The 105,072-nt window shown below is 35.2% G+C and overlaps 1 protein-coding gene across 1 annotated transcript; it reads right to left on the reverse strand.

Annotated features, from left to right (window-relative positions):
• Nucleotides 1-3,548: 3,548 nt before the first annotated feature.
• On the reverse strand, nucleotides 3,549-102,915 carry OTOGL (otogelin like). The gene is made up of 56 exons (XM_087874316.1): nucleotides 102,837-102,915; nucleotides 99,002-99,072; nucleotides 95,702-95,762; nucleotides 94,624-94,731; nucleotides 92,943-93,097; nucleotides 90,920-91,041; nucleotides 90,229-90,434; nucleotides 89,528-89,655; nucleotides 88,821-88,927; nucleotides 86,733-86,839; nucleotides 86,115-86,240; nucleotides 85,565-85,673; nucleotides 84,706-84,752; nucleotides 82,113-82,258; nucleotides 80,771-80,897; nucleotides 78,240-78,417; nucleotides 75,867-75,991; nucleotides 75,270-75,479; nucleotides 74,434-74,599; nucleotides 73,053-73,127; nucleotides 71,522-71,574; nucleotides 70,345-70,507; nucleotides 69,083-69,190; nucleotides 64,065-64,203; nucleotides 45,614-45,748; nucleotides 43,039-43,185; nucleotides 41,096-41,215; nucleotides 39,464-39,580; nucleotides 39,024-39,180; nucleotides 38,207-38,233; nucleotides 37,266-37,433; nucleotides 35,928-36,206; nucleotides 35,122-35,239; nucleotides 34,832-34,911; nucleotides 31,854-34,237; nucleotides 30,444-30,621; nucleotides 29,539-29,681; nucleotides 29,139-29,162; nucleotides 28,942-29,034; nucleotides 27,147-27,336; nucleotides 24,848-25,062; nucleotides 23,407-23,548; nucleotides 21,800-21,985; nucleotides 20,720-20,932; nucleotides 19,155-19,259; nucleotides 18,920-19,027; nucleotides 17,260-17,361; nucleotides 16,428-16,532; nucleotides 16,284-16,324; nucleotides 14,575-14,638; nucleotides 13,738-13,916; nucleotides 12,308-12,409; nucleotides 11,379-11,498; nucleotides 9,827-9,872; nucleotides 5,523-5,602; nucleotides 3,549-3,773 (listed from the first exon to the last, which is right to left on the reverse strand). Exons 1-56 carry the CDS (start codon nucleotides 102,913-102,915, stop codon nucleotides 3,573-3,575), a joined length of 9,285 nt encoding a protein of 3,094 aa, XP_087730442.1. The 3' UTR covers nucleotides 3,549-3,572.
• Between the last annotated feature and the right edge of the window lie 2,157 nt (nucleotides 102,916-105,072).

Genomic DNA, 105,072 nt, shown 5'->3' on the forward strand with positions numbered 1-105,072 from the left:
GGGAGGAGACTACGATTTGGCGTAGCTCGCTTGCACAGAGCCTCTTCCCTCTTCTGTACAAAGTGAAAAGCCAAAGCGCTTCCAAAAGAGTTTGCTCTGCCCACCTCGGGAGAACCTTCGCTGCCGAATCCAGCGCTTGCGCTCTGTCACTGGGTTTGGCTCACCAAGTGATTCCAAAAGAGCGCGGCAGCTTCCTACCGGCAGACCTTGCCTAGCTCGGCCGCCGCTAGCGCGCAAAACCTACCTGCTCTCCGTGGGGGAAAAGGGCTACGAAAGCCTCCGGGTCCCTGCGCCGTTTTCTTTGCTTCCTTTACTTGCTCCAGTCCGACTCGTTTTGGCCACCTCACCACCCCGCTGGGTGGGCTGAGGGCCTGACTGAAGGAAAGTCGGGTGGGGGCGGAGTCGATTCCTCCACCGGGGGCAGAAGGTCCTCCTGCCTTCCAGCAGGAATGTTTTTGGTGGCCAGGAGCATGGATACAGTCATCCCCACCATTGGAAGTGCAGAACATTCTTGGAAAGCACAACGTTCTTTATTATTATTATTATTATTATTATTATTATTATTATTATTATTATTATTATTATTGTTGTTGTTGTTGTTGTTGTTATTGTTATTATTGTTATTATTGTTATTATTGTTATTATTGTTATTATTGTTATTATTATTATTATTAATTATTTCATGTGTCAGATTCATAGGGCATTTCAGTAATGGCAAATGGATAATACCCTCATTCATTTTACTGTGTTTACTTGCTGAAAACTCCGTAAAACTAATGTATTTGGAGGATCAAGAGCTACACAGATATCCAGATTACTTAGGATACCATGGTTAGGAAAACTGCATTCAACTGGTTATCTTCAAAGGGACCCCAGAGGAATTGGAGTCAAATTGGAATAATTTGAGTTTTTTGAAATTAGTTAAAGGTGTGTAGTTAAATGTAGGGGGTTTGCACGTATAGTCAGCTACAGATCACCGAAAATCTGTGAAATGGGTGCAGGATTCAGTTAACAGGAAAAAGGATTCCTAGATTAAACTACTAAACAATAATAATGAGAAATATTTTTAAACTATATGAATAACAGAATCATAAAGGAGTTTTGTTGGTTTTTTTAGGGAAATTGGGATTAAACAGACTATTTCAAAATGATTCAAAATGAAAGAACAAAAATATAAATCTAAGTAAATATATATTGTCATCTATTTTATAAATAATCCTAACAGATTTCAAAATAGATTGATTACACCTTACTTATATATTTGTTGTACACCACCTGCATTAGAAAATTGTGTTTGTAGTGTAGGAAATTGCATTTTATTGTATTTATAAACTAGGTATTTTGCCTTCAAGCCTGAATGGATTAGATAATCGTGCAAAAGGTTTCAGCCATTTTTAATAATGAAAGTTTGTCCAAAGCTACTCAAATGGAAATGCTACTAAGTCTGAAATATTTGGTTTAGGACTGCTGTTTAAAATCATCAAGTGCATTTTCCCATACCCCATTTCCAATTAGACCACTTGTTTAAAGAAAGACAAACATTTTCCCTGTTTACATTCGGCTATAACTGTGACGGTTCTTGTAAATATAGTATGGTTATTGTGGAGTTAAAATACATACATTCACTAGTTATCTAGTGACAACATCTCTAGAGCAAAAATGCACTTTGTTTGCAACTCTCAGCTCTGCATAAAGCTTTCATCAATACAATAAGACAGCTTTACATGATCAGCAGAAAAGCCCCTTTTACAGGAGGAGTAAACATCTTTGTTTGGAACAGCATATTTCATTTTAATTAAATGGATACTCCCCTAAATGAAAATATTTTCATTTCATACACTGTTTCTAGTAAATGTATAAATAATTGATCACAAAATAAAGTGAGGTACCAAACTATATTTTAACGCAGATGTAGTTCTAATAAAATTTTATTTAGGAGGGCCATTTTTAACAGAAAAGCAGATGAAGGAAGTGAATTACCTTTCCTGCACATACGTTTAAATTACCTACCATTTTTCTCTGACATATAAATAAATAATTGGAATCCCATTTGAAAAAACTATCTGAAAGGTGACTTGGAAAGTAAAAATTAGCAATGGATTCTTTCCTTTCCCCTTTACTATATAATAGAAGCACATCTGGGAACTTCATTATTCATACTTTCTTGTGACTTGTAATTTTCCCCTAGAACTTAATGGAGAAATGATTTGTTAAAAGGCTGCATAAAATATGACTTTCTAAAGGGTTTTTCTTGAATATTCATTTTATCTTCCCAATAAAAGTCTTAGTTATTAAACGTTTCCTATGGCAACAATATACTGTAATACTCAATTCTTTTTAAAAATATTTATTTATATTAAAATATTGTAACACATAATCAAGAGATACTAGAAATACCATGAACGATTGCACAAAACACATTAGTCTAGTATAGATAGCCTTCTACCTCAACATGTCCTTTCTTTAAAAAATGCAGCTTTTTCATGCATTTTCCTCTTTAGGAGTGCATATAGCATTTCAAATTAAGTTTTAATGCAGGCAAAGTATAGAAACTATCATTTACTTTTGCATAAATTCTTGTAAATATAAAATAATGTCAAAAATGGTTTATAAGATATTACTACATGCAGTCATAGTAATAAAAAGTATGCTAGAGAAGATTAGAATCAGAAAAATAAGAAATACCACCATGTTATGGATTTCAAAATTTTAATAAAATATCACAAATATTACAATGCAGAATAGGATTACTCTTGAGGAATAATCACTGATGCCAGTGGAAGTGCTCATAAACTGCAAAGTTTTGATATAACCCCAGAACAAGGCATGTGTTATAATTAGATAGTTAATGTTGGCTAATTACATAAATGACATGAGAGTGTATAGCACTTACAATGTCTGGCATGAATAACATCTGGAAGAGTAAAGAGATCACACCCACAACCAAATGCAGATTAGTTAATGCAATATTTTTTTGATTAGTACTTATGGTTGTGGAACTTGGCAGATAGGAGAAGGGTGGACGCCTTTGAACTATGGTGCTGGAGGCAACTATTACACATACCATGGACTGCAAAAATAATGAAGAAGTCCTAGTCTGAACCTCACTTAAAATATTACTTGAAGCCAAGATCTCCAAACAGAAGGCATCATACTTCGGTCACGTTTTGTGATCTGACTCATTCGAAAAGTCAATCATGCTGGGAGTGATCAGTGGAAAAATGAAAAGGTGCCATCCTCGTATCTGTTGGCTAGACACTATAAAGAATGACACTGGGATAACCATGGCAGATCTGAAGGAGGCAATGCAAGACAGACGAACATGGAGAGAGCTGATCCATAGAGTGGCCAAGAGTCAGTCATGACTAAATGACTGCTCCTGATGAATTACATACATACTTGACATTTCTGAGTATATTACTGTAAAGTGAATTAAGTGTTCCATATGTGTCAAAAATTAATATGCTCTCTTTTTACATACAGCATGCATATATAAATTGAGAAAATATTTATATATTAAATCTGATCATAAGAAAGAACAAAAACTTGGTTTGCAAGTAATCACAAAGTTTTTAATTCCACTGGCATGAACAGTCTGTAGGTTCCTGCATGACATACAGAATTTCAGTGCCATTTCCAGAGCAGTAAAGTGGTACAGTTCGATTCTGAACTCCATTTTCACGGCAGCATTTGCAGAACCTTAAGTGGCTATCGACGTTGACATTAAAAATTGTAGCAGAGGGGCACTTTCCATCACAAGAAGCCACACTTATCTGTTGGAGACAGGAAGGAGAAGAATGTCATTGATAGTTTCAAATTTTAGCCTTTAAATTTATTGACAGCTTCAGTCATTAAATCTATTTTAAAAGTTTGGAAATTCATCATGTTGCTGAATTTCTTGTGTGTTCAGGTCTCATGAAATAGTCCCATGGTCTATTCACGATCAGCCTGTTTGCTTCCTCTGCCATTTGCCTTTTTATGATACTTTGCCATTTAATTCTTAAAACAAGGACATCTGTACACTACTATGTAATACTTGCAAATATTATTTTAATATACATATCAGTGTGCTGCTTAAATGCATCCATGCCTGACATGGAAGGAGAGAAAGGAATATTAATAAATAACAGGACATCTCCAGTTCAAGGCAGCAAGCTTAAGATTTCTGCATACACATATTCATGGACATGTTAGATGAGGTGATATGTCCACACAAATACTTATTCTTGCACATGCAAATATCCCTCTACAGGGAAAATGGTGTCCCTCTTGGTTCTATTAGACCTCTTAGTGGTATCCAGTATTATCTACCATTAAACCATTTAGGGATATCCACAAGGGTTTGAAGTAGAGAGGGTACTATTAATGGTGATTATGCTCCTACTTGAGTAGGTGGTTCCAGGCTATGGTGCTAGGGGCAGAAGAATTTGAGCTCATGGAACCCCTAAGCAGAGACTTCCAAGGTACAGACTTCTTTCTTTGCTATTTAACATTTAGAATAAAGCTATGGAAGATATCACCCACTGATCTAGTGTAATGTTGATAACATGTTGATGATTCCTGGTTTCTGCATCACCATCCAAGAGATACTGCGAGGATCCTGAAGAGGAGTTGTGAAGAGGGCAAAGTAAACTCAGATTAAATCCTACAGCATTTCTCTGGGTGGGATCACATTTCCCTGAAAGAAGGACTTTGTGACTTGTGGGTTTGCTTGTATTCTCAACTCTTGCTTCAATAGCAGATGAAAGCTGCTAATGCCATAGCAGGTAGAAAAAGGCAGCCAGGAGGTCTTTTTCCAAAATCTACACAGCAATTTAAAGTAAGTTGAATAAGCATGTGTTCAATAGCTGTTAGGGAGGTTCCATATAGAGGTTCTGGAGTGCCAGTTACAACCATACATGGACCAGGAGGCCACAGTGATGGCAGGCCATGCCCTGATCCCCAATAGGCTGAACTACTGGGATCTGCCTTTGGAGATCACTTAGAAATTACACTGGTGCAAATACAACAACTTGATTATTGGCAGGACAGGTCCCCTCAATATTAATTAAACTCAATTCTTGCTTGGGTTATCAGTAGACTTTGGTATCCATGTTAAAGAATGGTCATTACCTAATTAGGAGAGACAATTGTATTCTGCACTAGTCATCTGGTTTGAGATGTCTCTGAACTAATGAAGTCAGCATTTAAATAATGTTAGGGTAAAAGCAATTAAACTGCAAATTCTTTTTATGAGTAGGAGGATATTACTAGGGAGAGAGGTTTTCCAGATGTCAAAACAGTAATAGGATTTGCATGTATGTTTACCACACTAATCACAAGCCTGTTTTAGCAGCTGATATGCTCTAAGGCTGAGAGAAAGTGACTAGAGACAATAGCAAACCACTTCTGAAAAACCTTGCCAACAAACTGCAGGAACTTGTCCAGGCAGTCTATGATAATCAAACAGGGTTGAATGGAAGAAAAAAACCCCTCCTGCTCCTACATAGGAAGTAGCCCCCAAATTAGGCATTTATACTTACAGGACTTTGGCTTATGCAGTCTTCTTTTCTTACAGTAGTTCTGACCATTATTTTCTGGCAAATCCTTTCGTCTCTTTTACCTGATAAAGCATAAAGTATGAAGACACTACTCAAGCCTTTTTTTTTACTACATCATTAGTTAAAGAGCTCTTTAGGTGTCTGTACTCATCTGAACATGCACCAAGGTGTCTAATCCTCCACCCATAATCCGTTTGTGGAGCTTTGTTTTGTTTGTAATAGCAGAACATCTCATAGCTGTTTATGCACATTAATATATACTTTTTTCCTATTCTCTTCCTAATGGAACACCTAGACATGAAGGCTGCACAGCAACTGGATTTAAAATAGGTTGAACAAGCATGTTCAATAAGTGTGAAGAAGGTTACACTCAAATCAAAATGTGTATAAAAGTTAAGAGTATGGAATGCTTAGTATTGGCAGTTCTATCATGATCTCATTTTTCTGGTCCCCTTGGGCAGCTGATTTAGAATTTCTATCAGATCTCTGAATTGACTGGAGGATTTCCAAGAGGAGCTCAACAAAGGTGCAGTTCTTTTTGTGTGACACAGCACACCTGACTATCCAAGAAACTACTCTTAAATAAGAGCATAGTTGAGATTGCCATTTAATTTTAGAATGGAAAGAAAGTATCCGCAGAAAATACCCTGCAATCTGAATTATGCTGCAATTATAGCAGGCATAACTGCAAAGGCAGAATGCTTTCCAGTTTCGTTATGCAAACAACATAACATAACTTGCCTATTTTCCCTATTTTCTTATTTCTTCAGTTCAATTTCAATTCAGCTGTGATATTATTACAAATATAATTAATAGTCTTCATTGTTATAATTCATCGCTCAGAGTAAAATAACCCCATCAAACTATAGAAAATTAAGAAGGGCATTCTGATTTTCAAGCTCCATTTGTAGAAAGATTGGATTGGTTTTTCATACAGCTTTTAGACTATTCAGCTGTTACTAATATTGCTATTCACTTTGGGTAGATTTCCCTGATGTATTGTAATATATATATTCTATCAGTATTAGTTAAGATTTGCTTTTAAATTTTATATTGTTTTATGAATTGATTGTAAACTACTTTGAACGTTGAAAAACAATTAAATCAACAGAGGGAAAACAACAGCAGAAATTTAAAATCCCAATAAAAGTCACAAAATGAGTATTGTCCACATCATTAATTTTACTAGAAATATATTTTTGCTCCTTTTCTGACCATGTTCAATGCTTATATTTCAAGAATTATATCCACAGAATTGTTTACAAAATCAGATTCATGAAGTGCATCTTTAGGTAGTGCTAGTTTTACTATGGAATAATATATTTTTTGATAATTATAGAGTCAATCAACACTTCTCTGAATCACAACCTAATGTAATATATCTATGTATATCAACATTTTTTTAAAAAAATAAAGAAAATAAAATACATTTATTAAAAATAGTAATACCTGGTTCACAATTAATACTATCAGTAGAGACTACAGGGCTAATGGCAAAGGGTAATACACCCCGTCCAGAACCTGGCAGAATTATTGGGAATATAAGTTTCTTGTAATAAGCAAAAACATTTTTACATAAACAGCATTTCATTAATTCTTACACTGCCAACTGCTAATAATTTTCATGGAAGCTGTTCTTTTTTATAAAAAGAAACAAGTATTCTTATTTTTCTAAATTAATTATAACCCTATGTTTTAATACCCATGTGGATAATAAGGCCCTTACATTTTACATGTGAAAAAAGAAACCTGGAACATGATTTGGCAAGGTAAGAATTAAACATATGAACTCACTCAGCATGCATATAATCATTCACCATTTCAAATAAAGATCATTCATTACCATTAAAACCCAAGGGATTTTAAGCTGTACTTGTAGCTCAGTTATACTCCTTAACCATTAAAAGCACATGCTTTTATTTGTTCTAAAAAAGACTCTATTAGTATATAAAACAGCATTTAATATTGATTTTTTTAAGCTAGTTCAGCAAACAGTTCTGAAGATAACTACTAAAGCCAAATTTTTTGGTTAAACATTGTTTTAGAGAACTGTAAAGAAAAATTCTTCTACCCATCAATGGCTGGCTTTTACATGATTTACTTCATTTATATAAAATATTGATTAGGAGAGAGAAATTTATGGTATTCATAAGATGTTATTAACCTTCAAATATTAATTTATTAATATCAATATGTCAATTTAGTGACACAATTTTCCTTGTCATTGTACTACTCAGAATAGTAACTTTTTTTAGGTAAAGGATTTTCTAGATTTAAGTCATGATGTGAAGAAAGAGATACTTTGAAATTATTAAGAAAATATATGTATGTGTGTTGTAGGTTCCAGAATATTCTGAGTAGAAATCTGATCAGGAAGCATTCTTCTGGAAAATTGAAGAGACACACAGTGTTTGCAGATTTCTTCTTCTCCCTGACACTATACCACTGGCCAGTACTATTTAATGGCAATGCAGAGTGCAAGACAACATTTAGCAAAATATGAAAGATGATAAAGGAATTGCTGGTGGCAAGATATTTCCTTGGTGAGCTATCTTTTTCTACAAGTGCTTCATCAGAGCCAGTGTGGTATGGTGGTTAAAGTGTTAGACTAGCACCCAGGAGACCAGTTTATCCTTTCTTCTACACTGGATAAATTTCTGTCTGATCTATGTCACAGGGATATTATATGAAAATGGAGAGAGGAGTGTTAGACATACTGCCATCAACTTCTTAACTGAAGGCAGGAGATCTAACAAATAACTGTATTATTTTATGGCCATCTATTGTAAATAAATACCAGAAGAAAAAATCACTACTTGTAAAAGCAATATTACAGTAGCGGTGAGTTTGACTACATACTTCAGATCTTACTCAACATCTAAAGCAGTGTTTCTTAACCTTAGCAACTCTAAGATATATGGATTTCCATTCCCAGAGTTCCCTAGTCAGTATGGCTGGTTGGGGAATTCTGGGAGTTGAAATCCACACATCTTAAAGTTGCTAAAGTTGAAAAACACTGCTTTAGATGTTGGGTAAGATCTGTAGTATGTGAATATGAATTTATGAAAAACAGAGTCTCTTTGTACAGCCTTTTTGAATCCAGAGACAGGTATTCTAGAAGATACTAGATACTGGTTCACAAGATCACACCCTGATTTGTTGATATGCAACATGAAGGATTTCCCAAAGAATAAAAGTATAAGTAGGCTTGATTGAGAAAAACATTTTTGAGAGTACCAGCAATTATTAAAACCTAGCTGTCTTTTTCTTTCTTTGGTGCTTTTTATTCAGGTGTATTTGATCCTGGTTTCTTTGTTGGATTTTCAAGTAAGGCTAGGAGAAGGAAACTGTTTTTCTAGCAATATTTGTATTATGAACAAAAGAAACTCATAACAAAATGTTCATTCCAGTTCAAATAGAAAGAACCATCCTAGGTTGGATGGATTTTTACTATCTCTAATAAAATATCCAAATTCCACCATTGTGAAAAGTAATCATACTGTACTTACATTTAAGTTCTCATTTAAACTGACACTTTGAGAAGTAAGATTATCAGAAAATAAACCTTGATATATTTTTTTGAGTAGAATATTTATCCACTATCCTGAACGAGAAAATTTATGACCTTTTAGAGCCGACCTATATGTTTTACAGTGCAGTTACTGAAACTACAGTATTAAATATATATGTGTGAATATATATATATTCACATTTACTGTTTTTATGTAATGTCTCAACAGTGCAATTATCCCTTTTTATATAAGCATTTTATATCATTTTCTCATGTAACCTTATGGTTGTACTTGACATATTTCCACAGAACATAGGTCAGTAACTACTATCATTTGATATATTTTTTTGCATTGACTGACCTAAATAAAATATTCATATTTTCTCATTTTCCCATTTTCTTATCATCTTTGTTAATCTTATAATTAACAAACTAGAGAAAAATCCTATTAATAAATTGGATAATCTTTGTTTCCTAAAGGTATTCAAAACAGTTTTTAGCCATATCTATATTATTTTGGGAGGAACTGGTTATATATCAAAAAGAAAAGGTTAAAACACAAATTTAAATTTTAATATCAGCACATTAGCAGCCATATAAAGCCAGGCTTGTCAATTACTTTTGTTAAGGACTGGACACATATGACATGATTCAGAGACAACATGCTGTTTTCTTTTCATATGTCTCCTTAAAGAGGTTAAGAATGCACACAGCTGTCCAAACCCAAAGCCATACCAACGCAGAACTAGCACACAATATAGCTGTCTTCACTTACAGGTCTTGCAGCAGCCATTGTGATAGGTCTGCACAGAGCCTCCATTCTAGGAAAATTAAAAAGGAATATTTCAAAAAAGACTGTGCTCAAAGAAACACATTGAGGCATATGGATACTGCAATGCATATAAACAAAAAGAAAAGGCCAGATATCAGATCCAATCTACAAATATTTAACTATTTTAATTAAGGGAACATTTAACATGAAGGAGCAATCCACTATGAATCTATCAGTTTTTTAAAGATATAATTCATGAATGGGAGACCTTCACAGGAATTGCAGAGTTCTAGCTATAGGCTACTTTTTCAGCCAGATGTTAAGACGAAAAATGAAGTTTTCTTAACACCAAGCTGAAAAAATAGCATACAGCTAGAACTCTGCAATTCCTGTGGAAGTTTCCCATTCCAGAATTATATCTTAAAAGAACTGAAAGATTCATAATGGATTGTCCCTTCATGTAAAATGGAAGGTAAACTTTATTTCCTCAGAATGTTATATTGATGTATTCCTGATATATTGAAAATTAGTTATGCAGCCAAAAATCTTGGAGAAAAAGTAAAAAATAATGGCTGCAATTATACATAACAACCTACTTTGAAGTCTCTCAAATATAGTAGTCCTCAATTTACAACAGTTCATTTAGTGTCTATTCAAAGTTACAGTGGCACTGAAAAAAGTGCTGAACGTTTTTCAGAGTTACGATCTTTCCAGAATCCCCATGATCATGTGGTCAAAATTTAGATACTTGGCAATTGGTTCATATTTATGAATTTTGCTGTACCCCAAGGTCATGTGAATACCTTTTGTGACCTTCTGACAAGCAAAGTCAATGGGGAAGTTAGATTCACTTAAAAACCAAGTTATTAACTTCTCAGTTGCAGTGATTCATTTAACAACTGAAGCAAGAAAGGTAGTAAAATGGGGCAAAATTTACTTAACATATGTCTCACTTAACAAAACACATTTTGGGCTTAATTGTAGGTCAAGGACTACCTGTACTGCCTCTATACATTTATTTAGAATTCACTAAAACTATGTAACATAGGCTTGAGGTAATTCTTCTCCACTACACATTTACTTTTCAAGAATTGGCAGCATTTTTTCACTAAATCAAAACAAATCAAAACAATACAAAAATTGAATCAATTGACTATAAGATAACTTTGGATCAATTTTTGTTTGAAAAATTTATTGATTTTGATTTGGTGGATTAGATTTGCATTTTAATTTTGTTTAGGCATTTGGGGAAATATATGTCAGAATCAAAGACACTAGACAGTATATGTTTCTAAAATCATTATGAATAAGGGAAGACAGAATCAAGTTTAACCCCTGTAACTCTCATATATATCCCTTTGGAGGTAATATGGGCTAATGGGGGAGAATACTAGATTTCAAAGTATTATCTGTATGAAGGTATAACTTGGAGGAAAAAATTAAGACAGTAAAAGCAGTTTTTTATATTTTTATAATATTAAACAAACCTTTATATTAAGTTCCCAATTAATTAAACATTCATGAATAAGGAATATTTTAATTATAAAGTACAAACCTTTACACATTCAGTCTCATTAAAGGGTGGGCAAAACACACTGGAGTCAAGTACCACTGTCTCCACACCAATCTTTGCACATTTATATTTAGTGCAGTTTGAGTCCCATGTGCTTCCTTCCTATTAAAAAAAAGAGAGACGCAGTGTGGAAAAGGAAGGAAATTGAAAACTGGCTACCATGTAGCAAAAATAATGATTGAATCATATGTTAAGACAACTTTCCAATCCTTAATGGCTGTAATTTTAGTTTAATGAATATTAAATTCTGTTGAACAGTCAATGTTTTCTGAGAACATCAGAACAATGAGTTAATACAGTAGTAGAAGCCAGTTTGGTGTAGTGACTAAGATACCAGGCTAGAAACCAGGTGACTGTGAGTTCAATCCTGCCTTAGGCCCAAAGCCAGTGACTTTGCCAAGAAAACTTTTCTTGCCAAGAAAACTGCAGGGACCTGCCAGCAAGTATCCAAGCATCAATAAAGATTGAATGGAAGAATAAAAAAGGAGTTATATCATAATCTATTTTTCATAGAAAGCATTTACAAAAAGGGCAATTTCAGCAGAAAACAACTGTTTTTTATTGCTTAACACCAGAAATAGAACTCACATGTAACTTAATTTGCTGTGCTAAACAGAAAATCTGATTGAGTATGGTGTCCACACAGATGCAGGTAACTTTGGTTAAATGTCTGCTCATATATAAATCAAACTTAAACAGAATTCATTTACTAATATCAAGCTAACACCAGTATTCCTGGTGTTGTTATATACTTAGCTCCATTTAGTTAATCATATTCAATGTGCAATATGATCTCCAATCAAGAAAAATTTGACTCAAGAGTAATCATATGAGAAAATTGTAGAATTTACTACTTGATTTAATCGGAATCCTTATCCATTGTTTTCTGAGCCATTTTTCAACCCGCTTACTTCATAAATCTCAAGAGTTCCATTGTCAGTATAAAAAGGACATGAAACACTTATGCAGGAACCACAAGAATGTTGATCATCAGATGGGCTGTGTACTTGATGCTGTTAAAAAGAAAGAATATCCTTATGGATTGTCTCAAATATATAAGGCAATTAAATGCTAAAACTATATTTAGCTGCTATATGCAGCATGTATCAATATGTTAACAATATGATTTTCTTTGGCAACTATATCTATATCTTTCCTGTTGATGAGATATAAGCTTAGGTTTGACAATGCCAATCAACAGGTTAGTTTTTGCATTTTTTCTTTAAAGTAATATAGGTAACAGTCTTATACCAAATAAAAATTAGCCTTGTATACAGCAGGTGTACACAACCTAGTTTGGCCTCAGAGTTTGAATATGTTGGGAATGTTACTCTTAAAAGTGGAAGCAACAGAATAAAGGTACAAATTGCATGCAATTATAGCTATATTAAATATATATATAATTAAGTACATTTAACATTATTATTTCCTATGTATTTAATAAGATTCCCTTTCTACCATATTAAATATGAAAATTGCTTCCTACTATAATATGCAGGTTTTCATCCAATTACAGTATTAGCAAAGAGGTGATAACATAATGAAGATTGGCCTTTTTTTAAAGAAAAAAGTGATATGTGATGTGAGTGATTTTTTAAACATAAAAAGATTGTGCAATAAAGCTATAAAAAGGTATCACTTGAATTAACATTGTCTGATGAATTAACTTTATGTTTTTGGAGAGAAAATGGAAGTCAACTCTCAATTTATGTCTGCAAATTCCTTTTCCCTGTCCCAGGGCAAAGATAAGGCAGAATATTATGAAACGAGTTCCACAGCTTTGTAAGATGTTCCCTTGACTAGACTAGGTCAAATATAATGTGTTCACACTCAGACTATGCTTTGCAAATTGCCTGTGAAGATCAAGATGAATAGAGTTAGTTGAGTCTCATGGAAGCTACTTTATTCAGCCTTCACTGTCAAAGTAGGATAACTTTTTTCTATGCATGCATAATCCCAAAATACCACAAAAAGAGATAAGGGGCTGCTTTAAAAATTCAGGCAATGAGTCCAGAGTTTGCAGTTTTGCCCACCACACAAAAGCCAAAATCATAATTATAAAAGAAGACTAGGAAAATATAGAAGGACCATGGATTGAGAAGCTCTGTGACTATAATGTAAAAGAAATAAATTGCCTGTTTCTTCTCTGGAAAAATAACAGGATCATTGCATAGTTAGGCACATAATTCATATATTTCACCCGCATTTGTTTTAAAATACCTATTGGTTATAAATAAATTACAAATTTCTCCATTCTCGGGAAACAGATTTTGCTATAGATTTTAAATGATGGTATATTAATTATGTCCAGAAATGACTTTGTCTGCATATTTTTACTTACTGCTTCACATTTTTGGGAACAATTAACTACTGCCAGATTCATAGTGTGAAATCCTGAGTTAGGGTCTCTTTCTTCTGAACACTTTGCCATATAATAAAGTTCTCCATCCAAATATTGAATCAATGTCTGACCCGGGTTCAGTACTGTGACTTCTCGGAATACGCAGACATTTTCTTTTTCTAGGGAGAGAGAGGAGGGAGGGAGGGAGGGAGGGAGGGAGGGAGGGAAGGAAGGAAGGAAGGAAGGAAGGAAGGAAGGAAGGAAGGAAGGAAGGAAGGAAGGAAGGAAATAGAATATGCAAAACAAGAGTACTATTTAATATCAATTTTTTCTCATATACAATAAGAAACGTTTGGTGATCAACTGTGATTTATTTTCAAAGTTCAATGGTTGATGCTTAGAGCTTAGTGTTAGTGTGACCTTGGCTAGTATTATTGTATTTGTATTTTTTTTTCTTTTCCTTGCATACTGCCCTGATATTTTAGGATAAATGGGAATTTAATAATATTTAATACATAGCTTAGGTCATAATGGAATACAAATAGCACAATATATTCAGCAATCTATGTATTATCATTCCCTTCATAAATTTAACACTACTAAAGAACTACTACTAAAGAACAGGAATATTATTTAGGCGAATATTTCTGTTCTAACAGAATCTGTCCCTTTTTTATTTTAAACTAGAAGATTACTGAAAATTGTAAGCACATAAAGTGTACAGGGCTTGTCTTAACAACTATGTTACTAAAACTAAATATTAAACAAAAGTTATTGAAAAGAATGCTCATATGCATGTGTGTGCGCGCGGGGACACACATACACCTATGTACATACCACAAATATAATGTGGACATCCACATGTAGTAGAAGCATTAGCACTTATTTTCCGAACTTCACCCTATGAAATATTTCAATGATAGATTTGTTCAATTGCACACATACATGTACTTTGATTTGTAAGAAAGTGAACAACTACATAAATTACCAAATGAAATTACCAAATGCATTTTAGCAGCAAAATATTGTTGCACATTTGAATGCAAGTTTGGAGCAACCATTAGGCCACATGCCCATATTAAGAGCACTAGGTCTATCTCCTCGTTATTGTTACAATTGTTATTTTTTTTCTACAAAACTCAAACTACATTGATATTCACCAGAAATGAGAAAGTCAAATGGGAGCTGCTGTTGCTTTTCAATCTTGTTACAGTTGCATATTCAGGTGAGGCAACTAAATATGTGTAACTGCAGGGAGTCCACAAAATGTAGTAAAAAAAATGAGGATGGCAATCATGAGTGTGTGATCAAATATCTGACCATTTTTTTTGTGTGTGTCACAACTGTACAGCTGTTTAAAAGACCAATCAGTTGATTGATCTGTGAATGTTTTTTGTAGGTGTTAGGTAACCCCAAGGCATTCTATTATATGCAGCAGAAAGGCAGATTGTGTCTACATACTGAATATTGGGCAATATGTATAGTAGAATGACTTAGTACAATAATTCTCTATAAATGTAACAAATAATGTTGCAACTTTAGGACAGCCCCAAATTTTTTTGTCTAATAGTAGGTTTAGATTTGTCCAACAAGCACAACAGCTAACAACATAATTACAACTTGTAAAAACTACAGCAAATATCTATCAAGTCACGTCTTCATTGCTTTTCATATTGGTATTAATATGCCAATCTTCTGTACTGGTTAAGGTGTTGGACTAAAATGAAAAAGTTGACTTTAGTCCTGCCTTAGACACAAAGTTAATGAGGTAATTTAGGGTCAATTACTTCTCTAGGAAGAAAACAAAGACAAGCCATTTCTGAAAATATTGACAAGAAAACTGTATGAATGTATTAGGTAATTGCCAAAAGTCAAAAAAGAAAAAAAGAAAACTAAAACTTGAATAACACAGATACAAAGAAATTTGTATCATAAATTGCTATGTTCCTGATATAAAAATAGAAGAATATAATAAACATTGTTATTACTATAAATGAATTAGTAACAATATTCTATAGCATAATATGCCACAAGCTATCCATTCATCCAGCTGTCTGTCCATCTATCTATCAATCTATCTATCTATCTATCTATCTATCTATCTATCTATCTATCTATCTATCATCTATCTATCTATCATCTAATCTATTGTCTATGTATATATTTGTTATTATTCATATTTGGCCCATATTTCTGTCACTTTCTACACTCAGTCTCAGCTTCTTTACAGGCATTCTCATTTTAACATTGGTTTGACATGGATTAGTTACAGAACAATTTCTGAAAGCTTACTTTACAAGTGTCAGTGTTTACCAACATTCTGCTACCTATATCTATCATTAGTTCTGATTTTATCAGAATTCACTGCACAGTATATCTCAGTTCCATCAAGATATTTTTGTTTCATACACTGACATAATTTTATTCATTTTACATGATTTGCAAACTTATAATTGCTGTCATTGTAGGACAGAGTAGCATAGAAACATTTAAAATGAAAGAAAAATAAGAATTCCAAAACTATTATAAAAATAAACATTTCTTACCAATTTACAGCTTGGTACAGTACCATTCTCACAATCACATTCTGGAGAAAATCAGAGAGAAGGGTTCAGTACGACCACATCAATGGGAATAGAAGTTGTATTTCATTCATTTATATAATTAGAAAAAAAGCAAATTATGGATACCGCAATTCCAGTCTGGGCAACACTGTCCAGGTACTCTTTTTTTAAATAGTTTCATATCAGCAGAACAATTCAGAAGAGGTGAAGGACACAGATTCTCTTCACATACTAGAGAAAGAGAAATTATGTCTTTAAAAGATTATTGCCACAATATCACTAGAGAAAAATAAACATATAAAAATTTTCTCTATTATATTATTATTTCTGCTATTCTACTATTTGTATTACTTATTATTGCTACCTGCCACCTTAAATTAATGGTTTGGAAATGAATAATCATTTTAGGTTCAAGTAATCAAAAATAATTTTGAGGTTTCAATAGCAGAACACATTTCATATCACAAACTGATTTAGATAAAGGAGCCAATCTTATTCATGTTGACTCAAATCTGTTAACTGTAAAGTATAGAAATAGTTGTTTGTAAAATAAAACCCCAAAGTATCACTCCAAGTAAATACATGTAAATACATAACTCTTCATCACTTTTTTGGTATCAGATATTTCCCATTGAATGGCTAAGATAGACACCAGGTCTATCTAGATTTCTGCCATTGGCAACCCTTGAGATAAGGAGCAACTCATTTAGATTATACATGCTTAGATTTTGAATAGCTGTACATAGCTAAATATATTTTTGCCTGATTATTTTCCTGAATTTTTAGAATAGCAATTATCTTAGCAATAATATAATAATTCTACATTCATGGCAGCTGCATTATAACAATACTGTATTTATTACAAGCATAAGTATAAGTTTATGACAGAATACAAAGAAAAATCCCAATAAAACAAATAGTAATCATTCCAAGTTATGTAATCCAACACAAAACTTACTACAGTGGTAATGAGGACAACAGTAATGTGCAGTACTAAGATCTACTGCAAGAAGTTCTTCTTCATTGCATTCTGGAATAGGTTCAATGCAAGATTCACAAACTTCAAGAGAAACATAAACATAGTTTAATATATATATTGTAATGTATATACAGATATATCCACACAAACACACACATCCATATATACAGCTATGGAACAGTTTTATATTTAGATTTATATGCTGGCATATTCAAGAGAGATTGTAACCATGTTTTGAATCATGGAATATTTAATAGCTTGCAAAAATGCAAAATGACTGAATGACTGAATGACTGAATGACTAAATAAATAAATAAATAAATAATCAAAATAAGTATGTATGTCAAGCTATGAAAAGACTTTAAAATTCAAGCAACGGACTCCAACTTTGCATTACAACTTCTAATATTAAACAGGTGTTCTAGGCATTAAGTGCTAGAAATTAAATGGAATTAAATCAGATGCATTTATTCAACTCGCTGACCTGAGAAAACATGTGAAATCTTATTTCCTGAGAATCCTATTTTCCTGAGAAAATAATGTCCTATTTTGCAGTAGAAATATGATGGTATTATAATATGTAAATAGGAGACACAGGGAGCACATGATATATGTAGTTAGATGTCATATAATGCACCAGGGCTTCTATGTGTATTTCTACTGGTGGTTATTGATATATATGACCTCATTCAAGCTTGAAAGCTAGATTGAGCCCAGTTATTGCTTCTTGTGAAAAATAAAGAAATACCAGAAATATAGGAAGATAAATGGTGGGTGGGTGGGTGGGTGGGTGGGTGGCTGAATGATTGGATGGATGGATGGGGAAACTATTTTTGTAGTTCATACGTGTGTTGTGAAAAAAGCTAGTGCTGAATTTAACTTAAAAAGGAATTTATAACATTTCACAATAGTTAATTTATGATCAAATTATGTATGCACAGTATGTATGTATGTATGTATTTTACTTATATGCCACTCAAGCAATACACAGAGGGATATAGATCACAAGAATATCCATAGCAGTTAAATTACATTATATCCACCAATATAAGAAGGCATTATAATAATGATAAATAAAGCTTATCAAAGCCAAATAACATATTAACAATTTAATATATTTAAGTAATTCATAATAAAATCAATTAATAGTGTTACACAGAATAGCTCATTTTAATTCTAAGTATAATATTAAGCATACTGTATAATCAGTGGTGGGACTCAATCAGTTCGCACCACTTCAGGAGAACCGGTTGTTAACTTTCTGAGCAGTTTGGCACACTGGTTGTGGGAAGAAATCATTAGGGCAGAGAACCAGTTGTTAAATTGCCTGAATCCCACCAATGTGTATAATAAGTCCTTATAGGTTTTCCTCCCCTTTCTTTATTAAATGTCATTGTGAAGGAGGGAGAACAGTACATATTTAGACTATATCATTAACAATTAACTCCCATCCTCTTCCTTGCTACAGTCAAAAACAAGTTATGCATAGGTACTATGCAATAAGAAAATTCGCAAATTCTTCCATTAAAATCTAGGTGATTTTGTAACTAAATTTAAAAAGTCACCGCTAAATCTACAGGTACAGTATCTTAGATATTTAAATCCTCAATTTACCCAAGATTTTTAACATGTTACTTACCACACAAGTAGGAGAAACAGCAAGTATTATCCAATTTGACTTCCACAATAAACTGATCTTCTCGGCATTCTGGACGAGTAACATTAGGACATGCTGACATATCACATTCTGAATTAAAAAAAACAAAGCAATCTAGTGAAATACAACCAATGACTTTCTGTTTTAAGAGTTTAGAATTTATATGACTCTAAATGAAAAATATTTTCTCAGTTTCATTCTTCATCCTATCACTTACCACACTGGTATTGAGGACAGCAGGAGAAAGGAGTATATCTGACTGTCAGCTTCTCAGTTCTTTTGCATACCGGGATAATAGGGCTACATAGAGTCATGTTGCATTCTAAAACAAAAAATAGAGTCCTGAATCAAATAAATATATATGCTTAACCTTTTCATGGGAAAATGATAAGGAAAAGGTTTATTGTCTGTTCCAGCAGTTCTGATGAATTAACAAATTGATTTGAATATGGACTAACTGTTCTTTTTCCAAAGAAAGCATTATAGATTACTGATATTTAATGTTATATTAAATATATATAATATATTAAAAGCAAAGAACAACTTGTGCTAACATAAAAACTCGTATATAAAGCTATTTGGCTTCTTACATTAATGTACCATTATATTAATGTATGCATTAAACTAAAAGCAGAGAAGCTTAAATTAAAGGTAAATGTAAAAGTTCCTCTCGTACATATGTGCTAGTTGTTCCCGCCTCTAAGGGGCAGTGCTCATCTCCGTTTCAAAGCCAAAGAGCCAGCACTGTCCAAAGACATCTCCATAGTCATGTGGCCAGGATGACTAAACATCAAAGGCGCATGGAACACTGTTACCTTCCCACCAAAGGTGGTCCCTATTTTTCTACTTGCATTTTTATGTGCTTTCGAACTGCTAGGTTGGCAGAAGCTGGGACAAGTAAGGGGAGCTCACCCCGTTACACGGCACTAGGGATTCGAACCACTGAATTGCCGACCTTTTGATCGACAACCTCAGCATCTTAGCCACTGAGCCACCGCGCCCCTTGAAGTTTGAAATTACATAGAGAATAATACATGTCACTGGGATTAGCTCAGCATACAACTGGATTGCCATTTGGAATCCTACCTAGTGTTGTTGTTGTTGTTGTTGTTAACTTCTAAGAGATAATTGAGAATGTTTGCAAAACCACTTTCTCAACTTTCAGACTGGTTTTGGAATGCTCATGTCTTAATTGACCTTCTAATTGTCCATAATTAAACATGTCTAAACATCTGTATGCCATCTCCCACTTCTCCATGAGAAGGTGTTACCAAAAATGTGTTTCAATTCATATTTGCCATCTTGACTTTGGCCAACAAATGATGAACTGAATATTTCTACTATAATTCAAAAAAGGAAGATTTTTCATGGGCTGTGCTCATATTAGATAACAGAAATGAAATATGGTAAATAGGTTTTTAAAAAAACTTAAATGTTGACTTTTACAATGATAGCTTATTATCTCACTATACATTAGTTATGAGCCAATTTGGTCTAGTGATTAAGGTACCAGGCTAGAAAATGGGAGAGTGTAAGTTCAAGTACCACTAGCTAGCTGGGTAACTTTGGGTCAACCACTCTCTCTCAGGCCAACCCACCTCACAGGATTGTTGTTATGGGGAAAATAGGAAGAGGAAGGTTTGTTGATATGTTTGTCTCCCTGAGTTATTTGTAAAAATATAGACAAATAAATAATTGTGCCAAATATTTTAGATTCCTCTATACTACACACAGATTCTTTCCTATCAACTGAATATCGTGCCTGTCATAAATATTACCTACCACAGATATTTTTTGGACAGCAAGTTTGTTCTTCAATTACACTGACAATCACTTCAGCCTCTCTATCACACATTGGAGATGGCTGCTTATCACATTCAGGCTCTGTATCAATAATGTTCCCATTCTCCATGCACTTATACATGCAGCATCCTTTATTAGAGCCAATCCAAATCTCCCCAACAGAGTGAGGATGCCCTTCGTTATCTGTACAGACTATTAAAAAAAAGTAAAAAACAAATCTTTTTTAATGACATCCAAAAAAAATGCCATGTTTGCATTATGATATAAGACTATAAACTATATCTGTTACCAGCAGCTGAAAGTTAAATAACTTCTGATATTTGTAAGAAGCTGGAGCAAAATAAATGCTGACACTTCTAAGGAGAGAAAGGAAATATTACAGGAATTTGTTATTTGCACCTGATAATTTTTCATTTTTGCAAAACTATCATTAATTAATGCCTCTTGCTATATAGTTTTGACCTCAGGCTCATATGACTGCAATTATGCTATACAAATCCAGAATGGATACCTACCTTTACTCTGTATATGATATCTGAGTCATTAGAACATTAAAGTACAGGCCTGGCTTAATTCAATACTGCAAGTGATATAAGAACCTTTTTTGTCAATAAAATAATCATATTGGATTCCTTCGTTTTATTTTATTTGTTTTACCTTGAGCCTCAGAAATTATAATTCTATCACTTCAAAATTAACATATTCGGAAGGATTTTTATTAGCAAACTGGAATTTTGTAACACTCATAAAGCTCTTTCAAATTCTGAAACAGTTGGAAGGTGTAATTCCAGATTAAAATGAGGATCATCGCAAGGAATTTAATGGGATTTATGAAGTTATGATTACTTTTACAGTAAAACCTCTATAGAAAAATATCAGCTTCCTAGTTATACCAATTAGGGAATATAAATTCTGGAGCTATACTGGACTGTTTATTAATTTTATATTATTTGGATAAAGAGAAGATAAAAATAAAAATCATGCCTCTGTCCCATCAGAAAGCAAGAATACTTGAATCTAATAGGAAAAATATGTTAGCATATTAATAGGCTTACTCACCACATTTTTCTTCTGGAATGCAAAGGTCAGAGTTTGTTCTATGAAGAATGGTCCCCTTTTTGCAAACACAGTCTTCTCTTAAATAGGAACATGATGACTCTTCATAAAACCATTTATTTAGGCATGTTTTTGCATCACAGGGTTGGACACAAGGTTGATATTCCTTCCCATCAGGGCAAGCAAGCCCTACATGTGGAGGAAAATAAATATTGCTCAGATTTTCTTAACATTCATTAGAAAAGGAGACGGCAAAGAAGGTGGCATGAGGAAACATTTCTTGTGAATTATAGTTTATCTAGGTTTAGCTACACATTTCAGTCTGTACAATTTGTAAAATGTTTCTTTGTCATCAAAGGATAAACGTTAACGAATACAACTAATAGATCATAAAATTAGAAAACAATGAATTGTATGATTAGAAATATAGGCCATTTCCATTAAAATCCTTGTCTGAAGATTATTTTAACTGATACTTTAACTGATACTACTTGCTCCAAGTAGTCACATATAGTTTTCTTCTCTTGCAGTGTTAGCATTATGCATTGAACTGATGGAGAAGAAATAGTAAATCAAATATCTGATTACATCTGATTAGATTTTCAGGGGTTGTTTTCAGTAACAAAAATTAGTTTGTAACCTGTAGATTCCAGGACTTGTCATATATTTCTACAGTGAAATTTCAAAAGTTCATTGGTATCAATTCTATATTATTGCTAACATATTTTCTTGAAAATAAAGATTTTTAAGAAAAATATTGCAATTTAAAAAACAGTTTTTCTGACCCTGAAAAAATTTGCATAATTTCATATGCATATACTGCATTGTTTTTCAGTTTTTAATTTTACTTTTGTCATGGATGCCAAGAAATGTAAACAGAGTGTCCTCCTACCCCTACCCCCATTTGTCCTCCTTTCCAATTGTCAATGTCTTCCTTTGCCTGTTCAGATATTTGGTAATCCTACATGAAAAATATTTTACAACAGTGTATATGCCTACTCTAAAATCTGGGATGCAGAGTGATGAAAACAATCTACATATTTATCAGTAATTAGATTATATAGTTTATCATAACATACAGGTAATCCTCAACTTACAACCAATTGCTTCCCTGCCCCTTTCCCCTGTAATCATGCAATTGCATTTTGAGCACTAGCAACTGGCCCACCTTTATACCCCTTTTCAGAATTCATGTGACCGTAATTAATTTTTTTAAAAAGGGCAGAAAACCAGTGTTTATTTCTATTTCCAGCAAAATATGCCCATTGCAGATGTTAGTTTTTTTAAAAAAAATATTCTGCAAAAAAGGTTGTAAAATCAGGCACAGTCATGAAAGTGACCTGCTTAATGACTGGCATGATTTATGATCGTAATTCTGGGCTCAATTAAGACCATAATTTGAGGACTACTTGTATTAGCATTTAGTAGTTAATAACTATCAATATTAACCTATAGTATCTAGAGTGTTATTGAGTGGAGTGCTAAGCAAAACATAAATTTGAGTTGTTCCGTTCTAAATCTAGCCTTCTGTGTATCATTAATATCTAGCAAACAAGAATGCAAAAGCCAAGTAAAAATGAAATTATCAGGAATGAGGGCATTAAACTTACAACAGTAATCTGGTGTCCTCCACTTAATGCAGATATTATGCTTGTTGCATAGTGCTACATATGCAGAAAGTGCATCACATTCATAATTCTCAAAATAAGTATTGTTAATCCACATTTTTTCACAAAAATCTTGTGGTGAGACCTAGATCAAATATATTTGATAAAGCAATAATCTGGATAAATTGGAGAAAAATAATCATTCATTTGATATTATTTGATATTGTACAAACAAAACCACCATCATTTGGGTAATATAGCTGTTCAATAAAAGTTGCTGAAATATTAATAAAATAATCTTATTTTTTGAAATATTAATATAATTCCTATATTTAAAAAAATAACTGCCCAATTGATTTTTATTCATTCATTCATTTTCCCCATTTTGAAAGTCATATTTATGTGAGTAATTTTTGCATATGGAACCTGGTTTATCGGTAGAAAAAGGAAGTTTAGTTCCACTTCCTTCTTACAGCCTCTTCTGCATTTTCAAATTCTGTTGCAAAAAATCAGGGAGACAGTTATTTAATCAATTGCGCTCATTTGGAAGCCAGACAGGGAGATGAAATTTGCTGGGTGGTGATTTTCAAGGGCCTCATTTAGAATGTGGAGATTTAGCCTGAAGACTGTCGAGCCAGAGACGTTTTTAATCCTTTGAGAAACAAGTGAGAAAGAATCTGTTTCCTCTGAGTTGGGAGTTTATATAAACAATCAAAAACTCCACTTCCCAGCCCTATCTGCCTATATGTTACAACCAGTGGTGGGATTCAAATTTTTTTACTACCGGTTCTGTGGGCCTGGCTTCGTGGGCATGGCATGGCTTGGTCGGCATGCTTGGTGGGTCTGGCAGGGGAAGGATACTGTAAAATCTCCATTCCCACCCTACTCCAGGGGAAGGATACTGCAAAATGAGCCGTGGTAGCGCAGAAGACTAAAGCACTGTTATTAACATCAGCTGCCTGCAATTACTGCAAGTTCAAATCTCACCAGGCTCAACGTTGACTCAGCCTTCCATCCTTTCTAAGGTAGGTAAAATGAGGACCCAGATTGTGGGAGCAATAAGCTGACTTTGTATAAAATATACAAAAGTATGAAGGCTATTGCTTAACGCATTGTAAGCCGCCCTGAGTCTCCGGAGAAGGGCGGCATATAAATCAATTTTTTTAAAAAAATCTCCATTCCCTCCCTACTCCTAGGGGAAGGTTCCTCCCGATCAGCTGGGACTCAGGAGGCAGAGAATAGATGGGGGTGGGGCCAGTCAGAGGTGGTATTTACTGGTTCTCCGAACTACTCAAAATTTCCACTAGATTCTCCAGAACTAGTCAGAACCTACTGAATACCACCTCTGGTTACAACTCTACTATAGTCTACCCAAATTTGAGTCTGATACTTTGGCATCAAAGCTTGCCACTCTATTCTGTACTTATAATTACTTCACACTCACTTTTTTGTGACAAGGGGCAAAAACCCACTTCTGTAAGAGTTCCATACAATATGTACAATTATCCTCTGTGCAGTTTCTAACGGGTCTTCTTGTTGTTACATCAAAAGATTTCTCAATTTGCCAACTTTTGATAAAAATTTCAACTTCTTCCATATTTGTAATTATTGTTCTATTTTGCATTTTCAAGTCATCAGCAGGATCACCATTGCAGACACCTTAAAATAAACATATACTTAAAATACATAAATGATTGAAATGATTACATTTCTAAGAAAAAAAATAAGTTGGCCACGCCTACCCAGTCACATTCCCCCCCACCAAACCACACCCACAAAATAAGCCACACCCACAGAACCGGTAGTAAAAAAATTTAGAACCCACCCCTGCCCCACTGTCGATATCTACCTGTAGTGGAGACTTAATTCTCATAAAAGTTCTATTTAACAGTTTCATACATTCTGATTTATCATAACTATGTTCAAAATTTCTAATTACTATTAGGAGCATTAACTAATAATACATTTCGAGGAAGGAAAAATAAAAATTGAAAAACATAGCACCAATTTCAAGCTCAATTAATTAAAATTCAGACCATTTGCATAGAACATAGAATTGGAAAAGTAAAAAGAATTGTCCTCAAATCCCACATTACCTTTTCTGTTAACTTCAGCAATGAATATTAAAGCTGGATAAGTTAGAACAATTTACTATGATAATTTTACTTACCGTATTTTCCGGCGTATAAGACGACTTTTTAACACATGAAAATCTTCTCAAAAGTCGGCGGTCGTCTTATACGCCGGGTGTCGTTCTCCTGTAACCAGGCAGACCAGCCCGAAAGGCTCTGACGAGCCTTAAATGGTTCTGGCGATCCCAGCTCTGATGATCCCAGCTCTGACGATCCCAGCTGAGTTCCCTGCAACTCAGCTGGGATCGCCAGAACCATGGCTCTGACGGTCCCAGCTCTGACGATCCCAGCTGAGTTCCCTGCAACTCAGCTGGGATCGCCAGAAACCATGGCTCTGACGGTCCCAGCTCTGACGGTCGATCCCAGCTCTGACGATCCCAGCTGAGTTCCCTGAGTTGAAGTCTACAAGTCTTAAAGTTGCCAAGGTTAGAGACCCCTGTTCTATTGGGTAAGTTTTTTTCCCCTTTGGGCGCTTTAAAAAAAATAGTCAATTGGGGTTCTTTTAGTTGTTCTTTTTTAGACGTAGCCATTTAAAGTTTAGGAAGTTTTAAATTTAGCTTTCATATAAAAATAAAAATAAAATAAAATAAAATAATATTTGTGCAGCTTTCTGAGATTTAGTGTGTTTCTGTAGTGTTTCACTCTAACTACACAAACACACAAAATCTCACAAAGCTGTATGTGGAATTTTGTGTGTGTAAAGTGTGAAAGTTGGTTTTTTGGACTTTTTGTGGCTGTGTGAGGTTCCTGCTTGTTGCAGGGGCCATTTTGGGTCTAGCACAGCTGCTTTTACATTGTGGGTGAGCCAGTTGTGTTGTGTGTGTGTAGAGTGTGAAAGTTTTTTGGGGGGCTTTTTGTGGCTGTGTGAGGTTCCTGCTTGTTGCAGGGGCCATTTTGGGACTAGCACAGCTGCTTTTACATTGTGGGTGAGCCAGTTGTGTTGTGTTGTGTGTGTTTAGAGTGTGAAAGTTTTTTGGGGGGGCTTTTTGTGGCTGTGTGAGGTTCCTGCTTGTTGCAGGGGCCATTTTGGGTCTAGCACAGCTGCTTTTACATTGTGGGTGAGCCAGTTGTGTTGTGTTGTGTGTGTTTAGAGTGTGAAAGTTTTTTTGGGGGCTTTTTGTGGGTGTGTGAGGTTCCTGCTTGTTGCAGGGGCCATTTTGGGTCTAGCACAGCTGCTTTTACATTGTGGGTGAGCCAGTTGTGTTGTGTTGTGTGTGTTTAGAGTGTGAAAGTTTTTTGGGGGGGCTTTTTGTGGCTGTGTGAGGTTCCTGCTTGTTGCAGAGGCCATTTTGGGATTAGCACAGTTGCTTTTACATTGTAGGTGAGCCAGTTGATGTTTTTTAATTTTTATTTGGTGTGCATTGGAAGAGGGGTAGTCTTATATGGCGAGTATAGCCCAAACCCTATATTTTAACAGGAAAAGTTGGGGGTCGTCTTATACGCCCAGTTGTCTTATACGCCGGAAAATACGGTAAAATAAATGGCAGTTGTGGAAGGAAAGGAGAAGAAAGAAGTAAGACCTTAGAAAAGAAGACATTAGTGAGCAAATTTAGGTCTAAAATTTTAAAAGTTCAAAGTCAGGATAACAAAATAAATTATGTATATTCTTACCACAAAGCCCTTCTGTCTTTGTAGATACATTAGAGTTAAAGCCATATTGGATGTCCATAATGCCTGTAACATGAGCCCATTTAATATTGACTCCAGCTGGTGTATTGATTACATACATTGCTCCAGTGTCCTGAATATATATGCCATCTTGCAAGAAAGGCAAAGGTTGGATTATAGAATTCACAATTACCTAAAATAATCCAGAAAAATTACAGGAATTAAAAGAATAATTCCCAAGTTCTTAAACCTCCAAACAATCTCACAATATTTAAATCTGACAATACACTTTTTCCTATGCGCGCACAAGCAGGATACCCTCCTGGGCTGGGATCACAGCGGCAATGCCGATCCCTCCTCCTGCTGCTGCCACTGTGCGCTCAGGTGACTGGCCAGCCATGCTGTGTAGGAGAGCTGGAGCTCTTCCTTCCCTGCATCCTGTGGCGGTGAATGCTCCTCCCATTCCCCTTCTTCCTGAGCTGACACGAAGGGAACCACAGCTGGCACTGAACTGCCCGTGAAGGACGCAAAATCGCAAAAAGCAGCTGCTCACGGGCAATACGGAGAAAATGCTAGGGGCACTTCAGACATGTGGCTCTGCAGAGAGGTTCATGCCTTCTCAGGGTGGAGAGCAGGTCATGCGACCGGGTCAGCAGGGAGCCGCAGGAGAAGGGTCAAAGTGCCACATGCTGCTCTGGAGCCACGGGTTGCCGACACCCATCCTATAGCTATGTATTAACTATAAAATATGTAGCTATTTAATTCTACCCCAAAACTACCTACACTATTGACATTATTCTGATAACTCATAACTATGTTTTGAACACAAAACTTAGAGTATGCCTTGTTTTCTTTAGCATCTGTTATGAATGCAACATTATAATCACAAAAGATAAGGAAATATCATTTTGAGTTGAGGATTATAGAAAATATCCTTAGTGATTCCTCATTTGCCTGTAAATCCTATTGTGATTGTATTATTTTTTTCTGCAGAATTAAACCAATTTTGAGAATAGTTGAATGGGATTAAGGCCACAACAGCCAACAACAGAGGAACAGCAACAACAACAAAATAATGAAGAACAAATTTGAAGATATATGAATCTTCTTTTTTTAAAAGCAAATACTAAAAATGAAATGTTGATCTGAGAAGTATTTTTTGAAAAGGCATTATTGCAGGTTTTTAAAAATCATGACAAATGAGATTAATATTCATAACATACTATATAAGGTATTTATTCAGATCTGAGGCTGAAAATTTAAAACCAATTGCCAGGCTGCTTTCTGGACACAAATTAAAACGTTTGAATAAACTATTAAAGTCCTAATCATTTTAGGGGATGACTTTCTGAAGGATTGCTTTCTTGTTATGAACTTGTCCTTAGTCACTTAGGCGACATTGGCAGTGTAAAATTTAATAAATACATAAATTTAAAATCTTTAGCCTGCTCTATGGACCATTTCCAAACTATAGAATGTACTTCCATAGTGTACTTTGCCTGCTCCTTTGCTTAATTAGAAGCTTTATTAAAACACACATTTTTAGTCAGGCACTTTAATGTAAATTATTTTAATATTTAATGATCTATAATTCTTAAATAATTAAAAATTCAGATCTGCTTTATATAGATGGCTGATATGTTATACATACAAAGATAAACACAGTTGTTAGGCTTTCTATTAATAGTAGCCTCTTATTCATTAAGGTCAGTTAGTTTATGCCTGTAAAAGAATTGGACTGTTTACATAATAACATTTTTGCAGCAGGATTATAAAGTCCAGCAAAAGTTTAACTCACCTTTCTTGCTAAGCGGTTAATAAGTACTGCATATGGTGGTATGGTTACATTAAGTTTCTTAAAACAAAGACCAGAAGCACTTCCTGCTGGGACCTTGAAAAGAAAGGACAAAGTGTCCTGAAACTAAAACAATTAGCAGATTACTAATTATTAAACAATAATTGATGTATTAACAACTGTACTTTAAAAATACTCACTAGTTTTCTTATTGAATTTGCACTCTGAAAAATAATTTTAAAAATGAGTCAGATTTATTGTCACATAAACACATCATTCCAGCTCAGTGATAAATATTATTACAGACTGCCCTCATGTGTATATTCATGAGTAATTAGACAATATATATATAATTTGCATTAGTCCCTTCACATTTGTTCTGAAGATTTATATCCTCAATTGAAAAACTGAATCTAATCCAATACCAGACAATAACCCCCATTAAACTCAAACTTTTTTCTGAGAATATATGAGTAGCATTAGATATTAATATTTATAACTTACTAGGTCAGCCTGCTTAATAAATACACTTCTACTAATTGTTCTATTCATGTGAAATTATCAATATGCTAATTACTGCAAGGTATGTAAGGTTCCTACCTGATTAGCCGGGCATTTTTCAATATGAGCCGCAATAATTTCTGTGGGTAACTTGACTAAAATATAGGATGCTACTTTATATAGTGCTACATTATTTCCATCAAATGTAATGATACTCAGTTCAGAGAGGATAGAACACTGACCTAAGGAAGAAATTACAATTAATGAGATCTCATTAAGATTTCAGGCCTCTTTCAATCTGGAATTATACACTGCATCAATTACAATTGCATTGAATTTATAAATAATAATTTTAAAAATTGCTTAAGAAATCATACAGTTATACTGCTATCTGTATTTGCTTAGAAGTACTCTATGATTTCAATAGGCCATATACTAAAATCAATTTGTAATATATTGTACTGATAAAAAGGGTACTTTATAAAGTATGTAAAATTACACCTATGCATCACACAACAAACAGTCAACAGAGAATGGATTGTCTGATGTAGCTACAGTTACATTTGGTGGCAATCAGCAGAAATGATCAGATCAGCAAACACTGAAATTCTGCTTGTTCACTGGTAAATCAAACAACTGATTTGTCATTCTGTGCAATATAGCGATGTGCAAATATGTTATTTCAACTCAGACTTTTATATCTTATTCTGCTAATGAAAAATGCATGTGTTGGGCAAGGATATATCAAGTCAGTTGTCTGACAATACTGAAAAATAAATTTCAGTAAATGAGAAATAAAAATTATGCAAGCAGTTAAAACAGGATGTAAATTTATATGTTACCCCAAGGCGCTTCAACAGTGAGATGGCAGCATATAAATTTAATAAATAAATAAATAAAATAAAATTGGCATTCTAGGATCTTCTTGGCATAATTTTCCTGTAATATTTTAAATGCAAGTTTAGGATTCATATATAATCCAATATAACCATGCCAAGACTTACAAGGACATTCCCATTCAGGACAGCAGCTGTCGCTATTCTTCTGAACTGGCATCCCTCGAAAACCACAGTCAGGTTTCTCCACATTCTTATGGCAGTTCCTTGAAAGATTGTACAGCATCCACTCCATATTAATGCAGATGAACTGGCTACATTTGTCTATAGGATCAAGGTATCTTGGCTTTTCCATGATCGGGGAAAAAATTGAGTCATTGACATATGATGACATATTTTATGTACCAAAATCAACAGGCTCTTTTAAGTATAAAAATGTGATTATGTACCTATTGAAATTCTGACTTTTGCAGTCTAAATGTTTTTATAAACATTTATCACAAAACCTCGGAAATAACAGTAACAGAGGTCATCTAGTCCAACCCCCTGCTCACACAGGAGACTTATACTAGGGATTCGAACCACCGAACTACCGACCTTTCTGATCAACAAGTTCAGCATCTTATCCACTGAACCACCTAGCCAGCCTTAAGTTTATAAATGTGTAGGTTTATATAGATCTTTGGGATATGATCCTTTTGGATGGCATGTGATGGTTAACTATAATAACACTAATTTTATTAGTCATGATAGTTATAAGGTAAATGTGCTATTAAGGGATAATCATAAAGGATGTATTTACCACTGAACCATTTTATAATTAAGAAATATGCAAACACATCTTGAGAGCCAGTTTAGTGTAGTGGTTTAAAGCGCTGGACTGGAAACCCAAATACTGAGTTCTAGTCCAGCCTTACCACAAAGCCAGCTGGGTGACCTTGCAGAGAGGATTTAGGAACAGTGGAGAAGGCGGGGCTAGTCATCTGACATTCAGAAGCCCCATCCTCTTAATCAAGAGTTCCAGTTTTTTTTAAAAAAATTAACAGGTTCCATGGCCTGAAAAAACTGGAAATCTCTCCAATAAAGCCCTATGAAGCCCTACGTGGCTTAGGTCCGGGGTACTTGCAGGACCACCTCCAGCCTGCCTCCCACCGTCCTGTCTGTTCACAGAGCTGCCCTCCTCAGAGTGCCGTCAACCAGACAATGTCGGCTGGTGGCGCCCAAGGGTAGGGCGTTCTTTGTGGGTGCACCTACCCTCTGGAATGAGCTACCTACCGAGCTCCGGACGGCGCCTGATCTCCACTCTTTCCGCCGTGGCCTAAAGACTTGGCTATTCCATCAAATGGGCTGATTCTGATTCTGGGGTTTTTACTATTCAATTATTTTAGATTTCTAATTGGTTTTAATTAGGATTTTATTCTGTTGTCGTTTGTTTTTCAACTTTTGTTCGCCGCCTTGAGTCCTTCGGGAGAAGGGCGGCATATAAATATGTGAAAATAAATAAATAAATAAAACAGGGATATTTTAAAAATATAGAAGTAAAAAGTAAAACAAAAAAGAAAGCAAAAATATCTTTACCGTGCATTCTGAAGATGTCACAGATACAAGTGTATGTATTATTGTGCCAAATGAAGTGTGTTCGTCACTCTTTGTAGTCATCATTTTAACTTCAGCCTCTGTGGGTTGGGTTTCCACAAGTTTTGCAGAGACTTGAGATGAATCTGTTATTGTGAAATTCTGTGAGCTGATGATACTTACTTCCTCTGGTTTAGTCACACTGTAGTAAGATTTTGTTGATGGAATCCTAGACCAATCAAATGTTATATCTGTCACCTCAGAGAAAGAAACCGGTTTTACTGAAGTTGTGCTGCTTTGACTAGCAGATACAGTCATCTGAACAGGTAGTAAAGATGGCTTTTCAGTCCTTGCATATGTTGTGATGTTTTCCTCTGAGGTTTTATTACTTTTTAAGGCATACAAAATGCTTGTTCTATTTTGAAATTTTGAAGCCTGGGTTATTGCTGTTTCGACCCAGTCTGAAACTTTATCCATTTCTAAGGGCATGGTTTGTAGAGAGTCTTTGCATGGTTTAGGTGTAAAGACGGTAACATTTGGAACATGAATGGGTGCTTGGGAGACAGCAGGAACAGGGATTGAAGTAGTAGTTGTGTGAAAATCAAAACTTATAGGAGAAAATTTAGTAATTTCAGAAATTTTGTGAGGAGCTATTGTGCCAGCAGAAGAAACTAATAATTTTTCTGAGGGGATTGTTGAGTACTTTTCAATAATATCTTGTGGCGTTGATGTAATATTCCAAAGTTTGCCCAGGGTCAAAGCTGATTCCATTGCTGGTTCTGCAGACTGAACAGCTGTTAAGGAACATAACGTTCTTCTATCTACTGAAGAAGTCAAAGAAGGCCTCCTTGTTCCCAAATACATGGCTGAATCATCAAAAGTAGTCAAAGAAACTGAAGACAAAGTATGTGTAGTGGAAAGATTTGCAATTAAAGTTGAATTTGTTGAGCTCAAATCATCATTTAGCAATATAGCAGACATTTTTATATCAGTACTAGTTGGTACTACAGCAGAAGTGATAGGAACTGTTGATAAACTTCCAGAATGTGATGCTGTAACAGAAATCTGAGGAGTAGAAGTTCTTGTTGGCAACATTTTAAAAGAGGTTTCTGAAGATGAAGTAGTAAAAGTATCAACACCTTTAACTGTTGATGAAATTTCTGATTCTGGATATGAACCAAATGGTTCATAAGTTATTTGTGCTTCATCCTGTGAAATCTTAATAGGAATGCTACTTGGCGTCTTGGTATCGGCAAACTCTGACAAAGTTATAAAATCAGTTGGAATTGAAGATGATTCTGCATGCCACACATGTTTACTTTCTGCTGAAACTGAACTTGTCTCCAATGATTTGGTACTCTGAAGAACAGCTAGAAGAGAAACTGTGGAAGGCCTTAAATGAAAGCTCTTTGAAATAAGTGTCACTTCCCCAGTTCCTTTGGGCCTTTGAGATGTAATTCGACGAGGCATTAATGTTGACGTTGTGTGGGTTATTAGGAGACTAAAAGATGATTTTATGGGACTTTGTGTCACAACTGAAGTTGTTTTATTAACTACATCAGCAACAGTAGAAAAATGTTTTGTGGTTAAGGAAGCAATATGTTCAGAAGATGTCAGAGATGCTTTTTGTGATGATACAGATCCAGGCGTTAATGTTTTATTTATCAATTTTGAATCTGATTGAATAGTCACTGAGTCTGAATCTGAAGTACTATGAAGAGGATTTGATGCAAATGAAGTAACTCTACTGGTAGCAATAGATACAGGAACTGGATGCATAGTTGTTGTAAATGTAGACAAATAAGAACTAATTCCTGAAGTTATAGCAAACGTTTGTGTTAAAGGTAAATCTGTCAGTGTTGTGGAAGTTGGAAGAGTTCTAGCTACCACTGAAGAAGGAACTTCAACTTCCAATAGTGTAGATGGCTTAGTTATTAAAGGAGAAGCAGTCACTGATGGTATAGCTGTAGGTGCAGGGTTACTTGATGAAGAGAAATTGTAAGTTTTATTGTAGGATATTGTTTTTACACTAACCATTGGAGCTTCATAAGTAGGTGGGAAAGTTGTTGATAGAGATCTAAGCAGAATAGGTGGGGTGGTTGTGTTGTAGCTGTCTTCAGAAAATAATTCTGAACCTGGTGACAAATCAGGTAAATGCATGCTTGAATGAGATACCATTATTGAATAAGCATCTTTGGCAGTTGTTAGTTCAGTTGTGATTTTGGTAGATAAGTTAACATAGGTTGGCTCAGTCTCTTCAATGACCAATGTAATTGGCATTTGAGAAAATGTTTTTGATATATTCGTTATCTGGGAACTTAATATTGTAGGGTTTGTTCTATCTGGTTTGGTTCCAAATGAAGATTCTGTTGGTTTCACAGCAATGCCTGGGGGAAAAAAAGTCTTACTCCATATGATTTTGAAAAGACCATGGATAATGAGAATTGTAATCTGGTGTCACTGTCTCAATGCTACATGCAGAAATCTGTGCTAATTTTCATGAACAGTATATCTACTCTCTTAGACAATAAACTCAGAATCGCTCTGTGAGTCAGATGGGCGGTCTCTAAATTTGATAAAAGTAGAGAACAGTTTCATAAATGTTTCCATTTATTCTTAGTAGAAGTAGTAGTAATATGCCTTATTTTCACATATCTATAAGCAAATAATGATGCAATCTGTAATGACAAATGTAATAGAGCCTTACAAATGTTGTACCTCTAGGATGGCATCAATGTTATGAAACCTTTGCTCTATGAAATCCATCAATGTTTTTTGGTTGGTTGTTTGATTATTTTATCTGTGGTTTAATTTTGAGTACTGCCTATTTTTATTACTATGTAATTGTACTCTGCATGGAGTATTTTTGCTATAATTGTAACCCACTGAGAGTCTCTTAATTACCACAGCCCCCTCCAAAAAAAGATGAATGAATGAATAAAGTTGTGGCAATGCAAGAACATTATATAAAGGACACTTACAATCTTCTGGATAAACACATTTAAGTGTGACTTCATCTAGGATCATAGCTTTTGGACAATATGGTAAGCATCCTTCAACCCTACGATAAAAGATTCAAGAAAAATACAATACAAGCAATTATTTTGCCCATATAAATTATCCAGATCTCAAAATACTTGAATGTGATTTAGAATTATTATTCTAAATAACTTCTTAACTAAAGTTTTTTAAAAACCAACTTAATATTATTTGTAGACAATTCAAGTGGAAAATAATACTGTGTATTACAATAAATATTCCTTTTACTCACGGTGGAAGAAATTTGCATGCTGTTCCTTCAGGATCATTGCATGTTTTAACACAAGGACTTGTGCAAGGTTCATATCTCCATTCACACATCCTCCTGTAAGGTATTGCTGAATGGAGTTCTAAGAAATTTTAAAATCATTTAGTAAATGATACTTTTCTCTCTATAAACCAATAGCTGAAGCTGGCAGAAATACTGTGAATGAGTTTACTCTAAAGTAAAGCCTTTCCCTATTGGAAAATGCAATACTTTCTTGTCTGCCTCCTCCCTCACTTCAAACAAATATGTTATGTATGCATTCTGTAGACTTCTAGAATTGTGTGTCTTTTATGAAATAGTATACTGTAAATGTACTTGGGAATGTAGGCCACAGTGTGATTCTAAAGAATATTTATGCAGATATAAATGCAATAAATATTTATGAAACATAAATTGTTCTTCCAAATAAAAGCAACTGAATCTTATAAACAAAATTTATAATTGTATATAATTATATTCACCTAAAATCTACTGAATAAATCTATTCTCGATACAGACAGACAGACAGACAGACAGACAGACAGACAGATAGATAGATATAGATAGATAAATATAGATATACTGTAGAGACACACATACACACACATATATATTTATACACACACACATATATTTATACACACATACACACACACACACATATATTAATTTCAAAGTAAGAACTGTAACTTTCTTTCGGAAACTTCACATATGGTTGGTAAAAATCAAATGTTTTTGCAGCAGGGGGATTTATTGACAGCATCTCCCATATACCATGATGTGTAACTCACCCTCAATACTGAAGCTACTTAAGCTTTTGAATTCTTCAGAACCATCAAACTTTGAGATTTTCACTGCCAAAGTGCTAAGTGTAAGGAAGAAACCTCTTTTGCTGTGCAGTTCAAATGTACTATAACTAGAGATCCAAAGTCCTTGGTGATGGATAAAAGTCGTTCTTCTACGAAATGACAAACTTGCATCCCACTGTGCTAACAAAATGCTGTTGTCATTGTGTACATAAAGAAAGTAGTTTGGCCTTTCTGCACACTCAAGTGAAATCAGAGATGAAGCTGCCAGAAAAAAATGAAATTCATAGCAACATATAAAAGCTTTAATACATATTACAGCAGCATTTAAATATACATATGAATGAATAAATTGTACATAATTCAGAGAAACAAGCTAAATAGCACAGATCAATCCAAAGTAATATTAGAAAAGGTATGAGCAACATAATGTGTTCCACTTCCAAATATCTGATGAGGCTGATGCCAGTAAGTATATTTCTGCCCATCTGACAGTATTTTTATTTTCTTTAAAAGTACATTTTTAATCCACCCATCAATAAGAAGGGAGAGTATTTACTGCTGTAGCTCAAGGAACAAATTCAGGGGCCCTTCAGAGAGTACAAAAACTCTACAGCCAGAATATCCAAAACTGTGATCTGTTTTCAATATACTTTGCTTTAGAGATTTATACTGGATATTGCTGGAAAGAAAGCAGGTGAAAAAGGCTGCCTATGGAACATTTCACAAGAAGTAGAAAGGTCCCTTTTAATTGCTCAGTGCCCAGACAGTGCACTTTGGTGACAGTTCCATACAATGTGAATACTTACCTTCACTGGTTGGTTTCAAATTTTTTTACTACTGGTTCTGTGGGTGTGGCTTTGTGGGCGTGGCATGGCTTTGTGGGCGTGGTTTGTGGCCGTGGCAGGGGAAGGATACTGTAAAATCTCCATTCCCTCCCCAATCCAGGGGAAGGTTACTGCAAAATCCCCATTTCCTCTTGATCAGCTGGGACTCAGGAGGCAGAGAATAGATGGGGGCGGGGCCAGTCAGAGGTGGTATTTACCGGTTCTCCAAACTACTCAAAATTTCTGCTACTGGTTTTCCAGAACTGGTTAGAACCTGCTGGAACCCACCTCTGCTTACCTTCTTATTGCTTTAACTGTGGAAATAGAAAAATGTCTCTTGTTGCTGTCAAAGCTTATCTTATCCAGTCATTACAATAACATTTAATCCAGTTTAGGAAGTGTGTTTAAAAGAACACAATCTAGTGCAGAAAATTTAATTCTTTTGCAGGTATAAAACCTGGAATTTAATTATATTGGATCAGAAGTAAATACTCACATAGAATTTTATCTTTGTAAAGTCCAGGAGTTAGCATAAAATTATAATATACTTTTTCTTGGAGATTGTTTCTAGATAAAGGAAAAACCTTTTTGCTGTTAACATTGATTCCTATAACTGTATCATTCTGTCCATAACTGGCCAAAATATAAGGCCCTTTCCCAAGTTCTGGAAGTACAAAAATTACGATGTTAATTAGTAATAGGAAAATTAGTCATCTAGGAAGAATAACAAGCCATTTGAAAGCACAGAAACTTGTTGAAATGAATCAAAAGCAAAATGGACATAAAATTAGAACTCCTGAAATCTGGATGACTACTGTGTCTAATAGCTTGAGTTTTCATGATCATTCCAGACAACAATTTATATAGCTAATATATTATCCCAATATGCTCTTGTGCATTAACAAGACCCTTTGTTTTTCACCATTCAGAAAAACAATAGTAGAGCCACATTTCTTATAGTATCAGCCAATTTTGGAAGTAGTGATAACTAATTTATCAATTGGCTCTCCAAATGCTTATTGAAGGTGACCCAATTTCAGTTTCTTTCTATTGGTTAAGTAACTGATTTCCTCTCATTTTTACAGCAAAAATACTACTAAAATGTTTTCTAAAACTAAAGAACAAATTAGAGAAAACCTTTTATTAAGCCTTGCATTAGAACAAAGACATAATTCAAGAGATTTCCTGAATATATTTGTATCTGTACCTTTTTTAGAAACAGAGCAATAACAAAATATCTACATTTATTTGCATTAATAGTCAAATATTGCATCAAATTTTGCTCATATGGAACCATATGGAACATGACTGTTTTTTTTCTGCAACTTGAAATAATTTTTCAAATGCAACCTACTTATTCAATAAAAAGGATAAGCGTCTTTGATTCATGTATATGTACCTAATATTATTTTCTTTAATACTGAGAAAAATTCATACCTTGGTTGTGATAATCACAATCGTAAGCTGGAAAAAAGAACAACATAATAGTAGACATAGTAGACAACAGCAACAGAATTTGTGATTGAATATTTACAGTTAACTCACAAAAAGCTACTTTTACACCTTTTAATTAAGTCCTTTACTGAGCTAAGTATTTACTCAGTTTCATCAGTAATACAAGAAAATATATCAACATAGAGCCACTAGTTATGAAGATTTATTTTATTACTATTACCTATGATTAGCCTGTTTTGAACTGCAAAATAAAAAATAAGTCTATATACATTTACATTTTCATCCACGCTCAATAGCCAATGCAAAAGGGGAGAGTGTTCTTTCAAAAATGAGTAATATATAAACATATATTAGTCGATGGATGCTTGTAATTTACATTACTATGGTTCTTGTCACATGAGGCCCTCCATGTATGCAGTTTATAAATAGGGAAGCTTCCCTGCCTGAAGACATTTCTGTATGGGTCGATGGCTGAAGGAATAACTACATGATCCATGTGATGTTGAAGATGGAATTAATTAGCATGGTCCCATTTCCATTTGATTTGGAAGGGAGAGAGTGAGAATGTCTGGGAATCAGGAAAATTTGGTTGTAAAAGCTGTACTGATTAACATAAAGACCAATTATAAAAATATACAGTACATTTTTAAAAAATCCTATACTATGCTTTCTGCTATCACTATCTATGTATATATTCTAGCACATTGAACTGCTATGACTTAATGGAAAACACTGTATGAAATAATCTGCATTATTTACAGGCATTATACTTAGCAATATAACAAAAAACTCAACATACGACAGAGAGAAGGAGATCGCCAGTGAATTACTGCACCCTGCTGGCAACATTTGTGAGCGTAAGCTGCAATGCTAGTGCACAGACATTCACAGTCTCCACCAAGATTACAGTTGCACGTGTCTGTATGACAGTTTTTCACAAATGATGTTACATCGATCTGGAAAATATGGAGAAATATAATAGTATGGGATAATGTAAAGGCATAAAATCCATCAGGAAATAAGAGAGATTTTAAAATTAGTATAATGTAATCTCATCTAAAATATATTCTGTATTTTAGGGTATGGATAGCTGCAAAAATGTATCAACATGACATTAGAAAGTTCAAAGGGCACATTAGAAAGGAGAAGGAGGAAGAGGAGGAGGATTAATGCTATACTAAATCCTGAGCTACAAACTGTCCTACCCGGTTTTAGAAGCTATAAAAAATATTCACTTACCACATTACGGCAAGAGGCAAAAATATCACTATATAAAACTGAACATTCTTTTTTGGCATAGGGGAACTTGCTCTGATGAACTTCACATTGTTTGTTGGTCTCATTTGGACTTGCACACTAATGAAAAAGAAATAAAGCATGACTATTAACCATAACAGTCAAGTTGCATAGTCGGTCAGATGTTTAATTGCATTTGGCATTTTTATCCACCTATTGAGTCCTTCATAAAAACCTGGATTAGGCAGATGTTGTTTCATAGTGTTAAAGATATTGTCATAGGAGATAAGCTTTTCCAAGTAAAACTGTCTTTTGCAATTGATTGATGGTGATTTTTGTCAATGCCAATGGTGTTCAAGTGGTACTCTAGAAGTTTTGGGATTGCACCTAAGGAACCTATTGGTACTAAATTTTATTTCTTTTGCCACAGTCATTCTATTTGCAGATCTTTGTTATTTGTGATTTTCTTAAGTTCTTTCTCTTATCTTCTTTCAGATACTGCCATATCTACTATCCAGACATATTATTATTATCATTATATATTATTATTCATTAGAAATATCTATTAAAAATTCAAAAGCCTTTTAAAAGCTGAATTTATATTTCTTTTATTAAATCAGTCTCATAATTTCCTTTCAAATGAAAACATTTAACTTGGAAAAATAGTTGTTTACTGTTTTGTTTTTAAAACAAAACATTGTTTTGCTTTTTTGATACTCAATTAAATGTTTTCTTCATAATTTTCTCCAAAACAATCAGTTGGAAATTGTAAATAGAGCCTTGTTCTTCTAACAACCTTTGCTTAAAATTTGCTGCTCTGATAAATTTACACCATTCATACATTCAATAACAAATTAACAATAAATTGACTCCTGAAAAACATGCAAAATATAATCAAGGAAATAATTAGTAGTAAAAAGATATGAGAGGAAAATGTTAGTGCTGCAGATGTTTGCATACAGTATATTGTCTCCCCCAGGTTGTTGTTTCAAGCAATTATGCATTAGATAAACATTCCATTTTTCAGATGTTTACAGTGTATTCTGTATGTACTGTGCAATGATTTCCATCATTCATATAGAAAATTGTTTCGCTTGTAGCAGATATCAGATATTACAATAAGATTTACAGCAAGGAGGAGAAATCTAACCTACATGTGTTGTTTGGTCCATGGTATGGTAAATATCATTATTCAGTTAGCATGGAAAACTTAGCCACAAATATCCTTTTAACAGTACTTAGAGCTTTGTAATACTATTTGCTGTGTAGTTATGAAATTAAGGCTTCCCTTAGAACAAATTTATTCCCCAAAAGGGAAATCTTCCAGATGATCTGAAGTCTAGGAGGATGGATATTGAGATAACAGACATTGTATTCAAACATATTTAAAGAAGCCTGCCGTACAATATCCTAATAGTAGGATATTGGGTAGGAAGAAAGTAGGAAAAAAATAAGAATAAGAAAGAAGTACCAGTACCGGTAGTAAATATACACTATAACTACTACCACATCCATTGGCTTTCATAACTGTGAGCTATCAGCTGCTGTCTTAAAACAAATTATATTTTCACAGATTGTCATACTTGCAATATCAATATATTATTATTTTGAAATTAATGGAGATGTTATGCTTACCTGTCCTATTGCCCAACTCTCTCCAAAAATTTGAGCATTTTTTACTTCCATATTGTTGGATGTAGTCAGATCATTTGAAGTAAATTTGTCAAAATTTCCACATAAACCAGCTAATTTACCCTGAAAATAAAACATAAACATTTTTCCTAAACATTTCTACCTAGAGCAATCAAGATTTATAAAGCTAACAAACAATGCAATCATTTTTTTAAAAAAAATGTTTAATTCAACTTTAATTTGGGTATTAATATAGATTTAATACCCACAAAACAGACACAATTTAGACTACCTTTGGGAAAAACGTAATGTTTTCTATAACTGTTTTAATGTTAACTTTTTGTTTACTGTTTTGTTATTTTCACAGCCTGTGTTTACTAGTGATATAAGCTCTCATCCCCTTATTCTTATGGTGCAAATGTTTATTTAATGTTAATTAGTTTTAAACTAATCAAACATCTCCAGATAGGGCCAGAGAATTCTTGCTAGAAATATGAAAAACCAGTGCCAGTCAAAGTTAGCAATCTTAGTCTAGGACCGTCTCAGTTTAAGGCCATTTGCAGAGTTTTTATGATTCTAACAGCAGAAAACTGTTAACATATCAAATAGCTTTAGCAATGAAAACATTTCTGCAAGCATCACAAGCTATATAAGTGGATTTAAACAGAAGGAATTGTGTTTCTACTTCTTGAATAAGAAAATGTGGCATAAATGAGGAAGACAAGAGGGGATCAAATGTTGTCATGAGATTCATGGCATCCTCATAGTTCATTAAGGATGAATGTATCATTGGATGCCAATGATAACATGTGTCAATTAAAGGACTGTGCTTCGTAAAAAAAAATGTTTTCATTATGGTGGTGTGGAGAAACATCTCTGTCACAGCTTACAATTTAATTTTTTCCTCTTTCAATCCGGGATAGTATGGTCAAGTGATATAAAACTATGGGCCATGAATATGCAGCAATTCCAAGCTCAATAGAAAATAATTTTTAGTATAAAAGAATGTAAAGCGCACATTTTCTAGAAACCATATTTCTGTTTTCATTTCTTACAAATTGAAGAACTTTTGGAACCTATGGTGTATCAAACCAAAAAATATACAGGTAGTCCTCGGCTTACAACCATTCATTTTGCCATTGAAAAAAGTGACTAGCAACCAGTCCTCACATTTGTAACCCTTGCAGCATCTCCACTGTCATGTGATCAAAATCTGGATACTTGGAAACCGCCTACAGTGTCCCACAATCATGTGATTGCCATTTGCAAACTTCCTAGCCAGCCTCTAACAAGCAAAGTTAATGGGGAAAGCCTGATTTATTTAATAACTGCAGTGATTCACTTAACATCTGTGGCAAATAGGTCATAAAATCATGTATCATTCACTTGGCAACCACCTTGCTTAGCAATGGGAATTCTGGTCCCAATTGTGGTTACTAGTTGAGGACTACCTGTATATCTGTATATTTTTCATGGAGCACTTGGCTATATAATAAATATTACAAAATATACTTTGTAAATTATTATTGTTAATAAACTTGTTTTATTTATATCAAGCATAATTCAGGAAGAAATTCAGTGGTGAAATCCTACCGGTTCACACTGGTAAAAAAAAGCTACCGGTTGATCCGAACCGATATTTCTGACGATCAGCTGTGCTGCGCGAAATCCTGCTTTCTAGTGAATCTAAATCGAGTGGCAAAGCTGTTCCCCCGCTCACTCTTCTACTTACCTTCCCAAGCCTCCTTTTTCTGTGCACAACACATGTTTGGCGCATACTGCACATGTGTGTGCACGCAGCATGCATTTGACACATACCGCACATACGTAGGCAGCAAACTGGTGGCAAACCGGGGAAGATTTACACCACTGAATAAATTGACTTGTTTGTAGAATACTCATCCTGTTTCCTACTGTTATTGTGACTTAGCTTCACATTGATTCACCTTCCATCGAGCTCCAACTTTGATATGCATTGTTGTCTTCCTGTCCCACAGTACTGTGAGCTCTTCCTCTGGAAAATGTATTGCTACATAATATCCAGCTTTCCAAACTTGATATTTGGATTTGTCTCCGTGTCTCCTTAGCATCCCCTATAAATAATAGATACTTGTAAGGTACTAATGATGCTGCTGCAGTCACATGGGATATTTTTTTTTCTTTTTGACATTCAGCTGAAATCTTTCTGCCTACACACTTAATTTATTATTCTTTATCCTGCAACTAGGAACAAAAGGAAATAATTATTAATTTTCTCAATATGTCCTTTCAAATATTTGATGTTCATAATCATTTCCCCTTTTTAATCTTTTCTTGTCAAGATTAAACATAGCCCACTCCTTCAATCTGTCTTCATTTGCCCTTTAGAAGTTTAAACATTTAAACTTCTCAGAACCTGTCCCAGATTTGAATTATTTTTTTGAGCAGAGTGCCCATAATTAGAAACAAGGTGGGGTGGGGTCTAAACAATACCGAGTCATATTTCTCTATTTCTTCCAGTGATTTGGAAACCTTACTTCCAAAAATTATATTTAAAACTGCAGTTTTACAACCTTATTGCACTGCTGATTCATATTCATTTGTAATCAGATACAATTCCAAAATATTTTATGTACATTGTTATTATTATTATTTTATTATTTATTGAATTTCTATACCGCCCTACTCCCGAAGGACTCAGGGCGGTGCACAGCCATGAAATAAAACACATAAATATACAAAATTTACAAAATCAAGCCAGGTCTCCAATATTCTTTACTTGTTTTTAAGTGAACAGCTTTGCACTTAGAATATGTTTTAAATTTGCAACATTAATTATGAATATATATTTAGATTAAGAATAAAGTATACTTTTACACACTCTCTTTTCACTTCACCTATAATCAGTTTGTCTTTTGTCCTATCTACTTCAATTAGTCAACATATTCCACAAAATCTACATGTAGCTCTCAATCCAAGGAAGACTGAAAACCAGGCTGACTCGGAAATTCTGAGAATTGAAGTCCACAAGTCATAAAGGGGCCATAATTGCCTTCCCTGCCCCCTCACAGTTATTGTATTATTGTATTATTTTTTATTCTTTTCCTGTAGTAAGCATTTCTTTGCAATGCACCCTAATTATAACATGTTAAACATTCTATGACAGTATAAATAATAATTAACTACTAATATTCATTAAGGTTTTTACCTTTCAAAGGAAGTGGCACAACCCAGTTTCAAGCCACAAAGTGAAGCAATTTAAATTAAAATAAATTTCCGAAGATTTCAATGACACATCATACAGATGACCTGTTACCTTTCAGAAGAGTCATATTTTTTATTATATCTGAGGCAGATACTTGTATTGGGTTTGAATGAAGGACCTTTACTGAACATTGCAGATCAATAGTTGGAACACATGAGAGCACAGGGAAATGTTATTGTATTAAATTGATACAATAAGTTACCACATCAAAAATTTATGTAAAATTTGATCCCTAATCTCCCAACTCTTTGTTTGGCTGAACTTAAACTGCTGATTATGAAGAATTTTAATAGGACTGACTTTTTCAACACAGAGAACTTTAGAAAATAATGTTTTTCCTATCAAAATATTAAATCTTGTAATTCTCTTTATATCATGTTGTACATATAGTTGGCATTGGGCCTAGCTATCTCCGAGACCGCCTGCTGCTACCGATGTCCTCCCATCGACCCGTGCGCTCCCACAGAGAGGGCCTCCTCAGGGTGCCATCAGCCAAACAATGTAGGCTGGTGGCCCCCAGGGGGAGGGCCTTCTCTGTGGGGGCTCCCACCCTCTGGAATCAGTTGCCCCCGGAGATAAAAAGAATCCAGGACCTCAATGCCTTCCGTCGTTCCCTGAAAACCTATCTTTTTCAACAAGCCGGGTTGGCTTAAGAAGAAATTTTTAAAATTTTTAAATTCTTTTAATTAGTCTGTGATTCTTAACTTTCAGGCCAAAATTTATATATATTTTTAAATGTTTTAATATTTGTATTCTATGTTTTTTATCTTGGCTGTACACCGCCCTGAGTCCTCAGGGAGAAAGGCGGTATATAAATTGGAAATTAAATTAAATTAAATTAAAAAACTCAGAGGTTCAAACTACAAAACCTGACAGAAAACTTGAAATTTAGTCTAACCTACCACCACTGCCATTTTTTAAACTAACTTTCTATTTAGTTAAATTTAATTTTGTGTTGTATAGTGAAGCTGCCAGTCTTCTCCCAGAAACCCAATAGCTCCTTATTAAATGGAGGGGAAGGATAATTTGGCAGCAGAGATGTTCTATGATGCCAAGTTTAATAGGGATTGTATAGAAGTCTATGAGGAAAAGATAAACTTTTTATTGTTATAAAAGAGTATGTGTTTATATATGTTTGCTTAAACCAGTCTTCATTTACTGATTATCTTGTAATTCTCTTTATATCATGTTGTACATATAGTTGGTGTAAAAAAGCAGTATTTTAATAATCAATTGAGTTTCAATCAATAACTTCAAAAAGTGGAAATTAAACTTACCTCTATGTCTAGAGATTCACTGAAAAAAATCTCAGAGTCTCCAATAGTTAGCAACATATCTTTTGAACAAACGATGTCATTATCAAAGCATTTCTTATTTTGAACAATTAGAGACAAGTTTGAACTGTCAACACTCTGTGAAGGAGAAATAATTGTTATGTACAAACATAGTGACAGAGCACTGCAACATCTACATAAGGTATTGTCAGGCACTACATTCCCTTAACTGGACTATAACTGCCTTGGGAAGTTTTCTGGGTTAACTTGAGTTAATGCAGTTCTAAATCAAGTGATGTCAGGTTGACCTAGCTATAAACCTTGATCAGCCAGATTGCAAAGAAATAAATGTTACTCTCTGAGTTTCATACTGTATAAGGGACCCTTGTTTAACTGAAGTTGGAGTGAGGTGAAACCAAATCACTTTGAGCATGAAAATATTATTTAAGTCTTGAAGATGGAGTTAACCACAATTTCTCCTTTAAGGATGTTTTCTAAAGCAGATTTGCAAATGTATTATTGTCAGATTGAACATAACAGTGATCTTCCCTTTCTTTTTAGTTTTATAATCTGTCCTTTAAAAAAAAACCCACAAGAAATATAATCTATGGCATTGGTGGAACCACTTGTATTACTTGGATTGTTCAAAGACTTTAAAGAATAGTATAAACCATATAATTCCTGTCAAAGATTACACTATTGCAACACTGAAACAAACATCCAGTATGTTTCTATTTGCCAAAAGTAATTATTTGCCTGCTGCCCTTTTCAGACCTTGCCAACCATATAACTTTTCAGAGTAGGCTGAATGCTCTAAAAAAGCTTCAGTGGTTCAGTCTGTCCCAGAATGAGAAATAAGGCTTGAAAATTAAGATGGGAACTGAAATAAGAAGCTGTCACAAGTAAATGCCTTATTCTCCATTATGTAAATAATATATGAACAGTGTGTCAGGGGTTAACTTATTCTTCACTTCTTAATGTATTCATACTTTACCACTCCCATAATTAGCTCCACCCATTGTGTATATAAGGAGCTGCATACGTTCATTCTGTGCTTCTATCTGTGAATATTCGGTGAATATAGAATGCCTTATGTAAATAAAGAGAGATATATTAGAACTCTTAATTCTTGAACAATTTATTGAGTCTGATCCTGAAAATATCGCAACAATATGGTAGCAGAGGATGGTTGAATTGACTCAATAAAAACTTAAACATGTCTAAAAGAGATAGGCCCAACACCAGGGCATACAGCAAAGAAATGGAAGCGGATCAAGAAATAATAGATGAGTCCACAAATGCAATTTCGAGAGAATCTGAAGAATACACCACAGAAGACGAAGAAATAATAAATAAAGATGATGACCAAGAAGAAAACGAAATAGAATACAACGAACTCAGGTCAGAGATACTAAAACTCCTAAAGAGCCAAAAGAGCGATGAAAGTCTTGTCGCGGACCTCCAAGATATACTAAAAAACAACGGAGCAGCGAGAGAGAAGCACATCGCTACTGAAAAACCAAAAGACTCAAAAATAGTAAGTGATATGCTTACAGATAAAAATGCAGCGAAGAAGAAAACCAACAATCCCGCGCAAAATTTCGAATGGCAGCCATCTTGGTTTCAACGGACTCCCAAGATGAGTGAAGCAGAGCCAATCAGAAAGCAGGATTCAAAATGTCTGGCGCGAAAAGCCTTACTCGATATGAAAAATGAAAAAGAAAAAGTATATACCTCAGAAGAATCAGAAACAGAGAACGAAGAAGATTCGATAGACACACAAATAAAATCAGCAATGAAAAATGCTTTTTGCTGCATTTGGGCCGAAGCTGAAGATTACTAAAAAATCAACCAAAAGGCAAGCAAGTGAGCCAACGCCTCAAAATCTACCCTCTCCTATCCAGACGGCGAAAGCACCGACACCTGAGCCCAGAGAGCCCTGCAGATATTACCCCACACCGCAGACTGATCCAAGAACCAGCGCCTTCAGCAAAAGAAGACGAGCGCCCGCCATCACCAGGACTCCCAAGATCGAGCCGGAGACTGATTCATCGGAAGAAGAACGAAGCGAGGGAGCTGCAGCAGCGAGAACCTCTCACGATGACTCCAGGAACGAAATGAGCAACGCGCATGCGCGGGACTACGCAGACAACCCAGGAAGTCATGAGATGCAGAGAGAACCATGCAGACTCGTTGCGAGCATTCCCACGCCGTTTTGCAATTTTCGACATTTGCAAGACCACGGACTACCCCTGGTTGTAAGTAATGGACCCAACAATGTTGGGAATTTACCCAGTGACTTCCCAAAGCTGAGAATAGATGGCATTAATTTGCAAGAATGGTATCAGCAGCTCCAGGTTGTCTTTATGAAAGAAAACTTAATGTTTTTTATTACCAACCCCCCAAAAAGACCTTGGACTCTAAAGTTAGATTGCTTACATCATAGAGCATTTTTCCTATTAATTTCCAGTGTGTCCCCTGCCATGTATCACAGTATTAAGCAAAATCTGACTGTCTCAGAAATTATTCAATGCATGTTTAATTTGTTTCACAGTGAAAGCGTAGCCACTACCACAAGAATGTCTAAAGATTTCTTCTCTTCTAGGATAAAGCCAGGGGTTACCATAAGTGAACATTTAATATCTTTAAACAAGATTAGAGCAGAACTGCATTTAAGGGGGGAGGTGATTTCAGATCAAACGATGAAAAGTGTTATCATAAATTCGCTTGACCCATCATGGGATAATTATATGTCACACTTAGACACAATCAATCTAGGATACTTATCCATAGAAAGCCTATCCAATAAGTTAATAGCTGAAGACAACTCAAGGAGAAGTCGTTATAACAACCAAATAGAACACAAACAATATAAAGGGGTAGCATTTCAAGAAAGATATCATGAAACATTTAGGTGCCACAATTGTGGATCTAAGGAACATAATAGGAGGGATTGTCCCAAAATTCAAAAAGATAGACATAGGTCAGAATATAGAAATAGGTACAACAACAGACAGTCTTCCAATGATAGACTTAGGTATAGAAGTCCACCCAACTATAGAGAACATAGAGGGGGCAGAGATAACTCAAAGGATAGAAAATCTGGCTCACTGAATGGACTAAACAAACATGACAACATTAACACACCACAACCAGAGAACAATAATTGGCTTATTGATTCTGGAGCAACTAATCACACTACTAATAATAAAAACATATTATCTTCATTTGTAGAAGATAAATTTGTAATCAAAGTGGCTAACCAAGAAAAAGTTCAAGTTATAGGTAGAGGGAATGTAATCTTACCTGGCTTAGGAAAAATAGAGGGGGTATTACTAATACCTGAAATTCCTCATAATATACTTAGTGCCATAAAACTAAGCAGAGATTCTGACATTAACATTGTGTTCTCAAAAGGAAAAGCAACATTAGAAAAAAACAAAATAAACATAGGTACAGTAATAACCAAAGGAGGTCTACCTTACTTAATGACAAAGGAAGAATGGTTACACAACATTGATTCAAATATGGAAAATGATAATGAAATAGATAATGGAGAGAATAGTAACAGTGACAATGAAGAACGTGAGGTAACCCATAATCACAAAGATACACACAATGAAAAAAAACCTAAGATAGGTAAACCAATTCATGATGAGTGTGCTCATGTCTTACATAGGAAATTAGGACATGCCAGTTTTCCTGTAGTACAAAAGATGACTGAACATGCAGAAGGTGTTAAAATAAAAAATTGTGAAAACTATTTGGAATGCTCACTATGTAAATCTACAAAGCTCAAAACTAGTCCCAGACCTAGAAAGTCAACGAGATCAACCAACAAAATTTTTGATTTGGTACATATGGACCTAGTTGGTCCACTAACACCATCAATTACTTATAAAAAACGTTATTTTCTAACAATTGTGGATGATTATAGTCGTTATGGATTTGTTTACACATTAAAACATAAGGATGAAACTTTTCAGAAATTTAAAGAGTTTTACAAACGTATAGAGACACAACACAATATTAAAATAAAACAAATCATGACAGATAGGGGATGTGAATTCATGTCTAAGGAATTCTCCCAATGGCTAAAAGACAGAGGGATGTTACATTACACATCTAGTCCATTTTCTGCATTCCAGAATGGAGTGGTAGAGAGAAAGAACTCAACATTACAAACCATGATTAGATGCACTTTAGAAGATGCTGGCTTAGGTAAACAATTCTGGTCAGAAGCTCTACAGTACTCTAATTACACACAAAATAGAACTTGGTCCAGCATTGTAAATAAGACACCATACGAAGTGATGTATAATAGGAAACCAAAATTAGCACACATGCACATATTTGGAGTCACTGCAGACGTACACATACCTAAACAACTAAGGCGCAAAGGTGAGAACGTATCCAGGAGACTTAGATTCATGGGATATGAGACAGGTACAAAAGGATACAGATTTATCGATAATAATAATAAATTCATAGTCTCCAGAACAGCTGTGTTCCATGAACAGGCCAACCGGTCTAAAATACATCTTAATGAAATATTCCCAAACACCAATACAGATACCAAACTTCAAGAAAAAAGAATTAGAGAAGAGCACAGTAACAATACACATAAAAATAAAATTAAAACATGGACAAATAGTCAACATAAAATAAAGACAGATTCATTAACTAAAAAAGAAGCAAGATATTTACATGACAATGATAGTAAACCAGAAAAAACAACCAGAAGTAGCAGAAATCAAATGCCAAATAAATACAAAGATTATGTAATGTATATGGATGGAGAATCACCAATACCTAACACATATGAGGAAGTGTTAAAGCTTCCTCCTGAAGAAAAGATAAAATGGGAAGCAGCCATGACTAAAGAGATGAATAGTTTAAGAGGGCTAAATGTGTTCACCCCTACAGTTGCACCAAAGGACAAAACTATCATTGGCACTAGGTGGATATATAAAATTAAGAATTTAGAAGGAGACAATACTCTATACAAAGCTAGATTAGTTGCACAAGGTTATGCACAGAAATATCCCGAGGATTATACAGACACATACTCCCCCACAGTAAGAACAGAGAGTGTCAAAACAGCCCTGGTTATAGCATCAGCACTCAACCTCGATGTATTTCAATACGACATACAGACTGCGTACCTACACGCAAAGTTAGATAAGGAAATATATGTTAGAGCACCCCACAGTCAATACACAAACAAAAATGAGACTTGGTTATTAAATAAAAGTTTATACGGGCTGAAACAATCTGGTAAACAATGGTATGATTGTTTAGTAAAAGTTCTCAAAACTATGAATTTCAATGCCACTACTGCCGACAATTGCTTCTTTGTTAAAAAAGATAATAATTCTCTAGAATTTGTACTAATCTATGTGGATGACATTTTATACATAGGTAAACATAAAGAAAGGAAAGAGGCCTTTGTAACAAAACTAAATGAACATTTTTCATTGAAATCTTTGGGTAAAGTAAATAAGTATATTGGTGTTCAAATCAGTAAAACCAGAAGAGGATTTAAACTCTCTCAAAGGGACAAAATCATAGAGCTCTTGAATAAATGTAACTTAAGTAACGCTAAGCCATGTGACACTCCCATGCAAACTGATTTTTTGAAGAATACAGAAGAATCATCTCCTGAATTCAAAGACAATACATTTTACAGGTCTGTCATAGGTTCACTTCTTTACATCTCCAATTGGACTAGGCCTGATATTGCTTTGCCTCTCAATTTATTGTCCAGACACGTTAGTAAACCATCACTATACCATTGGGAAGCTGTCAAAAGGATATTAAGATACTTGAAAAATAGTTTAGACTTCTGTTTATTGTTGGAACCTAAAAATGTCAAAGAGCCCATCCTCACATGTTATGCCGATGCGGATTGGGCTGGAGATACCTCATGTAGAAAAAGCACATCTGGTTATATATTCTTTCTCAATGACTGTCCAGTTTACTGGTATACTGGCAAACAAGAGTTAGTAGCCACTTCAACAACAGAGGCAGAATATGTTTGTCTATCTAAGGCAGCTAATAACCTTGTATGGTTCAATGATTTACTCTCTGACATTTGGAAAAAACCCATTTTGCCTTTTATCATGCATGAAGATAACAAAGCTGCTATCGAAATATCTAGATCTGATGCCATTGGACAAAGATCCAGGCATATAGATATAAAATTTAAACACGTGAGACAGTTGTCTCAGGATGGATTTATCAAAGCAGTTCATTGCGAAACATCGGAGCAAATAGCTGACATATTAACAAAGCCTTTGCCGTCTAAGCAACATAAATACCTGACTTCTAAGTTACATGTATTATATTGTTCTGAATCTGAATGTAATTGTTGTAATATATCGAATCGGCATTTAGAGGGGGATTTGTCACAAGTAAATGCCTTATTCTCCATTATGTAAATAATATATGAACAGTGTGTCAGGGGTTAACTTATTCTTCACTTCTTAATGTATTCATACTTTACCACTCCCATAATTAGCTCCACCCATTGTGTATATAAGGAGCTGCATACGTTCATTCTGTGCTTCTATCTGTGAATATTCGGTGAATATAGAATGCCTTATGTAAATAAAGAGAGATATATTAGAACTCTTAATTCTTGAACAATTTATTGAGTCTGATCCTGAAAATATCGCAACAGAAGCTTTCCCGACTTACAGACATTTACCTATTTTGAAAAGAAAGCATGAAAGGACTCTGATCTAGTTGTGTTATTTTCAGTATACAAAATACTTACTTATAAGGAAAAAGCACAGAAAGAATGATGTTACTTTTAAAACAGGAAGAATCTGAAGAGAAAGTGGCACTATTGGTTGGTCTTTAAGTTTGATACTTTAAACCAAAGTGCATAATTTGAATTGAAATTGTTACTTATATGTTTATTCCTGCAACCTAAGATGGTATACCACTCAGAAAATTTTACCATTTTATTTTGCTAACTATTTAAACAGGAGAAATCAAATATGTAATTAGTGGAAAGAAAATCGACGCATTTGAGCTGTGAGAAGGCTCCTGCATATTCCTTGGACAGCAAAGGTGACTAATAAGCAAGTACTGGAGTGCATAACACCAGACATATCACTGGAAGGCAAAAATCATGAAACCATGCCTCACTTATTTTAGCCATGTCATGAGGGGGAATTCACTGAAGAAAACAATTATTTTTGGAAGAGTTAGTGGTAAAAGAAAACCAGGCCGCCAAAGGACACAGTGGCTGGATACCATCAAAGTTGACACCAGCCAGACCATAAAAAACTAAAATAAATAGTGCAAGATTGGAAGATGTGGAGAGATCTGGCACATAGAGTCGCCAAGACTCAGAATCAACTGAACGGATGGCATCATCATCATCATCATCTATTATGATATTTTAATAAAAGCAGAAAAAAACCAAATACTTCTTTTTTTTATTTAACATATTGGTAAGCAACCTTGAAAACAGAGCTTTCCAGGGGAAGATTATATTAAAAGTGCTATATAAAAATCTAAACTATATGTTATTAAATATGATATATATAAACAGTAAGACCATGAGCAGCAGGCAAAAAAGTTTCATTAAAGCCTATACATGTAAAATAGTGAGCTATTGACATGAGGAAGCAGAGTAAAAAAGATCTTTGCCAGGTGTTCAATGTACCTTACATGTGTAGACGGCATTATACAGTTGGCACTATCTTTACTCCCTGACAGCACCTAACTACATGTTAGTATGGGAGATCAGTGCTTCCAATGATGCCTTTTGTGTATTGACAAGACTATATGGGAAAAGCAGTGGTGGGTTGCTACCGGTTCGCCCCGGATCGGGCAAACCAGTAGCGGTGGTGGCGGGAGGCTCCACCCACCCACCTGGACATTTCTGCACATTCACAGAAGTGTTGCATGCGCACGTGAGCGTGCGAGCACGTATGAGCGAACCAGTAGCAAACTAAATTGAAACCCACTATTGGGGAAGAGACTTGTCTTCAGATACTATGGGCGTAAAATCCTAAATGCTTTAGTATCAGCATCTGAAATGAAATAGAAGTAAACTTTGGAAACTGAAAGAAAATGATGAGGATGATGATGATGATGATGACATAGAAGTAGTAATAGATGTAATGACTGGAGATTTAAATCTGGATCTGCCCTAAAAAATTTCCATTGTTTTATATGTGATAGTTATATGCTACTTTACACAAATGACACCAATGTACTAACATTTTAAAAGGAAATACAGAAAGAACTTCAATGATGCCTTGGTGGCGCAGCAGACTAAAGTGCTGTTAAGTAACACCAACTGCCTGCAATTACTGCAAGTTCAAATGTCACCAGGCTCAAGGTTGACTCAACCTTCCATCCTTCCGAGGTAGGTAAAATGAGAACCCGGATTGTGTGGGCAATAAGCTGACTTTGTATAAAAAAGAACCCCGGGGGGGGGGGGGGCGAAAGCCCTACTAAGCAGGTATATACAAAAGTATGAAGGCTATTGCTTAACGCATTGTAAGCCGCCCTGAGTCTCCGGAGAAGGTCGGCATATAAATCGAACCAATAAATAAATAAATAAACAATAAATGTTTAAATGTTAAAACAGCATGTAAAAAATTGCCACAAAATATTTTAAAAGTAAAAATTAAAGTGGTCAGACCGCCCCATTATTGTATACATACCACATGGAAGGCAGTTTTTAATGGCAACAAGTCTGTTAATTCATTAATTTTTCTAGAAGACTACCAAGATTTCTAGTCAAAAGCCATACAATTTGATCATTTAGTCTTCAGTCACACTAATCCATGTTTTAATTTAGTGTGATAATCTACACATTATGGGGTCCCTTTACAAGTAGTCCTTGACTTACGACCACAATGAAGCCCAAAATTTCTATTGTTAAGTGAGACATTTGTTAAGTGAGTTTTGCCCCATTTTACAACTTTCCTTGCCACAGTTGTTAATCATTCAGTTAGTAACCTGGTTGTTAAATGAAACTGGCTTCCCCATTGACTTTACATGCCAGAAGGTTGCAAAAGGTGATCACATGATCTTAGGACACAGCAATGGTCATAAGTATGAATCAGTTGCCAAGCATCTGAATTTTAATCACATGATCATGGGGATGCTTCAAAGTTCATAACTGTGAAAAACAGTCATAAGTCATTTTTTTCAGTGCCTTTGTAACTTTGAACAGTCACTAAATGAACTGTTGTAAATTGAGGACTACTTGTATATGCCAACAACCATTGTAGCATATTAAACAAACATATGGTTAAGGATTTTGTAGAATCATAGTTATGCTAGCTGCCAGCAACCTTGCAAATTCTCATGCAGAAATCTTCCAATTGCAGTTACTTTAAGTGCAGAGGCCGAGGGGAGAATTTCTGTGTAAAATAATCTCTACTACTGAGCAAACCCCATTCCTCATTGCTATGAAAAAGGAGAAAAGTGTTTCCTTATGACTGAATAGGGACTTCCCTGTCCCCTTAAACTTTCTTGATACAGCCCCAGAGTTGAATAATGAAAGGCTATATTTATATCTTGTTATGTAATCACTGATTCAGAGGTAGATTTTCCTTTTAAGGCAAAACACACAAAAAAGAAGTATCTGTCATGTGAAGCCAATTTATAGCAATAGGAAAGAAAAACAGAAAGATTTCCTTGCTTCTTATAAGACTATCTTCTATCTTTCCATTAAACTACCAAAACAAGACAGCTCTAATTTTGTACCAGTCTCTTCGCAATACTATGGTGTTGCTAAGCAACAGAGAAACAGGATGAAAAATTCAGGCAAGTTACCAGAATGAACCTGCATTTCCAAAATGAAATGTATCATAGCTCAATAAAACTGCTATTCTGCCTGAATGTAATTGAAAAAATAAGCTTAATTGTGGGTCTTAAAATCATTAGCAATTAACTATATTAATGTATAATTTAATTGACATCATATGTTTAAATATTGCACCTTGTAAAGTTAATCCATGAAATAAAGAGCAGAAGCTGCAATTACTAATAAAACTACTGAAAGAGAATCTGGAAACAATACTAAAGGTTTCATCCAATTCCTTTCATGGGCTATAAATTAGGAAGAAAGAAATATAAAATCAGCCACTAGAGGGTTTCCTGTTGCCCCATGAGCTATCTGGAGATCATCAAGAAAAATTCCACATCCTAACTTTCTAATAATTCTGCACTTTGGCCTTGGTTGCCAGTGGGTTTATCACAGGCAAAGTTAAATATTTCTTCATAATATTTCAGGTTATAAGTATGCTTTTATACTACAGGATCCCAGGATAGTATATTAAAAAGTTCCAACTTCAAATGTGCTGTTACAAATTGAATCATCTAAAATATCGATACAAAAACCTACATTGCTTGACATTATTCAGCATTGGTATAAAAGTATAAATGTTTAATGTACTTTCAATAATGAAATTACTTCCATCCTAAATATACTGTTTAAAGATCTTGGACAAATAAAAAACATTTTGACTTAGAACATACATGTGAATTCTGGCACTGACCATAATAAAGAATGGATGGATTAGAATCAAGAAAAGTATCACAGTGTCTGGGCATATTTCCTCAGAGAGACAACCCAAAATTGGAATATCACTGTAGAGAGGTTTCTATTTTTGTACATATGTAATATACAACCCCAAATTTTAGAACTATAGCCAGGAGATCCTCTGATCTGCTCTCTACATGGGGCTCCCCTTGAAGAGCACCTGGAGGCGCCAGCTGGTCCAGAATGCAGCAGCGCGGGTAGTGATGGGAGCAACATGGCGCTCCCATGTAATACCGCTCCTGCGCGAGCTGCACTGGCTCCCGGTGGTCTTCCGGGTGCGCTTCAAGGTGTTGGTTATCACCTTTAAAGCGCTCCATGGCATAGGGCCTAGCTATCTGCGAGACCGCCTGCTGCTACCGACGACCTCCCATCGACCCATGCGCTCCCACAGAGAGGGCCTCCTCAGGGTGCCATCAGCCAAACAATGTAGGCTGGTGACCCCCAGGGGGAGGGCCTTCTCGGTGGGGCCTCCCACCCTCTGGAATCAGTTGCCGCCGGAGATAAGGAGAATCCATGACCTCAATGCCTTCCGTCGTTCCCTTAAAACCCATCTTTTTCAGCAAGCCAGGTTGGTTTAAGAAGAAATTTTAAATTCTTTTAATCAGTCTGTGATTTCTTAACTTGCAGGCCAAAATTTATATATATTTTAAAATGTTTTTTAATATTTGTACTCTATGTTTTTTATCTTGGCTGTACACCGCCCTGAGTCCTCAGGGAGAAGGGCGGTATATAAATTGGAAATTAAATTAAATTAAATTAAATAAAAGGCAGTTGTCTATATTGGAGTGTAGGAGCTAATGGAAATACCAGGATTAGATGGCTAAATCATTGTAGGCATATTATGACAATTTCTGTAAATACAAATTAGAAATCAATTGCATACCTGTTTATTAAAGGTATATTTTCTGTTTACCTGCCAAATGTCCTACATAAATCTTCTAAGAAGTAAAACAAAGGGGGCATTTGATATATATAACAATTGTAGTACAAAGGAAGGTGCTACTTCTCTTTGATTTCAGTCAAAATCTATTATGAATGCTGCAAATATTCATAGTAAACAGTTCTCTTTTGTATCATTTATTTAGTTCTGTTCTACTAAGAATCCGTTTGGTTATTTATTGGATTACATTACAGCAATTCGTTTCTAATTAAAAACATGATAGCACAAAGATTAAGTTCTAGAAATGCTTGGGTATCAATTTTCAAGTAATAAAACTCTAACAATGTTTTACTGTGAGTATCTACAAGAAAACAGGAGAAAATGCCATTTCCCCCTACAAAATGCTGAAAAGTCATTTAAGATATATGACCTGTGTTCCATTTATGAAGAGATATTTTATGTTGTTATCATTTAAAGCAGAATGATTTTATGTTGTTATCATTTAAAGCAGGACTAGAGGGAAAGAAATGTACATAATTTACAGTTGACACTATTCTGAAATTTATTTTATATACTTTTTAAATAAGTGCCAGATACATTCATTCATTCATTCATTCATTCATTCATTCATTCATTCATTCATTCATTTATTATATTTATATACCGCCCTTCTCCCGAAGGACTCAGGGCAGTGATCAGCCAAGATCAATTACATAAATATTAAAGTTAAAAACAATTTAAAACCAGATTAAATACTTTGGCCCACAATTAAAAACATCCCATTAAAATCCAATTTAAAATTTAAAACCGTTAAAATTAGGCTAGCCCGGCTTGCTGGAATAATAAAGTCTTCTGGGCATGGCGGAAGGTGCGCAAGTCCGGGATCCTCCGTACCTCCAGGGGCAGCTCGTTCGAGAGGGCAGGAGCTCCCACTGAGAAGGCTCTCCCCCAGAGGGTCACCAGTCGACATTGTCTGACCGACGGTACCCCGAGGAGCCCCGCCCTGTGGGAGCGTACTGGCTGGTGGGAGGCTGTTGGTAGCAGAAGGCGGTCCTGTAAGTACCCAGGTCCTAAGCCATGGAGCGTTTTAAAGATGTTAATCAACACCTTGAATCGCACCCGGAAGACTACTGGGAGCCAATGCAGCTCGCACAGGAGAGGTGTTACATGGGAGCGCCCTGCTGCTCCCATAATCACCCGCACGGCCGCATTTTGGACCAGCTGGAGCCTCCGGATGCTCTTCAAGGGGAGCCCCATGTAGAGAGCATTGCAGTAGTCCAGATGGGAAGTGATGAGGGCAGGGAGTCCCAATCCAGAAAGGGATGCAAACCTGATAAAAAGCCCCCCTGGCCATGGCCGTCATATGCTCTTCTAAAGACAGCCGCACGTCCAGGAGGACACCAGAGTTGCGAATCCTCTCCGTGGGGGCCAATGACTCGCCCCCAATAGTCAGCGATGGCACCAGCTGGCTATATCTGGACGCTGGGAGCCACAGCCACTCAGTCTTGGAGGGGTTGAGTCGGAGTCTGTTTCTTCCCATCCAGTCTTGGAGGGGTTGAGTCGGAGTCTGTTTCTCCCCATCCAGACCCTCATGGTCTCCAGGCACCAGGACATCACTTCAAGGGCATCATTGGGGTGGTGCCCATTGGGGTTTAATATTATTCTATGAACAAGATTGATGCTTGGATCCTTAGGCAATAGAACATAATTCTATAAGAATTTACATGAAAGAAAGTTCAAAAAATTCTACAAGAATTCCTAGTTTACAGGCCAGTTCTACAGATCTGAGTCAGAATGAAACTTATTTTGGAGTAAGGATCACAGATTAGTTAAAAGAAAATTCAGTTCAGGAATTTTCTATTTTCTATTCTGTCTACACTTTTCACATATCTATTTTTACAACAATAAGTTTTCAGAGCATTTTTACTGGCTTTGTAACTATGTGGAAATGACCAGTGGAATCCTTAAATATATAGCTGTAGGCTGAGACACCGAGAGTTTTTTCAGTGTTAAAATAAACTTAACCATGACTGAAGATTTATCAAGAACATCATTAGGACATTCAGGATGAGATCAGTAAGTATATTTATCAATCAAGATGAAATGATATTTAAGGAAGAAAAAAATGCAGATTGCACTGTGACAGATCGTTCCCTATTGGGTCATTGTTTTAAAGATATTTCTTACTTAAACTAATAAACAGAATGATCACAAGCAGGCAGAAAAGCAGTGGGAGAAGGAGTGACTTCCATTGACTTTTCTAGTGGGAAGCTAAGCAGGGAGCTTAGCTTCCCACTAGATCATGATCATGTGACCAAGGCTGACCAGAGCAGTGTTTCAGTGGCCCAAACTTTGCCAATACAACAGATCTGGAGATCCTTGAAATTTCAATCCTATAGGAGTAATTGACCCATTCTTTCAGTTAGCCCATTTGAGGTATATTGATTCAATAATTGTTGCCTTGTGATGCACCATTTTGCCCAATTGAAGGTGATACACAGATAGGAGAGTTTTAGTAGTATATAGAAAAAAAGTTGCTTTCTTTCATACAGAAACTAAAAGAGAGCTAGTAGTATATCAAACTGTGAGTTTACGGTAAGTTTTATATTACATTTTAATATGTTTGCAAGCTCAAAGAACTGCTTGCTGTATATCTGAAAGGTATTTTCTCTCATGTGCCTCACACTCCGCAAATACCTTTTCAAAACTATAGTTGGCAATAGTGATATCTGCAGCCTTTTCTAATTCGTCATTCTAGGGAGAGAAAAACAACAAAAGAGCCACTGTTATTATTCTCTCCCATAGATATTAATCTTTGTTTTCCTCCAGTTTTATAAAATGGAAAATCTAACTTTCCTTCCACCCACCTCTTTGGTCTGGAAGACTGCAGGAGATAATTTAATAAACCTCTCTTTAAAAATATTAGATATTTGAAACAAATTCTATTTTGTTAGGAGGGCTTATTAAACTTTAATCCAGACCATTAAAGTCTTCCAAAACAAGACAGATGACACTAAAGTTTATTGCCAGTTAAATTCAAAAACGTAAAGCAACAAACATTTTTATAAAGACTTCCTTAAAAAATTGGTATTATTCAGAAAAATTATATTATTCCCAGCTATTTGGGAATTAATTTAATTAATTTATCATATTAATGAATTGCATTAGATATCCAATGGCAGAAAAACAGAATATTTCTCACAAATAAAGAAACAAAAAAAAACAACTTATTTGGCTTGAAAAAATATGAACTTTTAACAATCTGTAAAATGAGTTAATTTATTACAATGAAACTCAATATCCCCTAAAAGTGATTTTCCACTGTTTTTCTGACAATGTTAAGAGAGATTTATTTCACAGGCAGGTAAGGCAGCACTATCACATTGTTCAATCTCTTTCACCACAGAGCCTTCACTCTACAATCATTATTACAGAAATTTTAAAATATATTTACAATGAATATGAAGACCAGATTGAGAAATTTTGGACACTGATGTGCTTTTTTTAAAAAAAAAAATTTGATTTATATGCCGCCCTTCTCCAGAGATTCAGGGAGGCTTACAATGTGCTAAGCAATAGCCTTCATCCTTTTGTATATTTATACAAAGTCAGCTTATTGCCCCCACAAACTGGGTCCTCAATTTACCTACCTTAGAAAGGATGGAAGGCTGAGTCAACCTTGAGCCTGGCGAGATTCGAACCTGCAGTAATTGCAGGCAGCTGGTCTTAATAACAGGGTGCTTTAGACCACTGTACTACCAAGGCTCATTTTTGGAACTGGGGCTGAATGCAACACACAATACCACATTATTGTTGGTACTTACCCTCTTTCTCTGGTCAGTGAACATAACTTCTAACTGAGCATTGCATTGCAACAACTTAGAATCAAACTGATACGTTTAAAGAATATTTACAGGCCTATAAAGGGCCTAGAATAATTCTTGAAAATAACTATAGAGCTAGAAATTGCTGCCTACTGGTTTCCAACTGTCTTAAAATACTTCAAAATAATTAAAATTACAAAAGAGGTGTCCATGGGAATCATATGTTGTATGCCTGACTGATTAAACAGATAGATGATACAATTTTATATGCTTGTAGACAAGGGCAACCCTGGCAATAATCAGGGTGAAACAATCACATGACAAATATTCAGAGGTAAGTGCCTTTTATAGGGCCTTATAGAGAGAAGTTTTTCATGGACTTCTCTGTTTTTGTTTTATCTCTAAATTAGAGGGCTACATCAGGTATAATATATCATTCCATATATATCCATAGCCAATACTGACTCAGCTACCAATCCAGTAAGTTTTGATATTTTGTGTCACGCAATAAACAATCTTGTATCAGGATTATCTGATAGTACTGTAAAAGATTAGGCAGCCCATAATCAGAGTATATTAAACTATTTTAATTAAAATCAACTTAAGCAATTGCAAAGTATAATTAGCTGTTGTGCAACCTATATTTAAAAGTAGTATATTAAGATTTCCAGTTCACCTCCCCTAGATCTTTCTTAAAACAAGCAGATGGAACTTATTAAACTTTATTAAAGTGTTACGCCTCTTTTCTACAGTAGGATATAACAATCACTCAAAAGGGAACAGGTGAAGTAAAATGCATCAGATCCAAAAGGCTCATGGCCAAAACAAATACCGCCAAGTAAACACACAGACATCAATTTCAAAGCAAAGAAATACATAAACAAAGATGGAGACTAGAGTTAAGAAAATTCTATTGTGAAAGCAATTAGTTCAGTGATAATATTTGGTGGCTATATATCTCAAACACTGCATTATGAGTCCACACCCTCTTTTTTGCATGTTTGTTCACTCTGCAGAAATAGTTTAGTTATCTTAAGTGTCAGGTGAATGTGACAACCATATTGTTGAAAACTGATTATATCTAAATGATTAATAAACATAGATTAACTCTCTAGACAGCTGATGGTGAAAGAATGCAATGATGTAAACCTGAAGTTTTTTTTTCCAGTATTGTTTCTTTACTTGGCCATATATGATTCATATAGAATAGATGATCCTGCTACCTCTCTTTGCCTGGAATTTGCTTTGCCAAATCTATCCCATGAAAATGCAGTTTGTTATAGTCTGAGAATACCTGGCTTAGACTACAGTCTATGAATTTTTTATAAAGCCAAGAAATCCTTCAACAGTTGCATATGGTCCAAATACTAAGAACAAATTAGTTATTTATTTGTAATACCTGATAGTTCTTTCTTTTTTTTTTTCAAAAATGCAACATTTGCAAAGGCTTTTAGAGAGGTGAGAACTGCCCCTGTCTAAAAAATAAAAAAGCTAATTCTAATAGCATCATTCCACACAGACAGTATTTTCATCGCTTGTGTCATCTTGCTCATTAGATAAAAGAGTTGCAGGCAATGGGGCACTTATCATTTTTTTTTATGAATGCCAACTTCTTCCCTGAACTTTAGAACCCCCGAAGCCCCAAGGAGGTTGCTTACATGCAAATCATATAACTGGGAAATAATGAATTTGCTTTCTAAGCATTGCTAGCCATACTTCAGAAAGACAAATAGATATATATTGCATGCCTCCACTACACATCATTAACTTTGCTGGTGGAGTTGCTGCTTTCCATATGTTTAGACTCTGCGAACTGAATAGGCATTTGGCAAATGTGACAAATTGTGACAAAATGGGTGTCACAATGTTATAATGTAAACCCTTTATGCTTGTGTGCCAACATTTGAGGCAATTATCATTTAGGCAATGTCACAACATTGTGATGAATATTTTATCATTTGTTCTCTCTCCTTCTTCCTACAGATAATTCTGACTGCTTGGAGAGCCTATTTTATGCCATGGAAAAGGTGACACTTTTGGAGTTCTCTTTAGTTAGAAATTTTGCACACCTAAAAGAGAAATGTGAAAGCTATGTAGCAATGTGTTTTCTTTAAATGTTGGCTAACCAGTTAAAACTGGTTTAATTTTCAATTGTCTGTGCATACTAAAGTTTCAGTGATAAAACCTGATAAAGATCGTTTAGTTAAACAAAAACTAAATGGTGCCTGTTATTATGATGGTGTATAGCTTTATTATTATTTTTAATTTAATTTAATTTGATCAATTAAATTTAAAGTGATTTGCTGTGGATATTTTATGTTTGGTTATTACCAGGAACAATTGAGATATACAGTATATCTGTATACAAGAATAAATAAATAAAAACTGGAAAAAATAAAAATAGAATGCAAAAATATTCAGCTTTGACCATGCATATATAAACAAAATAAACAGATATATTCTTATATTTCTTTTATGCTTCTATTGATAAAATAAATTAATTTTATGTATCAGATTAAGATCTGCTGTTGTGAAAATTGATTGTTAGTGCTCACTATGATAAGTGCTCTAGTAGCAACTTCCAAACAATCAACACCTTGCCTTCATGAAAGAGGCAGAAAAAGCACAAGCACAAAATGTACAAAATCTTGCTGGCTTATTTTGCCTATAAACAAGTAGGCATTTGGAAGTAGAGTACTCGCTAGAATTTTTGTATTATCACCTTTCTGCTAATTTATTTTCCTCATCAAAACTTGTTTGAAGAATTAATCATTCCAATCCAGCTAGCTGTAAAAGTCTGACAATTACTAAGAAACATAGAAAGTAAAGCAAGTTCTGGCTTAAAATTGATGCTTGGTACTTTATGAGTATCAAGTATTCATTAAAAAAAAATAAGGAACAGCATCCTGGTTGCTGTTGGTTGATCTGGTTTCATTAGAAATCTGTGATATGGCAACTGAAAATGTTATTTTATTGACAGGAAGAAATGATCATATTAAATACATAAAGCAGGAAAAAGAGAAGAACCTAAAATGTATGCGTGGAAAGGCTTGTGCTGATACTATTTTGTAATTTGAAGTAAACAGGGTAAACTCCATCCACATAGCTGTTGAAAGCACTGTATGCAGAATTTATTACTCTTCATGCAAAAGGGCAAAACAAAAGTCTTCTTACCTTTATCAAATAAATTTGACAGTCACTCAGATAGTCATATTCTAGTCCATCAAAAGTATAATAATGCCGATCTCCATAGACTGTACATACAGCAGGACAAGGATAGTATGTGCAATTAAATATCCCACGTCGGCAAATACTGTGGGGTGAGGGGAAGAATCAAGATTTCTTATTAAAAATATATATACACTCTTTTCTCATGAAACATAAAATAGCAAGAGTCCAAATATATTTATATCACTTAGCACTAGCACTTAGACTTATACACCGCTCCAAAGTGCTTTACAGCTCTTTCTGAGCAGTCTGGGTCCTCATTTTACCAAGCTGGAAAGGATGGAAGGCTGAGTCAACCTTGAGCCAGTCAAGATTGTAGTCCTGGCTGTGGGCAGAGTTAGACTGCAATACTGCATTCTAACCACTGTGGCACCATGACTCCATTTATATCCTATACATGTGTGAATTCTATATTAATATAATATTTTATATCTAATTTCTAATTATCTCCAATAGACTTGTAGATCCTGAGGATGTGGATAGGCTGACTGAAGACTCTTGCCCTTCTTTGCTAGCTCAAATTCAAGGTAATCAACACCTCATTCACTGCATCTTTGTGTGCTTAAAAGAGACAGTTATAAGAGATTTTTTTTAATTGAAAAAGGTTTCCTTTAACTCATAAAATCCTTTTAATTATATGATAATCTCACATATTCCATTTCTGGCTAAGGTAATTGAGTAAATGGTAGCTTCATTGGTTCAGATGCATTTGGATTAAAATGTTTTATACAGCACTGGTTACCAGTTGCTTATATGAGCCAATTTAAGATGTGTTAACCTTTAAAGCCCTAAAAGGTCAGCAAAATTGGGGCCATTCTAGTCTTCGGAGGGAGAATACTCCATAAGGTGGGTGCTATAGTAGAAATACACACATATACACACACAGTTCATGCTATTAGTGTTAGAATAAACAGAAGACAATGAATTAAATAAATATGCCACAAAGCAATTTCTTGCTGCATCAAGGTTTCCTTAAAGCATCCATCACAGTCCCTAGATCTCCTCTTGCCAGTAATTTCCAATGTAAACTCCATCATTAATTAAATATTTTTCAGCCTGAGATGCAACATTTGATATGTTCTTGTACTGAATATCTGCCATTTGCATGTTCATGATGCAGTTTGGTGAGATCCTTTTGGCAGTTCTCATATACATTCATATTTTAATTTAATTTTGATGTTTCTAGCAACGTGGTTATTTATGAAGTTAAAAAAAACTTCAATACTAAGACAAACATTTGGAACTCCACAATTTATATTTCTGCATTGTAATAATTATTGAGATATTCCTAGATAGATTGATTAAGACTCATCATGTTATATGATGGACTTTAAAAAAACCTGACTTTCTTCTTCATCCATTAATCTACACTGCTCAAAAAAATAAAGGGAACACAAGCAGAAGACATCCGAGATCTGAATGAATGAAATAGCCTTATTAAATACTTTGTTCGTTACATACAGTAGTTTTGTGTTCCCTTTAGTTGTTTGAGCAGTGTATAAACTACTGTAGGTAAAGAACAAAGTATTTAATAAGGCTATTTCATTCATTCAGATCTCGGATGTCTTCTGCTTGTGTTCCCTTTATTTTTTTGAGCAGTATATATTTTAAATGTTTTATTTAAAAAAAATTACTATTAACTTTTTGTTTTGTTTTGTTGTTGTAAAATGAGGGAAAAGAAAGGGTAGAAGAGCAACCCCAAATGTAATCAAAGTGCCTTATCTTTATGTCAGCGGTTCTCAACCTGGGGGTCGCGACCCCTTTGGGGGTCGAACGGCCATTTCACAGGGGTCGCCAAAGCCCTCTCTTGCCCCCCCCCACGCCTTCACTCACCCTCACCCTCTGCCTCTGTTGGATCGCCGTTCGCCGTTCGCTTACCCCGCCCACTCCCAATCTATTGCTGCCTCCGGAGTCCCAGCTGATGGCTAGAGGGAAACAAACCAGTGGTGGGATTCTGCCGATTCTAGGTGGTTTGGCCGAATTGTTTGTTAAATTGCTGGCTCGCCCCGCCCCTTGCCAATAAATAGTGGGGGTGGGGCGAGGGGTGGGCGAGCCAGTAATTTAACAAAGGGTTCGGTGCTTTTTGCAATTTATTGGCCTCGCAGCACACTGAACTGTTTGTTAAATTGCTGGCTCATCCGCCCCTCGCCTTGTCCCGCCTCCCACCCATGAGGCGTCAGCCTACCCAATTGTGGCTCTTTTACAACCTGTGGACTTCAACTCCCGCCTAGCCCATTCTGGGGAATTGTGGAGAATTCTGGGAGTTGAAGTCCACAAGTCTTAAAGCTGCCAAGGTGGGAGACATCTGCTGTTACACTGTAGAATCCTTTCAAGCATGAAGATGGCCAAGTATCCTCCTTGAGAGACAACAGTTGAACATCAGTAGGGCTGTTAGAGGGCAGGGCTACATTTGGAAATTTTTGCATTTTTGCAGGTGGTGCAATACGATCTGGTGTCTGCAATGGAGAGCAAAATCCGGCTTCTTCTCTCCGCTGTAAGTTCGGCATCAGGATTCCACCTTGGTATATTTGCAGCACAAGGCAGCCCTCCTCTCCTGCCGCTTGGGACTCAGAGCGGTATACAGCGTCTGGTTCGGGGATCAGCCGGATTTTGCTCTCCATTGCTCTCTCAGCCCCCTGCAAGCTCTCATCTCTCGAGGAGCGCTCCCTGAAGTGGTGCGGGAGACTTTGGTTGGGTTTCTCGAGAGATGAGAGCTTGCAGGGGGCCAAGAGAACAATGGAGAGCAAAATCCAGCTGCTCCCCGAACCAGATGCTATTTACCACTCCGAGTTGGCAGGAAATGAGGGCTGCCTTGCGCCGCAAATATACCAAGGCGAATCCTGATGCTGCACTTACAGCAGAGAGAAGAAGCTGGATTTTGCTCTCCATTGCAGACACCAGATCTGTCCCCTGCAAGAGAATGAAAGAGAGAAAGTGGGGGAGAGTGGGGGAGAGAGAGGGAAAGAGAAAGGGGGGGGAAGAGAGAAAGAGAATGAGAGAAAGAGGGGGGAGAGAGAGAGAGAAAGAGTGGGGGAGAGAGAGAAGGGGGAGAGAGAAAGAGAATGAGAGAAATGGGGGAGAGAGAAAGAGAAAAAGAGTGGGGGAGAGAGAGAAGGGGGAGAGAAAGAGAGAATGAGAGAGAGAGTGGAGGAGAGAAGGGGGAGAGAGAGAATGAAAGAGAGAGAGAGTGGGGGAGAGAGAGAGAGAGAGAAAGAGGGGGGAGAGAAAGAGAGAATGAGAGAGGGGGAAGAGAGAGAGAAAGGGGGGAGAGTGCCTGAAGGACCCTATCCCGTCACTGGGAGTCCAGGTGCTTCAGCAAGTGGCGCACTGGATTCATATTAGTGGTCTGCGAAATTTAAAATTATGAACTTGGTGGTCCCTGAGGTCCAAAAGGTTGGGGACCCCTGCTCTGGAGGATTTAAGTAGCTTAACTGTGCTTGCTTGTCAATACCAGAATTACAGAGTTGGAAGGGACCTTTGGAGGTTTCTAGTCCAGAGATCTCCAACCTTGGCAACTTTCTTTGCCTGGGCCTGATGCTTCCTGAGAGGCAGGGGGTCTCTCCGAATGGGACCCCCTCCCCAAAAGGCTGGCCCCAAAGCCCTAGCTCAGAGGTCTTCAAACTTGGCAGCTTTAAGACTTGTGGACTTCAACTCCCAGAATTCTCTAGCCAGCAGAGCTGGCTGGGGAATTCTGGGAGTTGAAGTCTGCCAGGCTTAAAATTGCCAAGGTTGGAGATCTCTGGACTAGAAGATAAATGATGGCATAAATGATGACCGGTCAAAAGTGCGAGGACCTGTCAGAAATTACTTTTTTCAGCCCTCTGGATAGTCCCTATGTGCATATGGACTACTCAGAGGGCTGAAAAAGTTATTTTGGACCGGTCCTCGCACTTTTGACCAGTCCTTGAACTTACGACTGTCCTCACATTTCACGTTTTGCACCCTATCTTGTCACCATGGTGAAGAGAAATAGTGGTGAAATGATTGACACGGTTGTTAAGAATGCCACAATGGGCATAAATGTGAGGATGGTCATAAGCGTGAGGACTGGTCAAAAATGCAAGGACCTGTCAGAAATCACTTTTTTCAGCCCTCTGGGTAGTCTTTTTGTGCACATGGACTACTCAGAGGGCTGAAAAAGTTATTTTTGACTGGTCCTCGCACTTTTGACCAGTCCTCGAATTTATGACTGTCCTCACATTTTATGTTTTTTGCCCTATCTTATCACCATGGTGAAGAGAAACAGTTGTGAAATGAGTGACATGGTTGTTAAGAATGCTGCACGGGCATAAATGAGAGGATGGTCATAAGTGTGAGGCCCAGTCAAAAGTGTGAGATCTATCAGAAATGACTTTTTTCAGCCCTCTGAGTAGTCCCTATACACATAGCCATGGCCACCCAGTCACATGACCAGCTAATCACGCCTACCCAGTCACATGACCTCCAAGCCACACCCACAAAACAAGCCACGCCCACAGAACCGATAGTAAAAAAATTTAGAACCCACTCCTGGTTGGGGGTCACCACAAAATGAGGAACTGTATTAATGGGTTGCGGCATTAGGAAGGTTGAGAACCACTGCTTTATGCTTTCTTTAGAAAAAATATGTATATGTATGATCAACTATGGATAAGAGAATGTATATTTACAATATATGTATAAGAATTTTTTTTTAATTCCAAAAAAAAGTTTTGAAGGTGAAGTAAGACTCTTGTGCATTTACTACTTGGATATGCCCGCTGATTGATTGTTTCACTCATTGATTGATTGATTGAGTTTTCTACCAATTTTTTCTGGAGTAATTTTCTGAGTTGCCAAGGTAACCCATCAATGTATAACCCTAATTAGGGTCATCAGTCATTGTTAAATTATTTTAAATCATTACACAATCAAAGAACACATGCATGGCCATGTCACAGCCTATGTAGTACTGAAGTTAATTAAAGTATGATAATCACACTTACCATGTATAACAAGGGGTAGCTATCACTTCACCTGACATATACTCCCAATCCTTCCACATGCATGGACAACTATCAGGCACATAACATTTTCCTTTATGTTCGGCCATCCTTTGAAATAGTAAAAGCATAAATTTGAAAAAAAAAATAACTATCCATATACTGTATATTTGTAATCTTTTTTATATAGAAATTGCAGATATAAATTCTGTTCTAGTTGACTCAATGGTCAAAAAGTAGAGCAGAGATAGCTTTTGAGTTCTATAGAAATCACTATTGGGTCACATGGTAAATATATTTTGAAACAGAAAAACAAGAAAGTTGAACTTGGAATCTTTACACATAGCTTTATGGTGAAATGGACAAACAGATCTTCAATCAGGCTGCAGCTTTGGTTTCTTCAGGCTTCCCCTAGAACTCTCAGAAAGAGTACTTTTGTTGTGATCTAGGCTTACTGAGTCATTACAAGACACAATTAGTCCCTAATAAACCTATTTTATTGTAACAGCTGAGAATTACGTTCATTCCCAGCTGAGACCCAATTAGTCGCAAAACAAGTCCTTTGGAAGAAGTCCTTTGGGATAATCACCAAACTTTATCTTTTTTGACACCCTGCCAAAGGCCTTATTTGGCAAAGCCCCACGAAGTTCAGAAACAAACAAGAGACGCCTACTGGAAACAGAGTTAACAACGCTGCTTTTCTGCAAAAGGCCCAAGTGCCTTTGTTTCTCTTTTAAGCCTTATGGGAGGGGCCAATCATCTCCTGGCGTTACTCCTGAGTAGTCCATTTTGCTTTAGCTGCTCTTGCCTTCTGGCAGCTCTGTACATGTGTGCACTAGGAACAGGCTCCTCCTGTTCCTCTGCCGTCTGACTCTGGAGGCTCCGGAGTCTGTGCATCACTCCCAGATGGCCCTGGCCCCATCTCTGCCTCCGACGCAAGCCTTCGTCCGGGCCTTTCCCAGACTCCAGGACTGGCCTATATTCCTCCCCAGCCTTCTCACTGTCCTACTCTGCTGCCAGCTCCACAGGCTGCTGGCGGACCACAAACAACTTTTTATTGAAAATGGGTTTATCCATTTGATAAGCTGTAGGCTTATCTATTAAATTTCTTGCCTAAAAGAAAGCCTATAGTACTGCTGTAAAATCTCTGTGCGTTCAGAGTAGTTGGGAATAATTAAAAATAATACAATAGTCAGAGAAACATATATTCATCTGATCTTTGAATACATTTGCTGTATCCCACAGTGACTTTTGGTATCACTTACCCAGGGGGACAGATGCAACCATTCAAACATGGTGGAGAAGGTGTACAGGTAAAGTTCATAGCAATATTTATACATGTTAGTTCACAGTTTATTCCAGCTGATGGCAAGCCAGGTATATGAGATTGGCAGTCATAGTAGATCTTTCCATCAGGACATGAGTGCACTATGGATATGAAATGCAAATGATATATAATAAATTTACATTTATATTTCCCATTATTTAAACTTAGTGCTTAGGTTTGCTGTCTAACACTGTACATTTTCAGTAATATGCCCTAACTGAATATCCTTCTAACATCATATATAATAGTAATTTTTAAAAGATTAAGCATTCTTCAAATTGAGTTCAATTCTTCATGGACACATTTGTGATTTATCTATGATTTTTTCTGCCCCAATTTCCTAGCTAGCCTGTAGCCTTGGATTTCTCTAAAGGCTCCTACCCAAGTACTAATCAGCCCCGACATTTTTTTAGCTTCTAAAACTAGATAAGGGTCAGCCAGAGCTACAGCCCTTTTCTTAAATTGTAGGTGGCTAATGTTTCTTCTGTGGGGTGTGGTGGCTCAGTGGCTAAAAAGCTGAGCTTGTCGATTGAAAGGTTGGCAGTTCAGCGGTTCGAATCCCTAGTGCCGTGTAATGGGGTTAGCTCCTGTTACTTGTCCCAGCTTCTGCCAACCTAGCAGTTCAAAATCACGTAAAAAATGCAAGTAGAAAAATAGGGACCACCTTTGGTGGGAAGGTAACAGCGTTCCGTGCGCCTTTGGCATTTAGTCATGCCAGCCACATGACCACAGAGATCTTCAGACAGCGCTGGCTTTTCAGCTTTGAAACAGAGATGAACACCGCCCCCTAGAGTCGGGAACGACTAGCACATATGTGCGAGGGGAACCTTTACCTTTACCTTTAATGTTTTTTCTATTTAAGGGCAGATAGAAAGATAAAGATAAAGATACAAAGATAAAGATAGAAAGATTAAAGATGTTTAAGGGCAGATAGATAGATAAGGCTGAAAATAATGGCTTACAAAGAGCTATGCAGAAAAAGATTTGGTAAGCACAGTTAGATATATGGGTACAAATTTTAATCCCTTCTTTTGACATTGAACATAATTTCTGCAAGTAAGAAAAAAGAAAGACATACTTGGTAATTGTTATTCTAAATGAGTCAAGAAAGTTACCTGCTGGGACAGCTGGTGCTTCATTGCATTTCATTGTTCCGTTTAGACATTGGCTAGTCAAAGAAATTTTTTTTAAAAAGTTTAATAAGGAAAGCATTTTCCTGATGTCATTATTTAAACTTCTTATTACATCAGATTATTATGCTAATATTTATATTATTAACACAACTGCTGGAATTGGCAGTCACTCATGAAGATATTGCCTCAACTTCCCCCAAAGTTCCATCAGAGTTTTCCAGTTTTCTAAAGCATACAGGTCTGCTTGCAAAGTATAAAAAAGAAATTTCATACTAATTTAATTAAAGGCTTCCAAAGTTCTATTATTGTCAGGCAAGAAAGACCAGATCCATACATGAAGGTCCAATTAAATGGATTTATTGCTAAACAGCCTATGCACAGAAATCCTGTCAACTAACAGTTAGCGCCTCCTTGGAGCTACCGTAAATAAGGATCCATAGAATTCAAGAGGGATGGACTTTGTCTGCTTATGGCTACATAGGGATTCTAGGTTAATCTCTCTTTTAACTCCACCTCCAGGTTCTAGCATTCTTTCCCCTACATCTATGTTATTTAATTCCTTAGCTTTACATACCTAGTAATGATGCATGTAATTCAATTATCCATTGGACTTAAACATTTAAAGAAAAAACACAAAAACTACCAAGTGAATTGGACCCATAACCACTCTGAAGAAGGGCTAGATTTTTCCATATACTTTGTTTATCTGTCAGGACAAATGTATTGTATTCTGAAGATAAATCGATGGCTACCTACTGTATTTCTCAGTTATATTAAAATCTTACATCTGAATTGGGATCTACTCTGATGGTAGATTTAAGAGCACATAGACTAAATTGGCAGTAAAATCCCCAACCGTAATAGCTCAAAACAGCTGATTATGATGACAAAAGCCAAGGCCAATATTATAGCTCATAAAGTATACATGCCCTTTATGGAGTCTAGCTCATCTTTTTATTTTTAATGGATGTCCCACCATTTGCACCCTAAGGAGTATTGATAAATTTAATTATATATATATATATGGATGACTTTTAAAGCACAATGGGTAAATTTTATCACAACCAACTCTTTCTTTAAGTTGCAAAATCTAGAAGGGCATCCTATAAATCATATTCCTAAGTGAATTCATTTGTAAAGTATAATAAAAGGTTAAGTGGTTTGATATATAAAAATAAGTTTACATTTCCATGGAAACATAAACAAACAGTTTTTCCTGTACTTGGCACAATAGTAAAATAAGTTTACTTGGCATATTGGATAGTAATCATACAGAAGTGGTTAAATGGTTAAGAAAGATGCATCCAGATGGCAAAATACGTCAGTTTTTATTCTTCCATAATAGTTCACAGTTTTACTATCATACTAAGTAAGAAAAAGCAGGAAATTATTTAAGAAAACATGCTAAATTTATATAAAATTAAAACAGGCCTATATCTAACTCAAAAATTAAATGTAGAAAAAGTCAATCTACAAATTCAGTCAAAATGAAATTCTTCGTATCAAAACTTACCATGATCCCGATGGTGTGGGCAAAATTTCTCCAGGCTGAAAACTTCTGCCTTTATAATAACATCGACAGCTAGGCCTAATTTTTAAACAATATATTTTATTTGTTTATTATTATCTTGCCTTTCTTACTTTATGAATAACTCAAGACAACGAATACACTTAATACTCCTTCATCCTCTTATTCCCTCCCAAAAAAACCAATCTTGTAAAGTGGGTTGGTTGAGAGAGAATCACTGGCCCAAAGTCACCCAGCCAGCTTTCTCGTTTAAGGTGTGCTTCCCACTTTTTTCTCTTCATTATCCAAAACTGCTTATCAGAAAATTCTCTCCATGTAATGTAGGTAAAAAAACTTTAAGTCAGTTTAAATCTCACTGTTGTGATTGGATAGTGGGTTTGTTTGGTGTTATCCCCCAAAACCTCACTTTTACTCAATTTTGAATAATTTACTCATGTTTGGGAAGCTCTGGCTTAGGTTCTGAGATCAACTTAGGTTAGATAGGTGCTGCCACCTGCTGAGGCAAATTCTAATAGGAGTGTATTTTAAGAACCCAAAAACAGCCATCTTAGTCCAGTTTCTTACAGTTGACCAACCAGATACCTTTGAGATAGATGACCCCCCCAAAAAAAATCTGGGGGTAACTTTAATACTTCAAGACAGATCTCAACAGTTCTGTCCTCCAAGAATTTATTCAATTTTCTCTAAAGCAATCCAAATTATTGTCTACCATCATGATTTGGTGATAATGAATCACACAGGTTAATTATATGCTGAATGAAAAACTGCATCCTTTTGTTCCTAAATTTAGTTATCAGCATTATTGGATGACTTGATTCTGCTTTGTGAGTTGGAGAGAAACATTTGCCTGACCATAGCACTAGCACTAGCAATAGGACTTAGACTTATATACTGGCTTAACAGTGCTTTACAGCCCTCTCTAAGCGGTTTACAGAGTCAGCATATTGACCCCAACAATCTGGCTCCTCATTTTATTGACCTCAGAAGGATGGACAACTGAGGCAACCTTGAGCAGGTGAGAATTCAACTGCTGGTAGTCAGCTGGCAGTCAGCAGAATTAGTCTGCAATACTGCATTCTAATTATTGTGCCACCATTGCTGTTTTTCCTCAGTTGTCTTTTCTCTAAACTATGGAAGTCTCAAATGTTCTAACCTTTTCTGATAGAGAAAATGTTTGAGGCGCCTGATCATGTTGGTTGCATTCTTTTGCATTTTTAATCCTAACCCCGACTCTTTTTCCAAATGTGGCAATTAAGCAGACACGTGATGCTAAACCTCATTGTTTCTTCCTCTTAAACACAGAGTCACAATAGCATGGCTTTGTGCTAGTTTAAAAATGCATTTAAGTAAATTTGCTATAGCTTACATTGGCACGCAAAAATTAATAGATTCTTCAAAGTATTTTCCTTCAGGGCAGTTACAGCCTTCAGCGCAGTCATTATCACAAGCATCCACAAGAGAAAGGGAAGAACAGGAGTGCTCACAGAAGGAGGAACATGGGTGATACAGCATTCCACTTCTGCATACTAATGCTATGGAGATACATCAAATTGCAGGAATATCAGAAATTCTATACAAAATATAGCACAAAATCTTCTCTCTCTCTTTCTCAATTAAGCCTACTCTAAGTTAGAACAGAATGTTCTCCAGGCACTTCACTTGACAAATTGATTACATATAATAGGTGGCAGACAAACACAGGTACTCAAAGCAACATTTAGCAGCATGGTGGCAGAGGGGAAGCATTTAATCACAAATACATGCCAGGCAGCTTTTCTCCCATGGGGTCTCCGAGAAAATCCTAATTTCAAATTAGAAATATAAATCATCAGCCGATGCTGCATTTTAAATCACCTAATTTGAAACACATGCACACTCACTCCCATTCTCAGTACACCAACACCAATGTACATTTTGCATGGGGATAGACATGTAGATGTTATTCTATTGTTTTCTATTGTTTTATGTATTCATTAGGTAATAGGAAGCTAAAAGTGTCAGAATTTTTTCTTCTGTAGAGGTACAGTAAGTTGGGTTAAAGCTATCTTAAATTAGCTACTTTTTACTATACACAGATAGCCTCATACATTTTGAATATCTACTTAGTTACATAATACTAGCTTCATATTATAGATGATCAAGAAATAAAGGAATTCAGATCAGATCATATCTGGTTGCTATTCTCTTTTCTGTTTTACTTACCACAGTATGAAACATGAGATCTGAAATCTATAGTAATCCCATGTTTGCTGCAAATATAAGCATAGTGGGCAAATGCATTGCACAAGCAACTTCTCCCACATTTACAAGCATCAAAGCGACATAGCTGATAATATAAATCTGGACTGATGTATATGTGACATGGAGCAAAGAGTTCTTGATTGATGAGATCACACTGGGATGCATATGCAACTATGAAAAATTGACATTACCATGTTTATTAGTTAGAAATCCAAAAGTAAATAGTAAAACAAAAAATATGTAATAATAGATACTACTGTAAAACTAGATACTGATCAAAATGTAATATATCTCAATATATCAACATAGTCCCATTCCACTGACCTAAATGGGACTAAACCATAGTAAAACATCTTCAATGGCTATTTAAAGTAATGAGTAAACAAATAGACAGTGTTGCCTTTACTAAAAATATTAAACAAAGATTAAAAGAATAGTTTGATGTTTTAAAACATCAGAAAGTAGGGAACAACTCAGACACCAAACAAGAGTTGTAATCTAGTAATGCAAGTATGATAAAATTTAGATTAAAAATCTCCAAATAAATGAAAAGTGTACCATTTTGTTGATTAACGTTGCAAGGATCAACTACAGGAATGTTGACAGGCATGTGACATGCTGATGAAATCTTCCATGCATTAGCATGAAGTTGTGGGGTTCCTTCAATCATTCCTGATGGGGAACTAAGGGAAAAAATGAGAATGATTAAACAAAAGAATCAAGCTATCCAGAAAAATATGCTTAATACTAGAATATTCTGTTGTCTTCTGAGATATGCCCATATAGAAAAGTTCTGTGCTAACATGATGGTTGTATAGATTGATTGATTGATTTGACTTCATATTAGTACCAAGAGGGGACCATGCTGTCCAGAACTTCAGCTGAACATTTCCAGTTGCACTGTGCTACATATGTACATATATACATATATTGACCTTGCCAATTTCTCAGTCTATATTTTCAACTATTGTATATTAGCACAGCAATTATAAAAATGCCATCTTCTTAGGACTCCATGTATTGAGTCAGTGTGTGTGTGTGTCTGTGTGTCTTATAGAGATGATAGTTAAATAATAGATGAATGGATGGATGGATGGATGGATGGATGGATGGATGGATACTATTTCAGTTCTGTGCCCAGAGCATCAGGTAAATCTATGATTTAAAATATATAGATTAACAGAGTTGGAAGGGACCTTGGAGGTCTTCTAGTCCTCTTGCCCAGGCAGGAAACCCTACACCACTTCAGACAAATGATTATCCAACATCTTCTTAAAAATTTTCAGTGTTGAAGCATTCACAACTTCTGCAGACAAGTTGTTCCACTTTTTGTCTTCCAGATCTTAGAAATCTTCTCACAATGGCCTAGCAACAGGAAGGACAATCAAGAGCACCATTCCCTTACAACTAGTTATCTGGGGGATAATATTCTTTGATGCTAACATATCTCCTGAATTTCACATGTCACCTCATCTCCCCTCTCCTGAGTTGATGCAAAACCCAACCTACATGGCCACATGTCTGTGAGGGAAAGAAACTCCTCTGCCCTATCTAGATTTCAGAAAGACAAGCCACATTTGCCTTCTTTCCCATTTAAATCAATGGCTCCAAAGTAGCAATAATGATAGCTTATTTTGAGACTAATTCTATAGCCCTTTAGTACAATTTTATGTATCCATCTGAGAGAACACTGGCAAAGATTCTTTGTCATCCAGGCAGACTTTCCTGGAAGTTGAGCCATGGCAACTGGACTTCTTTTCTTTTTCAGTCTGAAATGTTTTGCTGCTTATCCAAATAGCTACTTGGATAAGCAGCAAAATGTTTCAAACCAAAACAGAAAAGTTGCCTTGGTAGTACAGTGGTCTAAAGCACCCTGTTATTAAGACCAGCTGCCTGCAATTACTGCAGGTTCGAATCTCGCCAGGCTCAAGGTTGACTCAGCCTTCCATCCTTTCTAACGTAGGTAAATTGAGGACCCAGTTGTGGGGGCAATAAGCTGACTTTGTATAAAATATACAAAAGGATGAAGGCTATTGCATAGCACATTGTAAGCCGCCCTGAGTCTCCGGAGAAGGGCGGCATATAAATCAAATAAAAAAAAAAAAGTCTGCCTGGATGACAAAGAATCTTCATCACCATCTTCAAGAACACTTTGTATTTAGAAGGCTACATAAACATCCTCTGCCCTTTAAAACTTCAATAATATAATCACATATATGGTACGGTATGGAAGATCCTGTTAAACACAACTCCTAAAAAAAACCTCTGTCCATAACAATGATAATTCACGACGACTTATAAGAAATGAACAAATAAGTAAAAATAAAAATTGAAAACTACTCTTAAGGGTGTAACGAAAGAAACAAGACAGCTACTTGTGTCCAAGTTTATAATGCTTCCATTTCTATTTTTTCCCAAGTACATTTTGTTGACCATTAGCTTAAGTCAAAGGTTGGTAAAAAGAGTACCTAGAGTCGTTTTTAATTGCTATAATCTACTGATAACTTCAGAATGCTAGTGAAAAAGAGAACATCTAATTCCTTCCCTGCTTATTTGTAGTTTGTGTTTAAACTTATAAGTTTCCATGCCAACTGCAGTTTCCTTTGATCCATTAAATATTTGTTGAATTGTGCTGCTGGCTTTTGTCTGAGGCTGTTATTTTTGCTCTCCTTTAAAATGGCTTTAATCTGTTCTATCTGATAACATTTTTATTGCCTTTTGTAATTTTAGATATGTTTATTTTTTTTTCTTTACTTTATATCTACAGTCAGGTTATTTTTATAAATGAAATATGAAAGCATCTGTCAAAATAAGGCTCCTTTGAATTTTAAAAAATGGGTTTTGGTTTTTTTTGTAACAAGGTGCAGCATGCATTTTATATTTTAACCAGTGCAAATGACCAGAATTATTCACTTGTAAATCCAAACTCACAGAAAATCGTCTCTCAGATTTCCATTATAAGTTCCACAGAGACCCATAGTTCTGCTCTTCCACTCAGCTCTGAGTTGAATATACACTCTTTTTCCATCTTTAGCAAACTGGATTTTTAAACCAAATTTAGTTTTTAGCTGCACAAACAATGAAGACAGGTTCTGTACTTCTATGTATCCTGAATATAACAGAAAAAGAATTAAATTCTGTATGCATACATAGATTCATACCATTACACTATTCTTTTTGAGAATAAGCAATAATACAGGTAGTCCTTGACTTTCAACCATTTGTTCAGTGATCGTTTGAAATTACAAAGATTTTGAAAAAAGGGGCTTATAATTGGTACTTGAACTTATGACTGTCTCAGTATTCCCCACAGTAACATGATCAGAATTCAGGTGCTTGGCAACTGGCATGTATTCCCAGGACCACATGATTGCCATTTGCTGCTTTCCTAGCTAGCTCTGACAAGCAGAGTAAACGGAGAAGCCAGATTTACTTAACATTCATGTAATTCACTTAACAACCACAGCAACATAGGTCATAAGCAGTAGTCCCGCCTGGGCTACTGCAATGCTCTCTACATGGGGCTCCCCTTGAGGACCACCCAGAGGCTCCAGCTGGTCCAGAATGCGGCTGCGTGGGTGGTTATGGGAGTGACGCTCCCATGAGACCCCCCTCCTGCGCGAGCTGCACTGGCTCCCGGTGGTCTTCCGGGTGCGCTTCAAGGTTTTGGTTACCACCTTTAGAGCGCTCCATGGCTTAGGACCGGGGTATTTACGAGACCGCCTTCTGCCACCAGTAGCCTCTCACCAGTACGCTCCCATAGAGAGGGGCTCCTCAGGGTGCCATCAGCCAAACAATGTCAACTGGCGGGAGAGCCTTCTCTGTGGGGGCACCCGCCATCTGGAATGAGCTCCCCCCGGAGATACGGAGGATCCTGGACCTGCGTGCTTTCCGCCGTGCCATCAAAACATTTCTTTTCCAGCAGGCCGGCCTGGCCTAACCTCTCTTTTAAACTTTTTAAAAAAAATTTAAATTCTTCAATTTTAAATTTGTCTTATGAATTTGGGGTGTTTTAAATTTCGTTTTCTGGGCCAATTATTTAATTGTATTTTAATGGTTTTTTTAACATTTGTATTATATGTATTTTATTTGGCTGTTCACCGCCCTGAGTCCTTCGGGAGTAGGGCAGTATACAAATTAAATAAATAATAATAATAATAATAATAATAATAATAATAATAATAATAATAATAATAAGAAGAAGAAGAAGAAGAAGAAGAAGAAGAAGAAGAAGAAGAAGAAGAAGAAGAAGAAGAAGAAGAAGAAGAAGATTGGGCATGATAATGTTGATCTAATATCCTTTCATGAAAATATGTTCAGGACCATATTGCAGGAAACAGCTGCATTCATTAGAGAATCCTCCTGAAATCCTCTGTCTTCACACCATGCTTGGACTAATGGCTTGGTAGTTCCTTCTAGGGAAGGCCCCACCTGGCATTTACCCTTATTCCTAATGTTTAAGAAAGATAGAGCTATCACAGTCTTTCTGTTTATTAAAAAGCCATGAAGGATTAAAAAATGGAAATAATTTCAATAGTGTAAACTCCTCATCATGTAACAAAGAAACATGGTATTTAGAAAAGTCATCCGTTCCTCAATCTTTTTGGGGATAAGAGAACCAATCTCATAAAACATTTAAAAAATAAAGTATGTTAAAAATAGCTAAAATGTAAAATCTATCTTTAACTTCAAAAATAAAAATGCAAACTGTGAATGTTAAAGAAGATGAATTACACAGAGCTGCCTAGCCCATTAAAAAGAAAAAACAAAGTTGGTAAGCTGAAATTGCATCTGAAAGAAAATGCAGATCCTCCAGGCAGATCATGCAGTTTTGCTAAAATGAAATGCCATCTGCCCTTAAGTCTCCATAAATAGACAAGACTGTGTTACAAATTAATATTATTTATTAGGAGAAGATTTGGCAAAGGAAAATATATTGTCTGGAATACAACCTGAAGTACAAAATGGTAGTTAAAATGTATGCAATTCCCCAATTTATAGAGAGGGAGAAAGAAAATGAGACTTAGCAAAGACAAAGGATAGAAATAAAATTTTAGACTTGCCCAATTCTATCTAAACATTTTAGCTGTTTTAATTTGAATAACAATTTTCCAAAGAAAAAGTTCCTCTACTTCATTTATCCAGACTCCTGAAAATTCCCAAGTTTACTGAGAACAAAAGTGTGAGAACAAAAAAGCTGTGAGAACAAAGGTGCTTTTTTCCAAATGTGGTCCACAGGCTCAATAATATTCTGCTTTTTATTTTAAAACAATGGGGCTTGTTTGATTTCCAGCAAAAGGGGAAGAGGACTCTGTATTTTGCCCAATGCAGCCTGGCAGAAGGGGCTGGTGGCAAACTAGATGTTAATATATTTATTTCTCAGAAACAGCTTAATACAGTACATTAAAAGGAATTTAGGCACATAAAGATAATTAACTAATGAATAATAAATGGTATCTTACCGTTTAGGGTGAATCCCTGGCTGAAGGGACCATACTGTACTTCACCACCCCGGATGAGAGTCACTTGCTTGCTTATGTCATCTTCAAAAATTAGCGTCAAAGATTGAATGCAGTCATAATCAATGCTCTGTATGAACCAAAGGAAGAGGAGGGCTGAGTCTTATGGGAAAAGGAACATATAGAGCAAATGTTGTTAATCTGTATTAGATTCCATTTTTATCAATATTCCATTTTTATTTTACTTTTCTCCCCACCCCCACCCCAAAATTTATTCTTACTACATTTTTGTAAACTAGATTAATCTTGAAGTGCCTTTAAGATTGTAATGTATATGAACCAACCTAGCTGGGAATATTGAACAGTATAAGATCATACTTAAAAAGTGATAGCTAACAGTTATGCTGGTGTGAGACTTATGGTGGTCTAGAGTTCCCCAGGCCTCAGAGTTTGGAAAAGTTGATCTAGGTGACAGAGAGTGACATGATGATTTTCAAGACAAAATTGTGAATTAAATGCTAGTGTAAAGCACTAGTATAAGAGTTTAAAGACCTTTTGATATGATTAAAAGAAAGTTCAGTTTAGAATTATAAAGAAAAGTATATTTATTACTTAAAACAAAAAGTCACTTCATGAAAACGTACGTTGCAAATCACAGATGCAAAATGTAACTAATAAAGATAAAATGTACTTAATAAAGATAAATAAAACAAACAACTAAAACAATTGAAACTATTGAAACATAACCAGTATTAATTAAAAAGCATCCCAGCTAACTTTTTCTCCCTCTTGAAATGCAATAACTTCAGTTACTCAACTAAAATAATTTTAAAATAATTCAAGTATTTCATCGCATTCAGCGTATCCCAGATTTAACCAACCATCATTTTAAATGCTTGATAAAATATTTTTATATACTTTGAGCTTCCAGATCTATTGTTCCAAGAAAAGAGCACATAAAATATCAAATAAATATCTCAGCCAGCTTCAAAATGCTCTTATCTGGTTGGCAATATACCAAGCTGTTCAGACCTGTCACCAAGAGCATTTATCTGTCTAACACACCTGGTCAGACTGTAACCAAATATGTAGATGCTTGTGTAATCATGCGTGAATGAAAAACCCTGTGGATTTAATCACAGTAAAAGGCACAATTGCTTTTACAAAGCCAGTGCTTACAGTTGAAACAAAATCCAGGTTCAGATCATACAAGACACTCAATATCATGAAAAATACTGATTTTTTTTTATTGCTAATCTTCTTAAGTAATTTATTGGCTTTCTCTGAATTAGATATATAGGAATTTATTAATCAACACAAAATGTTAATTAAACTGTTAACTTACCTGTCCACAGGGACTTTTCTGTAAAGTGAGTGTGAATTTGTCTTTCCCGGTGCCTTTTACCAAAATATACTGACAGCTCCCAAGAAAGGTATAATGGCGACCATCAAAAGTTGTGAAATGGGATTCACCAACAATTGAACATTCAGCTTAAAGTAAAGATTGATCAATACAAAAAGTATATTATTTTTTATTTTTATTTATTTGATTTCAGTTTTCTTTGACTCCAACCAACTCTGAGAGCAACATAACTAAAAGAATAACATAAACTAAAGGGCAACATTACAACTTAATAGCTACATAAAAACTAATAAAAAGAAATTAAATAAGAATTAATCCAAAAAGAATTACATAATCTTGAACCGCAAACCAGGGATGATCTCACCCAGTGATTTTATGTAGATGTTGAATATTTGTATTCAGTTTCTAATATCTGTATTGCATAGAACCAAAGCAAATATAAAGTGCCTTCATTGCCACAATGTATTGCTCTTCTAACCTTCATTATACAATGTGCATTTTCTTTTGTTTTCTTAACATTATTTAATATGACTAAGTAAAGCTATTCCAGGACATGCCATAAGGTAAAGTTCAAGAGAATTTCAAAAGTAATTTGCAATTCAGAGCTCATAGAAGTTCATTGTTAAAGATAATGTCCCTTTGAGTTGAACAGTCCTTTAAGCAGGGGTGAAATTCAGTAAGTTCTAACAGGTTCTGGAGAACCAGTAGCGGAAATTTTGAGTAGTTCGGAGAACTGGCAAATACCACTTCTGGCTGGATTTTGCAGTATCCTTCCCCTGCCACGCCCACCAAGCAACACCCACAGAACTGGTAGGGAAAAATTTTGAATTTCACCCTGCCTTTAAATCTCCTGGTGGTTTCATGGAGAGGTCCTTATAAGAAAAGGGTTTTAACAAATCAGAATTGTTTTTACATTGACTTCTCCTGTAATGTTAGTTCGAGTTCCTTGTCCAGGCTACATCTGGGGATTTCCAGATGATCTCTTGTCTGAGTACTAACCAGAAGTGATCCTGCTTATATTTTCAAGGTCACCCAAGGAGATATTTCATCTTAAACATCTTTCAAGGTCTTCCATGCAGTCAAGTAGTTATAGATTGCAATTAGAAAAATAAATGTACTTTTGCTTATTTATGCAGCTACAAGTAGACCTCAACTTACCATCATTCATTTAATGATGGTTCAAAGTTACAATGGCCTCAAAAAAGTTATTTATAACCTCTCTTCAAAATTAAAACCACTGTACAGAGCCTGGAGTCACATGAGTGTAATTCAAATGCTTGGCAACTGGACAGCATTTACAACCTGTGGCAACATCCTGTGGTCACATGATCATGGTTTGTGACCTACCCAGCTGGTTTCCAACAAACAATATTAATTGGGGAAACTGGATCTGCTTAACAACTGTGTGATTCATTTAATGTCTGTGGTAAAAAATATTGTAAAATGAGGTTGGATCCAATGATGATTCATTGAATGATCACATTGTTTAGCAGCCAAAATTCTAGTCTCAAGAAAATTATGGACATAAATTGAGGACTAACTGCACTTTGCTTCTTTCTTTGTACTAGCTAGTATCTGGATTTTCAGTTTCAGATATTGAGATTACTACACTCAAAACAAAAATTTATGAATTAGGCTTGATTGATTCATAATTCTACTTTCCTTCTAGGATGATATGGGATTATATAATTATATAATTATAATTCTATATAATATCCTATTCCATTCACTAAAGTAATCCGAAAGAATTTCCTGCTTTGAATAGATTTGGCCTGGTTTAGCTGATTTTACTAAATCTGTTCCAGTTTTTTTTTTTTTTTCATTACTGATCAATTGGTAAAACTTTCCTTGTTTGATTTCAAAATTAATCCTTTTGGACAAGTTTTTAATGATGGACAATATTAATTCATTTATGATATTTTATGTTTTAAATTGATTTTGCAGTTTACCTTCTCAGGTGTTTTTGGTACATAAAGGTATATACATATACAAACATATTTAAGATTTCAGGTTAATTAAAAAAAAAAATAAACAAGCTATACCTAAACTGAAATATAATCAACAGAGCCAGCCACTGCTCAAAGATTAAAACATTATTCACAATAAACATGAAGGAATCAGTGGAGTCTGGTATGTTGTTACATGGAAATGTTTATCATGCTTTCTATATTGATTTGAATAATAATACTATTATACTAGGATGCATTGTAATCAAATCATATAACAGCTTACTTTTTTTCTGAAAAAGTACTTTAGTTACATTTTGTAGCTAAAATATCTTATTTTTGAAGTAAGGAAATTTAAGGATTTAGACAACTGAATTGAATTCTGAGTCAATGTGCCATTTATATATTTATTGTGACTGTATGTGCTGTTCAATAGTTAACAACATTCAATCTCAAGATTACCATCATTAAAACTAATAGCATAATGTTTTCAAATCATTGACTTGCACTATGGAGGATGCAAGCTCAACATGTACATTTTAGCTAGAATTCAACATCTCTCTCTCACACACACATACACACACACACACATATATACACACACAATTATCTATATAAGAAAAAATTACCTGGGCAATCATGTTCAGTGCAGTTCCAAGCACCACCCATACAAATGCTAAAATTTAAAATAAGAAATTAAAAATATATTTGGGGATAAGATTGAGCACTGAAATTTGTACATAACACAAACCTATATAATACCCCTTTTGTTATATAGTACATAAAAGTAACTATAAAAGAAGGAGTTAATATCCTTTTGTTGTTATTTTTTCACACACAGAACCGACCAGGCTAGGTGGGTTCACTTTGTCTCCTAGTACTTGAGTAATCAGTGCAGAATGGGATCTGCATGCTTTAATTCCGAGAAGACAAATCTATGAGCAATCCTGGAAGCAGTTCCCTCTTTGATCCTCATCTGAGATATGTATGTTCATCAAGAACACCAGCCAATTCCTTCTTGGCTGCCACTATATATTGCCAACCCTCATTCAATCAGTTCAGTTGCTATGATATGATATGAGTCGCTAGCTGAAGGGTAGAAACTGGAGTCATCTGATAATCTTTTGTCTGACTAGCCTACCTGGTTGCAACTTTAATGTGGGTACTAAAGCTATAAAGTGTAATGTGATAGGATGGATCCACAGTAATTAAAAAGGAATTATATTGTACAAAATGGGTGAAGGAGTGAAGCTCACCATAAGCTGGTGCTGGAACTCAGCCCAGTTTAGAGGTCTACATGTTCACCTGTAACCAGGTGGCAAAGGAGCCGATAAGAATGATTCATCCCTTGGTGTGCTTAAGGTTTCTTCTACCACCAGGTCAACCTTTTATTTATGTCAAACTCAATAAAGTTGTGTCTGATTTTAGCGGAAACTGTGGGGCTTCATAAAACAGAGCAACAATTGACAAGACACACAAATTACATACCAGTTACTACATTCTTGTTCAATTGTTGAACCTACAGGGAAAGCTGTCCCATGATAAACACATGGGCAATCTGATGCAGAAATACAAGTTCCATTGTCCATTATAAGGCCTGGTTTGTAAAAATAAAAAGGTAGTAAAAATATAAAGCGATCACAATATGTAAGATAGTTCTTATTAAATATGTACAAAGTATGCCTCAGAGTGAAGTTAAAATAATTATGTAATGGATTACTCAATCTGCATCTGATACTGTCAGTGGATATTTCTTTAAATCTAAATGAGATGAACTAGTGACCTTACTAATAATACAATAATCTCTTGCAGAGACTGATTGAAAGAGAAGGTCTGGAAATTTAAACTAAGAAAAGAATATAATGGTCTATATTTTAGTTCATTTCTTATTTATTAGCAATGTTTTAAGGACAATCACATTTAATAAAAATTTAATTCCTTAAAAGTTATGGAAAATTCTAAAGATGCAAGACAAATAGTTCTTTAATAGACAGAAACTTTATTATTAAAATAATTCAGCTGATAAAAGTTCACTTACCATCTGGGCAATAGCATCCATCTAAGCAATGGAGGTTACTACCTAGACAGTCTTTCTCAAAAGTACAGGTTGGTGGACAACAACTAATACAATCCCGATGGATAAAAGTATCTTCACAATTGTCAGCTAAAATAATAAGTTAGGCAAGAATGATTACACTGCAGTATACTTCACTTTAATGAGAAAAAATATGTATTATTTTCTCTTTAAAATGTTGAAAATGAGAATAAAGGACCTATATATTAATTCTTGGTAAGATGAATATTAAGATGGAGAAATGTACATTTTATAATTAAAAATAATGGTGCACAAAAAGTAAATCATTCCGAGACTTATTATGACTAGTTATATAAAACTATTTTAAAAAATTTAAATGCTGTTGACTTTATATAGCCTATTTAACATGATCCTGGATCGTTTTCATACCCTGAAATGTTCTGGCTATGAAGCCAAATTCTAAAACATGTTGATTAAAATGGCTCCATTCTCTTGCAGAACAGTTGCAATATGCTACCCATTACATTCCAGTGATCTAATATATCAAATAAACATTTTTTTGCTTTTGTTTAACATCATGAAACTAATTTTTGATTGATCAAAGTATTAAAATATACTTACTACAGGCTGGAAAATCATCTCTCCAATCTCTAATAGGATAGCCTGCATGTGAACATGAGCGAGCATATTCTGTTACTGCTCGGCAATAGGTTTCATCATCATCCTTTCTGAAACAGCAAAATGAAACTTTGGGTTAGTTACGGTACATCAGGGCTACAAACTCAATTTCATTGATGGCTGCATCAGGGCTGTGGTTGACCTGGGGAGGGGGGCAGGGCAGGCATGGCCGACTGGGTAGGCGTGGCCATCTTGACGCCACTCACTGGGCATGGCCGACTGGGTGGGTGTGGCCAGTTGGGTGAGCATGGACAGTTTGACGCCACTCTCCAAACTTCTGGAATGTTTCTGCTTTGCATTGGGTAGACTGGGCCGAAGCCAAACTGGCCCAATATTTCCTCTTCGCGCTGGGTAGACCAGGCCAAAGCAATGTGGGCTGGCCCCTTCCACTTTCCAGGACTGCCCCGCAGGCTGGATCCGACCACATTGCAGGCTAAATCCAGCCCGCGGGCCTTGAGTTTGACACCCTTGCGGTATATTTTTAGGAATTCTTAGGAATAGAAATTATTTGAAAAGGCAATAACATTTTTAAAAAACTGACCTTAAAACCAATTTGTTTTTTGGTAATAGATCAGATTGTAATGAAAGCTTCAAGATCTTGTATTATCCTTTTAACTGAAGTTCCCTGTATTGTGTTCTATTACTATGTTTCAATGGTTATAGAGATTTCCTTAAGTGGGAAGACCACAAATAGAACTTTCTTGGAAAAGAGTTTAGGATAAAAGCCAATGATGATAATTTTTTTAACCTTTTATCACCAGAATTAATAGCTTCCAATAATTTAACTTGTGGTGTAATATTGCACAATGTACAATTTAGTAATATCTCATGATACTATCATCATGTCAAGAATGGGTATGCTATTTTGCACTGAACAACTTTCTTACAATATATATCAAATTAAATGTGTATCATGAGAAATGATGAATCAATATAATTCATGATTACATGCTATTTCCTTTATTAAATCAAACAGCAATAATTCTTTTTAATAATAAAAAATAATTAATATTAATTAACTAATGTTAATTAAACTGCAGAATTAACAAACATTGTTATTGTCTATATTCATTAACATTTATTAAATGTTTCAGAAAAATGAGTATTGATTCTGTTTAGGTAAGTGGCAGCACAGAAAATAAACTTATTAATTAAAATCCACCTAGGAAATCCACCAGGAAATATAGTTCCTCTCTGAAATTTGGCCTTTGGAAACTTCTTAAGCAAGAAAGGAGACTATTACCTTTCAGTCCACATTTTTTCAATATCTGGTTTACAAAACCACTCATTGATTTTTCCTTATACAGTAGAACCTCTGGTCATGAATGCTTCTGACCACGACCAAATCGGGTTCCGACCAAAAAATTCACAAAAAAATTTTTTGCAGCCAATTTCCCCTTCCATGCCATTTTTTTGTAAGCATCAAATTTCCAAAATTAGGTTCAGGTCATGATCAAATTGGTTTGGGACCAAAGTTATGAAACGAATTATGGCCGTGACCAGAGGTTCTACTGTATTGTGAATATAACTCTGAACCAGTCATTTCTCACAATCAGATCTAACCCACAAGTTATTGAGACACAGGCATCAATTCTGAATCATAAGGATACCAAAAAGATTCAATGTGCATTGTGGCTTGACACATGGCAATACAAGCTCTGCCCTTTTGCATCATGAGTTGCACACAAAAGGGAGGACTTTGTATCACAGTTGCCACAATAGATACTTTATCAGCTTACTTTCCCCACGGATGAATATCATTTGGAAAAAAATTGGAGGAGGGAGAACTGTGATATCCGGGGAGGGAGGAAGAAAGAAAAGATTAAACTAGCATTAAACTAGGGATACTTTGGAAGCAATTCATTTACGGCTATTCTGTTGCAAGTCAAGAGGACATTTATTTCTCTTTTACTGTAGTTAAGAGACATTACATAACACAGTGTCCCACTGTGTTAGAGTGGAGAAAGGCAAGGTAACAATAATGATGGCTAATAGGCCTGCAAAACAAAATAAAAAAGTATACTAGCTTACCTACATAAGTCATTCATACAGCTGGAAATGTATGGATAAGGATCTACGCTCTGATGACAACTTAGAAAAGGAAACTGCAGGAGTATTTGGCACTTGAAGTAGATACTCTAAATGTAGAATGAAAATGGTATTGAGATATACACACCTATATATAAAATTAAACATGCAAAAAAAATTGAGTGGCGTGGTGACATAGTTGTGAAAATTCTCTCCTTCCATTTAGAAGGTTGAGAGTTCAATCCTAGGTAGTGGCAGATACTTGTCTCCTACGGTGCAAAGAAAATATATCTGCTGCAAATTCTGCATGGTGTCAGGAAGGGCATCTGGCCAGTAAATGCTTAGCTCCATCCAATCGCCCCAACTCTATTCCAAATTAAGGGATTACAGGGTCATAAAAGGGGAGTTTAAACATGCAAATTATTCCCCCCCACCCAAGGATATTTTATTTATAAACCTAGCCTAATAACTCTTTTGAAAAGCCAATACACTTTTTATTACATCAGTTGTGCTTATTGTAGAGATATAACCTGAACTATCCTGTGTACATCGTTGAAACATAATGGAAGATGTTCTGTCCCTCCAACCTTCCAAGTAAGTTTTTCAAGGGGAGAGAAGGGAAAACTTGCTTTCTTCTACTTGTGGCTCTTGAGATCAAGGCCCATAAAATATATATATTTTATATGAAAATTGCAACCTAAACTACTTACCTCATAAGATTCTGTATCAATGTTGCAAGGACTAGGAAAACTAGATGCAATAGCTACACAGGTTGCATCATCTGGGATTTGTACAGCCCAGCTGTTAGCAAATTTAGCTACATCTTCTTTATAGTCACCTATTTAAAAACATAAATTTTATATATAGTCCAGCGTATATAATAGGATATTCAAAGTGTAATTATTCAAATGATGTATCCCTAGATTGTAAAATATGCATGTTATTGTAGAATTCCTTTAAAATAGATAACATAGTGCATCTGCCATCACATCAATTTGAGCCTTGACATGGAGTTATAACAACAATAGTTGATACAAATATACCTTATTAACGGTGGACAAGACCAGCTAAGAAATGCCCAGTTTGAATTTTGCCATACACACAAATTCATTTTAATAGTCTTAAGCAGTGTATGCCATTTCAAAATCAGTCCTTATGTGCAATAGGCAGATAACACCACTGATTAAATAAAGTCATAAGAATGATAATGATGTTATGAATCTTGAATACATTATATCACTGTTCAGTGATATATGGTTTTCACCCCACGACTTGCGAAAAGTATGCAATTACCATCCACAACAGATTCAATAGCCTAGTAATATTCTCTGATGACATTTACAAATAAGTAGAATGCAAGGAAGTGGGTTGGGTTTATCATCATATATTTTAGCATGGGTTATTTGCTTACTACTTTGTAATACGAGATCATCCGATGTGTTGTTATTATAATTTCCACAGAGACCACATGTTTTTCCCTTGTGTTCTTCTGTCAATTTAATGTAAATCCCAGAGTTTCCATCCCAAGCTAAGGAAAAGCCAAATGTAGTTTTCACCAAAATATAATTTGCTAATTTCTCAATGAAAATATTTCCAATTGTTTGGGGCAAAGACAACCTGAAAAATAAAATAAATTCAGCTAGCTATAATCATGCTATATTTTACCAATAAAAATACTGTTTCTTTTTTTAAAAAAATATATAATAGTAATATAATATTGAAATTATCTTTTTATACATAAAATGCAATTTATAACAAGTGCATTTAATTTTTTTTTATTTGAATCCATTTTTATTTTTCCATAATACAAATATTAACATTTGTAATGTAACAATGTTATGTCAATGATATTCAACTAGCATCAGTGAGATTCCCTTCCTTAGCTGGTTGGGTATAAATTCCCACAATCTTGCTAATGACACAGAAAGGGAAAAACAGAGATTCCATTCCAGGTTTTGTGACTCCATGTCAACCAGAATTGAATATTTTCATCATCAAACTTTCACCATAAGAAAAATAATTTAATAATTTTCCTATGAATACTTATTTTCCTATGAATACTTATTTTAAGAAATGTAAGAAAACTTTTCAATTGTTTTTACCTGATTCTACCCTTTCTAACTGTGTGTCCCGATATGTGTATTTCATCCTGATTTGAAAAGAACAAGCTTATTGACCGTGAACAAGAGTATACTGAACCAGCACAGTGAGGGCTATTATTAATCTTAAAGAGAGAAGAAATAGATACATAAAACGTAAGAACATGTTTTAAGTTTTACATACTATACAACTTATTTTTCAAAAGAAACAAACTGAAATATTTGGAGCAATTTTTCAATAGCATATTTAGTGTACATGTCTCTAAAGAAAAACTGTATGCATGTTAACATGAATAATACATGGTGGATACATTTTCCACTATCAGATCATATGCAATCTTCATAAAAATAGTTTTAGAAGTGTAACACCTATATTGAGGTTTCTCCACTGATTACCAATGGGCTTACAGACCCAACTCAAGGTGCCAAGTTTAACTGCTTGGGTTAACACTTTTATTTAAAAGTTTATCTCTAACTAAAATATCTTTGTCCTGTGTATTCATCCTGAATCACCTAATAAAATTATCCACCCCATATCAATTTAATCAATTGGGTGTTTGCTATGTATGTGTATTTTTGTGGAGATATGAAAGTACCAAATGTTGTGACATATGTTAGATGATAGCAATAACAGTGCTAATAAGCACTTAGACTTATATACTGCTTTACAGCCCTCTCTAAACAATTTACAGAGTCAGCATATTGCCCCCATCAATCTGGGTCCTCATTTTACCCTCATTAACCTCGGAAGGATGGAAGGCTGAGTCAACCTTGAGTCTGGTGAGATTTGAACTGCCAAATTGCAGGCAGCCGGCAGTCAGTAGAAGTAGCCTGCACTACTGCACTCTAACGACTGTGCCACCACAGCTCATGATGTTAGATGTTAGATGATATTAGATGATGATAGATAATTGATGATTGATTGATAATTGATTGATCATTGACAGATGGTGAGATAGACAGATACTAACTAGAACATGGTTAAATTTGCTGCCAACCTAAAACAGTTATTCAATAATACTTTTACATGCAGCCTTAATGCAACCTTAAAAATTTTTGTATAGCAAACATGGGTTTAGGATGGGTTTTACTTTTGTCCTTGCTAATCAGTCTGATAAACCACACCCTTACACCAATAACACAAGGGATATCAAAATAGTATTATTATCATTAATCTGAAGTTTTTAAATATCAGTGTGCTTTTTTATTTCAAAACTTCAAAAATCCTTGATCATTATTTGATATAATGCTGATTCTAATCTCATTTTTTATTAATTTCACATACAATATTATATGACAATAGAGAATATATTAACATTTTAAAAATACTAATAATGCTGAATTTAAATGATTAAAAAAATGCTGAATGAAATTGTTCAATTTAGAATAGTACATTCAACTAATTGGCATTTTCCTCTATTAGGCAATATCTGAATGGATTTTTGCTCCCATCAGTGAGGAAATTTTCTGATACCTTTCCTTGTAAAAAAAAAAAAGTGTGATTGAAAACCTTATAGATATTACACCTATCTTTCCAATCTACTAGTTAGATACAGACTACTAAATCCCCACCTTCTACCTAATGTATTTAAAATTAGGTCCAGCAGTAACAAAATCCTGTCAAATCATATGAAAGTTAAAAAATGAAACATGTATAAGAATTCAGACCAATTTCTAGGGATTATTGAAAATGAACAAAATATTTCTATAATATTAGAAACAATATTGACTAATGTAATTAGGGTATACTTATCACTTCCTGGTTTTCCTATCCTTTTATATTGGCTGCCCGGAACCCTTTTCGACCTCAGAACCAAATTATTGTTAATTGCTCTATGAATGGAATCATGAATCCACAAACTGAACCACAGAATAATAAGTAAACCACAGAATGAAAATAGTTCTTTCTCTTTCCATACCATAATCTAAACCAGTTTAGTTACGCAGTACAGAAGAATCTCTTACATAACTGAGAGAAAACAGCAGGCTGTTTTCAGGTCTCTCTTGACCCAATTTCAAGTCTTACCCACACAGTGTACTGAGGTTCTGGATCACTGCAATCTTTCACAAAAATATATGAGCAGTTTCCTGGGAAGTAGTAGTAGATGCCATCAAATGTTTCAAAGTGGTATTGCCCCCATGATTTGCAAATCCCACCTCTGTCTTTGCCAGTATTTGGAACTAAAGAAAACAAACATACTTGTTTGCAAGCCAGGAGCATTAATTTCAGATGAGTGTTACTCATTGCAAAGATATTCATCACATTATGTTGTAAAAAAAAAACAAAACACCTGAAACATCACAATATAATCAGATGTTTAAAAAGAACCTAAGGATGGAAATGTAAACAAATAAAAATAAAGTAAGGAAATTTGATAATATATGCTCTGAAGACAAACTAAAGTATAACTAGATAATATTATAACTAGATTTACTTCCTGAATATTTCCTGCAGTAGCTGTCTTTCTCAAAAGAGCTGGCATCTTTTCATCTTCCTTGTTCAGGATGTTGCAAGGACATGAAAACACTGGTGCATGAAAAAATATTGAAGATTATCTATGCAAATTGGACTTTTCCAGAATAAAAATTGGAATTATATTCTAAGCAGCGGCTTTTGCAAGATTATTGCAAAAGAGTTAAATATATGAAAGGATGTCATCACAAACTGTAGTACCATGGCACCACAAACTCTTCTGTCTTGTGTGTGACTGTCACATCACAATACAAATAAGGGACCAGGCTTGCATCACAAGCAATTTTCACCTCTCTATGGATGCATCTGCTAATAAAAATGATGAAGCTATAAGGTAGCGAATGCAATATTATACTTTTATATGTACCTAATCTTGGAGTCTAAGGATGAAGGAATGGGAATCATAAATATTTTGAATATGATTGCTTAGGTGTATTAGTAGAATGCTGTATAAAATTTTCCAAGACAAAGATAACTTTTGTCTTCTGAATTGTGTGCTGGCTGGGCATCTCCCAAAATGATTGGGGACCATAACTGAAATGTAAAGATCCATATCATATTCTTTAATACTTGCCTGCGATAATTTCCCAGTTCTATTAAAACAGAATAATAATTGTTCAAATGGCAAATCTTTGGGGATTGAATTCAAGACTTTTATGCTGCACATAGCCTCAGAGATTCATATTGTGCAACTGTTCAGTTAAAAAGGTTTGGGGTGGGTGGGAATGAGATAATGTTGGGGAAGGAATGTGAGAGCCATTAACTCATGAAAGAGTCTGTAAATGAAAACTCAGGCCTGGGAAAGTAGTAAGCATACTTTAAGAGACTTAAAGCAACCCCACCTTGATTCTGTGTGGCATTAGACAGGACAGAAGGAAACTGGCAGACTTTCAAGATTTTGTAATAATTATATCTTACACAATAAAATAGAGTTCCATTGGTTCCTTCAATCTCTGTTTCTTGAGTTGGGCTACCTTGAAGAGCTGACATCAATTTAGCTAACTGCAAACACTTAAAGCCCACTTTAAATATCTTTTTTTAAAAAAATCCTAGCAGTCTTAACCAGTTAAAAGAATGTCAGAACAACAACAGAACAACAATTACAAATTACATTTAGGCTTAGCAGTACTTATATCTTTGCAAAATGTTAGCTTGGATTATTAAAATACGAGATTAAATCATTTTTGCAATATACCTACAATAAAAGTGCATCACACCTTCTCCTGGAACTTACTGATTTGGCAGCGCTGTCCCTGTGCCTGAAATGTCTCACAGTCACAAACTCCCGTCTTTGTGCAAACTGCTCCATTAAGACAATCTTGAGAACAAGAAGCTGCATAAAAAAAACAGACAGGTGTCAATTACTGCTCAGATTAGAGGAACTTCTTAAACAGGCCCTGGTACCTCCCAGACCTGTTTCAGTTCTGCATATCCAGAACTGCATATCCAAGATGGGTTGAGAAAGATTGCCCAAAATAAATATACATCATCTTACAGATAGCTTTCTGTTAAGTTTATTCTCCTTCATATAAGCTGTTCAAGTGGGTTCTCTCTTCTTAAAAAGTTATTTCTGCAAAAATCCACAATTCATAAATTAATTCTTTCTCGCAAATTTAGGTGAAACACATATTTAGTTCCTTTTTTTAACACCTGGGAAAGTTCCCTCAGAAATGAATTTTCTGAAAGCATTTTTCATCCAAAGATAAAAAATATTATCCCATACGCATCATGCAGCTGTGTATAAATTTATGAATGAAATGTCTAAGCCAGCAATTTGGAATAATCAGCAAAGATGCAATAAAGAAAATTGGCTTTATCACAGCAGACAGAGATAATTGGGAACAGAAAGTAACAGAACTGGTTGATGAGTTTGTGAAAAAAATCAGTTTTCATCCACTCACCCCGTTTAATGGAATGATAAATATTGCATTTTATTATACTGCCTGTTTACCTTCTGCCTTGGAATACAAGTCAGTGACTGGTTTTTTTTAATTTCTTAACCCATAAGCAAATAAATACTCACTGGGAAATAGACCTGGGCCCCAATTATAGAGTCACGTTGTTTCTTGTCATGCTAAAGAAAAAATCTGCTCCAGTTGATTTATTGTAAGTATGTGGAATGGAAGGAAGCTACCTTATTCTTTCCATCTGGTTTGAAACTGGATTTGATCTAACCCATTTATTTTTGCAGCCTTCTTCCAACTATTAAAACAGTGAACTTGTCAGATATTTACATTAACAGCTGTGAAAAAAAACATGGCAATGATACAAATATATTTAATTATAGTTAGCTGGGTTATAACGTTACTGACCTCTTGATGAATTCTGATCCTGAGAAAATACATCATGAAGATCTGATGAAACAACAGTTGTCTATGAGAGGAAGGGAGAAAAACAAACAAATCTCTCATGAGTATCCAAACCAAAAATAAATTAGCAAAACTTAAAATTACATAAATTACAATTTATTTTTAAAAAATTAATTGCTTTAAGTTTATATAAAGATTGTTCTCAGGGGAAGCTCAAAGCTTTTGGTTAGTTAACAGTGAATTCAGAGATAATTTTATTCAATATTAGGAAAATATAAGATACTTACCAATGCTGAACATCACCAAAGTGAAGGCATTTAAAAGATACATGATTCTTATATTGAAAATGAAATGTTGTTCCACAGTTGAAATATAGATTAAAATGTAGTGTTATGTGTATGGTGTGGCTTCTGAAATTTGCCGTATTACTAAAATTTCAGTGATGTTTCTTGTATTTTAACTACATTGACTAAATATTTCTGAGTCACAACTTCTGCTTTTTGCATAAACCACAGTTTGCACAAAATGCTATGTCCAAAACAAGTAAACCATGATATAATTTATTGCACTATAAACTCAGTCAGCATCTCCACTTACTTAGTTGAGTAAACAGTCTCTTGCAACATAACCTGCCTTGACAGCAAAATAAAGCCCTCATTGCAGGCAACAGGTCCTGGGAAAGAGCAAGCTGTGAATGGACAAAGCTATGAGTGTTTAATAACCTGTCCTTCATGTTCTAAGCTTATTTCCCACTCTTTTCTTGGATGGAAGAAACAACCCCACTACCACTGTGAAAGTATCAACCACCATTGCTGAATGAACGTTACCTACTCTAACTGAATGTGGAATAAGGACGCAATATTATGTGGGTTGGTCCCGCTATGAAGGCTGACCTAAATGTTTTGCCTGTCTCTCTTATCTAAAAGATAAAGTAGATGAAGATTAAATTATTTGCACATTTAAGATAATATGAATTTGATTTTAGAAGGCTGCTTGGTCTTCATCTACAGTGGGTATAGAAAGTCCACACACCCCTGTTAAAATTTCAGGTTTTTGAGATGTAAAAAAATCAGACTAAGATAAATCATTTCAGAATTTTTTTCTACCTTAAATATATAAGCAGCACAAGTCAATTGAAAAACAAACCAACTGAAATTGTTTAGTGAGGAAAAAATAAAACAAAAACAAAAATAATGTGGTTGCACAACTGTTCATACCCTGTTACAAGTAGGGATGTGATTATGAAGTTCAGCTGTACTGATAGGATTTTTCTGACATTTACTCTGAAAAGTCTGTTGTTTCCTACAGCAAAAGCCATCGTCTGCAAAGAGCTTACAAAGTCACCAAAGGGATCTCATTGTTAGAAGGTATCAGTCTGGAGAAGGACACACAAAATGTCCAAGGCATTGGCTATACTATGGAACACAGTAAAGACAGTCAACAACTAGTGGAGAAAACAGTGACATTACAAAGTGGAGAAAATATGCCATAACAGTGACATTACGAAGAATGTCATTGTTATGGCATATTTTCTCTACTTGTTGATGACTGTCTTCACTGTGTTCAATGGTACAGCCAATGCATTGGAAATTTTGTGTGTCCTTCTCCAGACTGATACTTTCCAACAATGAGATCCCTATGATGCATTGTAAATTCTTTTTGTAAGTTTGATTTTTTTACATCTCAAAAACCTGATTTTTTAATAGAGGTGTGTGGACTTTCTATACCCTCTGTAGATGAAGACCAAGCAGCCTTCTGCAATCAAACTCATGTTAGCTTAAATGTGTAAGTAGTTTAAGTTTATGAAGAACTGGATGTTCCTCCAAAATTGATGAAAAAAAAGAGAAGAAAACTGGTCTGCTACCAAGAGGCCTACAGCAACATTGAAGGAGCTGCAGGAATTTCTCGCAAGTACTAATTGTATGCTAAATGATGTATTATTCATATGCAGGGTAGGGTGGTAAGATGGAAGCCTCTTCTTCAAAGAAAAACATCCAAGCCTGGATATATTTTGCAAAACCCTACATCAGGTATGACAAAAGCATGTGGAAGAATGTGTCCTGGTTTGATGAGACCAAGGTTGAACTTTTGGGCCATAATTCCAAAAAGTATGCTTGGTACCAAAACAACACTGCACATCATCAGAACTACACCATACCCACAGTGATGGTGATGGCAGCATTATGCTTTGGGGCTGCTTTTCTTAGCTGGACCTGAGGCTTTAGCCAAGGTGGAGGGAATTATGAATTATGAACAACCAATCAGTCACTTTTGGCACAAAAGCTTCAGGCCCCTACTCAAATGCTGAAGATGAAGAGGAATTTAATCTTTCAACATAACAACAACCCAGAGTTTACTTTCAAATAACAAAAGAATGGGTTCACCAGAAGAAGATAAAAGTTTTAGAACATCCAAAATTGGTTCCAGCTGAATCCAATTGTAAATCTATTGGGGCTGCACACAGGAAATGCCCTCCCTCTCTGACAGATTCAGAGCGCTATTGCAACGAAAAGTGAGCAAAGACCCCAAGGCAAGTTATACCATGCTGATAGTTTCCTACCCCCAATGATTGAATGCAGTCATAAAATCAAAGGGAGGTTCAACAAAGTATTAGTTTAAGGGTGTGCATCTTTATGCAACCACATTACTGTAAGATTTTTTTAATTGTTATTCCCCTCCACCCCAGCTTGTACAGCTTATATGTTAAAGGTGGACAGAATTCTGAAGTGATTAATCTTGGTCTGATTTTTTTTACATTTCAGAAACCTGGCATTTTAACAGGAGTGTGCAGACTTTTTTGTATCCACTGTATTTCAGATTAAATGAGACGCTTAAATAGCGAGAAGATTTTTCACAAGTATAATATTTGTTTGTGGGAATCTATTGTGGAAGAAATAGAACTATTGCATTTAGAAGAGAGGTCATCTACAGTTTCCCAATTATGCATTTTGCAAAGCACCAATGAAATTCCTTTTTGTCTACCTTCACAAAAGAGATACATGAAATATAACATGAAAGATGCTTTTTTTCCCTATTTTGTGTGTGCATCACTTAGTGCATTAGGATGATTATAATAAGATATTTACAAAGAATGAATGGATAGTTAAACATAGGTTTGCATTTTGAGAATTGCAGGAAAATAGGTACAGTATGGAAAAACTACTCCACTCTTTCCTGCTGTGATATTCACATTTCCATTCTGTTTTACAAAGACTTCATTGTAGGAATAGCAAGCACCCTTTGTTGGCAAATGTGTGTGTGTGTATGTGCCTTTTCTCTTCTTCCTTTTGAGGTATAGCCTACCTCAGCTGCTAAGAGATCTCCTTTTTGAGGAACTACAGTAAATTCATTCCTGGAAGAAAACAAAGAGAATCCTGTATAATAAAAGGTTGTGAAGATTCCCATGAGAGAGGTGCTTCATTCTGATTTATCTCACTTCATCAAAGACACCTTTCTTGAGCTAAGCTTTTTTTTTTAAAGAAACAGTTAATGTGCAAGTTTGTTTTCCTTTTCATCCCCTCTTTTACAAGTATAAGAGATACCAATCTTTTGCTCATGGACATTAATTATAGTTAGAAATACTACTCACCATAGAAAAATCAGTAAGAGTTGGATACATTTAATAATTGAAAAGAAATAAAAAAAGGAAATGGAATAGTTTCATTAAAACTAGAAAAGGCAATGGGTCAGAATGACAGTCAGTGATGTTAAAATTCATTAGCTCACTGAAACTCAGGGTCATGTACTACTACATTTTAAGCATTTTAATTCTGCCCCTAATATATAAATTTCCACTCTGTGAGCCATCTTCTATATCTATCTATTAAACTACCACCTGTACAATAGCCAAATTCTCTGTTGCCACAATGAAAATAAGGCTTAACTAGTTAGGAAATAATCATTTCTGATTCTGATTTATTGATCACTTTAGATTTAACGCATCCCAGCTATTTTGTTTTTAGACAATATATATTTTACTTCATAGCCTTTAATATTTTAGATTTACGCTTGCATAACTAATTCATGTACCATTATAGGAGTTTATGTTACATTTCTATATGTTATTTTAACATTGTTATGCTAGTATTTATCTCATCTACTTGATTGTACTGTGTTTTTTGTGGAGGGAATTTTTGCTGGTCATTGGCTGAATAAATTATTTTTATTCTCAGGGCTATAAGTACATGACACATTCAGAACTCATACCACCAGTTTGCATATATTAACTTACGGTAATTCAATTTTTCTCTGTAGTTGGTTCTCTAGATATGTAACTTGCAACAAACTAATTTTATCTCATCAATGATTTGGTAGGAATTCCTTTCCACAAAATCCTCAAAGTTAGAACTCAATTTACAACCACAATTGAGCTCAACATTTCAGTTTCTGAGCAAGACAATTAAGTGAACTGTGCCCCATTTTATGACATTTTTGTCACACTGTTAAGTGAATCACTGCACTGTTAAGTGAATCATGTAGTCATTAAGTGAATCTAGCTTCCCCCATAGACTTCGCTTGTCAAAAGCTGGCTGGGAAGGTAATCAAATGATGATCATGTGACAACAGGATAATGCAACTGTCATAAATACATGCCAGTTGCCTAGTGTCAAAATTCTGATCATGTGACCATTGCAATGCTGCAATCATAAGTATGAAAAATTGCCAAAAGTTACTTTTTTTCAGCGCTGTTGTAACTTCACTAAATGAATGGTTGTAAGGTTGTAAGTTGAGGACTACCTCAGTGGTGGGTTTCAAAAATTTTTACTACCGGTTCTGTGGGTGTAGCTTGGTGGGCATGGCATGGCTTGGTGGATGTGGCTTGTTGGGCATGGCAGGGGAAGGATACTGTAAAATCTCCATTCCCACCCCACTCCAGGGAAAGGTTACTGCAAAATCCCCATTTCCTCCTAATCAGGTGGGACTTGGGAGGCAGATGGGGGCAGGACCAGTCAGAATTTTTACTACCAGTTCTCCAAACTACTCAAAATTTCCACTACCGGTTCTCCAGAACTGGTCAGAACCTGCTGAAACCCACCTTTGGACTACCTGTATTATAACTACCACTAAGATAAAGATAAAAGACTCCCTTGAGTCAATTTTAGTTACTTAGGACTTCGTGAACACTTCCACTTACTTTTCTTAGCAACAATATGAAAATGGCCACAGCCCTCAAGGATATAATTTTCAACTACCCATGTTAATTGGTTGCATTTCCTAGTGATCTCCAATCAAAATAATAATTAGATCCAGCCCTGCTTAACTTTTCATGATAAGTCAAGATTGCTTAATACAGGTAATCCTATCTGTTCTTAATGTTAGAACAATTGTCACCCCTGATTTTAGGAAAGCATAGGTTTCAGGGTAATAATGGGGCTAATAATAACATTAATAATGAGACCAGCACAACAAAAAAATAATCTGAATGATCCAATAAGTGATTCAAATCTAAAATCAAGTTGCTCTTATTAGGTATGAGCAAGGTGGGAATCAGTAATCTAAGCATAATCTTACTGATTTTGCTTTTGTGCAGTTGGTATTATAATAAAAATGCTGACAAAAATGTAAATTTGTTTTATGGATTGCTATAGAAGAAAATAGGTAATCTGCCCAAATATTCAAGTTCACATTCTCTAATATATAAATTATCAGCAAATCCCTTTTTTAAAATTTGCTATGAAAATTAACCACTTATTTTCACTATTTACTTCTTTTAACCTAACTGTTTAGACCTACTGAACATATTATCTGGCTGGATTTTATAATATTTTATACTAAAGTTTTTCCTTCCCTCCCTCCCTCCGTTTTTATCATCAATACATTTATCATAGTATTGCATTTCCTCTGTGACCTGGGATTTTTGGGAGTTGCAATTTCAACACATTTCCATGATACCAAGCTAGACATACATGACCTAAGGCAGTGTTAAAATGGGATCCTAGAATCCCCCACGGGTCTGCAAAATCAAAGTTATTTGCCAGTCTATGTTAAAAAATAATACAATATTAAAATCCCATCAGCCATGAAAAGCAGTAACAGCAGCAAATGCATCAATTTTCCTTTGAATATGGCAATTATAAATAAATACAACCCATAAAAACAGAAGCTCTTGGGAGTCCTCCATTATTTTTTAAAAGCGGAAAGCAGCCCTGAGTGAAAAAAAGTTTAAGAAACATAGATGAATCTAAGGCAACAGCTAAAGGATCCTGTGCTTGATTTCTGGGATCCATATTAAATAACGATTAACAGAAAATGCCTAAATTTTCTCAAAACATGCTAGTACAATTAAGACTTTTCCTAATGGGGATTTCTCAGTTTCCAAGCGGGTATCTCAAAACCATGGTCTTTCAAATGTAAAGTGTGTGCCGTATAAGGATTTCTGAAATTATAAATTTGCTGGGTACATTATACAAACATCTTTAGGCAATCCTTCTCTGACAGTTCATGATTTGAAAAACACCGAAATTATTGAAAAGTTGTTTAAAACAGCTTTGCTTAGATTTTTTAAAAAATTCTTAAATTTCTAAATCTTAGTACAGTGTTGTATTCCCCAACATGAATGTGTTGTTATCAACAAACAGGAATTCAAACTCACCTTGCAGTTCTTTTCAGGAGATGTAATTCACAGATAGACTCTATTATATAAAAATAGTGAAAATCATTCTTTCTCTCTCACACTCTTCTGAAATCTATATTAATAATCTGAGCTCTAAAGGCAGCCTTTTATTGGAGTTTAGTTATTAATTTTTTTAAAAAAAAATTCAAAACAGGAGATTGTTAAATACTCTTTCAACTACCAAAACAAATAAGAATGACAAAATCATTCATAGAATGCTATTACTAATTAAACATTTATGCTAACATGCCAACACATTGCAGTTAACTACTTTCTAGCTACTATGACGAAAAAAATGGCTATGGTGAAGAGAAGCACTTGTGGAATACAATCTATTAGTAAGACCCTTTGGATACAATAGGACGTAATTTTTAGTAAACATCACTGGTCTTGTTTTTAATCCAAAGAATATCTTTGAACCCTCTTTTTAATAGTATAATTACAATTAGTAATTGTAAATAAATAAAGAACATATTTATAAGTGTTTTAAGCAATATTAAATTTAAAAACAAAACCAAGACTTACCTTTGAAGGTTAAAAACAGAATGTGAACTCCCAAAATATGCCACAGTATCATGAAATTGATTTTTCTCACTACGTTCATTTCAGTGCAGAAGCTTAAGGTAAAAAATATTGTCCAAATTGTCCCTTGTCCCTTAATTAGGAAGGCATTTTAAAAGTCACTATCATTTGCAGGCTCTTTCCAGTTCGATAAAGTGAAACGTTAGGTAGTGGTGGGGAATGAAACTAGCTTGCTGCCTACAGCTTTTGAGCTTTAAAAATGCTGCAGATGCTTTAGCCAGGCTTTTCTCATTAGCAATGCATGGCAACCTGTATCAGTATTGGTTACATGAGCCCCTACACTCCTACTCCTCTGTGGAACTGAATCAATCCTTTATAATGCTGGGGGAGAGCAAACCTGGCAAGCCACAATACTTGAGATCGTTTTGCATGTCTGCTTTGAAGCTTCTAGCAATCAGGTGACATTCTAATATTATTTACACGGAATCTAGAATAATATTACTACAATGGCATTTTGGCCATTTCCAATCCATTCTCTCGACCAAAGTGGTAGTTTGAGATTGATTTTTACATTTGCTTTTCTGATATTAGCTATTTTATAGAGCTTTCTGACTACTACCGATCACATTTTGGTGCTTTCCTAGTCAATGTTCCCCTAGGGAAGAGCCTCCCTTGGATTCAAGATTCACACCCAAATCCACTTCTGGGCATTTGATGACTAGTTAACTGTTGATGCTTTTTAAAAATTGTTGCATTCCATTGTGTGTGTGTGTGTGTGTAATTTCATTATTCATTTTCCAGTTTAATTGTATTTACCATGGACATTTTAGTTGAATGTTTTTACTACATTGCAAAAAACTACTATGGTTTTCATTAATTTGACCATATACAAAAAGAATAAAGTTTAGATCAATTTTGTTTTAAACTGATATCAAGCTTAAACCAGTTCTGGTGGAAAATCCTTATCAATTACTTGACATCATTTGATACATTTCATTGACAAACTATAAGGCAACACTCAAATGGAAAGAAGGCGGACAAATTCAATAGTGAATCAATTTAGTACATAGGAATATATTTTACTATCTGACAAGAGCATTAGAAAGCCTTCTATGTTGACATTACAGGATGCTCCTTCACTCAGAAATATGATTCTGTTAACACTTGGAATATAGTACCAAATCTTTTATTTTGCTCCTTCAGCTCATTTTCTGGTTTCTCCTATTCCTTCTTCACTAGTCAGCAATAGCAGAAATGTTTGGGGCCTAGCTAGCTGATTTTTTTTGACAGAACATTGAAAAATTGTTCAAAAAGACGAGCAAAGAGCAGCATTTTATGTTCCTAGTATGCTTGGAAAAACCTGGAACTACTGAACAACGGTGTAACTTTAAGCAGCTGAAATCTTCTATCTTCTGTTCCATTACACACTTAAAAGCATCCTTTTAACAAGAAGCATATATAAGCATACTCTCATGGTTCCGAGAAATGCTCTCAACCAATTCGACTCTGAGGCCTTGGCTTCCTCAGACTCCAGCTGAATGTTGTCTTCAGCTAGTCGTTTTGAGAGTTGACACATAGACCATACAAATATGTACATAAATATTCCCAGTACACTGAGATTATGAACAATTATTCTTTTCAGACTGATAGGAAATGTTCTGGAATGTGGCAGAATTCTATTATCAGTAGTTAGGAAACAATATGGAAGCAGAGAAGCCCACTGCTTAAGATGCAAAATTATTTAGGAAAATGTGAAACCAAGTAAATGAGGCACTTTAGTTTCGTAGTCATCACTAGTAATTCTCAAACAGGAAATGATCCTCCCTTTTACAATAAACTAGGATGGTTGAGAAATCAAAAATCTTTAATTATAGATATATGTATAAAGCTTTTGTCTCCACCCAAGAATTCTCTTAAATATCACAATCTTCCCCAAGCTGGAATGACTTGGCACATCTGTGTTGTTGTGTTAGTAAAATTGAAGCATTTTTCTATTGCTTTCTTTCAGGATTTTTTCTACTTCGAATAGTTTTCAGTTCAGGGATTTCTTGATGGTCTCATTCTAATATTAAACAGGCCCTAACCCCATTTAACTTTTCAAAATCAGAGTCCTTTACAATAGTTAGGCTATCAAAGGAATTATGAAGAATATGATAAAAATGTTTGGAATGTCCTTTAAAATATATTTTATATATATATACCGTGTTTCCCTGAAAATAAGACCCCGTTTTATATAAGC

The sequence above is a fragment of the Pantherophis guttatus genome, chromosome 7 (genome assembly GCF_059756535.1).
Source record: "Pantherophis guttatus breed Tessera chromosome 7, ASM5975653v1, whole genome shotgun sequence".
NCBI classification, from domain to species: domain Eukaryota; kingdom Metazoa; phylum Chordata; class Lepidosauria; order Squamata; family Colubridae; genus Pantherophis; species Pantherophis guttatus.

Excerpts from the sequence above, each read along its gene's own strand:
- OTOGL (XM_087874316.1), bottom strand. The coding sequence starts at position 102,915 with ATGAACGTAGTGAGAAAAATCAATTTCATGATACTGTGGCATATTTTG. Across the intron at positions 93,098-94,623 it reads GGGACAGCGCTGCCAAATCA|TTCCAAATACTGGCAAAGAC; the intron begins GTAAGTTCCAGG and ends TGTTTTCTTTAG. Across the intron at positions 89,656-90,228 it reads TGATCTCGTATTACAAAGTA|GTGACTATAAAGAAGATGTA; the intron begins GTAAGCAAATAA and ends GTTTTTAAATAG.